The following is a 133,577-nucleotide window of genomic DNA, read 5'->3' on the forward strand; positions in this document are numbered from 1 at the left end:
TTTCTTCATGTGATTGCTTCACATATTGTTAAATGTATTCTGCAATAGCTAACAGTACTGTATGTACCTTATTATTTACTTATGATCGTGGTATAAAATTAATTGTGCATTTGCTTGGTCTTTATTTTTTACTTCAGCTCATATGACAACTGTGAAACAATCCTCATCTGTACGTCAAGAGAGTGGTCTTGTATCCGCTAACGTTGGAGACAACGTGACTTTGCGATGCGTCCCTGACGGTGACATTGCAGGAAAGTTTTACTGGTATAAGCAAACACTGGGACAGAAACCAGAGCTCATATCTACCTTCTATAAGCATGGTAAAAATGGTAGTTTTTATGATGAATTCAACGACGATCCACGCTTCACTCTGGACACTGGAAATGATAAGAATCACTTGAAGATCTCAAATTTGCGGCCTACAGACTCAGCAACTTATTTCTGCGCAAGTAGCTATTCCTTTAAGTTTGAATTTGCAGAGGGAGTTCTTCTCAGTGTAAAGGGTTCAGGTTCAAACATCCAAGCTTTCGTCCACCAGCCAGCATCTGAGACCATCCAGCCAGGAGGCTCTGTGACTCTGAACTGTACAGTACACACTGGGACCTGTGATGGAGAACACAGTGTTTACTGGTTCAGAAGCTCAGGAGAATCTCGCCCAGCAGTCCTTTACAGCCATGGAGTCAGGAATGATCAGTGTGAGAGGAAAGCCAACGCCCAGACACAGACCTGTGTCTACAACTTCCCAATGAAGAGGCTGAATCTGTCTGATGCTGGGACCTACTACTGTGCTGTGCTCTCATGTGGGGAGATACTGTTTGGAAAAGGGACCAAGATAGACGTTGAACGTAAGTCACATTTTAGCAGAGCTTGTCTCAACTCAGAAATAGTTGTGATTACTCCCTCACCAAACTTCAGATTCATATAAACATAGAAAAAAAGCTGACAACTTTGCCATGTGTGTCCTAATGTCTGGATCTGTGCAGATGGGGCGGACTATCTTGTCTTAGTGTATTTCTTCAGCACAGCATTGGGGATCACCGCTATCCTGATTGTGATCTTGGCTTTCACGCTGTACAAGATGAACAAGAGAACCTGCCAATGCACAGGTACGTAATATTCTTTGTATTTGATAGTGCACATTCAATGTACAAGGCCTTTTTAGTAAGAGGGCATTTCATTCTGTCTATTGTCTTCATAACCAGCCTGCAAGCCAAGAAGTGCAATAGCCTCTACTCTGAATGCAGCGGTAAGTCGTTCCTATACATCAACTGTTGTACTATATGACCATATGCGTATAGCATGTACACAACAATAACATGTTTGTTTGAGCTTCTGTTACATTGCTCTTCAGTGTAATATGCTATATTATATGGTCATCTACTAATCATCTTTATTTTTGTTTGTAGGACCAAGATGCAGACAACCTCCACTATGCTGCTTTAAATGAAAACAAGGCCCACAGATCAAGAAGAAGACAGAGGGACACCTCCAACCCTGACTGTGTGTACTCCAGCATAAAGCAGTAGAACTGCACGTTTCATCTGTACTTTCATCTGATCAGGCTTTATTTCTGTGTCACACACATACACAGCATCATTATTAGTGCCTCTTTATAAGGTTATTGTTAAAATAGATTTTTATTCAATGCCTTGGCTTGCATTAATCCAAATATGCTTTCAGAGTACTCAGGATTTGCCTTTACGTTCACACTATTAGCGTCCGTGTAAGATTGATATCTGCTGAAATTCTCGTTTTTTAATCGGGGAAGCTGTTGCAATTGAGAAAATCCCTGATAAATATTCAATGCTGAATAGTTCTACTTTTATGAAGGAAGATCATTAGTTTAATTTACCATCAGAGGATTGACAGTAAAAACCATGCAGTGTAACAGTGTTGAACTTGTATACGATTATATAAAAGACTGAAAATGTTGATTTGCATTGTTTTTTTCTGCTTTCCCCACAGTATCATACACAAATCTATGGCTATTAGCCATTCTATTAGCCTTACAATGCGCAGATTAGAACTACATTCACACCTCTGTGGTGCTGGCAGGATGAGCTACAGTGTATAATGTAATGAGTTTCTACTGGTGGAAGATAAGGAGTAAAAAATTTAATAAGTTAATAAAAAAAAAGTATATGTACACTGGAAGACGTGTCATTTCCACTGCATCTGTCTACTATTAGTATTCCTCAATAGCATGTCACTTCACGAAGCCAGCCCCTCATCATTGAGTGTGTAGTGTACAGTATATGTAAGGCAAAGCTCCAGTTTCATAGCTATTCATAGAAATCCGTCCCTCTTATTTTAATGATACAGGGAATAGTTAGTTCAATCCTATGTATTGGCAAATACCTATTAGCAGGTTGTTTGCTAGACATGCTGATTGCAGACCCAGAGATGTGGACTCTTTTTATAGCTAGCTTGTGGTCGCAGGTCAAAAGAGGAGACGTTTCTGTGCTTGGCTAAGGTTTGGTGTTGTACACACGTAGCACCCTCTCCACTCGCTTTGTTTTTGTAGCTGTGGTTTCAAACAGGATGTAGAGTTGCTTTGTTGTCTTGCACAGCAGCCATACAGTATGAACCTATAACTAACTGCTTAAAGGGTAACTCATGACACACACTGTCTTTGAGATAAGGTGTGTGTGTGTGTGTGTGTGTGTGTGTGTGTGTGTGTGTGTGTGTGTGTGTGTGAGAGAGAGAGAGAGAGAGAGAGAGAGAGCGTGTGTGTGTGCGTGTGTGCGTGTGTGTGTGCGTGTGTGTGTGTGTGTGTGTGTGTGTGTGTGTGTGTGTGTGTGTGTACGTGCGTGCGGTACGTGCGTGCGTGTGCGTGCGTGCGTGCTTGTGTGTGTTAGATTGAGGGGGAAGGAGAGAGAGTAAGAAAGAAAAACAAAATGAAAGTTGGACCTGAGCTTTGGATCCTACAGTAGGGCTTATGAAGACAGGTGGATTGTTGAGAACCCTGGCCATAGATGAAGTAAAGCATGCCATTGTGTTGAAAGAGAATAGTACCTGTGAGATTTCTAAGATTCTCTAAGATATCTCAGCACCTCCTGGCCCTTAAGAAGGACGTGGACCTGATGTCCCTTAGGAGCACCAAACCCCAGTGAATGGTTCAACCCTGCTGTGTTGGTAACAAAGGATGGTGCAATAAAGTTTTGTATTGACTTTCAGTACTTGAATTCTACATCCAAATGTAATGATTAGATTGATGATTATTAGATTGACCACAATTGGCCATAATGGAATACAGAATAGAAACAAGTGGAAACAAAACAAAGCACAGCACAGCACAAAGGGGTCACTCCCATGTTCCCTCAGCCCTATGTTCCCTCAGCCCCATGTCACAGGACTCACTACAAACACACCATTTCACCACAGAGGAGGTGGTTGCGGGTCACTGAGGTTAGGGTTAGGCTTAGGTTAAAGGCTGTCGTAAAGTAATGAAAAAGTGACGTGACGACCCAATGCGAGCCAATGAGAATGCGCATCAGGCACACAAAACAGGAAGTCGGGCATGAAATAACGTGTTTTTAGGGAGTCCCCCATGTTCCCTGAGCATTAGGGTTAGGGGTTAGGGTTAGGTACGCAAAATTTATTTTCCCGGGATGCCAAAGGCATGACCCGCCCTACTCTGCCTCTGATTGGGTTAGGTTTAGACATGGCCCAAACCTAACCAATCATCATCACTCCCCATGCCTATGATTATTGGTTAGGTTTAGGCATGCATGGGTAGTGATGATTGGTTAAGGTTAAGTTAGGGTAAAATATCAGGGTAAACAATCAGAGGCAGAGGAGGGCGGGCCATGCCATCGCAATCCTGGGAAAACAAATAATGGTACTGATCAGAGCCAGAGGGAACATAGGATTTAGGGAACTCTGTAGGACGGAGGGAACATAGACACGCTCCCGACATAAAATATCATGTTGGAATATATATATATATGAATTTTGATTGCTTGACAGGTTGAGCAAATCATCATAATTAACCAGTTACTACTACTTGGACAGGTAATAGTATGCCTGCATCATTTCTGTTATCTGGTCTGCATATCTGTTATTCTGGGTTGCCTTGCTGGCGATCAGAGCATAACTGGATTCCACTGTAACTTATAAAAATGTTAAATGTATGCTAGCGATTTTTGTTTCACTGATTTTAAAGCTAGTGTTAGGATGGGTACTCCGTAGTGATTTTGTGGTTCAGATACCTCTATCCATGGGTCTCTCTTGGCAGACCAGAATTGACCATGTAGGGTCTATATGACCATGTCTTCAATGTTGCCTAAAAAGGACATTCAATGTCAGTTCTGATTGGCCAATCAAACACAGTCTTGTCTCTGAAGAGTGGAATACGTACAGAGGTTCTCTCCATTCAACACAGACATTTTGACACGATGACACCTCCGAACTTTTCTTTTTATCTGACATGTCTATTCTTGGGGAGGATGGGTAAGTTAAGTTGTGTCTTTTTCGACTGCATTTTTTGTCCTTCATACCATCAATTGAATGTTCAAATGATTGCTTCTATGTTTTCATGCATTCTGCAATATCTAATGTAGATTATGATTTACTTCTGATCATGGCATAAAATTAATCGTTCATTCTCTATTCTCTATTTTTACTTCAGCTCATACAATAACTCTGAAACCAACCTCATCTGTGCGTCAAGACAGTGGTGGTCTTGTATCAGTTAACGTTGGAGACAACGTGACTTTGCGATGCTTCTGTCAAGGTGATTTTTCACCAAAGTTTCACTGGTATAAGCAAACACTGGGACAGAGACCACAGATCATGTCTACCTTCTACCAGTATGATAGAAATGGAAGTTTTCTTGATGAATTCAAGGACAATCCACGCTTCACTCTGGAAACTGGACATGGTAAGAATCACTTGAAGATCTCAGATTTGCGCCCTTCAGACTCAGCAACTTATTTCTGCGCAAGTAGCTATCCCTTTAGGTTTGAATTCGCAGAGGGAGCTCTTCTCAGTGTAAAGGGTTCAGGTTCAAACATCCAAGCTTTCGTCCACCAGCCAGCATCTGAGACCATCCAGCCAGGAGGCTCTGTGACTCTGAACTGTACAGTACACACTGGGACCTGTGACGGAGAACACAGTGTTTACTGGTTCAGAAGCTCAGGAGAATCTCGTCCAGCAGTCCTTTACAGCCATGGAGTCAGGAATGATCAGTGTGAGAGGAAAGCCAAAACCCAGACACAGACCTGTGTCTACAACTTCCCAATGAAGAGGCTGAATCTGTCTGATGCTGCGACCTACTACTGTGCTGTGCTCTCATGTGGGGAGATACTGTTTGGAAAAGGGACCAAGATGGATATTGAACGTAAGTCACATTTTAGCGGTCTCATGTTAACAGAAAATAATAATAATTGTACAATGTGTCCTAATGTCTGGATCTGTGCAGATGGGATGGAGTCTCTTGTGTATGTATTGAGTGCAGCAGTGGCATTCACCACCATCCTTGCTGTTATTCTGGCTTTCTCCGTGTACAAGCTGAACAAGAGGAACAGTTGCACACGTAATTCTTTCTTTCTTCCTGATATCATACCACTGTACATGGCATTTCAGTAAGATGACTTTTCATTCTGTCCATTTCTTTTTCATCACCAGATACTCAACCAAGAAGTTCAGTTGCCTCTACTCCGAATGCAGCGGTGAGTCTTTTACATCAACTGTTTTATTACTGTACCAAGATATTCTTTTATAGCACTTCAATTCAGTGTTTCTTGCTTCTGTTATATTTCTCTTATGTGTTACATTATTATTGGAACTAAAAAATTTTTTTTTTTTTTACCAGGCCCAAGATGCAGACAACCTCCATTATGCTGCTGTAAGTGAATTCAGACCCAAAAGCTCAAGAAGACAGAGGGACAACACCAAGACTGACTGTGTGTATGCCGGCATAAGGCAGTAGAGCTGGACATGTTTCATCTGTATTGTGACTCATCAGGCTTTGTTTCTGTGTAAAATGGCATCTTTATTTCAGCATCAGCATTTCATCTATAGAAAGCTGTAGATTTTCCTGAAATATGTAGGAAGAGTTTGGTCAAAGTAATTTCATCTTGTAAAACCTTGCCTTGCAATAAACTGAGAAAGCATATCAGAGAGCTTGTTTGAAATCATTTCTGATGTGAAACGTGCAATGATTTCCACAATCACATATACCTGGAGGTTAAAAATGTGCAGAGAAGAACTACATTAGCCTACTTTCTATTGTCAGGCACTGCCCGGTAAGAGCGGTACAGGTGCCAGAAGGTGGGGAAAGGCAGCCACAAACACACAGCTGTACTAAGATCACCCAAAGACTCAAAGGAGACACGATCAGCCACACATACACACACTTATACAGAGTGCAGACAGTCATACAGACATAGTGCAGACGGTCACTTATACAGACAGAGTGTAGACAGTCAGAGAAATGATGAAGAAAGACCAACAGACTTAGGTTTCCAATAGTCATATCAACATATTATATGAAAATATATTTTTAATCAGTATGTCCACACATGTAATTAAGAAGTTAACTTAAGTTATTAAGTTAGTTATTAAAGTTAAGTGAGTTAAGTAAGTTAATGAATTGTGTAATAGATAAAGAAAACCATTGGAAGAATCCTTGCCAACCCTCAGGGCTGTAACATAATCAGTTATTGAAAATTTGTTTATATCGAATCTTTACTTTAACAAGCATGTAATTTGTGATAAGCTGTGAGCAGCTAGGTGCTTCGAGAAGGATCAGGCCAGCCAGGAGATTTAGAGAGAAAATCTAGACTAGAGCTTAACTCAGACTTTAAAGAGCATGGTGCAGGTTAAAAAAAAATCTGAATTGACATTTTGGGCTCATGATTACAGTGAAAACACTCCAAAAAGACAAAGATCCCCCCCCCCCCCCCCACAGGCCCCCAGGGTATAAATATGGAGGAAAAGGTGGCATTTTATAAATGGGCGTGTGACATAACAACAGGAGTGACATCACAAGAGGAGAATGTTCTGCTGGGGCTGACACAGGGATGCAAAGTCATGGAGAATGAAAAAAGGTGACAGATACCAGGGCAGACATAAAACCACTCAGAAACCCTCATATTTTGGGCTGAAAAATGTGACTGTCACCTAAAGGTGACTATTTTGCATCCCTGTGACATCACAAAAGGTAGTTCCATGAAATGGACCAGTGCCCCCTGCTGGTTACAAAAACTAGTCTAAACGCAGCTATGTGTGATTGAAAAAAAGTTTTTTTCCCCCAAATCCCATTGCTATATACCCCTTCCACATATTAATGCAATGTGGTCTCCAACCTGCACCATGCCCTTTAAGGAAAATCTTTTTTTCCTTAGTTTCGTGCAACCGGCCCCAGGGATCCAGATCACAGCAGGGTGCTTGTGAAAGGAAGTCCTTTTCAGTTCTAGCCACCAAGCATACTGTTTAACTCATACATGGGCAAACTACGGCGCGGCCCGCGGGCATCACCTGTGTGGCCCGCGATGGAATTGCAAAAATAAATAAAAAATTACACAGTGCACCTGAACGCAACATGCAAGATACCCGCTGAATAAGTGTCCAAATGTTCATGTCATTCTGGCCAATACTCCACTTCTGTTATAGCATTTCAGTCTGGAATATGGAATATCTTTCAATAATCTTTATGACTAAAAGGCTACATTGAATTAGAAATTTAAATAATTAACTCATTGGTTTTGGATTTATTTAGCTTCAAGACTGCATTTTTGTTCGTGTGACCCTCAACACAGGCTTTGATTATCCCGGGATACCTACTGATACTTATGCTTAAATTAACCCACTCATATTCTGATTTATTTCAAGAAAAACATTTTGGCTAGTGGAAATTCTAATTGGCTGGTAACTTTAAAATCTAGCAGCCATATTGGCAGGTGGTCAAAAAAGTTAATTTCAAGCCCTGAGTGCAGGTGGTGACATAGGAGTGAGTGAGAAAAGGATGAAATATTGGTGGTTAAGACTGAATAAGGACATCACAACTGTTAATTTAAAATGAGTTATTTCTCTAAACGTGGCTTCAAATGCACCAAGTTTTTCACGCTGGCGCCGTTTGGCCCTCAGCAAAACCTGGTAGCGAGGACATTTTTTGTGGCCCTCTCTATCATCAAAGTTACCCATCCATGGGTTACGGCATGACAATATTTGTTCGGCCCCCGACAACAATCTGGGTTTCTCATGTGGCCCCCCATGAAAAATAATTGCCCACCCCTGGTTTAACTATTGCATTTCCAACAATAGACCAATTTTCACGGTGGCCATTATGTGTCTACAAGGCAGGATAAACACAGGTGTACCAAAACATTAATTAGGGTTTCCAACTTCCAGACCATTTAGGTTTTCCAGTGATGGGGCCCTAATTAGTGAGTTGATTGCACCTGTGTTTATCCTGCCTTTTAGACACAAAATGGCGGCTGTGAAAAGGCCCTATTGGCTCCACACGCATTTTGTGTGTTCACACACATCTATTTTGACAAGTGATAATTTTCATGATGATCAATGGCCAATAATGAGTGCCCATTTTATGAATTTGGCATATTTGGTAATGAGGTTGCAACTGTTTACCCATAAGCTTAGACATTTTGAGGGAGAAGCTTACCCATCTCAATCAAGAAAGCAAGGCTTTGAAACAATGTAACAATAACGCTCCATTTCTCTTACAACTTTAAACTCTGGCCGCAGATGTTAATCATAATATGATTAACATCATATGAAACCACGATGAATTATGCTTTGCTTAATAAACCCTTCTCATGGGGGCCATTTTGCGTCGAGAAGGCAGAGTAAACACAGGTGCAAGCAAAACACTAATGAGGGTTTCAAACTTCCATGATTGGAATTTGGAAACCCTCATTAGTGTTTTGCTTGCACCTGTGTTTATTCTGCCTTTTCGACACAAAATGGCCCCCGTGAAAAGGGTCTATTTTTAACCAACAGATGTGATCCACTCAGCAGCCAATCAGGTAGCCCTCTCTGCAAGATGAATATGATGAACCAATCAGATGCTTGACATTTATGGCATGATGCCGGAGATGTTGCTCTTGATGAATATTTTAAGTCTGCCGTCACTTCAATAGGTCACAATTGCTGTAGAGAAGCAGCAGAACAAATGATGGAGCTAGAAGCAGAGAAGATGACGGTGTATCTTCTCAATGTTTTCCTGGTCTGTACTCTGTGTAAGTAACACATTTCCACTTATATGAGTCAACACACAGAGATATGATTTATATATGATTTAAACGTCTTGATTCTCTGTTTGTTTCAGGTGTGGCACAGTTCAGTGACATCTCTCAGCCTGTTTCTTTTCAAACTGCGGAGCTGGGAGAGCCAGTTACTATTAAATGTAACAGTGGTATGAGAAAAATAGTATGGTACAAATTAACTACTGGGAGGAGACTACAATATGTGGCAACAATGGATAGGCTCAAGAATCAAACTAACTTTGGTAATCAAAATAATCATCGTTATTCAGTAGCATTTGACGCCATCAAAAGTGACTTGAGCATATCTGCTACCACGTGGGAGGATATTGGCACATACTACTGTGGAGTGTCAGATGTAAACGACATTCGATTTGGACCAGGAACCTATTTGATGCTGAAAGGTAGTTTATCTGTGCAATTTACCATTCAAGCAATTGCCTCCCAAAGTAAATTAACATAAATGTAAACATGTTAATTTGGTTTCTTCCCAAGGTTCAAAGATGAACAATGGCTCTGTTGTTCAACAGCCAGTGTCTAAGTCAGTCCAGCCAGGAGACTCTGTAACTCTCAACTGTTCTGTTCACACTGGCAACTGTGCAGGGGAATACACCAGAATCTTCTGGCTGAAAAACTCACAACATTCTGGTCCAGAACTGATTTACTCCTCTGGAAAAAATAATGACAGCTGTGAGAAGACTGAGACTGGCTTTCAACAAACTAACTGTGTCTACAACCTTCTCAAGAAGAACCTCAGCTCTGCCGATGCTGGAACCTACTACTGCGTTGTGGCTTCATGTGGGGAGATCCTGTTTGGAAATGGCACCGAGCTCGATATTAAAAGTAAGACATTAATGTTGGAAAAAGGGGGCAGGGGATTAATTCAAATGTCCTATATAGTAATTCTGAGGAGATGTAATGCATGTTTTGATCATTAAAAATACAAATGACCCCATCATAAATCATGTTAGCCTTTTCGGTAGCACTATATACAAAATCTGTAACAACATGGTAATAGGGGTACAATAGTGTGATAATAAAGAAGTCATGATTAGGTAATACCATGTAATTACCAAAGTCATAACCAGGCAATAGCTTGTTAACCGCTGGTGTTTCTCATAGCGGTTCATTTCGCAGTTGGGTTTTGATTTGGCCATGGTTAGGCATAGCGGTGCCTGATGGTGACGGAGATCTGCACTCTACTGAGTGCACTTTTGTAGTTAGTTACCTTTTGTTTCTGGCCCTGTTACCCTATTGCATACATTTCAGTCTAATTACCCAGATATACCCATGGTTAGTACCAAGCTATTACCTGGTTATTCTGTTTTATTTTTTACTTGGTTACATTATATTACTTAATTATTACTTCCTTCATTATTAACACACTATTACCCCCCTATTACCATGTTGTTACCAAGCTGTAAGTGCTACCGCATTTTCTTAACAAAATCAATTACTTAATAATGCTTACATTATTTTATTTTTCTAAATGGTGGATAGTGCACTTACAGATTCCCCCCCCAAATGCTAAATAAAATTGTTTGTTCACTGTCTTTACTGTGAAGGAAATTCCACCTTGACCACATCACTTGACTGGAGTCCAACTGTTGTTGCGCTGGCTTTGTCAAACATCATTCTTGGGATGGCAACGCTTCTACTTGTATGGACACTTCGCAAGAATCGGAGTAGGGGTCGCACAGGTATTACAAATTATGCATTATAATCATGACCTGTACATCTGTATCAGAAGCAGAGTGACATATTTTATATTCTGTAGCAAATGTATTGACAGTACTTATATTTGACTCTCCAGAAGAAACTGGTGGATCTTCTGAAAGCAATCAGGTAATGCAAATTAATTTTATTTTGTTGTGTTTACCAATTTTTTATTTATTTAAGTTCTCTTATTGTAACATTAAGTGTGTCTATGTCACAACTTCACTCACAGTGCCACATGTAAACTTTGCATGGCTATTTGTCTGTCTGTCAATACACGCTTCTGTCTCAAACTGTCGGAACAAGTCTGTAATACTTTATTTCCATTTCCGTCTTCCTCAGGATAGTGATGCAGTTTATGCAACAGTTTGGCTCCCAGAAGCTCCTCCTCCAGGCCATGCTCCTCCTCCAGGCCATGCACAGTGAAATATGGTAGAGATGGTGTAGCTCCCAGAAGCTCCTCCTCCAGGCCATGCACACAGTGAAGATGCTGTATTGTATTCTGAGGTCAGGCCCCAACAGGACTGAGATGTTTAGTCCTGGACAGATGGACAGATGAGGGAGAAATGGATAGCTTGCCTACTCTCATATATTGTATAGAAGGTTAAAATGTGATCAATGTCTTTTTCATGTTTTCTTTTCTTTCTTTTTTGCAACTTACTGTAGAACTCTATGACTGTAATTAAAGCCAAGACAAACTGTAATGTCATCATTATTTCCAATAAATTGTTAAGCTGACTGATGTCATATCCTGAGAGAACTCATTTAATTTTAAACACTTTACCTGTGATGCCTCATATATGTCTAATCCCTGTGTGTGAAGTCACCATCTTTCTCTTCCATATTCTTCTGCAGTGTGTGCAAGTACACTAGTGTGTTTTAACCAGTTGATGCCATGTTGATACATTTTATTTGGGTGAATTATAATATTACGGTAACTAACGTAACAATTATAAGATTGGGGGCGGAACTATTATAACATTGAATGATGACGATGATATCTCTTAAGATGCCAACTATATGCACTCAGCAGCCAATCAGGTATTCTGAAGAAAATGATGAACCAATCAGAAACCTGACAGACCTGGCATGATGTACTGTACATAGCGGATGTTGCTCTTGGTGAATGTGTTAAGACTGCTCTCACTTGAGTAAGTCAGTTCACTGCGGAGAAGAACCAGAACGAATGATGGAGCGCGGAGCAGAGAAGATGATGGTGTATCTTCTAAATGTTTTCCTGCTCTGTAATCTGTGTAAGTAACCCATTTCCACTTATGGGATATTTTCATGAGAGTCTACATACAGAGGTGATGATATGATTTCCTGCTTGTCTGTTCCAGGTGTGGCACAGTTCAGTGACATCTCTCAGCCTGTCGCTTTCCAAACTGCGGAGCTGGGAGAGCCAGTTACTATTGAATGTCAGATAAACAGTGCTATAAAAAGTAGGGTATGGTACAAATTAACTACTGGGAGGAGACTGCAGTCTGTGACATCGATGCATAGTATCAATAGCCACAGGTATTCAGTAAGATTAGATGGCATCAAATATGATTTGAGCATATCTGCTACAACGTGGGAGGACATTGGTACATACTACTGTGGAGTGTTACATATGAACTTCATTGAATTTGGACCAGGAACCTTTCTGATGCTAAAAGGTATTTTATCTGTGCAGTTTACCATTAAATAAAGGTAAATTAATATGAATGTGAACATGTCAATCATCACAGTTAATTTGGTTTCTTTCCAAGGTCCAAAGATGACCAGTGACTCTATTGTTCAGCAGCCAGTATCTAAGTCAGTCCAGCCAGGAGACTCTGTAACTCTCCACTGTTCTGTTCACACTGGCAACTGTGCAGGGGAATACACCAGAATCTTCTGGCTGAAAAACTCACAACATTCTGGTCCAGAACTGATTTACTCCTCTGGAAATAAGAATGACAGCTGTGAGAAGACAAAGACTGACTCTGAACAAACTAGCTGTGTCTACAACCTTCTCAAGAAGAACCTCAGCTCTGCCGATGCTGGAACCTACTACTGCGTTGTGGCTTCATGTGGGGAGATCCTGTTTGGAAATGGGACCGAGCTCAATATTAAAAGTAAGACATTGAAGGTCAAGATAAATGAGGGGTTTAATTCCAGGATGCTCTATATAGATTTGTTTTGTTGTGTTGTTGTTGTTGTTGTTTTTGGGGGGGAGGGTGCATAATTTGATTAAAAGGATACAGATGATGACCCCATGCTCTATAACGTTAGCATTTTCTGAGCAAAGGACTTAAGATAGCCAATAACTTAAATGGTGCATACACATTTTATGTTAAAAAGTGTAGATTTTAACAATTATTTGGAGGGTTGAGTGGAGATCTTCGTCCACTGATAGAGCCAATATGGTTCTTGTCTTGTATTAATGCACTTTTTTGATGATGGGTACTTACTTATAGAGTATTAAATCTAGCACAGTATTGGATTTTATATCAAAACTGTTAATTCTCTTGCTGTGAAGGAAACTCCACCTTGACCACATCACTTGACTGGAGTCCTACTGTTGTTGCGCTGGTTTTGACAAACATCATCGTCGTTCTTGGGATGGCAACACTTCTACTCGTATGGGCACTTTGCAAGAGTCGGAGCAAAGGTCTCACAGGTATTATAATTTATGCATTATAATCATATAATCATACATCTGTCTGACATATTCTCTTATATTCTGTAACAAATGGTACTGACAGTAGTTATCTTTGACTCTTCAGAGAAAAGTGATGCACCTTCTGACGGCAATCAGGTAATACAATTACATTTCTTTCATTACCAAGAATAGGTTACTTTATACTCAAAATTCAACATCATCGACGTTGCAACATGTAAACTTTGTAAGGTCATAAAGTGTCAGAACAAGTCTCGAATACTTCATTTCTTTCTCAGACAAGTGATGCAGTTCACTATGCAGCAGTGAATTTGGCTCCTAGAAGCTCCTCCTCCTCCAGACCAGCCACAGTGAAATACAGTAGAGACTCTGTATTGTATTCTGATGTCAGGTACCCTCAACAGGATTGAGAACTAGTCATGGACAAGTGGACAAATAAAAATAAAATACAAATAAAAGTGAATATCAAATGCATACTGTATCTCTTGTTGACTCATACATACAGTAAAGACGGTTAAAATGTGTCCAAAGACCTGTCTTTTATGTTCTTTGTGAAAGTGCTACAGAGGTTTAGCACTTCACTGTAATTAAAAATACATGTCTAGGCAACTTTTCACCCTTGCAGATCCAAATGGCAGCAAGAGACAACGTTTGAATTTAAATAATATACAAAAATCTTGTTCCAAACTGTCTGAGACTGAATCTGCAGTCAGCAAGTAGAAGAGGATGGGGATGAACATGCACAGTTGGCCTGTTTTCTGTTAGGTCAGGCGTGGACTGCATAATCAGGCACGTCGGGCAAATGCCCGGTGGCCTGGCCTGGCCTGGCCTGCAAAAAAAAAAAAAAAAAAATGGTGCCCGCAGTCAGGCCACTCACTGAACAGCAGGCCAGGCGCCGCCTACTGGTTTACTAGTGGTTTTATTACTTTATTCAGTGTTAAAGTGGGTGCATCTCATTGTAAAATTGGACTCGGCCCAAATTGGGCTTCAAACGGCCCAAATTGGGCTTCAAACGGCCCAAATCTGGCTTCAAACGGCCCAAATTGGGCTTCAAACGGCCCAAATTTGTGCGCGCGTTGGCCCGTATCGGCCTGGCCTGCTTGGTATAATGCCCGGCCTGAATTATGATCCCAGTCCGCCCCTGTGTTAGGTGGTAGGTGCCACTCACAGTGTGTGGCAGCCGGTGTGACACACTTTACGGCCTTAATCGCCAAACTTCGTTCACCAGATGCAATATTTTGGTGTCCCAGCCAAAATGCCATAATAAAACAGTGAAAGACCGTTCACCCATTCAAATTGTGTTGTTGATGCTCAGAAACGGCGTGAGCATTCAGAGATAAGAAAATCCAGGCAGAAGGCTTGCAGGGTCTCTGACACTGTCACACCCAACACATTGCTCATAATATATTATTGACAAGGATAATTATTGAATGTGTGTATGCTATTTCAAAGGAATAAATCCTTGTCAGTATGCATTTTCCTGGTCCAATAAAACATCTGTTTGCCGTGGTTGACTATGAAGAACGTCCTGAGTTTCAAAGCGATAAGGAATAGTATCTTCTTCCATACAGTATGTGATTGGATCCTAACCAGGGATGTAGTGGAGGATAAATGCAAGTAAATGCAGTTTACCCACCTCTTTGAAATGAGACTTATAGAGTTTACTCACCTACATGTACAGTATTTTCAGATCAATGTATCAATCAATGAGGGGAAACAAGGTGGGTAAAGGTAAACCACTCACCTTGGATAGTTCACCCACCTCTGTATTTACCACTAGACCCCTGATCTTTACATAGGCAAAGCATGCTCATAAAAATTAGACAATGGTCTATTAATAGCTTCTTCTAAGCAGAAATGTCAGCGCAGCGCAGGTCAAGTCTCAGCCTTTGAACGTATGTTCTCACTCCTGTGGTGAAGCTGGTGTGAACTACAAGTGAGTGAGTTTCCATTGCTGGAAACCTTGCAGAGCTTTGAGACAGGGAGACTGGCCTGCAAAAGTGTCTCATGAAAAGTGAGGGCAACAGAATCAGTTGTCCCGAGCCCTGGGACCGGGGGGTTGGGGGGGGTGCACGCAACCTGACCTTTGCCAATGCTCTGTACCTCTTTCAGTGCAGCAGCCTTTGTGGTTTTCAGCAGGATGTAGGGGGTTTTGTGCTCTCACATACATGCTTCTCAAGCCACGACAGACCATTATAGCCCCAAAGGACTCATCATGTCACTTGTAACAACAACAACAACAACAACAACAACAACAACAAATTATGTGTATAACACAAAGTGCTTTAAGAATCAAATAAAAACAAACGTCATTCTCTTAAACTGTGCAAATGTAACTTATGAGGGTTATCTGACCCCAGCATATATGGAGGCACATTTATTGAAAATCCCAAATGTATTGAAGGTGGCAATTTACCAACATTCACTACAGTACAGCTATACATTATACTGTAAATCTGAGTCTGATCTTAAATGGAGACACACTGGATTATACGGGCCTGTGATCCGGTGTCTCCAGCATCAAATAATTAATAACAAGCTCAATAAGAGTCAATATAATGTCAGATATGTTCATTAAAGGTTTAACTCACAAAATGTCTAAACAAACTAGTGGTCTGAATTTGCTCGCTTGTATAGAGAGCAGAGCAGGCACAACTATAACACGTGTCGGGATATCTGCACCTCGCAGAGCACCAACCGACGGGCCGTCATTGATGGTGAAAATGTAACTGTCATGGTTCAGCTGTGCCTTCTGCATTTCCTTGTGTTTCCTCTGTCCCCCTCCTGTGTTTGTTGTGGTTCTCGTTCCCTGTCTGTTTGTGTTGGTCGGGGCGTGACACTCCTTCCGTTTGCAATCACCCTGCCAATCACTGTACATATGTATTTAGAATAGACACTTTGGATATAATGCAAACGTATTGTAAATGTTTAAATGTACCCCTGCCCTTGTTTGTTTTAACTTTAACTGCATACCTTTTTCTGTGTGTGAATACTTTGAGAGCAAGGCAAACCGGAGTCAAATTCCTTGCATGTGGCCAATAAAGCTGATTCTGATTCACCTGAAGCCCATCCATTCATCAGGCAACCACAGCTCTCATACCCCGGCTCTACACTCCAGTCTTTCAAGTCACATCGTTCGTGGCTCGTGCCCGCTACACCCAGCGCCCAGCCTGCTCGTGCCCGCCTGATTACCTCACCTGGTCTGCCTGCCTCGCTTCGCCGAGCTCAGCAGACATCCTTCATCCTTCCTCACAATAAACTGTTCGAACTTTGTAAGCCTGTCTGAGTGGGTCCTTGCGTCCTAAACACACAGCGTACCATAACAGTTTACAACATCACAGGTTCCAGTCTTAGTTCTCCGGATTCTAGCTCTGGAAGAGTCATTCATGTTGTCAAGTATGGATTGAACTATGTAAAATCATATCTTTAGTATGTATTTTCTGATCAAATGCTGATCATGCTAAAGAGGAAAAGATCATGCTGCGCTGTATCCTTAGTTTGGTTGACACTTAAAATATTGAGCAAATCATCAAAACTAACCAGTTTTGACTACATGGACAGGTAATGTTATGCCTGCATGTCTGTTATCTGGTGTGCATAACATTAAAAGCTGTAATGGGCTGCCTTGCTGGCGATCAGAGCATACAGTAACTGGTTCAGTTCAGTTTGTCTTAGTCCTATATGGGCCGTGGGTATCGCTTTCGATGGCAGCCTTTCTTGCAGATTCCATTCTATCCATTCTGTCCAGTGGTCATATTTAGCTTCCTCTGTTTTACTTCCTGCAGCATTCCTTTGCTCCACAGTTATCCACCACTCACGCCCTCACCCAGTCATCTGCCCGTCTCTCCTTCTAACTGACTCTCAGTACTCGTCTCCATGCACAGCCACAGCCCAAAGACCTCAATCATCCTTTCCTCTGCCTTCCTTAAGGTCCAGCTTTCACATCCAATAGTAACTGGAACTGGACACATCTGTCAATTAAATTGTACCAATGTTTATGTACAGTATGCAGGCCATTTTTGTTTTGTTGCTTTTAAAGCAAAATGTTAAGATGGGCAGTCATATTGTCGTTCAGATACCTCCTTCCACATGTCTCTCTTCAAGGACCAGAATTAACCATGTAGGGTCTATATGACCACGTGTTCAATGTTGCCTAAAAAGGACATTCAATGTCAGTTCTGATGGACCAATCAAACACAGTCTTGTCTCTGAAGAGTGGAGTACGTACAGAGGTTCTCTCCAGTCAACACAGAAATTGTGACACAATGACACCTCCGAAGTTTGCTTTTTATCTGACATGTCTATTCTTGGGCATGATGGGTAAGTTTTACCATTTTCTGACTGATTTTTGTATCCTTTAGAATAAATTCAAACTTCATATTGTTTCTTATTTGTTATGTATTCTGCAACATTATGATTTAATCCCTATCATAGCATACAATTCATTTTCATATGCTTTACCTCTAGTTTTTTAATTTCAGCTCATATGACAACTCTGAAACAATCCTCGTCTGTATATCAAGAGAGTGGTCTCGTATCAGTTAACGTTGGAGACAACGTGACCTTGCGATGCTCCTCTGAAGGTGACATTGCACCAAAGTTTTACTGGTATAAGCAAACACTGGGACAGAGACCAAAGCTCATGTCTACCTTCTACAAGTATAAAAATGGTAGTTTTCATGATGAATTCAAGGACGATCCACGCTTCACACTGGACACTGGAAATGGTAAGAATCACTTGAAGATCTCAAATGTGCGGCTTTCAGACTCAGCAACTTATTTCTGCGCAAGTAGCTATTCCTTTAAGTTTGAATTTGCAGAGGGAGTTCTTCTCAGTGTAAAGGGTTCAGGTCCGAACATCCAAGCTTTCGTCCACCAGCCAGCATCTGAGACCATCCAGCCAGGAGGCTCTGTGACTCTGAACTGTACAGTACACACTGGGACCTGTGACAGAGAACACAGTGTTTACTGGTTGAGAAGCTCAGGAGAATCTCGCCCAGCAGTTCTTTACAGCCATGGAGTCAGGAATGATCAGTGTGAGAGGAACGCCAACGCCCAGACACAGACCTGTGTCTACAACTTCCCAATGAAGAGCCTGAATCTGTCTGATGCTGGGACCTACTATTGTGCTGTGCTCTCATGTGGGGAGATACTGTTTGGAAAAGGGACCAAGATGGAGATTGAACGTAAGTGAAAATTTAACACAGACTAGTTGTCATTACTCCCTCCACAAATTTCAGAGTCACAGATCAGAAATATACAAACTTGACAATGTGTCCTAATGTCTGTATCTGTGCAGATGGGGTGGATTATCTTGTCTTAGTGTATGTACTGAGTGCAGCAGTGGCATTCACCACCATCCTTGCTGTTATTCTGGCTCTCTTGGTGTACAAGCTGAACAAGAGAAACTGTTGCCAATGCACAGGTAATTCGTATTCTTTGTATTTGATAGCATACAGTATATATTCACTGTACATGGTATTTCATTATGTTTACTTTTTCATAACCAGATTCTCAACCAAGAAATCCAATTGCTTCTACTCCGAATGCAGAGGTGCGTCTTTTCTATCAACTGTATCAAGATACTTTATAACAGTGATCAACGTAACATTTTTTCCCCATTGGCCCATCTGGCCATGTAGAAATTATGGAAACAAATGTTTCCATAATTTTGCTTATTTGTTATACATATTTACAACAGTGATGTTCCCTTTAGATGTGGTTGTTTTCCTTTAGTTATGGTTATGTAATGTTACACAAATGTGCAAAATATAAGATTAGGCACATATTGAATCTTATGGATATTGGATTACTAATGAATGCAGTAAATGTAGGTTTCTCCATATTTTGTGTAAAGCCAGAGAGTATGCAACACATAAGAGAAGAGAACAGAATGTATGGTAATAATAACATTTCTGTATGTATGGAAAACCTTGATAATCAACTTAATGGCCTGTAAATGCAACCTAACATTAATTATTGCTCAGTGTCTCAGTAACTCTGTATAATAATAACTTTTAGAAGCCAATTACATGTAGTTAATGATTAATTAAATATTAATTACTTATTATATTATAGATGTTAGAATCTGATTAGTTTATTTGTTTATTAAAACGGCTCCCCGTTAGCTGACGCCTAAACGACAGCTAGTCTTCCTGGGGTCCAATACAATAATATACATAACACAATACACAATGCAATAGAATACACTAAAAGCATATACATAAGATAAAATACACAAATATAATATAGTAAAAAAAACAAGTATCACAAAAAACATGTATCAGATAATATATATAAGTGAATTAGCTGATAGTCTTTCCTTAGAGTCTAAGCAAAGACTATCGGCTAACTTACTTATATATTTTCTAAGGCTTAGATGGTCGGCTGGTCCATCATTAGTACTCATATAAGTTTAACATCTATATCTGAATTATAACCAAGGAATAAAAATATCTTCTGTAATTTGTAAAATATTAGCTAATGCTGGTAAAATTCACACTTACAGTAGTTGTAATAGTGTTAACCCATTGATACCTGATGCAGCATTTGCGTGTATATCCCTCATTTGTGTGTGTATCCCTTTAAGACCACGAACCGCGTCATACGCGGTTCGCGGTCTTAAATGGATACACACACAAATGCTGCATCAGGTATCAATGGGTTAACTGATTATTTACTCATGTTTTATATATGATTTGTTACTATGTTGTAAATAAGATACTACGTGCTACTCATGCATAAACTTTTTGCAGCACCTAATCTAAAGTAGCAACTTATTCCAGTATAAATAGGACATCTGTTAGTACCAGGATGGCCTAGAAATGAGAGAATCAATGCATGATGGGAATGGCAATTTAAATAAATAAATAATTTTCATTATTAAATATTAATAAATAGAAATGATGTATTTTCCTCATGTCTTACATTTTTATTGCATCTAACAGTTTCTTTTTTTTTTACCAGGGCCAAGATGCAGACAACCTCCACTATGCTGCTGTAAGTGTAAACAGATCCAAAAGGTCAAGAAGACAGAGGGACACCGAGACTGAGTGTGTGTACTCCAGCACAAGGCAGTAGAGCTGGACATGTTTCAGTGTACTTTCATTGATCAAACTTTGTTCCTAAAATGGCATAATTGTATTAGTGCCTCTTCATAAGGGTAATGTAGATTAGCTTGGAGTAGGAACAGTTTTGTCAAACTGATTTCATTAAAAAAATATGACTGTAAAGCCTTTACCTTGCAATAAACTGAGCATGTTTGAAGTGACTTCTGATGTGAAAGGTACAATGATTTCCACTACCACTATACCTGAAGGTTACCAATGTACAGAGAAGAACTACATTCATAGGGCGGCTTTAGCTCAGGAGGTAGAGCGGGTCGGCCAATGACGCAAGGGTTGGCGGTTCGATCCCCGCTCCCTCCCAGCTGCAGTCGCTGTGTCCTTGGGCAAGACACTTAACCCTCCTTGCTCCCGATGGTGTGTAGGCACCCTGCGCGGCAGCCTGCCGCCATTGGTGTATGAATGGGTGAATGTAGACTATCTACTCATTGTAAAGCGCTTTGGATAAAAGCGCTATATAAATGCAGACCATTTACCATTTACCATTTACCATAGGTGTGGTGCTAGTGAAGAGATTGTTTCCGCTACTGGAAAATAAGTAGTAAAGTATAGTACAGTATGTCACAGGAAGACCTACAACTTCCACTGCATTTGTCTGTCAGTGCTACACTGATTAAAATCATATACTGTAGGCAAATGTATCACTCTATCACAAAGCCAACCCTTCATCATTGACAGTATGTCCCTCATGGAAATAAACCACACTCATCAGTCCGTCTTCTTAACACTTTATAATGCACCCACGTTGGCTGATCTGCGACGAATCCTGGTTGAGGAATGGAATGCCATCCCACAGCAACACATGACCAGCATGAAGAGGATGTGCCAGGCTGTTGTGGCTGATTGTTGAGGCTCCTGATTGTTTATTCAATGAATACAGTCTAAATTTGCCAATATGTCTTGTTTGTTCCTTGTTACTGATACAGTTAAATCACCCAATCCCCCCAAACAACTCAAAACAATAGAGTCAATAACAGGAGAATACACTGCTTGACATTGGTCGGGAAATTTGGCATATTTCACTTGGGCTCCACCCACATAATCAGCTGTGCTGCTCATCCCGCAAATGCATAATACATACAAATGAGACACAATTGTTTATGTTTATGTTTACTATGGGGATCCCCATTAGCTGACGCCAAGACGACAGCTAGTCTTCCTGGGGTCCAAGACAACAATACAAATTTACAAGACTGACAAGCAATGAAGCAATTATAAAGGGAAATTAACAGGCTTTCCAAGTAGATAAGATGCAATGCTAAAAATACAGTGACAACAACAGAGATATGATCGACCAAACACAAATTTTCTTTCTTCTTTTTTGTGGGGTTTATATATTTGGATCTTTCCCTTAACAAGCATATAATTTGTGATAAGCTGTGAGCCATAAGGTGTTTTGAGAAGGACCAGGCCAGCCAAGAGATTGAGTGGGGAAATCCAGAACATGAACATGTCCAGGGATCCAGATCACAGCAGGGTGCCTATGAAAATAAGTCATTTTCAGTTCTAGCCACCAAGCATACTGTTTGACTATTGACAACAGTAGCAGCCACACACGCACAGGCCTACTTAGAGAGAGAGAGAGAGAGAGAGAGAGAGCAAAGGAGGAAGGAAGGTGAGAGGGAGCGAGAGAGAGACAGAGAATTACAGTATGTGTGTCTAAGGATGCACAAGATATCAGCAATCATATCAGTATTGGCCAATGTTAGTACTTTTTTTTGATATGATGGTATCGGTCTGATTATGTTATTTATTTGCACATTTAAAAACAGAAATGGACAAAAGGAAAACAACAAAAGTGACAAGACTGGTAAACAGATATGGAGGACTCAAGTGCACGACTCAGGAGACAGATTGAATCAAAACAGTCTTTACTGCAGGCAAAAATAGATCCGGTACGCAAAAAGGCAGTCAGTAAGGCAAACAAACCAGACAAGGGCTAGGCAGCAGACGAGGTCCAAAAACAAAAGCAGAGATCAAAAACCAGGAAACTAACACGGGAGGATTGCTGGAACTCTTAACACAAGTTAAGCTAAATACACAGGGGGGCAGGGATAATTGACACAGGTGAGGGGAGGCAGGGATAATTGACACAGGTGAGAGGAGGCAGGGATAATTGACACAGGTGAGGGGATGAAGGGATAATTGACACAGGTGAGGGGATGAAGCAGGGGCGGACTGGGATCATAATTCAGGCCGGGCATTAGATACCAAGCAGGCCAGGCCGATATGGGCCGACGCGCGTGCCGGCGTCCGAAGGGCGCGGGCGAAAAATTTGGGCGTTTGAAGCTCAATTTGGGCCGTTTGAAGCCCAATTTGGGCCGTTTGAAGCCAGATTTGGGCCGTTTGAAGCCCAATTTGGGTCGTTTAAAGCCAGATTTGGGCCGTTTGAAGCCCGATTTGGGCCGTTTGAAGGGGGACTGCCCCCTAGTCCGATACCTCACGAGTCCGATACCTCACGAGTCCGACACCTCATGGTTTTGGGTTAGGGTCTGGGGGAGGTTAGGTTTAGGCGTGGGGGTGGGAGAGGTTAGGTTTTGGGTTAGGGTCTGGGGGAGGTTAGGTTTAGGCGTGGGGGTGGGAGAGGTTAGGTTTTGGGTTAGGGTCTGGGGGAAGTTAGCCTCTTTTTTCGGACTCGTGAGGTGTCGGACTCGTGAGGTATCGGACTCGTGCCATGGCACCGTTTGAAGCCCAATTTGGGCCGTTTGAAGCCCAATTTGGGCCAAGTCCAATTTTACAATGAGATGCACCCACTTTAAACCTGAATAAAGTAATACAACCACTAGTAAACCAGTAGGCGGCGCCTGGCCTGCTGTTCAGTGAGTGGCCTGGCCTGGCCTGCAAAAAAAAAAAAAAAAAAAAATTTTTTTTTTTTTGCAGGCCAGGCCAGGGCAGGCCACCGGGCATTTGCCCAACGTGCCCGATTATGCAGTCCGCCACTGGGATGAAGGGATAATTGACACAGGTGAGAGGATGAAGGGATAATTGACACAGGTGAGGGGATGAAGGGATAATTGACACAGGTGAGGGGAGGCAGGGATAATTGACACAGGTGAGGGGAGGCAAGGATAATTGACACAGGTGAGGGGAGGCAGGGATAATTGACACAGGTGAGGGGAGGCAGGGATAATTGACACAGGTGCAGCACATCAGGGTGGGGCAGACAATTATATAGATAGGTGAATCACAAAAATAAAACAATAATCAAGGCAATAAAAATGCGAAACAAAGAAAACAACCTAGGACGCTGGGCGAGACATGACAAAAAGAATGTGCCGGTAGAGACAGGAAACCCTCAGTGAGCTTATTCTGGGTACGATGAGCAAAATAACAGCAATGTTATTGTATCGGCCAACATTCCGATATTGAGAGGAAACATAATGCTGTGAATCTATGATTCACGGGCTTTTCCAAATGTTTCGGAAGTAAAGAAGGATGTTACTTTTTCAAAGTCACAGTGTTTTTCAGGATGTACAAAACTTGATTATCATAGAAGCATGTTTTTATACAGATAATATCGGTATCGCTAAATATTGGTTTATCGGCCATAACAGCAATGTTAATATCGGTTATCGGTATCAGACAAAATTTTCTTATTGATGCATCCATAGTGTATACAATCTGTTTTGAAAAGTAATTATTTCAATGCCCATTAATGAGCGGACATTCTTTTGGGAATCAGGTAGTGACTGTTTAATGGTAGGCCTAGACACTTGGGGGGCAAGCTAATTAATTTCAATGGGCCTTTTTCACATCAGCCATTTTGTATCTAAAATGCAGGAAGTAGTACAGGTGCACCAAAACATTAATTAAAGGTTCCAACTTCCGGTCCATTTATGTGTTCCAGTGCTGTTGCCCTAATTAGTGAGTTGGTTGTACCTGTGTTTACCCTGCCTTTTAGACACAAAATGGCATCTGTCGAAAAAGGCCCATTAATAAAGGTGTGTATTTTCTGATTAAATGCTGACTACATTCTATCACTGCAAATTATCTTTTCCATTGCTGTATCCCTACTAGTAAAGCTAACCTACAGTATTAGTTGGACAGATAATGACCAGTTATCTGTATAGCTTGTACAGTTGTACATATTGGGCTACGTTGCTGGTGATCAGACTGGACTCTGCTGTATGTTAAACTAATATTCATGCACTGTGTGCACTGTGTGCAGAGATTTTCTGTTTCACTGATATTAAAACTAATGTTGCGATGTGGAGTCATTTTTTGGCTCAGATACAGTACCTATATCCATATCTCTTCAAGGACCAGAATTAACCATGTCTATGACCATGTGTTCAATGTTGCCTAAAAAGGACATTCAATGTCAGTTCTGGTGGACCAATCAAACACAGTCTTGTCTCTGAAGAGTGGAGTACATACAGAGGTTCTCTCCATTCAACACAGAAATTTTGATATGATGACACCTCCGAAGTTTGCTTTTTATCTGACATGTCTATTCTTAGGGAGGATGGGTAAGTTGTGCCTTTTTGTACTGCATTTTGGATCACTTATTGTGTGCTCAATCTTGATTGCTTCTAATCTTCTTTTTTATGCATTATGTAATACATTAGGTCCGTTACAATTTTCTTAAGATCATGTTATAACATTGGACATTTGCTTTATATTTGTATTTCAGCTCATATGACAACTGTGAAACAATCCCCATCTGTAAATCAAGAGAGTGGTCTCGTATCAGTTAATGTTGGAGACAACGTGATTTTGCAATGCTTCTTTGAAGGTGATGTAGCAGTGACGTTTCACTGGTATAAGCAAACGCTGGGACAGAAACCAAAGCTGATGTCTACCTTCTATAAGCACAATAATGGCAGTTTTCATGATGAATTTAAGTACAATCCACGCTTCACACTGGACACTGGAAATGATAAGAATCACTTGAAGATCTCAGATTTGCGGCTTTCAGACTCAGCAACTTATTTCTGCGCAAGTAGCGATGCCTATGATTTGACATTTGCTGAGGGAACTCTTCTCAGTGTAAAGGGTTCAGGTTCAAACATCCAAGCTTTCGTCCACCAGCCAGCATCTGAGACCATCCAGCCAGGAGGCTCTGTGACTGTGAACTGTACAGTACACACTGGGACCTGTGAAGGAGAACACAGTGTTTACTGGTTCAGAAGCTCAGGAGAATCTCGTCCAGCAGTCCTTTACAGCCATGGAGTCAGGAATGAGCAGTGTGAGAGGAAAGCCGATGCCCAAACACAGACCTGTGTCTACAACTTCCCAATGAAGAGGCTGAATCTGTCTGATGCTGCGACCTACTACTGTGCTGTGCTCTCATGTGGGGAGATACTGTTTGGAAATGGGACCAAGATGGACTTTGAATGTAAGTCACATTTTAACAGAGGCTGTCTGATTTCACAAAGAGTTTTGATTACTCCCTCCCCAAATTTCAGTCACATAAACAGATCAGAAAGATACAAAACTTTACAATGTGTCAATGTCTGTATCTGTGCAGATGGGGTGGATTATCTTGTCTTAGTGTATGTATTGAGCGCGGCAGTGGCATTCACCACCATTCTTGCTGTTATTCTGGCTCTTTTGGCATACAAGCTGAACAAGAGAAACTGTTGCCAATGCACAGGTAATTCATCTTCTTTCATATTTAATATTATATATTCACTGCACATGGCATTTCAGTAAGAGGGCTTTTGATCCATGTCTTTCTCATAACCAGATTCCCAACCGAGAAATTCAGTTGCCTCTGCCGTAAGTTTTTTCTATTTTTACATCAACTGTTGTATTAGGCTGCTTCTGTCGTATTTCTCTCATGTGTTACATTATTATTGGAACTAACATTTTTTTTTTTTTTTACCAGGCCCAAGATGCAGACAACCTCCATTACGCTGCTGTAAGTGAATTCAGATCCAAAAGCTCAAGAAGACAGAGGGACAAACCCAAGACTGACTGTGTGTACTCTGGCATAAGGCAGTAGAGCTGGACATGTTTCATCTGCATTGTGATTGATGAGGCTTTGTTTCTGTGTAGAACGGCATCATTTCATAATAGTGCCTCTTTATAAAGGTAATTTGTAGATTCTCCTGAAATAGGAACAGTTTTGTACCCTGTAAATACAATTTTGTTACCCTGTACTTACCCTGTAAGTACATATTTTGTTACCCTGTACTTACCCTGTAAGTTGCGGGCTGTATTCTAAAGCATTACCAAATGTCTTGTTGGTCAATATGGATTTGAAAATCCATGTACTAATGAAAAAATGATTAATAGTATGTTACTCTAGAATAGTATTTTTTCATATATCAAGAAGACATGACAGAAGACAGAGCTTTAAGCTTTGGAAACACACTTTGGCAATTTTTTTGTGCCCTATGCACCTTATCAAACGTTGCAGACCCAAATGGCACTTGTCTCGTAGAATGACTCCTCTGCATACCAGTCAAAATGCGAGATGCTGCGAACAGGATGGAGAGGTGAAAGAGACTTTCAGTAGATGAGAAGTATGTAGAAAAATGTCAACCAATCATTTTTGAGACACCTCTACTTGCCTGATGTGGCCGGTCTCCATTTCTCAAAACTGGGACTGTGCCAGCTGCATTCTACTGGATGTAGTACACTGACTGTCGGCAAGTACCTCAAACAACCGCACATAAAAAAATCCGAACTATCCCTTTAATGACAACGAATACCGGTAGTTACATGCAATGCAGTGTATTGGTAAATACCTTTTAGTCTTCGGTTGTTTGTTGTAGACACACTGATTGCATGACACAAAAGATGTAAGACTCCTTTTATAGCTTCTGTGCGGTCGGCAGTCTATACATGCTTTGCTAGGGTTTGGTCATATAGCCTACTGTACATATCAAGGCCCTTCTGCTCTCTTTGTTTGTGTACATGTGGTTTTGAGCAGGCTGTGTGGAGGCAGTGTTGCCTCCTTTTCTTGCACATAACCCATATACTGTAACCCTATGTATAACATACAAAGAGGAACTCATGAGACACTTTGAACCTGTGTGCGTACATGTGTTTGTAAGGATAAACCAGATTTTAACCAATGATCCTGAAAGTATGTTTCATTGTGATGCAATAGAAAACCATCCTAATCAATTGCTAGTGTGATAAGAAGAATGGTACAAGTTGGTTAATTGTATGAGTTGCTGGTAATCTAATTGTCATAATAATAATAATAATAGTTAATTTGATTTATAAAGCGCTTTTCAATGACCCAAAGACAAAATGTACCAAAAATGTACAGATGCGGTCCAGTTCCACGGCACATAAATGCCCAACATCAACCATTGCTGTAGTGTAGGTTTCTACATAATCGTCCTGGAATAGTCTGGAAACCTACATCATTCACCAATTAATATGAGTCTATATGAGTCTGCTGGGGAAACTGATGGATCTTGTTGTGAAGGCAATCAGCTAATGCAATTTACTTCCTTTTATTTTTAAAAAATATATATTAATATGTTTACTTATGTACCATAACATATTTGGTCTCATCCAAAAGATACTGATTATGTCAGGTTGTGACTGGTCACAAATCACAAACTCCACATTGCCACGAGTAAATTTTGCATGGTCTATTTGTTTTCCTACACGTCTCAAACTGTCAGTGCATAATAGCTACTTCATTCCCATTTGCGTACTTCCGTCCTCAGACTAGTGATGCAGTTCACTATGCAGCAGTTTGGCACCCAGAAGCGCCTCCTCCAGGCCAGCCACAGTGAGACGCTGCATTGTATTCTGAGGTCAGGTACCGTCAACAGACCTGTTGATGGTAGTCATGGACAGGTGGAGAGATATGAATGAATATCAAATGCATATCTCTTGTTGACTTGTTGACATAAAGAAGGTTAAAATATGACCAAAGACCTCTCTGTCATGTTCTTTGTGAAACATGAACAAGCAGCCACTTAGCACTACTTCAGTGTAATCAAAGATGCACTTAAGCAACTTCACACCTTTGCGTCTCAAAAAATATTTTTTATTTGTCAAACTCATAATGAAAGAAGAGTGCAATGTAATAACCACAATTTTATACATCTGTATTATAACAATGTAATTACCATACTCTTCTGTGTCATTGCTGTTCAAGTTAAAAAAAAAATTGTAAGTCTGCACCTACAACTGAACCTGTTATTCACCTTAACATGGACATTGCATACTACAAACCAGACTCTGCATCACTGAGTTTTCCTATTCTTAGTGAAGTAGGCCAAGAAACAAATGATGGTTATAAGGAGCAAGAAAATTACACTCCTACTGATGGACAGACAGACTAAGATTCTCATCTGTGCTGTTAGCTCTTCAACATCGTTTTCAATATGCAGCTGGCTTCCGCTGCCAAACAGGACTTCCCCACATGAGGCCACGGCACAGTAGTAGGTCCCAGCATCAGAGGAGCTCAGGTTTGTCTTTTGCAAATGGTAGACGCAGCTCTGTGCAGGATACCCTGGTTTAGAGATCTCCTCATCACACCGATCCCCATCGATGTGAAGGAGTCCTGGGCGAGATCCATATCTGAACCAGTAGACACTGTGTTCTCCTCCATCACAGCTCTCAGTTTGTACTGTACAGTTCAGAGTCACAGAGTCGCCAGACTGGACGGACTCCGACACCGGCTGCTGGACAATCTCTTTGAGCGTTGGTCCTAAAACCACAGGAAATATTAATTGAATTTAATATTATTAAATTAGCAGAGAAGCTGTTGAACCTAAATGAAAATAACTCTGATTGGCCTTTCTAATATTTTTATGATCTTATTGGGCAAATAAATCCTATTTGAGCTATTCTTCTAGTATTCTTTTTCCATGCGTAACAGCGAATGTGGATCCAAATGAACAATTAATTCATCTGTGTTAAAAATGTGACTGGCTTTTATGTGCTGAATCGGTTTTATGGCACTGATGCCTATGAAATGAATTCAAAAAGAATTGTCATCAAACTGAAAATTACATTCTTTAAAATATAAATATTTTAGGCTGTCTTTATGGAGACAGGTTTTAATCGTATAGCAGCACATCAAAGCAATTATCATATGGCATGTTTGATTAACTGTCAATTTTATGTAGGCCTATACACTTTTAATTAAATTAACACTGGGGAGTTTGCAGCCAATGACAAGAAACTTCTATGAACATAAGATCATATAATGGAATATGTTATTGCTCCTTCTAAAAATCCTTCGTGATCAAATCAAAAGTGATTTCCTTTTGAAAGGGAGAATTGAGGAAGTTCACTCTCTGAAAAGTTATAGTGCTCTTCATATTCTTGTCCGGTGAGGCCGACAAAACGTTTTTTAAGTTGTGATTATCTTTGGAGAGTTAAGGCACACTTCATTTGTATTTTGGTTGACAATTTCACCAGTGAGAGAGTGACTAAGAAGTTATACCATTGATTCTGTTTAGGGGGATAAACAAAATCATATTTTGCTTGATTTGATTATTTTAATATAATGCATTTTGCGTGTTCTTTTACATGAATTTTATCTTTTTCACTTTGTAATCTTTTTATTTCTCTATGCTCTTTTATTGTATCTATTTTATGTAAAGCACTTTGAATGGCTTCTGTGTATGAAATGTGCTATAAACTTGCCTTGCCTACGGAATGCAAGCCTCACCAAAACATAAAAGCAGAAACATCTGGAGTCAAACATTTTATCCAAAGTCTAACAAGTCTCTAATAAGACAAGTCTGTAATAAGTCTAACAAGTCTTTAATAAGACAAGTCTATAATAAGTCTAACAAGTCTCTAATAAGAGTGCAGTACCTTTCACATTGAGAAAGACCCCCTCTCCAAATTCCACCACGTTGGAGTGTGAGCTACCGCAGAAATAGCTTGCTGAATCGGAGCGCTGGACGTCAGAGATGTGCAAATGATTGATCCCTTCATCCCTTTTCAGCCCTTCATCCCTTTCCACAGAGAAGCGAGGTTTGCTTTTCACCCGGTGGGACGTGTCTGTCTGGTCGTGCTTATACATGGTAGACAGGAGCTGAGGTGTACTTCCAAAGGTCTGCCAGTACCAGGAGAAGTGCATCGCCACGGTGCTTTTGTAGAAGCAACGCAAAGTCACATTGTCCCCAACACTGACTGACACAATCCCGCCATCCTGTTTCACCGCCGGGGACTGGGCCACCGCTGACACATGAACTAGATACAAAAAATAATAATAATTGATTGATTGATTGATTGATTGAATTTATTTGACAAATTAAAAAGTACAATACACCAACATGATATAAGAATATGCTCATATTCAAGGTTTAGCATTAGAATTAGCATAATGGGCTCAATATTGTGTCCTGTCTAGTGCCAAAGGTTCAACTTACATGTTCCGCAGAGAATAAATAGCACATACAGGGCCATGATCTCTAAGGTGTTCTTCTCAGGAACCGCTATGTGTTGAGTGAAAGAAACAAACTGCGCCTCGAAAATGGGGTTATGTGTGATTGGTTGGTAAGAGGACAGAGCATTGCTGACACTTCATTTTTTAACATCCGTCTTGGCCTTGATAGGAAATCAATCAATCAATATGGGACATATTAAATGTAAGTTATTCCAAGTTTTTTGGGATATGATTGTCATATTGACAGTTACACTATTTTGTAACAAAAATGTAAATTTTTGTCACTTGTCAATTTTTGTTCAAGAACAAAAGAATGTCAAAACCCCTGTGGTGAGTTGAGCTAACCCAGATTTTGAGCGCAGAAGGACTGACACATTCTACAGGTCTGACACTAACATCTTAATCTATTTCAACAATTTGTTCCTGAATGTTTTCAGAATTACTTATTGTTAGTTATAATGCAAAACTAATGTAAACAATGCATTACCATGGACTGAGGGGGTTGAATATGCCGTTACAATAAGTTTGTGCATGCGTGCGTGCGTGCGTGCATGCGTGCGTGTGTGAGCTTGAATTCTCAAAACACATGCAGAATAGGCTGCAGAATAACTGTCTCGTACGTATGATATATCGCAGATTAAAGTGTAACTACACCCAAACCCTTGGTGAAGCCTGACACCTAATGGTGAAACATAGCGTACTGACCTGGCCTTCTCTTATTGGCTGGTCTCTTTCCCAATCCCCTGTGATGTCACCACCTCTTGTACTCTATATAGACCCTTTTACGGTGGACGTCACAGGGTTAGTTGCGGTATGCAAACCTCAGCGGAACTCAAGCCGAAACGAGAGAGATCCCCGGAATACAGGAAAAAGACGTCTTCTGCCGTATGCGTATAGATGGTGGACATTCCCACTAGGAATATGACGATGTGCGGCACTGCAACTTTGGCGATGTTTGGATCCTAGACCAGTGAGTACGGGTCAAGAAACCTCACCCCATTGAAAGAGTTAGCTTATTTGTGTAAGGTAACCTGTCTGTTGCTGGTGAAGCTTTAAAATACGTGGAGGAGGCGTCGGGATCTTCCATATTTCTATGACAGCTGAACCGCTAGTTGTAACTTTCTGCAACGAGTTCGGCTCCACCGACCAAATATGTCATCAATCTTTACAAACAGTAAAAGGGTCTATAGAAGGTGACAGGGGAAAGAGACCAGCCAATAAGAGAAGGCCAGTTCAGTACCCTATTTTTCACCATTGGGTGTAGCACCACCATCAAATCTGTGGTGAAGCCTCACACGTAATGGTGAAAAGTACTGCACTGGCCTTCTACTATTGGCTGGTCTCTGTGCCCTGTGATGTCATCCTCTATAGCAGAGGTTTTCAAAGTGGGAGGCCTCCCCAGGGGGGCTTCAGACAGTTTCAGGGGAGGCTCAGTGAATGGAAGTGAAGAATATTACATTAGTTATTAAATTTGTTATCAAATTCAATCAGTTCAATTGTTGAGTGCTATGGGATCAAATCACATATTCTTGTTTCCATAAGCATCCAGGAATTTAGCAAAACTATGGTAAGCAAGTAAACTGGGGGGCCCTCTGTCCACAAGCTTTATCTCAGGGGAGGCCCACAGTCTCAGACTTTAATCAACGTGACACAAAGACCAACACTATTTTCAAAATGCATTCATGTGGCCAATGTAAGCCATCAAATAAACATCATCAAATGTCACGCCTCTTTCCTTTAAAACCCCCTCACTGGAGTTCAGTTGTATTTAGTGCCAGTGTGTCATTGCAGTGATACTTTCATTATGCACAATGATGAGCTACACCTTCATAACAGCTGTATTCCTCTGCAACCTGAGTAAGTACTGATATTCAATCATTCACTAGCTGCACCACTAACCTTTAATCAATAGAGTAACACACAACATTTGAAACGTATTAATGACCGATTATTATGTTAATTTAAAGGGCATTGTTTAGGTTCCTGTTGCGTCATTAACCTAGGATTAAATTACTTCTTTTCTCTGGTGTTTGTTTCAGGCTGGATCCCTGTCTCAGTGTCTGACTGTCCGACTGTGCAGGTCCAGCCTGGTGGAGATGTCACGTTGATGTGCACCAACATTTACAGTTATCCCGCTCTCTGGCAGTGGTTCAGACAGGTCAACAGATCCAAGCCCTCCCGTATCTCCTCTATGTTTGGCTATGGCTCTGAAGATACTGCTTCATACTCGGATGATTTTAAAGATGGCACATTTGAAATGAGATCCAATGTCTCCACTCTCTTTCTCAAAATCAAGTCAGTGGAATCATCTGACTCTGGGCTTTATTTCTGTGGGATTCACCAGGAGATGTACACAACCATTGTCAATGCAACTTATTTAAAGGTTCAAGGTAAGATCATCATAAATGTTATGTCTTTGTCGTGATACTTATATCTTAAATCCTCACAGTAGCCTCAAAACAACATATCGATATTTAAAGGATACACCACTTTTTCGGGAGTTTAGCTCATTTGCCACATCCCCCCCACATAACCAAGATACACCATGCAGTCCACGCAGTTTACAGTGAGCTTCACTCACTGCAGCTCACTGTAAACTGCGTGGACAGTGCCGATAAAGGCATGGTGTATCTTGGTTATGTGGGGGGGGATGTGGCAAATGAGCTAAACTCCCGAAAAAGTGGTGTATCCCTTTAAAGTAGCATAATGGCTATTTGTGGATATTAATTAGTGTCAAAGAATTATGTGCTACACTCTCAAAGTAAAATCAAGATAAATGTATAATGTATTTTTTAAAGGCAATGGCGACTTTGATGACGAAGAGGATGACAAGTGTAAAGGTAAGATTCTCCCTACTTCTTTAAAGATTTATTTCATTGCACAGTGCCAGATAATTATGTTGTTAATTATCAGATGGTAAAACGGCTTATCTATAGTTAGTTTTGTCCATTTTCGCATCATCTAAATCCACTAAAGGAGAGTTCAGAGTCTAATTTCATATTCCTTAGTTCTTGTAGAGGAGTCTGATGGAATAAAAAGCCTGGTTTCTGTGATCCTGGGTGGTGTGACTATTTTCCTTGTCATGGTCATCATCGGTCTGGTTCTCAAAATCAGCCAACTTCAGACAGGTACTTTCTGAGAGCCATATGTCATATTTTAGTGCACCTTCTCTTTTAATTTGTGTCAATATAATAGACAAATCCAAAACCTCCTGCTGCACCAAAATGCATTGACAACAGCAATGTTTTAACCAATTAACTGACAAGACTGATTTTCTCTAATATTTAGCTGCTAAAGAAGAACTGCAGCCACAAAGAAGCGAGGTGAATCCAATTTTAAGATGTACTTTTATATGTTAGGCTATATGGTTTAACACTATAAAGCAGAAAAATACTATCCGCACACTTCTGTCAGATGCAAAAATACTATTTATTCAGCTACATTTTCAGTCAATAAAATACCTTATTTTGATGAAGCATTTTCCTCTTTCGTGTTAAGGCAAATGTCCACCAGATGCGGTTCGGCTCCGGTACGGCTGCCGCTTGCATCTGACAATATTAAATGGGTGCAAGTCTGTTCCGGCAACCGTACCGGAGCAGTACGGAGCGCATCTGGTGGACATTGGGCTTCATGCCTTTGCTTCCAGCATATTCATTTTTGGGTGTGCGGTTGATTCTGTCAAATTTTCTATGATTTATAAGATGCTGTAATCATTTCACGTCATGATTATGTGACTAAAGATGTTTGTTTCTCTGACAAACTCAGCTATGTGAGATGTGTGTGTGATTGTGTGTGTGATTGTGTGTGTGATTGTGTGTACTCTTATTGACAGAATCTGGACTCAGATGAGCTGAACTACGCAGCAGTGAATTTCCATCCAAAGCCAAAGAGAAGCAGGAGAAAGAGAGAGGTGGAACCTAATGTTGTGTATGCTGCCCCCAGATAGGACCAGGAAGACGCTGGAAATGCAACTCAGGGTGGAACTGATGTTTTGTCGCAATATTCTTGTTTTATTGTCACTGAAAGAAAAAGGGTAATAAAGGCCCAATGTGTGTGTGCCTAGTGATAATTCTCACCTGTTTCTTCATGCTTCTCTCACTTTGCCCAAACCAAATCTTCCTCTTATATTGCCTATCTTAGATATCAATCTGACAACAAATGAATATGATTGATTTGTGACTGAGGGGCCACTATCACTGTCAGTGGCACTGTATTGGGGGGGGGGTGTTGGAGGCAGTAGGGCGTTTCTGGGCCCCTGACTGACAGGGGTCCCTAAAACCTCTTAAACTCGTTGGCCGACATTGCTGTCTTTCAGAGGCTGTAGCAGGGTCGTTTTTAAAGATATCAGCTGATAACGACGAGGCTCGTCATGTCAAAGCGTAACGGATCAAAGAAAGCAGTGACATACTTGCTTCGGTCATGTAAAGAAAATATGATCAGCCATGACATTTGTATAGAAGTTCTGATATCAGTGTGTAAATAATGTAGCATGTGTCTGTTGTTTAATATTTTCACTTCTGATATAGCCTTATTATGAGCCTTAGCTATACTGATCATTCAAATGTGTGAATAAAAAATACCAAGTTACAGCAGCATTTCAGTTTTCTATCCTGGGTGTTTGGATGCACATGTGGACATGCGACAACTATCCAAGCCGTGCTGCATCTCCTCATATGTAACACTTTGTACTGTGATGGTTTGAATGGCACATTTGAAAGGACATCCAATGTCTCCACTCCTTTTCTCAAAATCAATAAAGTGGATAATTCATCTGACTCCGGACTTTATTTCTGTGGGTTTTCCGGAGATGCACAGACCGTCATTATCAATGCAATATTTTTTAAAGAGCAATATTTTTTAAGATCATCATGAATTCGGATCTTTTAGCTCCCATTCATGACTAAAAACACGATTTCAGACGGCAGCCCGTCTTTATTGTCACACGAACACACTACAACACATGCATGCGGCCACTACACACACTCATGCTGACGTTGGCCGGTGAAATATGTCCTCTGCATTTGACCCATCCAGGCTTGTCCTTTCCTCCAGGGGGCAGGCCAGGAGCAGTGGTCGCTATTTCTTTCCAGTGCCCGGGGACCTTCATTGGACCATCATTGAACCAACTTCAGATGTTGTCGTCGCTGGTCGGATGGCGATCTTCTGCATGTTTTTAGTGGGGGGTTATGTACGGAGGAATCCCCTGGGGGGTACGGGGAGAACATGCAAACTCCACACAGAAAGGCCCTTTCGACGAGATAGCCCACCTGGGCAGTAGGCACTGAAGATATGGGGGGGTCACAACTCCAGCGCCCACAGCGTCCCAGGTGGGAATCGAACCCAGGCCCTTCGAGCTGTGAGGCGACAGCGCTTACCACTGCACCACCGTACCCTACCCTAGACTATTAAGTCTTTCTCATGATACTTATGTGTCAACTGCTCACAGTAGCTCAACACAACATCGACACAAAGTAACAAATATGTGGCCTGTTTAGTCAGTGTCAAAATAGGATTACCGCTATGTGCTATAGAGTGAAATAAGAGGAAGATGGCATTTTATTGTGGCCCTCTCTCATTTTCCACTGCAGAGACAAACCGCAAAGGTGTCACCACAGCATAACCATCTGCATCATAACCACACATGACAAAGGCCTGGCTGTTTCCACAGAACAACAATGACACCACTTGATCAAATGCAATTCATTTTCTTTGCTTATAAGTCATGCAGCTAAGTTTAGTGTGGTATTTGTAGATTCAAAAAACGTTATTGTCTATCACATAATGATAGAAAATTGTCATACTGTAGGTCAGGGGCTCACAAACGACATAATAGCATACACTCATGAAATGAAAGACTCATGCAATTGGGATTGAGCTAAACAAAAAATTGGGCTGTTTTGGAATGTCAACATGGTGGGAGAGAGGCAGAAATGCAGTAGCTTAGCTTCACTCATAACCGTGCTACTTCATGGAAACACGTTAAATTCACTCGAACACATTGTTATCACTCAGATTGGGTTTCTTGACATTTTCACAACACAACCTGATTAGACTGATGTGCTTGCCATTTCATTGTGTGTTTGTTTCACTCACAGAGCATTCCGGTTCTGAAAAAATTAATACAGAGCACTGTTTGGACCTTTGGGCGGTGTTTTGGACCTTTGAGCCTTTGATAATAAAAGGAACCGACCAATCATTTAAGCTCCTAAAACCGGAATGTGCGTGAAGTTGCCAAATTCACTCCCGGAATTGATGTATGTGTGCGTTCCAGCCCAATGACCCCCTTGATACACAATAGAGTAGCCTAGATTTGTTTTCTCTGTCAAGAGACTGGAGGCCATAGGGTTAACCAGGTAGTGTGCGGGTAGATTCCCTGCACACTAACACGAGGGTCGCAGGTTCGTGCCCCGTGTTGCATGCGGCTTGGTCGGGGGTCCCAACACATTCTCACTCCCACACTGCGTTGATTTGCACCGCTTTGTCACATGCCTTCGGTGTCAGATGTTGACATGCACTGTGCCCTTGTGTGCCATGTTTAGATGCACACGGTTAGGGTGAGGCACCCTGACGCACTGGGGTTGGGGTTAGGCACTGGTAGCAACTTGGTTGGGGTTAGGGTTTGGATATGGGTCAAGGTTAGGGATGGAGTTGACAGTGGCCAGTGGCCACATTAGAGCCTCATTCCCAGAACGAAAGGCATGTGGCAAAGGAGAGGGAGGGGAGAAAGGCCGGTTCTGAAGGTAGCTTGCACGGTAGCAGGGTGCCTCAGTCCCAGGTCATCACCTCCGGTGCAGGTGCAGCCATGTGCGTCCTAAGCCAACATGGATGCAAACATGACGTACAAGGGTACCGTGTACATCAACATCAAATTGATGCAAATCGACGCAGTGGGAGTGAGAACGCGTTGGGCATCCATACAGCCACAATTGGCCGTGTCTGCGGGTGGAAAGCCGGATTAAGGGTATGTGTCCTGGTCGCTGCACTAGTGCCTCCTCTGGTCAGTCGGGGCGCATGTTTGGGGGCGAGGGGTTACTTGGGGCAATAGCGTGATCCTCCCACGCATTACACCCTGCCGGTGAAATTCCTCGCTGTCAGGTGAAAAGAAGCGGCTGGCGACTCCATGTGTATCGGAGGAAGCATGTGCTAGTCTACAACTCTCCCCAGATCGGCAGAGGGGGTGGAGCAATGACCGGGACGTCAGGGGGAATTGGCCAAGTACAGGTGCGGAAAAAGAGGGGGCGGTTAGAGGGGGGGGGGGGGGGGGGGGGGACTCGATGCCATCTCAGTCACTCACTCACTGGAGCTCAGTTATATTTAAGAGCCATTGCAGTGATAGTCATACGTGCAATGATGAGCTACACCTTGATAACAGCTTTACTTCTCTGCAACCTGAGTAAGTATTCAATTATCCTCAACACTATTAACTGCATTGCGAATTTCTCATCAATACAGTATTTATATGTATTAATTACTGATGGATGGATGAATGAATGAATGACTGTCTAGAGTAAATAACTTAATAACTTATTTTAGAGCCATTGTTTACTGTGCTGTTTCGTTATCAACCTATGAATAAATAAATCACTTGTCTCATGGTTTTCAGGCTGGATCCGTGTCTCGGTTGCTGACCTTCAGACTGTGGAGGTCCAGCCTGGTGGAGAAGTCATGCTGATGTGCACCAACATTTCCAGTTTTCCCACTCACTTAGTCTGGTACAGAGTGGACAACGGATCCAAACCATCCTGCATCTCCTCAATGTACCACTCTGATGTCAACGCTTTGTACTGTGATGGTTTTCAGAATGGCACATTTGAAATGACATCCAACGTCTCCACTCTCTTTCTCAAAATCAATAAAGCGGATTCATCTGACTCTGGACTTAATTTCTGTGGGTTTTCCGGAGATAAACAGACCGCCATTATCAATCCAACATATTTAAAGGTTCAAGGTAAGATCATTATGAATTCTGATCATGCTTCATGATTCTGATTCATGACCATTAAGTCTTTCTCATGATACTTATGTCTCAACTGCTCACAATAGCTCAACCCAATATATAGACAAAAAGTAACAGATAGCCTATGTAACCTATTTAATCAGTGTCAAAATAGGATTATGTGCTATACAGTGAAAATATTTTCACTGTCACCGTTTTATTTTCATTTACATTTTATTGACACTTTTTTATCGTTTGAGACTTGTCATCGATTTTGTCATCAAGGTCGCCATTGGACTTTGATGGCGAAGTGGATGACAAGTCTTGAACTAAGATTCTCCGTCCCTCATAAAGACTTCTTACATTGTGCAGATTCATCGATTTCTGAAGGTAAAACTGCTTCTGCAGTCAGTTTTGTCCAGTTTTGCATTAGCCAAGTCTAAAACCACTAAAGGAGAGTTGAGAGAATCTAATTTAATAATTCTTACTTCTTGTAGAAAGGCCTTATGGAATAACAAGCCTGGCTTCTGTGATCCTGGGTGGTGTAACTGTTTTCCTCGTTATGGTCATCGTCGGTCTGGTTCTCAAAATCAGCCAACTTCAGACAGGTACTTTCTGAGAGCTATCTGTCATATTTTATTGCACCTTCTCTTTTCATTTGTGTCAATAAACAGTAATGGACAAATCCAAACCCTCCTGCTGCACCAAAATGCATTGACAACAGCAATGTTTTAATCAATTAACTGACTGGTTCTCTCTGTTATTTACAGTACCTGCTAAAGAAGAACTGCAGCCTCAAAGAAGCAAGGCAAGATTTATTTGTATATGTTAAATGTTCTATGGTATAAGACTAGAAAGGAACAAATGCTATCCACACACTTCTTTCAGATCCAAAAGTACTATTTATTCAGCTATGTTTTCAGTCAATCGATTAAGATTTTTTCTCTTTCGCATGCACCTTAATTTGTGTCGTTGATTCTGTATTGAACCTTCTATGGTTTAAAAGCTGTTGGAATCATTTCAAGTTATGCTTATTTACAGAATCTGGACTCGGATGAGCTGAAGTACGCAGCAGTGAGTTTCCATCCAAAGCCAAAGAGAAGCAGGAGACCCACATCAGAGAGAGAGGTGGAGGCTAATGTTGTGTATGCTGCCCCCAGATAGGACCAGGAAGACACTGGAAATGCAACTCAGAGTGGAACTGATGCTTTGTATTGTCATATTTTTGCTTGTGTGTTCTCTTTCTCATTAGAATAAACAGTCAAATTTGGTACAAACAATTGTTTGTTATAAAGATCAAATGTTCATGCAAGATTTACATCCTCTTGCTAGTGATGAGGTTTGATTCTCACCTGTTTCTCTTACTTTGCCACAGCAACATCTTCCCTGTATTTTGCCTATCTTCTTTATCTCAATCTGACACCATCATGTGACTGAGGTGTGACAGAGCAGTCAAGGTATCACTGTGCTTATAGGGAGAGTTAAGATGGTGTCTGCAGCAGCAGGGGAGGAGCAAGTTAGGTAGACTTTCTGACAGGAAGAGACAGCACGGTGTGGCATGAGAACTGAGGTGAAAACCACGAGGCCTGTCATGGCAAAGCTTATGGCCATGTCTGATCATCAATTGCCTTGATGAAATGTTTTTTTTTATATAATTGTATTCATTAATATGCAGTATGCTCCCATTGTTTTGTTGGCACAGTTGTATGTATGTGGTGTGGAGTTTGTCTGTTAGCTAAAGGAGTGAAATTATAAATAAATCTGTGCATGGCTCATGCTATTTCAATATACAGTTTCCATGGGCAAATAATAGTAGTCCATGTGTGTGGACTTATTTTGGGGGCAGTCTGTTTTACTATTTTGTTTTTAATTAAGAAGAAAAAGGATAAAGGGGAACAACTAGAATGAAAAGCCCTGGCCGTTATAGCAGTGTTTCTGCTTTTAGCCAGCAGGTGGAGCAGAGGAAGAGCTTGATGTTTCTGAGAACAACAATTTCCCTCTTTCTAACATTGGAAATAAACTGTATGTATCAAACATTGTTCAGAGGACAGACAACTAAGGGACTGTCCAGTGTTGTTGGTACAGTTGATGTTGTATTTTAGTTAAAATGAGTGAAATTCTAAATATTTGTGCATGGGTCACCAGGACAGTTTGACGTGTCTGATGCCATTTCAATATGGAAATAATCTGCCTTGATCTTGGACTTGAACTTGACTTGAACTTTGCATGTTTTCATAATTCTGTTCAATACGCTTGTTTTGTGTTTGTTCACACAACTGTGTGCCTGTTGGATGCAAGTGGATGTTGCCAATGTGATATTGGCTTTGTTCGAATGACATGGTGTTGCAGCTTGGATGACATTTCTTTTCTCTCGCTGTAATTATCTAGTCTGACCATAGGCTACTGTTACATACATTGCCTAAAAGCACAGAGGGGTGTTATAGTCTTCCATTCAAACTAAATGAGGCCCGTCGATTGTCTTCTGCTGCACAGAGGAGTGTTTCATATCTCACTGCCTGGCACACGTGTTAAGGCGGGAATATGTAAAAAAAATGTGTCAAGAGTCTAATTGGCTCCCTGTCGAAGGTAGAGTTCAATAGTTAAAATGTCGATACAAAATAAAAAATTATAGCAGGTTTAGAACAGTATAAAATTGATAATCTTATAACAGAAAAAAATACTGTTCATACTTTCCCATTCCAACCTTCCAGATCTGTGTAGGAACCCTGCATCTTGTAATATTCAGCCAACAAATTAAAATGGCAATGAGAACATGCACATGTCTATAGGCTTCTCCAAAGAAATACACTTGTATGTACTGATGTTATGTTATGTGGAGAGAGGAATACTAAATGTAAGACACTCTGTAAATCATCTATCATACTGGACATCATTGGCACTGCTTTGGCTACACAGTAAAAACCATGGTAAGTGCTCTGAAGGCAGTGTGCAATGCTACAAATTATATAATGCAATCACAAAACACTTCCAACATTTTTAGCTGGGCAGGCTTCTCCTTCATAACCGTATAACAGTCCTTTTGTATAATTTCACCTAACATTTTGCTTGTTTTCTGTACAGTATAATTACCATAATTCCTATAATAGGGCACCTTTAAGACTTAATGGGCAACATTCATACATATATTACTATAACAAGTAGATGTTCTTGTATCTAATCAAAATGTTCGCCTTTTTTTTAGACAACTATCTTTTTTCCAGCCAGCCTGTAGACTGCTGCTGCCCCCTCATGGTAGATAGCCTATTATTTTAGGGTGAGGAAATGGTCAGGATTTTCCACACCAGTATGCTGCAGCATTAGGTAGGGAAAATGCACTTGCACATAAAAATCCCTTTATATTAATTTTCACCCAATGTAAACCGCTCTTTTCACATTTGCTTTCTTGAAATAAGTATCTTCGAGCTGCATTTGCATCGTCCCTCTAATAAGAGGAAGGTCTGCTGATGACACCAAACTTCAGCCAGCACTGTACTCATAAATATTTATTACAACCAACAATATGCACATTGAAAGACAAACAATTGTCACATACACCATTGTAAAATATATCGCCATTTAAACAATTGGAGAATTCAGTTCAACTTGCTGCTCTGGTGGAAACATCACTACATACAAATAAGTGGGACTAATGAGTTCAAGACTGAGAAGAGATTTATTCTAAAAAATTTGTAAAACAGTTCATGCTGGTAGGCTATAGTTCAACCATGTTATTGGAAAACAAATTGTATTGCTTTAGTCAATGGGGAGGCCACAATCGTTAGAAATGTTTTATTTATTCAGGTCAGAATTAATAGTTGCAGGATACAGAGTGATCATGAGCAAGCTAATGTATTCTACTGTGTATGCATTCCTCACATCAACACTGAAATTAAGAGCATAAACCTACATCATGCTCTGTACAAGGACTTTATAACAGGCCTTCTGCAGGATGAGTGTCATTTTCTGATGCTTTTCTCAAGTCTGTTCCTTTGGCCCATGCTCTTACCTCTTGCCCAGCTCAACCAAAATTTGCAATTTTCAGGGTTCCTACACAGTCACTTGAGCTCTCCCCAAACCTTCATTTGACTGGATTTGAGGATTACAGTTGGTTTTCAATGTAATGTATAGCCTAATGACTGGCTGGACAATATGACTGTCAACTTGTCAAGGCCACATCTGTAAAAAAATAAAGAAAAAGAAAAAAACATCTGGACAAAAACATTAACCTTCTAGGCCTGTGTAGGAACCCTGTATCTTGTCATCTTCAGTCAATAAATGAATAAAAACACAATGAGAACATGCATCTGTCACCATCAGTTGCTCCCTGACAGTCCCTGCTGCCCCGGACTTACCTGTTGATTGCGAAGGCGTCCAGCAGCCTTTGGCGTCATCTCTCCACAGACACTTTCAGTGTAAACTAGTCTCAACTCTATGAAATCACACCTGGTGGAGTATGGAGGGAAATACATAAATATTAACCCCATTCCGCCTCATCTGTGGCATGGGGAATGTTTAATTTAGCAGTGAAGGGGACCATCTAAAACGTGGGCTGGGGAGTGATCAAGTTTGGGGCATTTCAGACAAGATTGGAAAGAAAATGTTTTCTTGAATCAACGAAACGATTGCAACAAGTGCATTGTTCTCCATTTTCACCATGACTAAACGAATGATCATTCAATATAGAGGAAAGTTGCTTGACTGAGCATTGTGTCCGAATTTTCGGCTGATTTCAAGAGGAAGTCATAACGGTGGGCATGATTTTGATCACATCGATCAATAACATTAGCATCACTGCACAAGTCTGGTCTTTATTGAAAACATAGGTTCGACAATGAACAGGTACATATGAACGCACTGCGGTAACTATCCTATTAACAGTTATTTCCAAGTTTATTACGTTAACTCATTGAGTGCCAATGACGTCGGACGACGTCAAATCAAATAGTAACGTAGAGTGCCAATGACGTCTAAAGACGGCAAATGCGTTTTTTGACGGTGGGACGTGGATCAAAGCCTCATGCATCTCCTGTAAAAATGTTGGAGCTATTGAAGGTGTATAACCTATTTTACGGACCCATTAGGTGGCGACAGTGCTCTCCAGATTAGAGAAAGTTGAGGAAAAACAGCAGAAAAAGCCGTGATGAAAGAGAAACCGATGCATGAGCCAGAGCGGCACAGATTGCTCTGGCTGGAGCTAACGTTAGCTGCGAACAGCAGCCAATCCGCTCCCACAACTGAGCCCCTCTGTCTCTGCTGCGATAGTTTCTCCACACGATTAGCCGCCAGAAAAGAAAACCAAAGCCAAACCATTCTCATGAGAATGGTTTGGCTTTTCGGTGTCGCGCTGGGAGCCGGCGCACAAGGCGGAGCCCTCCGAAAATAGACTCTTGGTGCAGCGCACTTTGAAACGCGCAGCAGAAAGCCTGGAATCGGACGCAGCTTCATCCCAGCTCACAACCGAAACCCCAGAAACGCAGACGAACTCAGCAAGCCCGATCCAGACTCCCCCGACGAGCGGCCGCCGTCCGAACGTGGATCCGCAGGCAGCAGAGACTTGCCTGACACACGCAGCAGAGCGAGCAGAGCCACTCCCACAGAGGAGGAGTTTGGAGTTGAGGGGGTGCTGTTTTATTGAAGGAAATTACTGTTCAGATGTTTCAGGTCAGAAAATATTAGCTTCAGAGTCAGTGATTTGCTTGAAATGCTTCATTTCACAAAAGGCTCATTATCTCAGCTTCTAGATGGAAACGTCTGTTTTTGGTGAAATCAACCTATCTTCTCCGGCTGATAACTAAAGAACGGAAAATGATATCAATAAACTTTTTTTTGCTGATGATAGAAGAGAGTCTCATCGTTCTTTGGGCATGTTCGGTGTTTACATAGTAATATCACACAATATTCTGTGGGCCTCGAGAAATCAATGAAAACGCTCTGAAACTCTCACTGGGAGCATCAGTTTTCCAAAAGTGGCTGGCACTCAATGAGTTAAGCTTCTACATAATTTGTAGCAGTTTAGAGGTTCACAATACCGCCAAACGCAGGTTTTCATGGCCACAATTGGGAAGAGTTAAAGATGATGGAACTAACGTGCAGGTTTGATTTCATACCAAAAATGACATGAATCAGTTCAATTAAATCTACAGTCACAAATATCGCCTAAAACTGGTGCTGTAAGGTGTCAGCTTCCTATGTCACACACAATATCAGAACACTAATTATTAGAACGTAAAGTTAAAAGGGAACAAAAAAACACGCCTAACTAAAGTTTTGAGGCGAGTGTTAAAATAACTGCAGCACAATGACAAAGTAAAACAATTAGGGCAAACCAATACGAGTGTAAAAACTGTGCCAAAGGAAAAAAAAAAAAAGACGGGGGACGTCGGCAATACAGTTCCTCCTGTGAGCGCTGCAGGGGAACGTAACGCGCTCCGCCAGACAGGAGGGGATAGTGTGACGTGCATCAGGAGACGGCGTGCGGCGACGCAGTCGGACGACGATCCTGTCGGATAGTTAAAACCTGAAAAAAGAGCAAATCACACAAGTCAGCTGTCTGCAACTGTAGATACAAGGCACGTTGTTCCATCTTAACGGTCTACATTTCCACTATCTCGAGTTCTGGAGCTTGTGATTATTTCTGCAGTCATAGAGACCGGACTGAACAACCTGCCAGTATGTCCTGGTCAACTTATCCCACATCTATTTCAAACTGATGTTTATTTGAAATCCAAGTTAGCGCACGCATGTGCCTGCCAACGATATTAGGACTTATCGAATAGCTCATTTTACGCATGCTTCTTCAGACAAGATCTGCAGCGTGCGGGACAGGGCACAAGCTGCTTCTGCCTTTGCGGCGGCGCAGGGCAACTTTAGACACTGACACGTACACCAGTCTCTGTCAGACCTGGTCTCACCTTGAGTTCACATGGCGGAGCCTCGCTTAATAAGCGTAGCGTGCAGGCGGTGGCGGAGGCAACCGTTCCGCGTAGGGGTCCCTGGCGCGAGGAACTCCGTATGCCGGGACCCTGGTAACCGGTGAGAGACGGGAGCGCTCGTAGGAGTAGCCGTTACTGGCGGGGGGCATCGGCGGAGGCGGCGCTCTCCTGAGGGGGCTACGGTCTCGGGCGTAGTACGGGGACGGAGGAGGGGGGAGTGGCCGACGCTCGTAGGGGTCGAGCGACGAGGCCATGCGGGCGACGGCTGTGGGTGGAGGGGGAGGCGGGGCACTGGGACGTCGGTCCTCATAGGAGGGGGGGCCGTAGGGACGGGCTCGGTACTTCTCGTAGTAATCTACTACTCCATAGCCGTCGCGCTCACCCTCATAGGGGCGCTCAGGGTAAACGGCTCGTCTAGGGGGAGGGGGTGGGAGGGGAGGGGCAGGGTAACCTGGGGGTAACCTGGGACCTCTCATGTAGCTAGGTGGGGGAGGCTCGGGTCGCTCCCCTGGGTAACGTGGGGGCCAGTAGCCACCCCGGTCTGGGGGAGGAGGTGGGTAGTCATCCTCCTCCTCCTCATGTCTGCGGCTCTTTGATATCTGGACGTGGATGCGTTTGCCTATGAGAAGCAGACAAAGAAATAAAAGTTTGGATAATCAGTGTCAAAATTATGCAAGAAGTATTTTTCAAATACCATGGCTGGGTTAACATACTGGACCCTTCCTACCTTGGAATTCAGAATTGTCCATTCCCTTGATGGCATCCATGGCCTCGTCAGAGTTGCACATGTGTACAAAAGCAAAGTTCTTGACAACGGCACACTCGGAGACTGTGCCATACTCTTCGAACAGAGTGCGGAGCTCGTCATCAGCGCCTTTCTCTACATTGGCAACATGCAGTTTGACCGAGCCCTGGTTCTTCCCGTGGCTGGCCTCAACGTTGATTGGTGTGCCATGGAGCTTGTGGAGGTGCAGGTTCTTGATGGCTTTGGTGGCAGCCTTGCGGTCATCCATGTGGACGAAGGCGAAGTTCTTGATGATGGCGCATTCTGTGACCGTGCCATACTGCGTGAAGAGTGCCTCGATTTCTTCCTGGTCTGCCTCGCGAGGAAGATTACCCACAAAGATCTTCACCATTGTAATAAATCTGTTTTTTGGAGCAAAAAAGAAAAACGTGATAAGGATGTGGATGGAAACTAAGTATCTTCACTGCCTTTGAATGTGCTCCTGATTCATACTGTTTTGCTATATAATCCAGTTTAATATTCAAACTGAAATAGTGCGCCTAAAAGATACAGGAGATACAGGGTCCCAAAAGCACGAACAAATCGCCTGAGGGACAGTTTCTTCCCGCAGGCCACGAGACTCCTTAACACACACAAATAAACAATCATGTAGCAGCTGCTACCATTACACATGATAATTATGCCTATGTTACTGCACCTGTGCAAACAGAATGTTTAATCATGTTTTTAAGGTGTTCTACGCTAGAAAAGAAAAGGCAAAGTTGACTGTTATTGCTTGTTGTTCTCTTGTTTTACTGCATCTATATGCCCTGTTTTTGCAGTTATACTGTTATTTACACTATGTTGTAACGGAGCCTACAGCACAAGAATTTCACACGTGATACTTGTACTACGGAGTGACAATAAAAATCTTGAATCTTGAAAAGCCTTAGTTCGAATAGTAAACAGCAACGCATTCAGCAAGGCCTTTGTCCTTGCAGTCTACTTAGCTTAGCATATTTGTTATATGCGTATCTCAACCAATTATCCAGACCCAGTTAAATGAAGAATCACAAAACACACCGATCCCCATTGTTATACTACATTCTAAATTATTATTAGCTACCAGCCATTACAAAGACAAGCGAATAGCCTGGTTTAGCAACGTGACGTTAGCGTTAGCTAATGTTAGGTACGCTAGTTAGCTTAGCTAGCTGGTTGAACCATGCAGTTAACAAAGCACCTCAATCCTCACGGCACACAGTCGGCACTGCTGAGTGCTTAGCTGATGAAGTAAACTTTTTTTTTTACTAGATTTTTTTTACATCGACGCACAGTAATGTATTTTTCAGATATCTGTAAAACAGCGTATAGTTAATCAGGCAGTATCAGCGAGCAAAATTTCGGTTACCTTGCACCGGGTCGCCGCAGGAAAAGAAGACAGAGAGGCGAAGCGAAACTGCGAGATGTCACTGCTTCCTACTTCCGCCTTCGCTTGACACCGCTTTTTCAATGACGTGTTCCTGACGTATCCTGACGATTTGACGTGTTCCTCCCAAATTAGCATTTGGGAAAAGACAGTAGACAAAATGAGTGAGTGCGTGAGTGAGTGAATGAGTGCGTGGGGGGGGGGGGGGGTACAATTTTGTTTAGCTGGCGTTTTATGTATTTTCTTAGTTAAAATTGGCTAAGTGGTGTCTGTGGCAGTAGGCTGTCATGATTGATGTAATCAGTGATGATGTCATCAGTGATGTCACTTGAGCAATTGTGATGTCCAGTGACGTCACTTGAGCAATTGTTTTACCCAGCACATCCACCTAACACACACAGGTCATCTGTGTAGTCAGAAGAGGTTTTCTGGGACTTTGAGGGTAGTGCGAGACAGATGCAGCACGTTTAGTGTCGAAACGTCAGTCATGATTTGTTGCACCTATTAATTGGCTAAAATTGACTGTTTGCTCCAGATCTCATCTCTCAATTTGAATCATTTGTCCCTGGTCTGAGAGGCACCAGTCTGCAACGTTCGTTGGCTGAGGCGCTGATTTCCCTTCATGTTGAATACTAGCTTCTTCGTGCTGAGATATCAAACTATGTCAGATACATAACTGCTTAACTAAGGATTAACAGGTCAACAAAGCTTTTCATACCATCAAGTCATAAAGTCAATACGCTTATTCACATTCAAGACAACTCATTTACAAATCTGTTATCATTTATTAATGATAGAATACAAAAGCTTGTATGCAAATGCTCAGTGGAGCTGAACTAACAACAGTGATATGGACATATGATTTGTGGTGCTTACACACAGTATTGTTTTAGATTAATAGAGGTAGTTCATGGATAAAGTACAAAGCATTAAGAGTAAAACAAAAAAAACACCAGCCATGCTGTCACAGCTGGTAATACGGTTTGACAGTGGTGAACAACAGGGCATACATACACAATAAGGCTGTTCCTGGGCATATGGAGCATACCCATCTATTAATCCAACTACAGCTATATGGAATCAGTTGTAGTTGTTTTTTTCAAGATTGTTTTTTTCTCTCATTAATTTTTACTTTTAGGGTTTATGAGTGATTTAGTTTTTTTATGACATGGCTCCCTCAGACATTGTTAATTAGGCCTTTCTCTAATCAATTTAAGCAAAATTATGGAAAAATCTGCAATATTTCATGTTTTACAGTTGATTCCACTTTGACCACCACCAAATTCCATGATTCCATCAGGTTTTTCTGCATTGCAGAAATCATAAGGCCCTACAACTAGCACACTATATGGATTAGTCGCCCCTTAGCCTCATCACTCCAGTTACCAATTATGTGGGTGAGGGGTTGGGGGACTACAATGACGTGGGTGAGGGGTTGGGGACTACAATGATGTGGGTGAGGGGTTGGGGGACTACAATGATGTGGGTGAGGGGTTGGGAACTACAATGATGTGGGTGAGGGGTTGGGGGACTACAATGACGTGGGTGAGGGGTTGGGGACTACAATGACGTGGGTGAGGGGTTGGGGGACTACAATGATGTGGGTGAGGGGTTGGGGGACTGTTTGTGATGTTTGGTGTTTTCAGCTGCACAGCATTTAAGTAGTATCCAAGTGTTTTTTCCTGACTGGACTGGACTGTCACTTCAGCTCTCCAAGCACTGGGCCGGGCATCTCTGACTGGGCCAAAGGACCAAACCCACTTCCTATAGAGGCAACACGACAGTTAAATCATTACTCATTCACATAAAAAAATTAATCCTCTCATCTTGGTAAATTAGGGCTGGGCAATATATCGAGATTCTGATCTGAGATTAGATATCGTCTTAGATTTTGGATATTGTAATATGGTGATATGGCGTATTTGTTTTTCCTGGTTTTAAAGGCTGCTTTACAGTAAAGTGATGTCATTTTTTGAACTTACCAGACTGTTCTACAGTATTATTTTCCTTTACCACTTAAGGCTGTGTGTCCATATACGGTAGCTTCTTTTCCTCAGCTCCAGCGTCTTTTTTCAGTTGTTTCTAATGAGGAGAGATCGTATGCGGACGCATACGGCCGTCTAGAGAAAGTAAGCTGTGCCCAGCATCTATTTTCAGAGTGCTCCGACTGTTTTGTGGCTCCCAGCGCTTACAGCTGAAAATATTTTAACTTTTCAGAAAGACGCTGGTGTCTGATGCTCCTTTTCAGGCAACTAATCATATGGAGAAACTATCACAACAGAGACAGAAAGGCTCAATTTTGGGAGCAGATTGGCTAGACACTTAATATTTCTGGTGAGCCTTGTGCCTTTATCACAGAACCTGTGTTGTTACCTCTGTTGTCCCCCACTAACATGGAGAGGCGGGCCTTGTGACCTATACTGGACACAGCCGCCAGAGCGGCGATCTAACATGCAGCGGCTCCACTAAAGGGGACCAGAAGTGGAGTCCATCTTTTATGTCAATGGCTGGGATCAGCGCTTCCCAGCATACTTCCAGCGTTTAACTGTCAGAAAAAGAAGCTATATGGACACACGGCCTAAAAAGATAGAGATATAAATCATGTATCGCTATTCAGCCTTAAAATACCAATATATGATTTTTGGTCCGTATTGCCCAGCCCTATAGTGAATTCAATCAGTTTGCTACCTGTCAACTCCAGGAGCCCCATCTGGCCATGCATCTTGTAAGGCTCAGAGACGAAGCACACTTGTGAATTCACTTCACTAGGATCCACCATGGTCCACAACAGCTGCCAGGTAGACGGCTGCCGAAGTCTATGGACAAAGAAACTGGGTGTTAATAGTAGAATACAAGAGACAGAAGGAAATGGAGAAACATCATAGAAAAAAATATCAGTGCATTCTCAAGTCCGTTCCTTTAGCCCATGATATTGTCCAACTCAAGCAAAATTTTGCCATTTTCAGGGTTCCTACACACTCTCACTTGGCCTCTCTCCAAACCTTCATTTCATGACTGGATTTGAGGATTATGGTTGGTTTTCAATATAATGTATAGACTGACTGGATGGCTGTTAACTTGTCGAGGCCACATCTGTAGTTGATAGTTGTAGATAATGTCATTAATACAAAGTAATAAATTACAGGTTTAGAACTGTATAAAATAGATCTTATCAAATTAATTATATATATTAAAAATTTAATTTATCATGCTTTCCCAACCTTCTAGGCCTGTGTAGGAACCCTGCATCTTGTAATCTTCAAGCCAATAAAACAAAACATTTACAATGAGAACATGCATCTGTCACCATCAGTTGCTCCCTGACAGTCCTTGCTGCCCCGGACTTACCTGTTGATTGCGAAGGCGTCCAGCAGCCTTTGGCGTCATCTCTCCACAGACACTTTCAGTGTAAACTAGTCTCAACTCTGGTGGAGTATGGAGGGAATTAAATAAACATTAACCCCATTCCACCTGAGCTGTGGCATGGGGAATGTTTAATTTAGCAGTGAAGGGGACCATCTAAAATGTGGGCTGGGGAGTGATCAAGTTTGGGGCATTTCAGACAAGATTGGAAAGGAAATGTTTTCTTGAATCAACGAAACGATTGCAACAAGTGCATTGTTCTCCATTTTCACCATGACTAAACGAATGATCATTCAATATAGAGGAAAGTTGCTTGATTGAGCATCGTGTCAGAGCATTCGGCTGATTTCAAGAGGAAGTCATAACGGTGGGCATGATTTTGATCACATCGATCAATAACATTAGCATCACTGCACAAGTCAGGTCTTTATTGAAAACATAGGTTCGACAATGAACAGGTACATATGAACGCACTGCGGTAACTATCCTATTAACAGTTATTTTCCAAGTTTATTATGTTAAGCTTCTACATAATTTGTAGCAGTTTAGAGGTTCACAATATACGGCCAAATGCAGGTTTTCATGGCCACAATTGGGAAGGGTTAAACATGATGGAACTAACGTGCAGGTTTGATTCATACCAAAAATGACATGAATCAGTTCAATTAAATCTACAGTCACAAATATCGCCTAAAACTGGAGCTGTAAGGTGTCAGCATCCTATGAACACACAATATCAGAAGACTAATTATAAGAACGTAAAGTTAAAAGGGAACAAAAAAACACGTCTAACCCAAATTTTGTGGCGAGTGTTAAAATAACTGCAGCACAATGACAAAGTAAAACAATTAGGGCAAACCAATACGAGTGTAAAAACTGTGCCAAAAAAAAGAGAGAAAAAAGACGAGGACGTCGGCAATACAGTTCCTCCTGTGAGCGCTGCAGGGGAACGTAACGCGCTCCGCCAGACAGGAGGGGATAGTGTGACGTGCATCAGGAGACGGCATGCGGCGACGCAGTCGGACGACGATCCTGTCGGATAGTTAAAACCTGAAAAAAGAGCAAATCACACAAGTCAGCTGTCTGCAACTGTAGATACAAGGCACGTTGTTCCATCTTAACGGTCTACATTTCTATCTTCGACTGAACAGCCTGCCAGTATGTCCTGGTCAACTTATCCCACATCTATTTCAAACTGATGTTTATTTGAAATCCAAGTTAGCGCACGCATGTGCCTGCCAACGATATTATTAGGACTTATCGAATAGCTCATTTTACGCATGCTTCTTCAGACAAGATCTGCAGCGTGCGGGACAGGGCACAAGCTGCTTCTGCCTTTGCGGCGGCGCAGGGCAACTTTAGAGACAGACACGAACACCAGTCTCTGTCAGACCTGGTCTCACCTTGAGTTCACATGGCAGATCGGGGGGGGGGCCTCGCTTAATAAGCGTAGCGTGCAGGCGGTGGCGGAGGCAACCGTTCCGCGTAGGGGTCCCTGGCGCGAGGAACTCCGTATGCCGGGACCCTGGCACCCTCGTAGGAGTAGCCGTTACTGGCGGGGGGCATCGGCGGAGGCGGTGGTCTCCTGAGGGGGCTACGGTCTCGGGCGTAGTATGGGGACGGAGGGGGGAGTGGCCGACGCTCGTAGGGGTCGAGCGACGAGGTCATGCGGGCGACGGCCGCGGGGGGAGGGGGAGGCGGGGCGCTGGGACGTCGATCCTCATAGGAGGGGGGGCCGTAGGGACGGGCTCGGTACTTCTCGTAGTAATCTGCCACTGCGTAGCCGTCGTGCTCGCCCTCATAGGGGCGCTCCGGGTAAACGGCTCGTCTAGGGGGAGGGGGTGGGAGGGGAGGGGCAGGGTAACCTGGGGGTAACCTGGGACCTCTCATGTAGCTAGGTGGGGGAGGCTCGGGTCGCTCCCCTGGGTAGCGCGGGGGCCAGTAGCCACCCCAGTCTGGGGGAGGAGGATAGTCATAGTCCTCCTCCTCCTCCTCCTGTCTGCGGCTCTTTGATATCTGGACGTGGATGCGTTTGCCTATGAGAAGCAGACAAAGAAATAAAAGGTTGGATAATCAGTGTCAAAATTATGCAACAAGTATTTTTCATATTATACCATGGCTGCGTTAACATACTGGACCTTTCCTACCTTGGAATTTGGAATTGTCCAGTCCCTTGATGGCATCCATGGCCTCCTCAGAGTTGCACATGTGTACAAAGGCAAAGTTCTTGACAACGGCACACTCGGAGACTGTGCCATACTCTTCGAACATTGTGCGGAGCTCGTCATCAGCGCCTTTCTCTATATTGGACACGTGCAGTTTGACCGGGCCCTGGTTCTTCCCGTGGCTGGCCTCAACGCTGATTGGTGTGCCATGGAGCTTGTGGCGGTGCAGGTTCTTGATGGCTTTGGTGGCAGCCTTGCGGTCATCCATGTGGACGAAGGCGAAGTTCTTGATGATGGCGCATTCTGTGACTGTGCCATACTCCGTGAAGAGCGCCTGGATTTCTTCCTGGTCTGCCGCGGGAGGAAGATTACCCACGAAGATCTTCACCATTGTAATAAATCTGTTTTTGGAGCAAAAAAAGAATGAATGAATTGAATGTGCTCCTGATTCATACTGTTTTGCTATATAATCCAGTTTAATATTAAAACTACAACAGTGCGCCTAAAAGCCTTAGCTTGAATAGGAAACGGCAAAGCAATGCAGGGCCTTTGTCCTTGCAGACTCAGCTAAATTTAGCACATTTGTTACATGCGTTTCACAACAGAATCAGAATCAGAATCACTTCATTGATCTGCGTGGGGAAATTAGAGTCATGCTACGGTTGCTCTCACTCAGGCATGGAAAAATATAAACAACATTATAAGAGGCATAGGAATGTACCATAAACAATAAAATAGAAGTTACATAGCCTATGTACAGTAAAGTGTGAGAAAATATGTGCCTTCTCCAACAGTCATTCTCAAGTACAATTTAGTCGAGTGAAATGAAATATCTGAGGTAGCCTACATACGATTTCCTTATATACTGCATAGAGTATAGTAATAATAATAATAATAGTTATAATAACGATGATGATGATAATAATAATAATAACGACAATACTAGCTACTACTACTAGGGTGCATCCAGTCAGTAAAGTGAACAGTAACCGCGTGGATTATCCAGTTAAATGAAGAATCACAAAACATACCGATGCCCATTGTTATACTAACGTTACATTCTAAATTAGTATATAAATATTACCAGCCAATACAAAGACAAGCGAATATCAAATCCTGGTTTAGCAGCGTGACGTTAGCGTTAGCTAATGCTAGGTAAGCTAGTTAGCTAGCTGGTCGAGCCATCCAGTTAACAAAGCACCTAAATCCTCAAGGCACACCGTTGGCACTGCTGAGTGCTAGCTCAGTTAGCTGATAAACAAATCCTCTGTGTATTTTACTAGATTTTTACATGGACGCACAATAATCTATTTTTCAGTTATGTGTAAAATAGCGTGGTTAATAGGACAGTATCAACGAGCAAAATTTCGGTTACCTTCCACCGGTCGCAGCAGGAAAAGAAGAATACAGGCGAACACTGTGAAGCGAAGCAGGAGATGTCAACTACTTCCTACTTCCGTCTTCGTTTGACCGCGTGTTCCTCTGTACAGGAACGATTTGATAGACGCAGATGATAGGCCCAGGGTTAGTGTGTTTGGGTGGTGTACAGTGTTGTTTTGCCGATATTATAGTGTGTTCCGAGCATAAAATCACCAAGTTTGCTAAAGTATGTAGGCTTTCTGTATGATAATAATAAGAGTGAACAGATTGGTACACTCTTGGGAAAATGTTGGCTTATGTTGGATTTGCTTATCGCCCTTACACAAAATAAATAGTCACAGACACTAGTCATAAATAGACATAATGACCCACAAACAGGCAGAACACCAGAAAATAAACTATTAAAGTGATTCCGATTACAGTAAAACCAAAGGCATTTGCATTTATAGATAACGAATGGAGAGGCTGGTTATACGACTTCTCGCCATAAGCTGTTTCCTGGTTAATGTTTAAACTGTTAGCTGTCTTGTTTCAAGCAATCAAGCCCTTTCTGTTTCACGTTGGTGTTGCGATCAGTTGCAACATCTGGGGAATTACAAGAGCAGTGCACACTCCACCCCTCATACTGTGATGCTGTATTCAGAGGCTCTTCTAAGCTCGTACTTATTGTATGATGACCTACGACTTATTGGGGCATTCCAGTAACCTTTGATCAGAAAACAGTACACAATATCCCATTATTATATGCTGCTCATTAAATGTCGCCCTGTCCACTTTAGCACTCCGTTGGGTTGTCCACGTTGTGCAAGTACAGTACGCCCAATTCACTACATTGCTATTTCCAACTTTGCACATGAAGGCAGCATCATTACCACTTGGTCTTGTGAGAGGATGACGACGATGACGACATATGGACACTTGAGGGACATGGAGCTTGCACCTAGTTTTCACTCTCAATGAGCAACAACTTGGCCCTGCTTGTCTGTGGACTCAGGAAAAGCACAAGAACAAGAAATTCAACATAGCCTACAGGTAAGGCGTAGACACATCTGGCAACAGGACATGTAGGCGTAGGCTATTTGTTATTATCTATTATTTGTTGAGTGACTTTCTTTTTGTTTGATCGGTGAGCTCCCCTCCTCTTTATGCAAATGCTCGTGTGTCTCTGTATTCATTGATTCATTCATTCATATTGCAGACTCATGGTCCATATATAGGACTACACACTAAAAACAATACCAAAAACACACGAGAAAAAAACAACAACAAAAAACAATAAAGACTAAAAATTCACAAGTTCAAATCAGAGGTTTTCAAAGTGGGAGGCGGGCCTCCGCAGCCAGCTGTTTCAGGGGAGGCTCAGTGAATGGAAGTGAAAAAATATTATTAGGCTACATTAGTTATTAAAAGTAGATCTCATAGAGAGTTCAGAGATAGGCCTACAGTAGTTTTGGGGAATTTGACAGTTTTTCCCACTTTAATAAATGCCTTCAGACAGACCTTTTTAGTCTTAAGTATGTCAAACAGCAATATCAGGCTATCTTAGCACAGTCTCAGACTTGGAAAACCGCTGGTTCAAATGAATTGTTCATTTAAGACTAATTTAAATACAGTCTTTCAAGCCAGTGCTCCCTGAGTTGAGATGAGTAGCGAAAACAGCTCTTCAGAGTTGGTTTAGACTAGCTGTTATAGGCGACACATACTGTATGTAGCCTACATTAGATTCCTTAAACACAGCTAAGAAAGTATTGCCTCCTGCAGCCACAAACATCTCACTTGCACTACAGCAGCTAGGTCTTAAAATTAAGCTAATATTCTCATTGCACCAGTGCGTTTACATGGACATGAGTATCCCGGTTATGAGGCTTATCCTGGTTTTGATCATATTCGGGATAGGGCACATCATGGAACACAGAGAAAGCAGGTTATTCATATCCCTGTATACATGATAAATACCAGTATCCTGGTTACTGTGATGAATACTGGATGCTATTTGCGCAGGCCCCTTTGATGTTTACAACAGAATTGCTTTTTTTGTAGTGTGACCACAAGTGAGCAGTATAAGTGGTGTAGAACAGATCTTCACACCATCTGTACACATACTAAACTTGCGTAAGAGGATGTTGGCTTTGACATAGGCTACATCCTGCTACATTGCCCGCATATATCATAATCATCAACTGTAATAAAATGATTATTACATTACAAGATTATTATCAGGCAATTTGAAGTCAGGAAATTTTAGACATTTGTCTTCTTTGGTTCTACAGATTAAAACAACACTCTTACTGGCATTCTCTCTCACCACAGCCTTTCATCACTGACACAGGTCAAGAGGTCAGTTGATTGCGTCAGTATCCACCATGGATGCGTCCCAGATGATGGAGACCGAAGAGGACCTGCTGCCCTGCCTCCACATCAAATTCTACCACCCCCAGCAGAGTTCCCGAGGCCTTTACCGCCAGCTGCCCGTTGGGAACAGAAACAAACGCCCGGCGGACGAACCCCTGAGGCTGGGCCGCGACCGCCAGACCTGCGCCTTCGTCCTGGACGACCCCCGGGTGTCCCGCAAGCAGCTGGCACTGCACGCCTACCGCACGCCGCTGAGTACGGACACGCTCTTCGCCGTGCAGAACCTGAGCGAGAGGGGGCGGATGTCGGTGAACGGCGCGGCGCTGGGCTTCCTGGAGAGGGCTGACCTCCCGGACGAGGCCCTGATCCGGTTCGGGGAGTACGAGATGCTGGTGGTGCGCGAGTCGGGCGAGGCCAAGGGCAGCTTTGAGGTGGAGTTCGAGGTGCTGCCGGTGCCCCCGTCCAGGGAGACGGGCGCGGGCGTGCCGTGTGGGACGCCCGTCATGGACACGTGCCACTGCCTGACCAACAGCTTCCAGGCTGAACTGAGGGGGCAGGGCCCTCTGGAGACCGATGATGACACTCTCACGTATCACTCCTGATGGAAGCACCTCTCACTGCTCGACACGAACCCTTACTGTGAAAAATGTCTAGCTGATAAGACTTAAGACTAACTGACATGCATTTGAAGGCAATACAAATACTGTTACATGATAAGATAGTTTAAGCATGCTTGTATATAAATCTCTTTAATGTTAAATTTGTATTACTTTACACAAAGCACATATTTTATAGACTATTTCTATAGCTGGAAAGCTGTGATCTTAGTATTAGTATGCCTACTCTGAAGGCGCGTCTAATGTATGCACATGACATGTGCACCTAGGTGCAGTGAATAGGCCACTGTCTCGGACTTGTCTTATCACTATACTGCCCTATTGCTATTGTTACTTATTGCTATTGCTTATTGCCTATTGCCCTATTTCTTGTTGTTTTTGCACTCATATGCCTTGCTATATTTGTACTATGTCGTAAACGGAGTCCACAGCACAAGAATTTCACACGTGATACTTGTACCATGGAGTGACAATAAAAATCTTGAATCTTGAATCTTGAATCTACAATAAATCTCATCAAATCATCTATTTAGTACCCTAATCATGTCATTTTTTCTAAATGTTTTCTCAAATAAAATAAAAATCTTATTTATAGTTAAGTTATTTTGAGGCCTTCATTTCCCATTCAGCAGTAGTTGATGTGTCTGTGTTAAAGACATGGATATTGCTGACCCGCTCAACAAACAGCACTGTGCCTCGGGTCCTATATCCAGAGCAGGTTTTTCCAGAACACTTTGAGATGAGGTGATACAGGCCAAAAAAAAAATCTTGGGATACTGTTACACTGCAAACTCAGACACGAAATGCACGCCTCTTTTCTCGGCATCTAATTTATTGAAACACGGATAATAATACTGCTCCTGCTCCTGCAGAAATTCAGGAGGAAGTGGGGATGTTAGCTTAACTCATAACTTTATAATAAGGAGGACCAATACATGCATGACAATTCATAAACCAAAACCAACAGGTGCAATCCAGACTTTATGATGACAGGGACATCAAAAATAGAAATATGAATAAGAAACAATAAAATGGATTGTGATAATATAACACAGATAATTGACACCCACGTCTCCCATAGGGGAACACAACAGAAGGGGCCTATATACAGATTTGTCAGTTAAGGTAGAAGAAAACTATCAGGTATACAAACTAAAATAAGAGGTTTTGTGTAACAACTCTGTTACAAATACATTGCAGCCTCATCCTTGGGTATCTATCTCAAGAAGAGGACATATGTTGACAAGAAGTGCAGCAGCTGTAAGATGTTAGGAATGTGGTGGTGGAAAGGGGGCATGGTGGCTCAGTGGTAGAGCTGTCGCCTCACAGCTAGAAGGTCCTGGCTTCGATTCTCACCTGGGACGCTGTGAGCGCTGAAGGAATGCGTGCCCTTCCGCATGTCCTCAAGTGGCCACCGCCCGGGTGGGGTCATCAAAAGGGCCTTTCTGTGTGGAGTTTGCATGTTCTCCCCATGCCCCCTGGGGGTTTCCTTCATATAGGAACCCCTCACCAAAACATGCAATATCCTGGTTGCTAATGTGGTTCCTCCTCTGGTCGTTAAGGGCGCCTGTTCGGAGGGAGGGGAACTGGTTGGAATAGCGTGAACCTCCCACATGCTATGTCCTACCGGTGAAGCTTCCCCTGTCAGGTGAAAAGCAGCGGCTGGCTAACTGCCCATGTCTCGGAGGAAGCATGGAGCCAGTTTCGGCTCTCCCCAGATCGACAGAGGGTGGAGTAGCAACCAGGATAAATAAGTTAATTTAGCACTAATGGGGGATAAAAAATTGGGTGGGAAATATTAGAGGGGGGGAAAAAAGGAATGTGGTGGTCATAATGTACTGTAGGCAAGAACTATTCTGTCCAGGCAAACATATATTTCCTTCATAACCACTGATCGTTCCAAGAGTGTAACCACCTCCAGAGAGGAAGCAGTGTGCTTCAAGGAAACCTCTGAGCTAAAATAACCCCAAAGCAACGCCTCAAAATGGAGAAGAGAGAAAGTGGCACTTCGCAGTCTTTGCCAAATCAGGAAAATCTAAAGAAGTGTTGCTTTGAGTGTTTTAAATTACGGTATGCTGCAACTTCATGATTACTGATAATGCTTTATATGAGTGGTTCTCAAACCGTTTCACGTCAAGGACCCCTCAATTGACACAAATTAGACCACGGACCCCCATTTGATAAGATTTTGTCCCAGGGTCACCCATCTGATAAGATTGTAACTTTTGTGAGGACCCTCACACTCTCCTGGCCCCGTCTTGTCCCAACACGAGTATCCTTGGTGTTGGGGTCGCTGGGGGCACCTGGGCTCGGTGCACTATCATTGGGCTTAAGACATTCAAACCATTCAGTCCGTCTCCCTCTTCACAATGCTTTTTTTGTTCCGTTTGTTTGTTTTAGAGTTCATAAAATTGTTTTCACTTTTACTTTGTGTATGACTCCCCTCATTTGCTATTTCCCTTGAGCCAGGTTGTAAAGGGGAGTTATACACCAAAGTAAAAGTTAAAACAATTATGTATTAACTAAAACTAAGAGAACATAACTAGACACTACAATCAAATTGATCTTAAACAGAACAAAAGATGCATGGGTGAGGAGGGACAGAGACTCAATGGTCTGAAGGTCTTCTTAAGCCCAATGAGCACACTAGGCCCAGGTACACCCAAACAGCCTAAAAACTCCAACACCAGGCTACTGCAAGACTGGTGGGAGGGTTGTCACACTTAGTTGTTTTATTATATTACAGAAAGTGTACGAAACCCATGACCCAGTCATATCATTGTGTTACTTGTGAGGACCACAATGGAAATAAGCCTTCTGGCTTTTTTGTGTTTTTATCCTCGGTGATTGATATATTGTCTGTTCTTTCATTACTGTATTGTTGTGTTCTTTTATTTTATCACCAAATAAATTCATTTATTCATTCACACTTATGGTTGGAATTCTACTGAAAATTAATTTTTGCTGGGGACCCCCTGGAACCCACTCAAGGACCCCTGGGGTTCCACGGACCCCACTTTGAGAACCACTGCTTTATATAACCTAACAGTTGTGAAGTTGAATGCAAATTTGATCTTGTAGTCTTTGTGATTTAGTGCAATGTTCAAACAAAAACTCATTAAAAATCATATCAGATGTGCATTCAGGAGCAAAGATGATAGTTTGAGGATCTATATTTAACAATGTATCACAGGCTTAAACAGCATTGTTAGTCATTGCTCCTACATTCAAGGAACCCTGAATATGAAATGGGTTGGTTGGATCAACTTTTTGTTATCTGCTACAACTTTAGCTTAAAAATGCCAAATCTTCATTGCTGTTTGAATACTGGTTTTTACGTGCTGATATCAAACTATCAGATACATACTGCTTAATTAAGGATCAGCAGGTCAACAAAGCTTTTCATACCATCAAGTCATAGTCAGTACACTTATTCAAATTCAAGACAACTCATTTACAAATCTGTTATCATTTATTAATGGATAGAATACAAAAGCTTGTATGCAAATGCTCAGTGGAGCTGATCAAGTAACAGTGATACATGATTTGTGTGGTACTTACACCACAGTATTGTTTTAGATTAATAGAGGTAGTTCATGGATAAAGTACAAAGCATTAAGAGTAAAAAAAACACCACCAGCCGTGCTGTCACAGCTGGTAATACGGTTTGACAGTAGTGAACAACAGGGCATACATACACAATGAGGCTGTTCCTGTGCATATGGAGCATACCCATATCCATCTATTAATCCAACTACAATAATATGGATTTTTTCCCCCCGTCTCATTAATTTTAACTTTTAGGGGTTAGGATTTTTTTTTTACGATATGGGTCTCACTCAACACGTTTCTCAAAGTGAAAACCAAGTTGTGAGGGTCCCACGCAATTTATCTAGGCCTGTATTACAATTATAAAATGATTTAGGCTACTACAATTATTAGTGCTGCTTAGGCCAAGTTTTTTGTCAATTTAAGCAAAATTAAAATCTGCAATATTGCATATTTTACAGTTGATTCCACTTTTAAAACCACCAAATTCCATGATTCCATCAGGTTTTTCTGCATTGCAGAAATCATATGGCCCTACAACTAGCAGACTATATGGATTAGTCCCACCTCAGCCTCATCACTCCAGTTACCAATGATGTGGGTGAGGGGTTGGGAACTACAATGATGTGGGTGAGGGGTTGGGTTATGTGGGTGAGGGGTTGGGAACTACAATGATGTGGGTGAGGGGTTGGGAACTACAATGATGTGGGTGAGGGGTTGGGTTATGTGGGTGAGGGGTTGGGGGACTACAATGATGTGGGTGAGGGGTTGGGGGAATACAATGATGTGGGTGAGGGGTTGGGGGACTACAATGATGTGGGTGAGGGGTTGGGGGACTACAATGGGCGGTAATCTACTATTTTAGTGTTATCAGCTGCACAGCATCCAAGTAGCATTCAAGTGTTTTTTCCTGGCGACTGGACTGTCACTTCAGCTCTCCAAGCACTGGGCCGGGCATCTCTGACTGGGCCAAAGGACCAAATCCACTTCCTATAGAGGCAACACGACAGTTAAATCATTACTCATTCACATAAAAAATAAATCCTCTCATCTTGGTAAATTAAGACTGGGCAATATCGAGATTCTGATCTGAGACTAGATATAGGCTTAGATTTTGGATATCGTAATATGGCCTAAGGGTCGTTTTTTCTTGGTTTTAAAGGCTGCTTTACAGTAAAGTGATGTCATTTTCTGAACATGCCAGACTGTTCTAGGTGGTATTTGCATTTTTAATTAATTAATTTATATTTATTTTTTGGACAATTACTTGCCTTTACCCACTTGTCATTATATCCACATTACTGATGATTTTTTTTTTTATGTCATTGTGTAAATATTTTGTGAAAGCACCAATAGCCAGTGAAGGAAACCCCGTCTCTGCATTTCATTTTGATCAGTCTTGTGATTAAAATAAAAGTGCTTGTGACAACTAATGGGTTTGATTTACAACTGAACATTTAGCCCACTTCAAAGAGGATACCGAGATATATCATGTATCGCTATTCAGCCTAAAAATACCAAGATATTATTTTTGGTCCGTATTGACCAGCCCTATGGTAAATTACATTAAATCGCAGTTTGCTACCTGTCAACTCCAGGAGCCCCATCCGGCCATGCATCTTGTCAGCTTGTAAGGCTCAGAGACCAAGCGCACTTGTGAATTCACTTCACTAGGATCCACCATGGTCCACAACAGCTGCCAGAGCAGAAGTCTATGGACAAAGAAGCTGGGTGTTAATAGTAGAATACAAGAGGCAGACAGGAGATGGAGAAACATCACAGAAAAAAATATCGGTGCATCAGTCAGGGTACTTAAGTTTCCCAATACAGATTAAACAATACCTACCCATTATCTACAGGATCCTGCTGCACATCTGCCGAGGATCACTTACCATGAGGTGGTGCCTCCTGCATAGTCCACAACACCTATGCAGAAACATGGGTCTAACAACCTACAAAGAGCACAAATACTAAGAATACCAATATTGCATGCAATTTGTGGTAGGAGTGAAAGGGTATGTTGATTTCAAACAATAATGATGAGTTTGACTAATATGTAGTGAAATCAATGGCAGAGATGAAGAATGCAAATAAGGATCTCAGATCAGTTGTCGCAAGCAAGAGACATGGCCATCGCAAATTTCAGCCAATAAATGACCGCTCAACTTCATGGCAAACTACTCTCTTCAGGGTGTGAAAAAGTAACACTGGAAGCGTAGGTTAAACGCCTGGATAGGGGTGGACAATAAATAAATATTACCGATCGCAATGAAATATGCCTCAATATAACAATATATTTTTTTAATACATTATTTACAGAATCAGTCACTGACTGTGCAGCGCCCTTTCATTACAGGGCGCCGAGTCAGAATGCAAAAGATTTGGCATATTCGGTTTTCAGACATGTCTGTAGGTGCAGACAGCCATTGCGACAAATGGGCGTTCTTGGCCGTTTTCCCCGTGGCCTTTAAAGTGTTAACACACTAATTGACTAAAATCGTAATAATTATCGTATCGACTTCTATGAAGAAGTATATCGTGATATAGATTTCGGCCATATGCTCCAGCCCTACGCCTGGATATCACTAGATAGTTGTGATCCTGTGCATAGTGACTCTCCCTGTCTACCAAGTCAGGTGACTGAAAAGGCTACCCAACGAGGAATAATTCCACAGTTAAAACGTCGTTTTTGGTTTCATTTGTTTATTTAAAAAGCCTTGAAATAAAAAGCAATCCGTAAAGAAAATAAAATCATACATAACGCTGTTAGAGATCCTATATTCGCAAGAAAAGTTAAACACAAATTCTAAAAAAGGAACAAAAAGAATTAAACACACTGGGAATTTGAATGATTTGTCATGCTAACATGCGTCGCAAAGACCTACCACACTCAGGATCAGAAATTAAAGCACCACTACACTGAAATTTATTTAACAAGTCTTTCCGTGGAGCATTTCTCGTGACCAGACCAACAACCTCAGTGTCTGAAAAAACTAGAATTTTGGTTACAAAGATTACATAATACGTATATTCTGATTTGACTATTCCCTTGTTTATGAAAGTATGTCACAGATTTCCAGAGGCCATATTCATTTATATACCATGGTTGAAAAGCAGAGTATGTAGTTTTTGGCCATTAACAGTAGTGCGTCAAACTGTAATAGACTAAGCACCTAAGCCAACAGTTTAAGGATTTAAACAGTATAAAACAAGCAGAAGAACAGAAAAGGCAAAAAACAGCTCAGAAGAAATACGTGAACCGGAGACATGGAATCGCTTGTTTTTATGAACGGGGCTGTCCGCAATAGAGTATCTTCCAGTAAGTCTCAGGCGAACGCAACGCAATCCGCCGTAGACGAGGGGGGTGTATAGCGCCACGTGCATCAGCAGACAACGACGATCTTGTCATATTCTAAACCTGGAAAGAGAGCAAACCACACAAGTCAGGAAGCGTGTTTTACTCATCAAGATTCGCGCAAGACTGATCTTTAAGTTAAGTTAAAGCAGCAATGTTTAACGTTCTATCAGCAAAGTCTAATGAATCTACATCGATCTCTCGGCTGGAGAAGATCTGCAAGAATTAAGAGCTCTAGCATGATATGATGGTTTAAAGCGAGATTCTATCTCAACTTATGGATTCAGCTTTCAAGTAAATTTCGGCAAACCTTTACTTCACTGCTTTCTCAAAACTGCCTGATTCTTATCAACGTATGAGTTATGAAGCTATGAACCACACTCTGCGTTTCTCTCTCACCTTGGATCACACTCCAGTGTGTTTAATAGCCGGCGTAGCGGGGTGGCGGTGGAGGCACTCGTTCCGCAAAGGGGTCCCTGGGGCGGGGAATTCCGTACATCGGAGCCCTGGACAGCGGAGAGAGCCGGGAACGCTCGTAGGAGTAGCCGTTGCCGGCTGAGGGAGCGGGCGGGGGAGGGACTCGTCTGATGGGGCTTCTGTCCCGGGCGTAGTAGGAGGCTGGAGGAGGGGGGAGCGGGCGCCGCTCGTATGGGTCGAGGGACGCCACAGGGATGCGCTCTCTCATCATCGCCGAGGAGGGAGGCGGAGGAGGTGGGATGGGGGCAGGCCGTCTGTCTTCGTAGCCTGGGGGCGCGCTGTACGGACGGGCTCTGTACTTCTCGTAGTAATCTACCACGGCGCCGTAGCCGTCTCGCTCGCCGTAGGCGCGCTCAGGGTACGCCGGGCGTCTCGGGGGAGGTGGCGGCGGAGGGGGGGCAGGGTAACCGCCGGGCATGCGTCCTCTGTAGGGCGGCTCGGGCCTCTCACCTGGCCCTGGGTACCCACGGGGAGGGTAATAGCCTCTCCCGGGTGGAGGTGGACCATAGTCTTCCTCCTCTCCCCCTCTGGGCCGGCTTTTGGATATCTGGACGTGTATGCGCTTACCTAAAAGAATTAAAAATTGTTAATGTTTCGGGGTGGAGGATGCTTGCACTATACACAAACAAAAGTTTAATAAATTCCTACATTACAGCTGAGATTAAAGTGATTTACCCCCAAACTCGGAGTTGTCCAGCCCCGTGATGGCGTCCATGGCCTCGTCAGAGTTAGGCATGTGCACAAAGGCAAAGTTCTTGACAATGGCACACTCTGAGACCGTGCCATACTCTTCAAAGGCAGTGCGGAGCTCGTCTTCAAAGCCCTTTTCCACGTTGGCTATGTGCAGCTTCACAGGCCCCTGGTTCTTCCCTCTGCTGGGCTCTACGTTGATGGGCCTGCCATGCAGCTTGTGGAGATGAAGCTCCCGGATGGCTTTGGTGGCTGACTTGCGGTCATCCATGTGGACGAAGGCGTAGTTTTTGTACTTGGCACATTCGGTCACTGTGCCGTACGCCGTGAAGAGCGTTTCAATTTCATCCTTTTCAGCCTCCTGGGCGAGGTTGCCGATGAAAATTTTCACCATTGTTGCTCCTGTGTTATTATTCTAAAAAGAATAAGGAGAGGAGATGTCAACATATGCCTCCGTGGAGTGACAGCAAGTAAGCTTAACTGTAGAGACTCTAGAGATGTCATACTTTTTCCAGACCTTGATTTATTTTGAAGATTTTGTCTAGTGTTCAATATTATTTACGCAGATAGATTAAGTTTGCTCTTCACAGTGACAAATATCAGAATATGCGAGATGACTGGCAGGGTTCCTACATTGTTTACTTTTTAGAATTTCCATAATTTTCCAGGCTTGAGTGGATTTCATTTTGGTGGGTTATAATGCATGCTGACAGCAGCATCTCTCCATCTGAACATTCTTCTTCTTCTTCACATCAACAAAACTGGACTCAAAGTGGATCTACAACAACATGCTAGAAAATAGTATGCACAAAGCACCCTTAAATTTTCTCCTTAAGGTTAAACATTTTAATAAAAACGTAAGCACAAGATTTAAGGGTGTTTTGTGGAACCAATTTTATTTTATGGACACCTTAACTCGGAATCTAAGGAAAATCTTAACTTGCTTTGTGGAACCGGCCCCTGGGTCAATGTTCTTTTAGGCAGCCCCCCGTAGGGGACCTGTTAATCCATACATACAGTGAGCGAGCAAATGGTGGATCTATAGCGTCATCACCAGGAAATAAAAAGATAAACTACTAGGCGGCAGAGGGCTCATGGCAGACGAGAGCAAAATGACGATTAGCATAAACCTGTCGCCAGTCATGTGCTGCTTTGGCTCACAACAGCTGATCTCACACGTAACGTGACTGAAATAAGTTAATAGAGAACTCGACGTATGGCCAAATATGATACCAACACCAACCTGGCTACTTAACGTTAGCCATGCAGGCTCGTTTCATTTCATTGAATGGGTGTGTTAGCTAGCTAACATTAGCTGCCTGATGTTAGCCATTTTGTCTCCTGAGGTTGAACGAAATAAAACTCGATCTAGACTATTAAATCGTATTCCGTTGTTGCATTAAAACACGGTTAAAATGGAAAATGGGACACATAACTAACGAATAACTAAGAAAATAACGCTAACATCAAAGTACTTTCCGCGTTTCCACTTCCTGACTACTCGCTAACGTTAGCCATGCAGGCTCATTTCATTTCATTGAAAGGGTGTGTTAGCTAGCTAACATTAGCTGCCTGATGTTAGCCATTTTGTCTTCTGTGGTTAACGAAATAAAACTCGATCTAGACAATTAAATCCTATTCAGTTGCGTTAAAACACGGTTAAAATGGAAAAGGGGACACATAACTAACGAATAACTAAGAAAACAATGTCGAAAACATCCAAAATACTCACCCGGCTCTATCTCACCACCGCGCCACTACGAAGTCGAAAACGAAAGATAAAACACCCCGGATACCGACTGACTGACGTTATACGTAACAGGCTCTGGTAACAGGGTGCAGATGTATGAATCTGATTGGTCAATGGAGCTGTCTCTCCAAAATTGTGGCCTATGATTGGATAAGATATGGAGATGCGTTTTACACGGAAAAAGCTATTCTTCATTGAGATATTATGGATTAAACACAGATCTGCCTCTCATCTGCTCTTGTAGTAGTAGCTATGCGCGCTCGATTCGGGCGAGCCCGCGCAGCTCGTCGAGCTGGCCCTGCAGCTCGCATATGCAGCTCGGCCACTGCATGGCCTCCCCCGTCCTGCAGCTCAACCGCTGTGCAGGCTCACCTGCTCTTATGACATCATCATTAATATGACATCACATCACATCATTGATGATATCACAACTTCGCACCTTATGACATCACTGATGACATCATCAGTCATTTATGACATCAGGTGAAGTTTATGACATCACTGATGACATCAGTGTTGTCACAATGCCTTCTTGTGTGTGTGTGTGTGTGTGTGTGTGTGTGTGTGTGTGTGTGTGTGTGTGTGTGTGTGTGTGTGTGTGTGTGTGTGTGTGTGTGTGTGTGTGTGGGTGGGTGGGTGGAGTGGAGTGGAGTGGGACAAAAAATAACTAACAGAGAAACATTGCCCACATGCTCCCTTTTTATAGATGATGATTTTAATAAAAGGTTACAGCAGAATTATTCATCATTTGGCAATTTACAATGTGTTTAGGCTATGATTTAGTAAAAAGACAAAATATAGGCCTACATGCATATGCACATGCATAAATATGTAGAACATGTAGTTCAATCACAATTTGCTGTAGTTTAAAACTCAAATCTAGTAGCTTTTGTTAACTTCTTTAGACCTGTTGTTGAGATTGATTACTACAAACATACAAAAATTGATAGGCCAAGAACTCCTCCATCCAGTTTCAAATCCTATTATTTATCCACTCATCTACAGGATTGTATCCTTTGTGTTATTCATTGTCTTCATGCAAGAATTTCTTCACTAAGTGGATTATGTTACACCTGAATTCACATGGCCCCAATCCAAATACGGTAGCTTATATTATAAAGTAGGTGGTTAGTTACACCTCCCTGTAGAATATGACACAAAGAGAAGCACAACAAGGTTCCTGAAATCTCCGTCAATGGATCGTACACATATCTGTTCTCTCCAGAGATTAAATTGCATCATTGTTCGACATGTTTCCAGCATAACCCAGTCAATTGGGAAAGAAAAGAAAAAGAAGGGAAAGAAAAAGAAAAAATAAACTTTTATAATGAAATACAATACAAAACATAAAATATTCCAGATTCAGTCAGCTGAAAGTTGCTGTCAACTAGCATCTTAAAAAGCTCCCTTTAATTTGTATTTATTTTTGCACTTGAGGTCATATGGCATCGTATCCCAATTTCCCCTACACTCCTGTGTTCCTTGCCTTGTCCCGAGGCAGGGGAGGGAAGGAGCAGCAGTGAAAACATCTAATGAAGGTAGGCTACTGTGCCATTATGCACTTCCCCTTGGGGGCCGTGTTTTCCAGGCCTATTCTCAAAGCGCAGGTCGGCCTGCTCAGTGATAAACAGCATAACAATGCTATTAGTGAGATAAAGCCTTGTCAGTTAAATTTCAATTCAACATCCCTGGGAAATAATGTAAGCCTTTTGTTACCACCATAATAAATAGAGGGTTCAGATGATCATAGGGCCGATCTTAAATCTGCACTAGACAAGTTTGCATGCTGCCAAATGGCAACAAGATGTAACTTTTGAATTTTGAGTTAAAAACCAACAAATCCTGTAAGTTAACATCGGTAAACTGGACATGTTTACCACCTGAGATGGCCAGTGATGTTTTATAGGGGTTCCCAACCTTTTTTGGGTCGTGACTCGTGACCCTACTTTGACGTCACAAAAATCTAGGGACCCGAGACATTTAAATTCCAGTACACCATCGATAATATCATCAGTGACATTGTCAGTGATGTCACATAGTATGCTTCTTTCCCCCCGCAGAATTCTGACTTTAGTCTGCGAATTCTGACTTTAATCTCGAAACTCGAACTTTTTTCTCAAAATTCTGACAGTAACTCGGAATTCTGACTTTAATCTCAGAATTCTGACTTTATTCTCAGAATCATGATTTAAAGTTATAATCTCAAAGATTTTCATCTAAATAAAATATATATATAATTAAGAGTCACTCACAATGTTGATTGAGGTTATGGTCCATTGATGGAAGCCTTTGCAGTATATAGTGACATTATGTGGCATTAGTAATGTCACATAATCAAGGCCAGATTAGCACCCCCAGGGGCCCCTGGGCACTGAAGCTCCCAGGGGCCCCCAGGTTGCCCATATAGTAGGCCCTGCACATAATGCAACACTGTTTGGATCTCACCTCCAATCATCATCAATACCACTCATCACCATAAGTGTCACCCAAGAGAACAAAGCTGAAATCGTAGAGATTATCACTTTAAACTCAGAACTAAAATAAATAAACAAATAAAATAAAAATCACAAGTGACCCTAATCATCTTCGGTAGTATTAAATTGTGTGGTGTGTAAAAAATAATAATAATAATAATCAGGCGACCCTATTTGAATTCCAGGCGACCCCACTTAGGGTCGCGACCGTAAGGTTGGGAACCACTGTCTCTTTGGTCACCAAAGAGTACCAAAGAGATGATGAGCGAGGAAAACATTTCATGTTGGTGAGTCCGGTGCGGCTTTCTCTGCTCACTGCTATTTAGAAAACGGTTTGGATTTCATTCTGAAGTTTGGATTCATCAATTGCAGTGGGTGGATACATCACTTCATTTGGAAATAGAGTGAATCCATGCAGTTTTACTTAGCAGGGATGGGACACTCTTCTCTAGTGAAGCCTCACTTTGTGATAGGCTGATGATAGGGTGTCAAATCTTGCCTCGTGCTGCTGTAATGGCTTTGACTTTGTCCTTTTGGAGACAAGTGTACCAAATCCATGGCATTAGTCCATAGAGCACCTGTGGAAAGGAATATTGATGCAGACCATTTAATTTTGCACAGACACAGGGACTGTCTCATTTCATTGATCACCTCCCAAGACTACATAGACCCCTCTGAGGTGAAGCACACAGAGATCACCACTGTCACACGCTAGAATTGCTATTGCTATTATGACATAGGCTGGTAGAATCCGGCGTGCAGGGGGTGCAGGGGCTGGGGGGCGTAAGTGGGCGCGTGTGGCAGTGGGTTCACGGTGACTTCCACGTTCCTGTAGGTGGTGGTGTTGAGCAGGAGAGGGCGTTTCCGGAGCTTCACCTCCCGGGCCATCTGACACCAGGCACATGGGGTGCAGAAAGTGACGATGCAGCAGTCGTCAAACATGGAGCCCTGTTGGTTGGAAGGAGAGAGATCGGGAAACTGTCACATACAGTCACATATGTCTATGACATCATCAGTGATGTAATCAGTGACATCATTATTGATCAAAATCATCTTATGATTGGCCACTAATTAGCCATTTCCCCCATTTAGCCGGCCTTAATTATCTAATTCAAAAGTCCGGCTGTTAAGTCACCCGCAGGGGTGCTCTTTACACTTCCTGAAAGATTCAGCGCGATCGCACATAAAATGGCATAGCTGTGGCCAAACACCATTCTGCTCACACACACCCATACACTTTGCATTCTTATTATAGGATGCTAGTCACCTACGATGGGCCAAACTCCCAAAAAGTCAGTGCTGTCCTTTAAAATGGCCTATCCAAGGCAAGTGTGTCACATGTACCTGTATGTGGTATCTCTCCCTCATAGTGCTCCTTATGGCCATCGTCGCAGCAGGAACGGCGCCTCCAGATATCACGTCCACCAGAGGCATACACAGGCACTCCCCGAAGTCTGAACTGACCTGACAGGCTAGGCAGCACGGGCACCAGAAACCAAGGCAACCTGACACAGAGCAAACACGACACGTGTGAGACCACAAACCAGGAGTATCACCAACGCCTACTACACGCTCAGATGATGATGTTGACGGATACGGCTGATGCTCACAGACACCCATGTCGTCACAGCAGTTGAAGAGGCTGCTGGCCCACATCTCGGTCTTCAGGTCCGTCGGGGAGCGGAACATGCCGGGCTGAACCGTCACTATGGTCGGCGGGAAGCCAGGGTGGACCGCCATGTCTGTGGACCCAGAGAGAGGAAGAGAAAGATAGCGTGTGATACAATGAACCGACTGATATAGAAGTGTTTTATAGATCAGTGACTCTCAACCTTTTATCTAGTCCACATTAGAGATACAGACCCCAATTTGACGAGATTTTGTCTCTCCGAACCAAATCTGAGCATATTTTTACTGTTACCAGCTGTGACAGCAGGACTGGGATGGTTTTCACCTTGTGAGTCTGTGTGTGTGTGTGTGTGTGTGTGTGTGTGTGTGTGTGTGTGTGTGTGTGTGTGTGTTTGTGTGTGTGTGTGTGTGTGTGTGTGTGTGTGTGTGTGTGTGTGTGTGTGTGTGTGTGTTTGCGTGCATGCGTGCGTGCGTGCGCGTGCGTGCATGCGTGCGTGCGTGTGTGTGTGTGTGTGTGTGTGTGTGTGTGTGCATGTCATCTAGGAAAAATGTGGTCTTGGAGACACCTATTGTAGCAGGACGTAGGCTACCACAGAAGCCCTTTTGAGTACTTTGCAAAGTGTTTATGTCTGTGGACAGATTTTGTTAGCACGAAAGCATCAAAACTGTGCAAGATGCATTCACCAAACTACAGGAGTGTAGTTACTTGACATCAAAATGAAGGTCTAGTTAGAAAATTAGCGTGACCCGAGTGGGGTGGCCGGACCCCCACATTGACCCCCCCACTTTACGCCCCTGGCCCACATTCGTTTTAAGTGGCGGGCGTCGCGGCTGGTGTGATCCCATCGCAAGATGGTCTCTCTAGGTGTCTTTTGTATTTTACTGTTACCTGTATTGATTGATTGATTGGTTGTTTTGTATTTTAATCCTGTGACGCACTTTGTGAGTTTTCTCTGTGAGAAGTGCTATATAAATAAAATGTACCTACTTACTTACTTACTTAGTTAGAAATTATTTTGTATTTTGTATTTTTGAAATCCACAACTAAAAACACTGAAACTAAACTATAACCAAAACAGTCATTCATCCACATTCTCTAATTGTCTTAACTTGGGCGAACAATTCCCCAATATGCTGGGGACCCCCGGGAACCCCCTCAAGAACCCCTGGTGGTCCCTGCACCTCATGTTGAGAACCACTGTGAGGGGATGAGCAAGTGCCATGGAGGGCCACGAGTCTGCAGGTTTCCACTCATCAGTGAATTGATCTGCTGTATAGTCGTCCCTGTAGCAATGAAAAACCTCATCCGCTGTGGCACTCCATGGCATACGATCGCCTATGCCTGTTCCACACAATGGAAAGTATTGATATACCGCCACTCATTGAACATGACTCACACAGGAAAGTAAACACAAAAGCTAAGCAGTTGTCAGGTTGCATCAGGTCTTTTCAGCCGTCTTAAAAGTAACAGCAAAGTTGTGACATATTCTACCCAATATGTTTGCTTGCGTGCGGTTAAGAAGTTTGGGACAGACACTATCTCCTTTCCTCACTGCCATAAGCTGTGGGATGGGATAAAATATCATTTTCCAGGATGTATTGTGGCGGGTTACTGAAACACTAGATGTTGGCGTGGCAGTTCTAGCAGGCCGGTTGTCAGGGGGAACCTGTGTTGGGCCCCGGGGGGACCTGGCTGTCTTTTCCAGGGAAACGGGGGTTTTGAGAGAGACGCGCCTCCCATGTCTAAGGGATTAACTCCCATAGGAGTGAAAACTGAACCAGCTGAACAACACCGTTAGCTCCACCAATAGACAATGTTCTTGAAATTGAGCCATGTTGCACACAAACTGTTAATCTCGAGTTTCTAGTCTGGGTTTTCTCATGCAATATGTTTTGTATTGATCCTGCCTTGCAAAATGAGCTGTATAAATAATACCACAATAGGTTGAGAAGGATGCTATACAAATATCAAGTTCCTATATTGTAAGAATATTCGTTATTTCTAGGGATATTATAGTGAAACTAGGGATTAAACGATTACCAATTTAATGCTAAACTGTGATAACATTCCTGACGGTGAGTATTACCGTTTCAAAATGTAATTATCATTAAAAGTGTGTTACTGGGATTGCAGCACTTTGCATGCCTTGGTGAAATGATTTGAGTTTATCAGTACTTTTTGGACATTTCCAGCGCATTTTACCAATACCACAATAATACTGACCCGTGATAATTTTGGTCACTGTAATTATTAAATTTTCATACCATTTAATCTCTTAGTGAAACATAGGAAATTAACAAAATAAAATATAAGGTCACTATTGACTTAGAATTAAGCAGCACAGAGCCACTGTAAGTCCCTATATGAATATTATAGCAATATTAAAGTGATACTCTACAGATTTAAAACAGTAAACTCACTGTGAACTAATGGGTCCTCATTGGAATGTTATAGGAATATATATGTTCTCATTAGGGCTGGCCTCCAAAATGTTCTCATTTCAAAGGAAGGCATTTCAGTGTTATTTGGTATAATCATTTTGTGAACTGAGACAATATAACTCAAATTTGATCATATTCTAAGAACAGACTCAATATGAAGTGAGTTTTTGTGGTCCAAACCGAAAACACAACAAATACCCCAGCAGATAAAAAGCTCAATAGTACTTGTTATACACAAGCCCCTTATGAAACTTTTCACACATCACTTGCCAAGTTTCAAAACAGACATGTATTAATAGATAATAGCACAACCTTCTAACAAGTGACTAAAACTATAAATAACATACCTGCTTGTTGGAGGAATAATCAGGTGATTTCGGTGCAGAAATCAGCAAACCAGATTGACATGGGTGCAATCGGAGTAGTAAAAGGAGACGTGCATCCACCTCTGCCTCTTCTTGCATCTGCTGTCTGGATGCCAACCTGGGCACCCTGGGACCCGATGCTGGGATTGTCACTCCTACTGATTGTGTGCAACACTTTCACACAAATTACTGGAAGTGAACTAAAAGCACGAGTGAGACATCTTCTGTTTATCTTTTGGGAGTACGGCTAAACAAATGAAAGTTGGTCTAGGTCAGGAGGAGGAGACAATAATTGAATGGGGAGGGAGGGGGGGGGGGGATTGTGTTCTTTTGTTGTGGTTTGATAAAAGAAAGCATGAGTGGTGTGTTCGTTAGACTTATCTCAGTGTGAAGTGAAGGGAATGGTGGTGGTGATGCTATGTGCACAAGTCCTGAAGTAAACACTTTAAATGCATTTTTATGAAATTGGAAATAGTTGTTTGCACTTCATCAACAAGGCAGGTGGATCTGACTTATAATAGTAAAAGTCCAGTAGAGGGAGACACAGGATGGCAGAAGCAGCTATACTCCACAGTCGAGATCTACAGAGTGTATGAGAGATTTTAACGACACAAACATTTTTGAGCTTCTAGTGCCAGGAGATTGCCAGAAAAACGAGACAAACTAAAGCCATGGCTAGACACACACACACACACACACACACACACACACACACACACACACACACACACACACACACACACACACACACACACACACAGAAATATCAAAGAGAATATGAAGTGTCAAAATAGGCCATCAGAAAGTAGGCCTTCACTTTGATGTTCAAACATGATCAGAAGACCATTTGTCCCATAAGGATCATCTTTTATCTATGAATGATCTTTGCAAAGTACAGAATAATTTTAGCAGAAGTGTTTGAGCAGTTGGCCACGTTTTATTTTTTCGTCCTAGGTATAGGCAAATAAATAAAAAGTAGGCCTATGCAGTTTAGCGGATTGTTGACTCCTCCTGTAAGGTTAATTATTGTTCCAATAAAGTGGCTTCAGTTCTAAAAGGAGCTGGCTAAATAGGTGTTTTTATTTCTGAAGGCAGGGGGAGGGTAGCAAAAGTAATATAGTAATATAACAAGTAATGTAACCAATTACTTTTGGTACAAAGTAATAAGCAAGCCTAACTCATTATACTTAAGTGATTGACCAAAACGGCTCATAAGTGTTCAGAGACATCACACAGCTAAAAGGCAGGAAGTAAAACAGGTGCAAGACATTGATTAGAGCCCTGGGACACCTAAATGGATCCAGTCCCGGGGCACTAATCAATGTCTTGCTTGCACCTGTTTTACTTCCTGCCTTTTAGACACAAAATGGCTGATTTGGGTGGGATCTGAAATAGCCTAATGCGGCCTGTAAATAGTAAATACCCTGCTGATTCACTCTACAGGGAGTGCTACTAGTAACCCATGAACCCTTTGTTTTATATGTATCATAAAAGGGAGTGAGTTCTATCTGTTTCTCTGCTTTTGTCCCACATTGTGAGATTTGTGATGATTTTGGTCAGTGCACTGATGAGTGACCTAGTAGTATAAATTTACATTAGAAAATATTTGGGAGTGGCTTAGATACCTACAAGTCAGACACTACATTAGATCCAAGATTCAGGATTTTGAGGCTCTCCCAAGTGAACGTTTTTTTTTATGTTTTGTTAAGCCCCCCTCACTCTAGGCATCTTATTTCCAGATTTGTGTGTCTGTTTGATGATCACATCAGGGTCCCCACTGACAGGATCAGAGAGGCATGGCAGGGGGAGCTTGGTGTTGATTTGTCTGAAATTAAATGGGACAGGAGTCTGTCTTTGGTCCAACTCTGCTCGGTTAACAGCAGACACCAGCTGATCCAATTTAAAGTCCCTCATCGTCTTCATTATTCCAAGGCTAGACTGCACAAGATCTATCCTTCCATCTCACCGCTATGCGACAGGTGTCAGGTGTTAGAGGGTACACTATCCCATGCTTTTTGGTTTTGTCCTTTACTTTCCGGATTCTGGGCCAAGATATTTGACTGGTACTCGAAGGCCTACAAAGTAGCCCTTCAGCCAGAGGCAGAACTCGCCATCTTCGGCTGCTCAGAATCCTCGCTGTTCCTCCCTATGGCTGTGCAGCAGTCCCTGACTGTCGCCAAGAGACTTATTCTTAAGGAGTGGAAGTCCCCCTCTTCACCTTCCTTCCAGCTGTGGCTGACGGACATAATTTCAGTTATACATATGGAAAGACTCCGGTTTTTGAGGATCAATTCACTTAAGAAATTCTCTGAGGTCTGGGATGCGTTTCTGGCCTATTTGGACGAGGTTAGAAGTGACTGATGACTCGCCTGGCTGACTCTTTATGGACCCCTTGTGCGGGATCCCACGCACATTTCTTGCAAGCACATTGACACTTTACGTGGCTGCTATCACTATGCATGCTGAAAAGTTGATACATGTATATGTATGTCTTTGTTTGAGCTTGTTCTGTTCTGTTTCGTTCTGAAAATTGTAAAAAAGAAATATACAGTATATATATATACAGTTATACCGTATATATATATTTGGGAGTGCAGTGCGCGAGCCTAGGAATCAAGCACGCGTAGCGTACGAGATGCCTAGTAGTATAAAGTTACATTAGAAAATATTTGGGGCAGCGGTGACCCAAATATCAGTCAAAACATATATGAATTGTATCCATATATAGAATTATGATAATATGAGTGTGTGGAAAATGTTGAAGCTCATTTTCAAATCTCAGAAGGTATTTGGAGAAAACTGGCTAACTAAAAAACAATAAGCAAAAATAAGCACAGTGACTTTTTTTTTTCCGGACACTATTCATGTTAACTTTGGGTTTTCAGGCAGGCCAGGCAGCCCAACAGTTTGGGCACCCTCATTAACAAAAAGGACAAACTTTATAGAGAAAAAGTGTATACCAAACAATGAAAAGTCCTTTATTGCCATCAGAACATGAGTGAGAAAACCAGAGACAAAATCTGACAGTGAGGAGTTGACTGTACAACTAGCGCACACACACACATACACACGCACACACACACACCCACACAGTGGCCAGCAGTCTTCCAACAGGACGTGAGGGATACAGATACATAAGGGAATACAGTACTCACACATACACAGTGAGGTATAAAGGTAAACACAAACATCCAAGATATATGGGGTGCCGATTATAAAGTGGCGCACGCAACATTTCGCCACATTCATCTTCAAATGTTAAAAAAGTTACCAGATTTAGAGCAATATTTGTGAACTTGTCATAACTCCATTTCCTACGCAGCTCCTTTCAGTTAAAAAGTTTTCCGCTGACAAAGGGACACTTTTATTGTGAAGTATACATATAAGAAGTGGATACTGCAGAAAGGTTAGCAAAGTAGAGAGTATAAGCAGAAGCAGTAAAATAAGACCGATATCTGAACGTACAAACAGGGAAGTGTAGCATTCATTAATGTTAGCATCTGTAACTGTGGGGGCACAGTTATCCCCAAATAGAAAAACTACATAATGGGGCTTTAAATACAAGTCTAAATATTAAATGTTAAAACCTAAATGTTAAATCTAAATGTTAAATGTGTGCTTGGTGAAACTAAATATTTAGCTAATATGCAAATTCACACTTAAGATTTAACATTTAGATGTTAATATATATTACAAGAAAGTTATGAGAAAGTTCATGAATACTGCTGTAAATCACGACTTTTTTAAACGTTTGGAGCTAAATGTGGTGAAGTGTTGCTGTTAATTGCGACGATACAATCGGCATCCCATAGAGATAGGACTCCACCACCTTCCTCTCACGCACATGCAACAACTTGAACCGAGGTACAAATACTCAAGTGCTCGCTCACACGCTCGACTGAAAACACAACGGACATGTGAGCACAAATGGAGAACAGCAGCATCTGGGTCATCTCGATTCAACCGCACTCCCACTCATCGGTCTCTCAAAACCTTTGGTCATGTGGACACCTGCTTATCATGCACCCATGTTGCTTCCCCCCCTTGTATTTAACACCTGTGTGACTCCTATTGATGAGCAAAATAATGGACCCCCCCCCCCCCCCTTACTCACATCCACCGATTAATAATGATAATAAAGTGGGTCGTATGAGCGGGGAAATGTTTCAGAGTCAAGTCACAAATAAAAGTTTCCTCTCCTCAAAAGTAGAGTTTTTCTAAGTTGGACATTCAATGTGTTCATTAGCAGCAGTTCTAGTGAATTAAACAATGGCTTTGTAAGTCAGATTAATAAACACCCTTCCTCATGCATGGGACAGGCACCACCTACTACTCGTTAACGAATACCATGCAGGTTACAAAAATAGACTGCAAACGCCACAAGACAAGAGAAATCAAAAGTTCATTTCCAGAGGAGAGGTTGATTTCACTTCCATTTTTTATTTAATATTTTCTATGATGTGGAAATAACAAAAAAAAAAAAAAAAAGAAAAAAAAAAAAAAATTGAGAGCGGTAACCAAGACAACAGTAACAACATGAGCCGAGAGCCACTGCGTGTTTTTTTTTAGTCCCTCTCTTAACTCCAGTTTGCTGAGCCAAACTGCCAGCTACAGTACAAGACAGCCATCTTGCTTCGCTTTAGATTCTCTTGTTTTGCCACTTTGCGCCGCGCGGGCGACCACGCTCCCTGCCCCCACACGGCTCTACATCTTTGTGTGTGTGTGTACCTGTAAATGTGGGCGCGTCGTGTGCGTGTATGGCTCTCGCTCTCATCTCCCCCACAGTCTGCAGTCTCCTGGCACCGCCCTGCCCGACCGCCTGCGCACCCGCTCGGCCGCCTGCACCCGTCCGAAAGGTGGTCGCCCTCGTGCGCGTTTCCGGAAAGCCGCGCACGCGCGCTGCAGCGCTTATCAAGACACTAGTGTGGCTGGAAGCTAGCACTGCCGCCTCCTCCGTCACGGAGGAAAGAGGCACGGTGTAGTTCTCTGTCTAAGTCCGAAATCCATGTTTCAAGTCAGCTATCTGTCTGGTCTCGGTCTGTCTGTCCCGTCTGCCGGCCCCGGACCTCCCTCTACAGACCCGAAACGGGAAGTGACCAATGACCCCGTCACCTCTCAGGCCTGTCCGACCGCCTCGTGACCAGGGCTACGTTGCCGTTTTGTTTGTTTGTTTGTTACCTCACCCTTCCCAAATTTAGTTTTGTGGTTGCCAAATATCTTAACTGTGCACACACAAACACACATATGTGCACTGGCGTGCACACACACATACACACGCACTGACCCCCCAACGCTGTCCACTCTAGCTTTTACCGAGGACAAGCGCCTTGAATTTCTTGTTTGGCACCAGACTTCTATTTTCCTCGCATCTTCTGGCCAGTCTCTCCCTCTGTTCCCCTCTACACTCGTTTACTCATCATCACTCCCTCACAGGTCTGTTCTCTCCTTGGAACCAAAAAAAAGGAAAAACAAGACCTCTCTTTTCTTCCACGTGTTAAACAAAAACAAACTGAATGGAAAACTTTTTTTTTTTTTTTTTTTTCAAATTCAAGGCACAATGTCTATCAATATTCCAATCCGTCTGTCTGTCTGTCTGTCTACCGTCACTCCCAGGTTCAGGGCGCGAACGTCGCGTCACAGAAGCTATTGGACTGTCCCGCTCGCGCGTCCCTCCCTACAGCTAGCGTCGCCATCTCTCCTCGTCTGAACTTTAACACTGTTAAGAGACGCGTCTGTTTCGGTTGAGAGAGCGACCGCCAAGTCCAAACCAGTGATAAACAACGAAGAAAATTAAACAACAAAACAGGAAAAAAAAGACAAAAAATAAAAGACAACAGTTTCAAAAACACAAAAAGAAAGTCTCGTCCTGTTTCTCGTGTTTCAGTATTTCTTTAAAAATCAAGTCATATCCACCAGCTCTTTTTTGGCAAGCTAGTTGTATTTTTTGTTTTGTTTTTTTAAATAAGCACTAAGTACTGATAGATAGGATAGCATACACCGTTAACGTGTGTTTTTAAGTAGATGCGTTTGTCGTTTTTTTGTACTTTTTCACTCTCGTAGTATGAATTCAGGTATTTTGTCAGGTATTTTTCACTCATCGGTTTAAGGTTTTAAGTTAATGCAAGCAGGGACAGAGTTTGCCATGAAGTCTTGCTCTAGACGTGGGGTCGCGAAGGGCGGGGCCGGTTCCTTACGAGACCCCGTTGACCAGGGGCAGCGTCTCGCCGGCCGAGGCCATGCCGTTGCTGGGGGAACGCTTGGAGGGCGTTCGCTCATCCTTCTTGGCGCTGGTCCCGTTCTCCTGAGGGAGGGAGGGAGTGAGGAAAAGATGAGAACCGCTCCAGTAATGATTTACGTTACTGGAACTGAAGGTCCATCTTGTGTGGATCGGAGTGTACCTTGGGCTCAGGGCCAGCGTGGTTCTCCTTCTGGGGCAGGTTCTGTCTGCTCTGGGACTCGGCACGGGATATGTAGTCTGCAACAGTCACTGGAAACACACCATAGAAAACTGTTAGCTAGGAAACCAGTTAGCTAGGAACACTGTTAGGGGGCTACAATGTACACGCTCTGTAGACAAAATTAGAGGAATATACTGTATAAAAAATACACATTTTTGGCAATGGCAATTTCGCCAAATGAAACTGGGTTAAGAATAGGGGTGAATAACTCAATGCTCTCATTTTAAAGCTGCAATATGCAACTTTTTGACTTGTTCCATGCCTAAAACCATCTGTTTGCCTGATGTCAGGGACGTCTTGGGTTGTACAGTATACCATCGCATGTGCGTGTGTTGTATTGAGTGAAATCATTTTGTGATAAAGGTTCCACTTTGATGTTGCAGTTCACATGAAGCCGCATGATAGCATTCTTCATTGAAACTGCTGGCTCCATTTGTCAATGTGACGGGTTTCGGGTGAACAATAACCGATTCAAAATGTCACTGTATCCCTTTATGGAAGGCTTCCCCCACTACTGTAGCAAACGGTTTGCAGTCAAAAACCAAAGAATCAGCTTTTTTCCCCCCAATATTTTATTTTAAAAGAATCATAGCTTTAAAGGGAAAGGTTATCTTCACGCAGCGTATGATAATTCTGACAGGGAAGAAGGGTTGGCTAGTCAAACACGGAGACTTACCGCTCTCGGCAGGCTGTCTGTCACGGCTGGTCGAGCCTCCCTCGGGGCGGTTGCCACGGTTACGGCGGCGGCGGCTTCGGTTGCGGCGCTGAGGTCGTCCTTCCTCATCTGACAGTCAGATAAAAGAAATATGGGTGTTAGGAGAGCGACCACACGAGATGACCAGCCATGTTTTATTTCAACAAAAACATCTCTGGCTTTGCATTATTCAAAGCCTTGAAGTTACTGTATAAGGCAACAGTGTCGTACATTTCAGGTCTAACTTACAAATGAGTGATGCACCTATTTCCAAGAATAGTATTGAACATCAATTTTAATAACAATAATAATAATAATTGATTGGATTTATATAGCGCCTTTCAAGCCACTCAAAGCACTCCACATATCAGGGGAGGGAGGGAGAGGGAACTCAACTCATCCACCACCGATGTGTAGCACCAACCTGGGTGATGCACGGCAGCCAGTTTTGCACCAGAACTCTCACCACACATCAGCTATCACGGGGGAGAGTTGAGGACTGAATGTGCCAATTAAGTAACGACCGAGCGATAATTTTGTCCTCAGAATCAGCTTTACTTTACTTCTCAACATTTTTGTCAATAATAAACCATTTTCCTTTGTTCTGTGGAAACATGCCGATAATTGGATAATATAAACTTGAAAAAAAAAATAGGTTTAACAAGAATTTTTGTCATTTCATTATTATTGATTTCATTATGAAGACTGCACTGAATCAATATCAGCATTGGAGAAAGTGCTATTGGTCCATCCCCACTATAAACCATGGCATTATCAATTGATAATTTTTATCTAGTCATTCACAAGACTAGAGCTGAGACTAGGACATAAAATGGCCTCCGTGTGGCCCTCCTCACCTAGTCCATTCTCGTTGGGGCCGGTCTGGCCGTCTGACTCGGTGGCGGCATCCATCACGCTGGGCTCCTGGTCATTGCGGCGGCGGCGGGAGCGTCTCCGGCGGTCTCCGGCCCCCATGCCCTCGTCTGTGTCGGCCAGCTCACCTTCGCCCTCCAGCAGGGAGTATGGATTACTGTCTGGGTCCCTCAGCACTGGGGATGACATGAAAAATATTAGTATAGTAGTTTTTTCCAGACCTCCTATAATCATAGCTGTAATTACTAATGGAATTTTACAACAAAATAATAATAATAATTAAAAAAAAAACAGGGGATGCAAATTCATGTGAAAGTGAAAAAGCTGACAGTTACCAGGTCAGACATAAAACCACTCAGAAATCCTCCAATTAAGTGTCATATTTTGGGATGAAAAAGGTGACTGGGTTGCATCCCTGTATTTTCTTTTTTACTTATTTTTATTTCCTTTTCTCAAGTGCAATCATATTAAAAAGAAAAAAGAGGAAAGCCAAAAATGGAAACATAGGAACCGTCCATTGCCCCTACATCCCAATTAAAGCAGCTACGAGCAAGATCTTCGATTGTTATTAAACAGTATAATTACAATATTAATGCATCACATCTTACCTATAATAGTAGCTGAGACCAAAGCCGTGTGAATCGGAGATTGCTCTCTTGATGATTATAGAGTCTGTGTCTGTCTACTAACCTTGCGTCACCAGGGGGCTCTCTCTCTCTATCCGTCTACGGGCAGGCCCGATGAACCCGGAAGTGAAACGAAACAGTTTACAGCAGCTGCCTGCCTTCCGCCGTTTCGCTCTGCCTAGCAACAGACCATAAACAAGGAGAACGCCATGCAGGGGCTTGCTACTCTCGCGAACATCTCTCGTTATATTCTAACAGTTTTTTTGGAAGTAATGTAGTTATTTTGTGGTTATGGCCGAAGTGGCTGCCGCAAACCGTTTCATTTCACTTCCTGATCTGCCCCGGCCACAGACAGAGACAACACTGGCCGATTAACTCGGGGTTCAAGCGAGACTACTCTGCGTTGGTCTCGTCTACTAATAGAGGTAAGATGTGATGCATCGATATTAAATTTAGACTGTTTAATAACAATCGAAAATCTTGCTCGTAGCTGCTTTAAAGAACAAAATAAATGAAACTGGAACCATCTATCCATGAATACATCTGTCCTCTTTAGTTGTAACCTTGCAGTTATTTCTTCCATTCGATAGATCTCCTTGCATCCCTGTATTTTAAATATGCACCGCCTGGAAACATGATGAGAACATGGGCTTTGACTACCTGAGCTGATGGAGCTGGAGGGCCTGGAGGGCTTTGACTACCTGAGCTGATGGAGCTGGAGGGCCTGGAGGGCTTTGACTACCTGAGCTGATGGAGTTGGAGGGCCTGGAGGCCTTTGACTACCTAAGCTGATGGAGCTGGAGGGCCTGGAGGGCTTTGACTACCTGAGCTGATGGAGTTGGAGGGCCTGGAGGGCTTTGACTACCTGAGCTGATGGAGTTGGAGGGCCTGGAGGGCTTTGACTACCTGAGCTGATGGAGTTGGAGGGCCTGGAGGGCTTTGACTACCTGAGCTGATGGAGCTGGAGGGCCTGGAGGCCTTTGACTACCTAAGCTGATGGAGCTGGAGGGCCTGGAGGGCTTTGACTACCTGAGCTGATGGAGCTGGAGGGCCTGGAGGGCTTTGACTACCTAAGCTGATGGAGCTGGAGGGCCTGGAGGGCTTTGACTACCTAAGCTGATGGAGCTGGAGGGCCTGGAGGGCTTTGACTACCTGAGCTGATGGAGCTGGAGGGCTTTGACTACCTAAGCTGATGGAGCTGGAGGGCCTGGAGGGCTTTGACTACCTGAGCTGATGGAGCTGGAGGGCCTGGAGGGCTTTGACTACCTAAGCTGATGGAGCTGGAGGGCCTGGAGGGCTTTGACTACCTGAGCTGATGGAGCTGGAGGGCCTGGAGGGCTTTGACTACCTGAGCTGATGGAGCTGGAGGGCTTTGACTACCTAAGCTGATGGAGCTGGAGGGCCTTGAGGGCTTTGACTACCTGAGCTGATGGAGTTGGAGGGCCTTGAGGGCTTTGACTACCTGAGCTGATGGAGTTGGAGGGCCTGGAGGGCTTTGACTACCTGAGCTGATGGGAGTTGGAGGGCCTGGAGGGCTTTGACTACCTGAGCTGATGGAGTTGGAGGGCCTGGAGGCTGGCCCTCCGCGGCCTCGTCCTGTATTGGTGCCACGGCCCCTGCCGCCCCGCCGGGAGCCCCTCTCGTCTCCGCCCACACCGCGGGGCCGCTGCTCTCGCTCAGGAACATCCTCAGACTCTGAGGCGTTGGACTGCTCTGAGTTTGTGCCTGGAGTGACAGACAGAAAACGCTAAGAAACTTGAGCATCATTCGACACAAAATGACTTCTCCATCTTCCCTCATCGGAGTCACAGTGGCCCACCTTTCTCACCGTATCCACCGGAGTACTGGGTGTTGGAGGGCCTGCGCCCTCTGCCGCGGCCCCCGTAGGTGCGAGAGGTGTGGAGCGAGTTGCTGCTTTCGTCCGTCAGGTAGCCTTTCTCCCGGTCGGGGCCGGGGGCCCCGGTCCGACTAGGGGGGGCACGGTACCCCACCCCGATCTGACGAAGCTGCTCATCAATCTGCAGACGCTCGAGGCGGAGCTGCTCCACCTCCTACAGGACGGGGAGAGGAGACCATATGAGTGACCGCTTCACAGTCTGCAAACCATTTGAGCAACCTGGTCGTGTCACAGATCCACAAATGGGACGCAGACATTTGTTGTCGGCATGGGGAGATAATAGTGGTGAGAGTGAAACCTGCGATTAAAGCAGTCATTTTTATAATTCTCCAACTGGAATCATGTCTCCTGAATTGTGAAATTAACGTCAAATTAAATTTGTGAATACAGTGAAGTTAAAGTGTTAACTATTTTTGCAGAATTGGACATCGACTTGTCATGTTTGATGAGCTTGTTTGCGAGCTAAAATGTTATTTTAAGGAATGCCATGAGCTCTTATTCTTCAGCCGAGCCACATGACTCGTCAGGTGGGACGAGGGAGGGAGGGAGGGAGGGAGGGAGGGGGTGGGGCTAAAGTAAGTGCACCGACAGCAGTTCCTATGCTGGTTCAGTGGTGGGTGAGTTAGGTGGGTGAAGGAGGGGGAGGGGGCACTCACTTCAGAGTGTGACAGCTGCCTCCACCAACAACAGCTGAACCTCGAGGGAGGTGGCAGAGAGGGGTGTGAGGGAGGAGGAGGAGAGGCGGGGGGGGGGGGGGGGGGGGGGGGGGGTCCGATGTTATTTTTGGATGCTGAGGGTCCAGATAGCTGGTAATCTAAACTCCAGCGTCCCCTTCAGCCCCCGGCCAACCCACAGAGAGGTGGAGGGGGGCTATTTATAAAAGTACATGGGGTAAGGGCAAAATGAGGCGCTCTCAGCAGCTTTTCACACGTGGCGCTGGCCAGAAGGGGGGAGACGGGTGACCGATCTGGAATGATCTGGCACATACACCCACACTACCCAAGCACCCTTAGGAGATGGCTGACTCCGTCGCTAACGCCATCACCCAAAAGAACTGTCAAAGTGTACTAAGTGTCCAAATATACTCGACAACAAATATTCAATTCCAAGTAGGTCAAAAGGAAAGTAGCTGCGTAGAAAACGCTGTGAAGCTGCAAGTGCTGCTTTAAACTGAGACTTGTCTTGATTGGCAGCAGCAGAGGCAAGAAGGGCAGTGCTGCCCTCTACTGGCTGCAGCGGAGGATAGACTGACCTGCAGATAGGCCACATGGTACTCCAGCAGAGCCTGAGCGTTGCTGATGTTCTCTTTAGTCCCCACGAACACGAAGGGGACCATGCCCTGGTAAAACAACAAGAGAGAGAGAGGGGGGGAGATATGAGTGCATGTGTTTTAGGCATACAGGGTGGTCACTTTAAATAGTAAGTACAGGGTCCCGTTGTCAGGGGGACATCATTGAGGCACTGACACACATTGGTTGGAGAAAGTCAAAAGGAACAGTTGAAGTGGTGAAATACAGACACAGGGCTGCAGATTGCACACATGCAACCAAACAATCTAAGTGCGACTAAACATTTCCATTGGTCGCACCGGTGCGCCTGACATTTAGCAGGTCTGTCTGTGGGTGTGTATGTGCGTAGTGTTATCCCCCCACCCACCCATTCTGCAAAGAGCCGTTGTGCGTTAGACCACAGAAAACAACTCCAGAGAGAGACAGCGCAGAGAGTAAAGGCGCACCATTGCAACCAAGACCATCCTAACAAGTTAAGTCTGGAGCCCTGAGACATTCTAGATTCTAGATTCTAGAAGCTAGAATGACCGGTACTGTATGCTTACTGGTACAAAAACATATCAACCCTTCAGAGACAATGGGCAGCACAGTGCCTCGCCTCCCCCCACCCCAATATAACTAATTGAAAGATCTGTAGCTTCTACTGACAGACAGACAAGGCAGCAGCATGGAACTAAAGTGGAAGCAGAACGAACATAGGATGTCTCAACACGTTCTCACTCCGAGCACGTAGCATATTGACGCTTTGTCCTGTCCCTTATGCGCCACTTGTTACTAACATGGTACCCTTGAGCGACCCATGAAACGACTTGGGCTTTCCGACTAAACTCAATGCAAACCCATAGAAGTAATCTTTGACGCTTATGGCAACTGCTCGCCCATCAGCCTAACTGCTCGCCCATTAGTCAACTGCTCGCCCATTAGCGTCTGGGGGGAGGTTAGGTTTAGGCGTGGGGGGTGGGAGAGGTTAGGTTTAGGGTCTGGGGGAGGTTAGGTTTAGGCATGGGGGTGGGAGAGGTTAGGGTTAGGGTCTGGGGGAGGTTAGGTTTAGGCATGGGGGGTGGGAGAGGTTAGGGTTAGGGTCTGGGAGAGGTTAGCTCCTCCAGACCCTAATGGGGGAGCACTTGACTAACGGGGGAGCAGTTAGGCTAATGGGAGAGCAGTTAGGCTAATGGGGGAGCAGTTGCCATAAGCGTCAAAGATTACTTCCATGGGTTTGCATTGAGTTTAGTCGGAAAGCCCAAGTCGTTTCACGTGTCGCTCAAGGGTACCATGTTAGTAACAAGCAACGCACAAGGGACGAGACAAAGCGTCAATATGCTACGCGCTCGGAGTGAGAACGGGTTGGATGTCTACACGCTGCTGCTGCAGTAGGTAGATAGGTAGAGTAGGTAGGTTTGAGGAAGAGGGAGGTCACCTCTTTGGTGGCGGCGGCAGTGTGGTCCCTGCTAGCCGCCTGCCTGCCTGCCTCCTCCCGGGGAAGCTTTTTGTCGTTGTCTCCCTCGATCCTGACACGGACCACGCCCGATTTGTCCACGATCTCCTGAATGACTTTGCCGTTCTTGCCGATGACTTTGCCTGTGTGACAAAGATGAAAAGAAAGAGACAGACCCCGAGAGACGAGTGTGGGTGAATGTCAAAAACCATAATAAGAAAAACAACTGCCAAGTAATGTAACCATGAGACATGTAGTGACACAAAGGAGGATACACTCCCTCAGCACTTTATTAGAAAGGCCATACTAATAGTGGGTGCGTATCAGCTTTAAGCTCAATGTCAGCCAGCTACCAAAGTGTCATCCACCTCAAGGTTTGACATGTTGTGCATTCTGAGATGCGTTTCTGCTCACCACAGTAGTAAAGAGGTTATCAGAGTTACTGAAGACCTTTCTGTCGGCTCCAACCAGTCTGGCCATTCTCCTCAGTGGTCTCCCATCAACAAGGCGTTTCGTACACAGAACCACCGCTCACTGATGTCTCTGGTTTTGGGTGCTGTGTGAACTCTAGATACCGTTGTGTTTGAAAATGCCAGGAGATCGGCAGTTTCAGAAATACTCAAATCAGCCCGTCTGGCACCAACAGCCATGCCACGGTCAAAGTAACTGAGATCAAGTTTTCTCCCAATTCTGATGTTTGATGTGAACATGAACTGAAGCTGCTGACCTGTATCTGATGTTTGATGTGAACATGAACTGAAGCTGCTGACCTGTATCTGATGTTTGGTGTGAACATGAACTGAAGCTGCTGACCTGTATCTCTGCATGATCTTATCGTTGCACTGCTGCCACGTGATTGGCTGATTGGATCATTTCATAAATCTGCAGGTGTACAGGTGTTCCTAATAAAGTGCTCGGTGAGTGTACTGTGTACACAATGAACTCCCTCTGGCGTGTTACGTTGCCCACTCACCTACGAGGTTCCTGGGTACCTGGAAGTAGTCTTCTTTGAACTCGAGGTACACTCTGGCCTGCTTCACCGCCTCTGGGGTCTGGAATGCAACACATACATCAACTTGGACCCCATTACAACCACCCAAATAATGTAGAAACTAAAACCGTTACCGTTACTAAGTTCTCCCACCCAAAGAAACGTGAAATAAACGCCCAGACACACCAGGCCGACGGTTGGCTCTCGACCTGTTGTGTCTGGCCCGCCAGCGAGTGTCTGTCGCCCTAGTCTTGTCCCCCGCACTGTTGGCTCTAGTTGGCGGCTTTTTCTGCTGATTCAACATTTTGAATCGCTGTCGGTGCCCGATTGGCTGGTCAGCCGGTTAAGCGAAGCAGTGCACGAGAAGAGAGGGCACACACAAAACGTTCAAATGTTTTGAAACCTACGCGCTAGTCTTTGCAGTGGCTTAAAGTGCAACTTTTTGGCTCCGACACAGGCGACATAACAGTCGGCCTTCATTGCCACTAGTTATTTGCCCTGGGCCCGGTGTGTTGTGGGCTTAAGAGCGATAGGAGCGTCTCTGCGACATGCAGCGTACCTCTCCGTAGATCCTGAATGTGCAGCTCTCCTCCTCCAGCTCGATGGCGGTGACGCCGGCCACCTTCCGGGCCTGCTGGATGTTGGCGCCGTGGGAGCCGATGGCGAGCCCCATCAGGTCCTCCCTCACCTTCACCTCCTCCTGGTACGCCGACGCCAACTGCTTACTTGTCTGGGAGGAGACGCGTGGTTAGTAAGTGTGCCAAATATGTCAACGAGTCCATGCCGGGATGATTGGCCGTCGGGCCGAGAGGACGCGAGCTCTGCGTGGGTTTGACGTGGGTGTGCGATGGGAATGTGTTTACCTCCAGATGTTTGGTGGCTTCTTCGTTGCGGGACATTAGCATGAGCTTGGTACGGATGCTGCGGAAGTGCATGTCGCTGAGAAGAGCGGCACGCTTTACTGTGGTTTCATTCGTAGACTGCAAGGATGAAAAAGGAAAATAAGTTAAAGTTACACTCTTAAAAACATACGTAAATCCACCCCAAAATAGAATTATTGCTGTTCCTGTAGCCATGGAGACCTTCAATCAATGTTTGTGAATGTGAAGAATTATTTTCCAAAAGCATTGATCCAGACTCTTCGAGCAACATTGACAGAGAAGAGGCTGACATTGTGGACTTTATGGCATTTCTGTTTTGCTAAAAAGTACACAGCGGAGAAAGCCTGGAAGAGGAAGTGTGATATGAAACATTGAGCCGGATGCAAAACCTACTATATCACCAATCAGCAATCTCACTACTATAATAAAGGCGAGAGGTCGCGGCGCACCATTGCTCAACTGTGCGTGCACGAAGCGAGCGAGGCACGGGCGAGCGAAGCTCACCAGCTGAGCGATGTTTCTAGTATGTATAATAGCGCTAACCAAACCTACTATGTGGTATGTATCTTGGACTACTGAGACAGACGGGCAACCTTGACTCACAACTTGTTTTATAATTAAGTGTCCATAATGTTGGTTTCAAATGACCGAACACAAAGTGTTGTCTAACGAAATCAGCTTTGGGAAAACGTTTCAATCTCTGTTACCATCTTACTTAAGGGGGGGGTGCCCCAGAGGCTCACTGAGTAGAGCGCGTATGAGGCTCAGTCCTTCAGCGAGCCGGGTTCGAATCCAGCCTGCCGTCATTGGCTGCATGTCCCCCTCACCCTCTCTCATTTTCTCTCTCATTATTATTATTATTAAATAATAATATGGGGAACACATTTATGTTCGCGAAGAGAATCCTAAATTAAACTTAGGTTCATATGAATAATGGATATGAATTGACTTTGGGGTGGATTTTCAGATGTAGCGACAGTTTCCAGAGTACTTACCAGTACAATGAGTTCGTGTGACTGGGCACTGTAGAAGATGCAGTTGGCTCCGATGGCTTTCCTGAAGTCTTTGTGAATGTTGTCGTTTGCGCAGCTGTCGAGAGAAAAGCAGCCCAGAGGAAGAGTCCATCTCGTTAGTCGTTACTCATTCGGCAGTTACAGGTCATTTCTAACGACACCGCTCACTGTGACAAGTTGTGAAAAACCAAACACTGAAGTTGAACCGGTGTAGATTCATCCAATAAAAACACCTTCATTGATCATTCGGCCTAATGCCGTAGTAGTCAGCATGGTGCGGCGCTACAGGTGTTACAGGTGAATTCACACTCACATGTCCCTCAGGTCTTCTGGGATGGCGATGGGGACCTTGTGGAAGGAGTTTCGAGAGGAGGGGCTGTTGGGGTTGAGGGGCCGGATGCGTTCCGCTGTGACGATCTCGTTGTATGTGGCGTCGCATGCGGCGTATTCGATCACGTAGAACTGAAAAAGTTGAGTGAGATAAAAAAAAGAAAAACGTCACCGATGTAGCCAGAAACGACAATGTAAAAGTTAAAATACAAAAGCGGCAAGCCGGCAACGTGAAAGTATGACAGCTTAGAGCAGTGATACTCAACCCGAGGCTCTAGAGCCACATGCAGCTCCTTTATGGGTAGTAGTGGCTCTTTTAAGTCCTACTTCAAATAAATAAATACATAAAAACTAATAAAATAATGGGAGGAAGGGGACTTTTTTTTTTAGGATTGTGGCTCTTGCAAAGCTGTTGCTTTTGTCAGTGTGGCTCCTGAGTAGGGCAAGGTTTGAGTACCACTGGCTTAGAAAATTGATGTGAAATTAACTGAGGCAATGCTCTCCCCCCTCCCTTAAACCCATTGATACCTGATGCAGCGTTTGTGTGCGTATCCCTTTAAGACCGCGAACCGCGGGGATACGCACACAAATGAGGGATATACACGCAAATGCTGCATCGGGTATCAATGGGTTAAAACAATCCAGCTGTCAAATAAAAGATTCAGTGGTGTCCTCCCTCAAGTTCATCAAAATTATTTTAGCTTTAAAAATTCATGTGTTCCACGGCTTCATTCATTTGATTAATGAAGCAAACTCGTTTCCCCGGGTTCCTCGGATTCACAGAGAATGTGAGGAGGAAGAGGAAGAGAAAAGGCGGCAGAGAAAGATGGAAAGAACGTAGAAAAAAGCAAGAGGGAGGGGGGGGGGGGGCTGCGAGAGAGAGCGAGGCGGTGAGATGAACACAGCAGCACACTCCGTGCTCAAAGGACAGAATTAAAGGCATCAGTCAACATGAGGCATTCCTGCAGGCCCTTATCACACTGCTCCAAATAACAGGCCTCCACCAGCAGCAGCAGCAGCTCCACGGCGGCACTGCGAGCCTGCGCTTCCTCCCCATCTCCCGTTGACCCACTATTCAACCTGCGGCTCACGCTGGCAAATGTGAACGACGACGCCTCGGTCGGAAACACTCGGTAAATAACTGCGCTTGTTAGATTTGGGTGCAAATCCAATTTCGCACAGCGAGCGAGCAGAAACACGAGCACAGAACGTATTATGAATACAACCTGAACCAGGTAAAAAATGTCCGTAGTTGTGGCCACTTTGATGATCCCGTTACACAGAAGCGGTTATCTTGCTATGGGGCCTGCCATGACACAACATACTTAAGCCCGAAAAGCATAATTGACTTAATTAACTTTCATTATTGGCCGTCTGGTTGTGACTGGGGATAAACTGGACGGATGAGCGCTGTGTACGTGTTTAACTGGAATATGACATCATGATGCAACATGAAAGACTTCATTCTTAAATCGCCATGACTGATCTTTAAAGATTTAGACATCCAGAACTTCTAGCTGGGAGCTGAATTGTGAGACTATTTATCATCAGTTCCATTACCGTGGTTGTGAGCCCCCATACCCTCCACTGTGGCCCCTTGGCCCTGTCCACTCACCTCTCCCTTCATCATTCTGACCCGGGCCAGCCACCAGCCGCATGGCTCCTGCTCGTTGGCCCTGGAGTAGACCTGCAAGGAGTACAGAGGGGAAGGAGGAGGCGTCAGCGTTGCATTACAGCTGTTCAACCTACACAGGAAGAATTAGCCCAACAACACCTGCTGTGGGTCCGAGGAGAATAGAACTTACTCCTGATTTAAGTTAGGAATTTTGCTTGCATTATTGAATTATTTGCTTGCATTCAGTCACGGCAAGTTTGTTATTCCTCAAATCAAAGCAAGTTTTTTCCCCATCATAGGTTATAAGTAAACTCACCAGCAACTACAGCTGAGGGCAGGCAGGGCTCCAGACTGCCACCGACCATTTTTTGAATGTGTGCGAGTTAAAATTTCACATGGGCGCATTCATGCGAGTGGTTAATGATCATTAGGCTGTTTTGGTGCCTCTCCAGCAGGGGTACTGCATTTGCCATTGTGCTTGAAAGTCTTAGGTTTTTCTTCTTCACTGGCTCTGTCCCTACCTGCACTCTCGCACTGGAATGGAGATTAAACAGTCTATAGTGGAGTTTTGACCGGCTGGCTTGATGCATTTTGGGACAGAGGGGCCGCGGTGAGTCAAATACAAACACACACCATATATACATTAATATCATATTGCCGTTAATGTCCACCCGACAGCCCCCAGAGAGACAAAAGCGGGGAGATTTTGTGGAGTTGGCCGGTGCTTCCCGGGGGCACGGTGGCGTATGGGAAATACAAAAGATTTACCAAGAAAAACATTTAAAAAAAAGGGGGTGTGACCGAATCATGTGCCGGTGCGCCCGACTGGGAAAGTTGAGACCCTGTGAGGGGAAAACAAAAATGCAACCATCACTCCCAATAAGCGGGTACTTAACATGTCTGTACCCGGCGCTTGCAGGTGTTACACAAAGTGTCCAGGGGAAGTGAGAACTATGAGATGTGGCGACAGTGAAATTGGGGATAGGTTAGATGTTCAGCCAGCATGTGGCAGACCCCTGCCGTGCCGTGAATGGAATCCTATCTAACCACTGGCCTAAACTGGACCTGGGTTAATCTCCCTGTCCACCGCAGTCTGAATGAGACTCTGGCTAATCTCTGGCTGGCTCGGCGAGCGGTCGTGGGTAATCTCCAGCTATGAATGGAGTAGCGGGACCCTCTGGAAACAGTCGGGATTATGAGGTGTGTCTGTGTGACTGACTAGTGGGTAGGGGAGAGGATGCGGCTGAATTAAAAATCATCATACTACGATGGTCTCATCCATTTCTAAAATCCAGGTATCTGCAGGGTTCAGAAAGCCAGATTAACGGTATTTAAAAATACATAAAAGCAAAATAAAAATATTTTAATACCTTTTACGGTCATGAATTTAGATTATATATTTTAAAACTTTTTTTAAAAGGTCAAAAGTCAACACTGGGCAAGAGTGAACCTGTGTGTTACAATCATCTTAGAAGGAAGGGTCCAGAGTCAAACATCTGGGCCTGGGGACATGAGGTCAGTGGAAACTGAAGCAGATTTTAAAACGAGAACTTCGCCGGAAAACAATGCGGATTTATTTTTTCACATGATCTCACACCATATCCCGAAAACTGTCACACACTTTTGCAGGGATTGATTTAGTTTGACAGTTGATTGAGAGTTGACCCGAGTTCAGTTGTGGACCAGTGATGTCATGTTCTCCATTTAAGCTACGGCGGGCTGGGTGCGGTGCACAGCAGTAGGTCTTACCTCCACCTCCTCTCCCTCACCGATGTCCTTGTTGTAGTCGGCTGGAGGAGGCAGCCGCACATCGCTGAAGGGCAGCTGTCTCTCTGGCTGCCAGCTTTAAGGAGACGAGGGGAAACACCGGTTACTAGTGTCAGTAGTGTAACAGTAACAGGGTTACTAGTGTCAGCTCATCAACAAACACTGAACAAAACACAAACCCTGCAACACGCGGTGCACTCCGCACCCAGCGCCTTTTCCCCCTCCGGTCATATTTGGGTGGTTGCAATGATGTGGTTGTGTTGCCCCACCCTATTGTTATGCAGCATATGAACACACGGCGTGAATATTTGCTCATTATATTAAAATGGTTCATTAGGTTTAACGAGGAAGTTCTAAGGACCGAGTCTGAGCGATTCTACGGCTGTGGTCAAATGTGCTTTTACATCAAATGAGAACTCATCTCATCTAAAAACAGTTCAACGTCACATTAAATTAGGCTCATTGCTATGTTGTTGATACAATGTGAACATCTATTGTGAAACATGATATCTCAAGCTCAGTTTGGAAAAAAATGAACGTGTCACACAAATGTTATCCAAGGGGCCTACGATTGATAAAAAATAGAGCGAAAAAAAGTTGTTCCATTCATGCAGTGTCTTTCTTGCACAGCTACTCCCACACCGCCATGTGCTCAGGCACGGAGGAAGTGGGAGGAGCAGAGAGGCAGAGAGGAGGAGATGAAACAGAGGTACAAACCATCCCAAGAACGACAGGGGCCACAGTCGAGCGAGCGACCCACCCCCCCCCACACACACACACACACACACACACACACACAGCATAGCTCGGGGGACTATTTTTAGGGACACCCCGCTACAGTCTGAGTGGAGTAGATAAAGAGGGATAGGGCTAGCTGGGAGGGGGTAGGAGTATGCTAGTAAGACAGGATGAGGGGAGGGGAGGGGGGTGGGGCAGAACAGGGAGGTAAAAAATACTGTTAAAGACTTGTATGGACAGCTGCACGCCAAGCACAGGTGCTGAAAGTGGGGGGGTTGAATTGACTGTAGGGACAGGACCGGGCCAATCGGCCGTAAGATTCACTGTAACTCTAAATATCTACAGCCTGCTGTTCATGTGCCCCTAGTAAACACTGTTTTACTGGAGAGGGAAACAGACAACAACACTTACTTGTTCTCAAATACTATTGTGAGTGAGTCTTCGTGGACGTCCTTGATGTAACCCTGACAGAGGAAACAAACAAACAGAAAAAGGAACAGCGTTATTCCCATGAATAAACAAGGAGTGAGAGTGAGAGTGATGAGGGGCGGGGGGGGGGGGGGGTTGGGGGGTTGGGGGGGCAGACGACGCCTTTTTCGACTGTGTATCTGAACAAACGCAGACAGCTGGCTCATGAGCCGCGCAGCGCTGCTGGACCATACTGTGACTGTTGCTGTAAGGGGGGGGGGGGGGGGGGAGCATCTAGGCCATTTTGGAAGCCAAGACGTCACGTCGCTGACACATTTCTCTGGCTGTGAATTCTGTGCTGGAGAAAGGCTGCGACTCCTCCTGATAACACAGAGAGACAGTCTGGAAATCACACACACACACACACACACACACACACACGCACACACACACACTCTAAATGTACGAGCTTGCTCAAGTTGGGGAGACTACTTGGGACAGTTTTACACTCGGGACGTGTGTGAAAGTGAGAGCTCCCTCAGCGCGGGCCTATATGGACAGATCATGCGATAGCCCAGAAACAACTTATTACGACAGAGAGAGAGAGAGAGAGAGATCACCTAAATGTGTTCCTCGTCCATCATGGCCCCACCACAAATCTATCACAGCGTGTCATAAACTTCCACTGACACCCCTGCCAATGAGCGGCGGGGGATGGAGGAGGAGGAGGAAAGTAGACGGTGGGAGGGGGGCGCTCAGTGTGACACTGCCTTATACGGGACGGAGAGGTCAGGCAGTCGAGTCCAAGAGCAAGTGTGTTATGGGAGAGGGTTTCACCTGCTGGAACGGCGCTGGCTTTTCACTGGAAGAGCGTTCTAACGTTTCAGCCAGGCAGCGGGGGGACACTGTGCGGTGCACGCTCAGCGGGCACGCTCCGTTCACACCTCACCGCATGGGGATTTCTATGTATTACAGTCCCGCTCCAACTTTGACACCATCAATCAGCCGACAACTGTCATCCTGCGAAGGCCCAAACCGGATGGTCCAAACACGCTTCTGTACCAGTGCAAATTGGCTCTGTCGTTACTCGTCGCCCACACCGGAGTGTCCCGGTGGCACTCTGAGCCGGCCGAACAGCAGCCTCCCCAGTGAAAAAGAAGCCTGCAGCAGCATACCGGTATGCAGGCAGGCTTCTGAAAATGGGCCCGTCCTCCAGTTTCTGGAGCTCCCACGAGGAGACAGCTGCATGTGCATGTTATGTCAGGGAAAGTATCGCTTCCACAAAGTACTACCAGGTCAAAGGTCAGGCAAGCCCTCCTTTTGGTCGTGGCATGACTGGTGTATGTGTGTGTGTGTGTGTGTGTGTGTGGGGCAGGGGCAGAGAGGGCTCTTTGATTGACAGCCTTGTAATGACGTCACTCAGTCCTCGGGCCGGCAGCCACAAGCAGGTCCATGTGGGGATCATCACCAGGACCGCCGGGATGGGCGCAGCCAGGTTCATGAGCCTAGCCGGCTCGCAAACACGGACTACGCAGGATACACTGCCGGTTCTCACACCTGCAGACAATACGTTAAGATGTATTCATTTAGCCCAATTCTAAATCAACCGGCAGGAACTGGACAACTGGACAAAGACTACATGGTCTTTGTCCATGTGGGATATATCCTGCAAAAGGATCTGAAGCAAACGTGGCCAATCACTCAAACTCACAACGTGAGACCAAAAGTGTTTGAATCCTCATTTGGCCTCTTGTGGTATGTGCCTGCTCCATCAAAAGCGGTAGCCTTAGCCTATAAACAGGACTAGGGGCTATTTTCCTGACAGGTGTTGTATTGCCCAGGCAGGTCCATAAATACCAACTTGATTCATAGTTAAATGGCAAAAACGGACAAGACTCAGTGATGCAAAGATGTCCGAGCTGCATAAAAAAACCAAGTCAAGTCCTTTGACCTCATAACACAATCTTAATGGGCACAAGCTCGCCCCTCCCATCAATAACAACAGATCCTGTGGAACATGGCATTTAGAATGCAGATCCTGTAGAACATGGCATTTAGAATGTCATGTATCTAGTCAAGTATCTATCATCAATAAACCGAGAGTCGTGAGATAATGGACGTACTAGGGATGAGTGGAAAGTGTTCATTCATGCCAGAGCCAAACTGTCACCCAGTAAAACAGAACGACAGGTGAGGAGAGTAAATATAGAATAGTCTCATCTCTAAAACGCCATGTGGCCAGAGTGGGGAGTCAGTTGACCCAATGCAAGTGCAAAGACAGGGAAGTAAAAAGAAGAGATGGCACAAAAGTTTAAGTATGTCATTAGCAGAACTGCCGTCTGCTGAAGGATGGGTATATCACACTGGGTGGATGACTATTTCCATTAAATCGACAAGTCGACATTTAGACAAACTGCCAAGATGAGGTGTTTGAAAATCAGTAGGTTTGATAGGGTAATGCAAAAAACAACAACATGTCAATCTTCGTTTTAAGACAATAAATGTGTATGATTTCATGTGAGGATGTAGAGTTGCCATCTTTGTGTGATGTTTGAAAACAAGCTATGACACAGGAGGAATGATGGCTGGATGTCATGTGACCCAATATGAAACTACATCAGACCCTTTGCTTTGAAGATGAGACAGAACTGAAAGAGAAAATAAATAAGCTAGTGCTTCCCTCTCGGAGCACTGAACATGAGAATTTAGACCCAACTGTGCCAAATCAAGATACTGTGAAGTATCGCTAAAAGGTGGGTTGGTCTGATGAGACAAAACACAAGTATGCTAGCTTCAGTTATGACATCCTAAGACACTGTAGGAGCTGGATAACAGCTGTCTGATTAGCTGGATAGCTTTGGTTTTAAAAGGCACACTCCAAGGAAAATGTTGTCATTTCAATACTAAGGAAACCCATTACCCATGGGATATCCCATAATTACACTGACAATTGTAAACCGACCAAATATAGGCCATGATGACAAGTGTACCTAGCTGTATAGCTAGCTGGAGCTAGCTACCCACCCCACAATGGCCAACCACACTGGAACGCAATCCATCCATTTATTTGTCAGGACCGGCCCCAAGCTAACATTAGCCAAGTTGCTGGCTAGCTAGCGTTGGGCTCTCAGATGTACAAAACCAGACAGTTGTGTCTGAATCGAAACTTTTAAGTGGGTCGCGAACTACGATGTTTCTGCCAAACAGTTTTCGTAAACCAGGTTACCTTGTAGAAGGCCCCGTTCGAGCCGCGAACTTCCACGGCCAGCCCGTCCATAGTTGTCGGTAGATCCCCACGGCTGAGCTTGTCTGAAGGCGCTACGACTCCCAGCGAATCCGGGACCGGGACCAGCCCCAGCTTCGCTGGCCCGTCGGCGCTCTCCGGCCGCTTGTGGATTTCCAGTGTTTCGGGTGGAGGGAGAGGGGCAGAGGTGAAGGGGTTGGGGAGATGGGTGTGATGGTATCAACGAACGCGACGCAGACGCTGTCTCCAGCAGCCAGTTAGGACACTCCGGTGTCTGTAATTTTGTTAGAAATGTAGGATGTGGTGCTCAATGGCACAACGGCACCACAACGGTCAACGGTCAGGATGTGCGCGAGGAGGTAAAGCAAGCTAATGATGCTAACGTTACGGCAGGAGGATGCTAGCTGATGGATAATTAGCTAGGCTAGCTCTCAACACCTTGATCCCGTCAGTTTGCAGGGATGCTAGCTGGCTAGCTTGGCTGCGTTTGTTGGCTGTGCGTGAGGGCGCAGTCGCTGCGTTGATTAATTACATAAAAGTCGTCACCGGGGTCGTTTCTTTTGTCTTGGTGCAATTGTCGGCGATGCTTCTTTCCAAAAAGGCGTTTGTGGTGCACTACTGCCCGGCAACTCCTTACTCCATCCACCCGTCCCCTCAAACGCACGCCGATAGAGTGAATCAGAGAGGGTCTGAATGATCTCGAAGACCCCACCCCTCAACGGGAAAAGACCCGCCCAATGGGGAATTCTGGCCTGTTATTGGTCTGTGTCCTCGACAATCAACTCGAGCGCTTCTTGATTGGGTTAGCAAATAAGGGCTGGTCCATGAGTGTACCCAATGGAATAATAGGAATCGCATCCTAACACAATCCATTGGTTTTATTCTCTGTCACTTATATTGTTACTCAAATTAACTGGCTCCCATGTCCAATTTTGCCCACTCATTGATAAGTGAGGACCAATATGACACCACTAGCCATTGTAAACTAACTACACTTTTAGCAACGCTGTTATGGCTAGTATGGTATATCCCAGAGAAAGTTCTCCATCATGACAGAAAGAAAAGTTACATTCACATTGGTAATTGTGTAAAACTAAGTTTCATTGGATCAGTATCAGTCATATGATGTGCTGGGAATTCATGGGTGGGGAGAGCAGGGGCACCAAACTAGAGATTGGCCAATCTGGGAATCCATTGGTAAAAGAAAATATAGCCTATATATACCTTATAATCTGTTTTGAGAGATTAGAGGTTGTCTTAAAAAAGTTTCACATCTTGTCATCTTGTCTGTCTAATGAGTAAAGAATCTGTATGGGCAAAGTTTGGTAAGTGTGTGGTTAGAAGCAGCAGTAATGATTAATGAAGCATCATATTGTACTATGTTGTAAACGGAGTCCTCAGCACAAGAATTTCACACGTGATACTTGTACCATGGAGTGACAATAAAAATCTTGAATCTTGAATATAGACGGTTTTAACTTGACAACAAAAACATTCTAAATTGAACCCCCGCTCACTTCCTGTTGCAGTGTTTGCTATGGACATAAAAGAAAAAAAAACATTCAAGTGCAGGACTGACCATTCCGTGAAAACCGTCTATAGCCTAGCCCTGATGGGCAAGGACCAGGAAACAGCTATGAGGAGCACACATGATAGGTCAGAGGTCATAAAGGACTGCCACACAGCACAGAAATAGCCTACTACAGATTGTAATTCATAATGTTCAGACCTGAATCTTCCACAGGAACATCATAGACAGGGAACAGTAATGTGACTGATACAGAGCCTGATAAATTAATTGTTTTAGCCTGGATTTTGTCAGGCTCTACTCTTGTCTGGACTTTTGTTTGTTTGTTTGTTTGTTTGTTTGTTTGTTTGTCATGCTCAGTGAATCATGACACAACTGCTGAAGATGTCGCCAAACATTTTGTTCAAACAAAAACACTTGTCGATATTGCCATTGGCCAAGGCCTTGAATGTAGCTCTGTAGGTGGATACAGTCATCGATATACTTTAATAAACTAGCTCTTTTTAGATGTGAGAAAATAGAAACATTGTCTTGATCACAAATGACTCTTCTGTGAAACGGAAGCTGTGACGCGCTGGCCTCAGTTCTCAGCTCCAGCTCGACCTGAGTAACAACAACCTGCGTGATGCTGTTCTCAGCTGGACTGAGTCCACACTGCAGACTGGAGACTCTCAGGTCAGTATAGCCTACCATATACTGTATATCAAATACCTTAAATCCTGGTGTAGGTCAATAGATTGCTAGCTTGTGCAGGATTTTCTCTGCTAATATGATTTTCAAACCGGTTGTGGTAACAATCTTTGGTAAAACTTTTAGCCCCATGAAGTGCTTTCCATCTGCTGTTGATCCTTAAAATACCAGGAAGTAGTTTTGAGTTTCATTCCAGTTTATTTATATATATTTTTTTACAAACATGTATTGGATTTTACAGTTGAATTAGTTACTTACGTAGGCTATTGTATGGGCCGGGGAATACAGCAAGCCATCAGAACCATGGACAGTGCTCTGACACCCGGTAACAGACAGTCAAAGTATTTAAACATGAAAACGAGCATCATCAGCACCTGAGAGCAGAGGAGCTATCTATTTCACTGTGGTTCTGAAATGACTGCTGACTTTAATATGTGTAATACTGATGAATGTTGATTTTATGTTGAATAAGCATTATCATTTTGTTATAGATTGCTACCGACTATTTAAAAAAGAAAAGAAACCCATGACAGAGATGGCTTTGTCTTTCGAGGGCACCACTTTAAATGTAATGTGTGTTCTTATTTGAACACAGGCATATTTCTGGGGTGGTCATTTGAGTCATTTGCAAGGGCTCATATTCTGCCCAATACGTTGTTGGAGAGCCTGCTCTCTCCAGGGGGCCCCTCTATCCCAGGTCTATGTACGCCCCTGATGGGCTTGACTCTGAGTCACAGTGGGATCCCCCACTAGATCAGCTGAGCATGTAATAGGTACTGTGAAAATAGTGACAAGAACATGGGCAATGACATCATGCTATACCCCCACAGGAGCAAGGGTGACTCACAGCCAGGTATAGAAACACAGACAAACTGCATTGGGTCTAGGAGGAAAGACAGGCAGGCAGGCAGGCAGGCAGGCAGGCAGGCAGGCAGGCAGACACACACACACACACACACACACACACACACACACACACACACACACACACACACACACACACACACTATACACATGTGTTTGTTAGTGGAAGGCAGAAAACAGCCACATAAAGAGTTTCATGAAAAGAATACAGCTTATACCTGTCTCTGGTCACATGACTTTGGAGGTGGTTCTAGGCCTTTTTTGGGTGGGCTTTAGCCCACCCAAAAATACTCTCAGCCCACCCAAAAAAAAAAAAAAAATTTTTTTTTTTTTTTTTTTTCCCTCTCCAAATCCATGGTGGTCATTAGTAGCAGTTTCTGTTAAAATTATCTTTATTTATTATTTATTGTTGCTTTAAAACTATTTTTTAATTTTCTGCTTAACTCATTGAGTGCCAGCCACTTTTGGAGAACGGACGCTCCCAGTGCCAGAGTTTCAGAGCGTTTTCAGTGATTTCTCGAGGCCCACAGAATATTGTGTGATATTACTATGTAAACACTGAACACGCACAAAGAACGAGGAGACTCTATTGTATCATCAGCAAAAAAAAGTTTATTGATACCATTTTCCGTTCTTTAGTTATGAGCCAGAGAAGATAGGTTGTTTTCAGCAAAAACAGGCGTTTCAAATTAGAAGCTGAGATATTCAGCCTTTTGTGAAATGAAGCATTTCAAGCACATTCACTGACTCTGGAGCTAATATTTTCTGACCTGAAACATCTGAACAGCACCCACACACCCCTCAACTCCAAACTCCTCCTCTGTGGGAGTGTCTCTGGTGGCTCTGCTCGCTCTGCTGGCTGCTGCGTGTGTCAGGCGAGTCTCTGCTGCCTGCTATGGCAGGCTCTGCTGCCTTACGGATCCACGTTCGGATGGCGGCCGCTCATCGGGGGAGTCTGGATCGGGCTCGCGTTCGTCTGCGTTTCTGGGGTTTCGGTTGTGAGCTGGGATGAAGCTGCGTCCGATTATAGGCTTTCTGCTGCGCGTTTCAAAGTGCGCTGCACCCAGTCTATTTTCGGAGCGCTCAGCCTTGTGCGCCGGCTCCCAGCGCGACACTGAAAAGCCAAACCATTCTCATGAGAATGGTTTGGCTTTGGTTTTATTTTCTGGCGGCTAATCGTGTGGAGAAACTATGCAGCAGAGACAGAGGGGCTCATTTGTGGGAGCGGATTGACTGCTGTTCGCAGCTAACGTTGGCTCCAGGCAGCCAGAGCAATCTGTGCCGCTCTGGCTCATGCATCGGTTTCTCTTTCATCACGGGGCTTTTTCTGCTTTTTTTCCTCAACTTTCTCTAATCTGGAGAGCACTGTCGCCACCTAATGGGTCCATAAAATAGGTTATACACCTTCAATAGCTACAATATTTTTACAGTAGATGCACGAGGCTTTGATCCACGTCCCACCGTCAAAAAACGCAATTGACGACTTTAGTCGTCTTTGGCACTCTACGTTACTATTCGAATTGACGACTATACTCGTCCTTGGCACTCAATAGAGTTAAAGTTCATGAAAAAAAGTGGCATTCTTGTTTTCCCCCACAATAATTTCATAATACCATTTGTAATGCCACCGTTGTAGTGCTGTTGTTCAAAATTAAAGTAAATTTTCTCAGATTTATTGGTGTCTTTCTAGTCACACAATTTAATAGTCAGTGTTTCCCATACACTGATCTATTTGTGGTGGTACACCCTATATAGATTTTGACCCCCACAAATACTGCCACATATTAATTTCAACTAGTTGACTGCAAACTCCTGCTTTAGTGCTTACAGTATATTATTATCTTGTCGGAATTTTATTCCAGCCAATAAGTTAGGAAGTTCCCTTTTGATTTAATTTTACTTTTGTTTTGCCTACAAAGCAAAATGTTACTTTACTTGAAACTCCCCTGAAGTGATTTTGGTATTATGTATGCAAGCATAATTCTACCATAAGTAACCTGTATGCAGAATATATATAGTATATATAGGGAAACAATTATTTTTTCATTGCTGTAAAACCACAGAACGGTAAAGAAGATATTGATGTGTGTAGTTCTTCATAGATCTAGTCTCTTCATTTTGATCTCAAAGTGCACCAGCTTGATCCATTTTTACTTGAAACTGTACAAAATTTTCTTCCGGGGGGGCATGCCCCCGGACCCCCCTAGGGGTTCAGCGGTCCATGACCTTTGGGTGGGCAGAGCCCACCCAAAGGTCTGATGCTAAAACCGCCCCTGCAGTGGAGGAAGGTAAAAGATTGTTTCAACAGTTGTCCCTGAAATTATAAGGGTTAAGAAGATTTACATTAACCGTAATTTCAGGTTCACGTGGGGGAATTCCTGGAAAAAAAGTATTTTGATTAAGAGTAAACAGCTGTCATCCAATGATAATACACGGTAGCTGTGCTGGACCCAGATCTGTTTTGCATGCCTTTTGTCACCCTCTGCTGGTTGTTTTGGGTAGTTTCTCTTAACTTCTTAAGCTCGCCTCTAAGTGTTTCTCCGGAAACAGAAACTTAACTGGCTACAACACATAATGCCATCCTCTTCTTCGTAGCTTATACATGGCATCATCTGTAAGTAGCATTGCTTATTAACATAAAAGTGACGTAGATGCATGATTATTTGTTTGAGAATATATGGTATTTTGCATGTTTAGTTAATAATGCTTTGTCTAAGTTAGCAATGGTTGTGAATGGGGTTTTAGCTAACCGTGCTCAAGATTCAAGATTCAAGATTTTTATTGTCACTCCATGGTACAAGTACCACGTGTGAAATTCTTGTGCAGTGTACTCCGTTTACGACATAGTACAAATAGGCAACAAGCAATAAGTAATAGGCAATAAGAAATAGGCAGAAATAGGCAATAAGACAGCAATAAGGCAATAAGAAATAGGCATCTATAAGCAATAAGACAAGTCGGTGGCTTATACGACAGTGGCATATTCATTGCACATAGGTGCACATGTCATGTGCATACGTTAGACGTGTTCAGACATTCCAAATTCGACGTTTTATACATACATGTGCAAATAGCATGTACCTTATTAAACATACACTTAAATTTACAATTAAACGTTAGGCACCTTATTAAACATACACTTAAATTTACAATTAAACATTAGGCATCCGTAATAGTAGCAGCTGCAGTACGGTACGGTACGACTACTGCACTATTTGTGCATATTTAGGAGTCTCGTGGCCTGCGGGAAGAAACTGTTCCTCAAGCGATTTGTGCGTGTTTTTGGAACCCTGTATCTCCTCCCTGAGGGTAGCAGGGAGAACAGGCTGTTGTGGGGATGGTTTGTGTCTTTGATGATCTTCAGGGACCTCCTGAGGCACCGCTGGTTGTACAGTTCGTGCAGTTCTGGCAGTTCACCTCCTGTTACGTGCTGGGCCGCGCGCCTCACCCTCCGTAGCGCTCTGCGGTCCATGGTGGTACAGTTCCCGTACCAGGCGGTGAAGCCGCCTGTCAGCAGGCTTTCAATGGTGCCTCTGTAGAAGTCCCCGAGCTTTGTCTACATCAGCAATTGTGGAGTTTATTGTTTGTTTTACAGTCAAATTAGATGGTTTGATAAGTGACATTTAAAGAAATGGTCATAGATTTACAGACTTACACTGTATTTACCATATGCTGTAACAAAACTTATGTTTTTTGTAATGTGGTGTTGCAAAATGTCATCTAGCACTTAAGCCAAGCTTTGTGTGATATTGCATAGTGATGCAATATTTTCATTTGTATACCCCTGTTCTTTTGTTCACAGTTTTACACTTACTTCTGATTAAACTGCCAAATTCAACACATCGGTCTGTTCCTTGGAGCTTGATTGGGAGAGTGTTTAGCTGTCTGTATAGCTGAGTATACGTTCATGGGGACAACACTTAGCGAGGACAGAACAGTAGCCGTGTGAGTGAATGGTGTGAACAGTGTAATGGAGATTAAAATGAGCCATATCATGTTACAGCACAATTGAAGGAAGGAAAAAGCATTGTACGAGCGAGCGTGCCGGCAGCTTTGTTCAGTTATTTGGGCTTGAGGTCAACTTTGAGAAGTGCAGCGAAAGTATGAAGAATCCCATGAGAAAAATAAATAATTAAATCATTGTTCTCCCCCCCCCAAACCCCCCCCCCCCCCCCCCCACACACACACACACACACACATTTCAGGCCTTCCTTATTTGAGAGATCACCATGGCAACAAACATAATCATCAACAGCCAGCAGACTCCTCAGGCTCCAGCTCTGATTGCAGTCCATTCTAACCAGTGGAGCACCAGCATCTGTGGCTGCTTTGACGACTTACAAGTCTGTAAGTGTCCTTCTCTGCGGATCCTCATTTGTTGTCACTGCACGACTACTGTTTGCCTTGCACTGGCACATGCAAATTCTCTCAAAGTGAGATCTCTGTGCGGACTGGATTTTAAAACTCATTGGGCTATGACTTTATTTTTTACCCATGTCAAGCTTTTGTATCAGCTGTTGATTGATTCTACACTAGGAAAGGGACAATGGATTTTCTAAGACAGTGGTTCTCAATATGGGGTCCGGGGGACCACCAGGGGTCCTTGAGAGAGTTCCAGGGAGTCCCCAGCAAATTGAGGAATTGTTAAAGGGCCACTTTGCCGATTTTCAACCAGCTTTGTATCATTACAAACTCAGTAGTATATCCGAAAACAGTTTTGCAGACCTGCATTTAGTTTGACAGTTATTGACAGTTAAGTTGAGTTAAGCTGTGAACCAGTGATGTCATTCATGCACAAATGACATAACTGCTCCACAACTTAACTCAAATCACCTCTCAATAACTGTCAAACTAGATGAAGGCCTGCAAAGCTGTTTACAGTTTTCTGATATACTACTGACTGACTACTATCAATTTGCCATATTGTAGTAGCCTACCTACAGTATACCACATAGCCTATAATATGTGTTGGTCAAAACAAAAGAATCCTTCTTACTGTATCGTGAGATCAAGCCCTTTATCAGTGCTAACTCATCTCTATCCCTGTTCCACTTTCCGCCTCATCAGGCTGCTTTGCCTGCTGGTGCTTCCCTTGCTTCGCCTGCAGCACCACCTCAGAGTTTGGAGAGTGCTTCTGTCTCCCCCTGCTGGACGTGCCGTGTGCCATTATCCAGATGGTCTGCCTAACAATCCCAGGAACGCCGCCTGTGTCCATGGCCATGAGGGTTGCTGTGCGTAGCCGCTATGGCATCCAGGTGCGTTTAGAGAAAGGAAGAATTTTGGAAGTCTTTTTGACCTGTAAAGCAATGATGTAGTGGCATTAATTTATAGTTTGTCCAATTAAAAAAACTATACCACATAGGGAGCTAAAGCCACACCCTCTCCCGGTTTAGGCATACGAATCAAGGGATTTCATCCAAGATTATTTTTTTCCATGGACATTTTGTAAAATGTTTATAAAAATTGTTTTACTTGGTCAAACCAATTCAGCTATAGAATCAGGTGAGACCATAAACCATTTCACTTGGACCAAAACTGAAAATAAATAAACTAAAGCTTTGCAGAATCCAGATGAATTTAGAGCCACTTGCATTCTTTCATTTTCTATTAGACCTATTTATCAAAATCTTACGGTTCCTAGGAATAAGCAACATAGGCTCATATTATCCTACTCTTTTTCTCTCTCTTACAATGCTGTTATGCTATTTCTCGATGACTCTTTTCTCAGGGGGACATGGCAGGTGACTGTGTATACGCCACCTTCTGCAACATGTGCTCCTGGTGCCAGATGGCCAGGGAGATCAAGAGACGCAGCCAGACCCTCACTGTCATCAGCGCACAGCCCACTATGATGGCTGCCCAACCCATCATAGTGACCGCCCAGCCAGGGGTCATCACCTCCCAGGCCATGATGTCCTCAGCTGTCACTCAGGGTCTCCTGACCTCCAGGATCATGTGACCTCTCACACTCCCCAAATCTCACCAGTTTATTGTCTAAGCCTCTGCATGTCATGTGTTACTATGCAATCTATTCAGCTCATGTGAGTGTCAAACTTTAGTGAAAACGTGTTACTCCCGCCTCTAGTACTGCAGGAAGTCCCTGCACTTCCTGGTTCCTATATGTGTAAAAGTCAATGGGATTTTTGTATGGGAATTTCAGTTAAATGCATGAAATAAGGTCCGTGGTTAACAAAAGTTTATGAAACTGCAAACTTTGTGTTCAGCAAGATACTCCTCACAAATGAGGACCACTTTTAGGATTTTCGAAGAGTAAAAGTGCGTGTGTTTTTTACACGTAGGAACCGGAAATGCTAACAGGTCTTTCGGACTCATCCCTGCGGTACTCTATAAGGGCTTTGGTACAAAAAGGGGGGGACTTGTTTGAATCATAGACCGTAAAAAGAATGTATGAATGTGTTTGTTGGACACTTGAACATTTAAAAACAATTATGTTTACGCCAGCTTAAAAGTATGTGAATTCAAATGTAAGTGGTTTTATATTGAACAGAATAAGGCAGAAACATCTCTTTTGGTGTTGTCTTTGCCCTTTTTTCACTGAATGACCTCGTTTTTGAATAAAAGCAATTTTAATTAAAACAGTCCATTTGAATCACATGTGTTGTCCTCTTATTAGAACTACAATTTATCTGTTCACTGGAAAATTTAGATCTCTATAGGATTTCAAGTACAAATACAAAAACCTTTGGAAAATATATGCATAACTAGAACTACATTTTTAACATTACAATCTACACACGAACCCTCCTCTAGTCTATAATGTCATCTGCTGTCTCCCCCTGCTGGTGATGATAGATGATAGCAGCCTCAACAAAGAATTATACCGTACCTCACCAACCTCGGACACGCGTGTGCGTGCGTGCGTGCGTGCGTGCGCGCGCGTGCGTGTGTGTGCGTGTGTGTGTGTGTGTGTGTGTGTGTGTGTGTGTGTGTGTGTGTGTGTGTGTGTGTGTGTGTGTGTGTGTGTGTGTGTGTGTGTGTGTGTGTGTGTGTGGAGAGAGAGAGGGAGATGGAGGGGGGGGAGAGAGTTGCTAGTTTTGTCATTTTGGTCACATGATGAATCAGTTAGCCAATAAGAACTCGCGCTGGCTGGTGGCTGCAGAGGCGCGCGACTTGATCCAGGAAGTACAGAAAACCATTATTAGAGACCGTTCGTGAAAAAGGTTGTTTATCCATTTCACATGTTTCACATTTTAGACAGCAATCCACATATTCTGAGTGAGAAAGTAACGCAGTTTAGCTGAAAATGTCTATAGTAGTTCCTGAAGGTGGGAGTGCATCATCGCTTGGCAAAGAAGACAACTTGCATCAACAGAGTAAGTTGGGATAAAATAAAGTTTAACTAGCGAGCTAACGCTATATCTCTAGTTGTGGTAATTTTTCCTAGGTTAGTGAAAACATGCTGGGCTAAAGTCAGAGTATTGTACTGTTTTGAATATCCTGAAAATGTATTATCTAGCTAAGCTAAGTTATGCCGTCATTGAACAAGTTTGCCATTCTCTACCATGCTCCCTCCCATCCAGTCCTGGCCTCCTTCCCCCTGTGTGACCTGGCAGAGGAAGACCTGATCCAGAACCCGCAGTTCTGTAAGCTGCTGGCCAGCCTGTCGCAGCATGTGGACAACACTGGACTCACTGTCCCTCTGAAAACACAGCTGGAGAAGGTCAGCACACATCTCTTCCTACATATGTCTCTGGCACGCATGTGTAGCTAACTATGCATTAGCTTTCGTAGGTAAGATGACAGTATTGCTGCTTATCCCCAGGCTGAGCAGCAGCTGCAGAACCAGAGGCGTCGCTGGCTGCAATCAGAGAGCCTCCACAGTGGGCTGCAGGAGATGATCGAGAATCACTGCGTCAAGAAGCACCAAGCCACCGTGCCCCCTGACCAGGACATGGTATGCTTCACAATAATACACCCTCAGCATTACCTGAATCTGTATAGACAGTTTCGCCAGAATTCTGTTGCCAGGGAACAGTTTGGACTCGAGTTTATTTCATTTTTCAATCAAAGGTTAAACTACACAGATATGATGGTTGATAGTGGGACTTACCCTGCTTGCCCCATTCACTTCAATAGAACTGGCCCTAATGCAAAATTTGAACGGTGTGACGCGAGTGATGACCCTTCTGTTTAGGGTCCCTGGTCAGCAACAGGGAGTAAGGCTAGGGCCAGTTTAGAATGTTTATGTTAAGTTGAAACGTTCTATAAAACCTTTTCACAGCAGGCATTTTGTGACTCAAAGCAGGGTAAGTAACCATTTACATTAATGAGGGCCCTGGCACTGGAACACCTAAATGGAATGGACTGGAAGTTGGAAACCATCATTCATGTTATTCGTTACACCTGTGTATACTATACCCTGACACAAAATGGCTGCTGTGGAAAGGATCTATTGACACCGTCAAAAGAGATGACAAGAATAGTTTGACAGTTATACAACAAAGCCTGCCTCAGCGTGTCACCGGCTTGTGGTTGTGTCTTGTGTAGTTTTACGATACCATGGAGCAGTGCCTGCTGGTGGCTCAGTGTGTCAGACAGCTGGATCCCAGTGCCAACACCAGCCAAGACCAGCCCCCTGTACTGGGCCTGACCCCCCAAGAGCAGCCCCCTGTACTGGGCCTGACCCCCCAAGAGCAGCCCTCTGTACTGGGCCTGACCCCCCAAGAGCAGCCCTCTGTACTGGGCCTGACCCCCCAAGACGTCACAGCGCTCATGCCCTCAGAGAAGGTGGGTCATAGAACAACACTTTCACCTGCACACTTTAAGCGACAACACCAGATCATCATTTTTTCTTTTTATTGTGGCATAGGATAATTGATATGAAAATGTGTACATCCAAAAAAAAAGTGTTTCACCGACTGTCTTTTTTCTGTTTTGTTTTTTGCCACCTCACCATGAAATTGTGGGAAATCATTATATGCTTAATAACTGACAATGAGACTTAACGTGTAGTCGAGCAAATGGATGCTTGAGATGACAAAATCGAGTGTGATTACTGTTCATAATGAGGCAACTAGGTAGGCTACTGACAGTATTTATAATCTTGTGAAATGGGAAGACAGCCCACAGAATTTGATATTGTTATTTTCTTCCCTGCCTTTACCACTTGAAAAGCCACTGATGGGAAGACGGCCCATCAGAAATGATGTTATTGTCTGTCCTGCCTGCCATGAAAACAAGGTGGAGACAGTGTCAATGGAAACACATTTTTAGGAAAGAAAGAGATGTTTAGAAAGCCGAATGTATAACATGATTCAGTATTGTTTTATATCCATCGGTGATTGACGAAGGGTAGTAAAATGTATTTATATGAGAAATCTACTTTAATGCTGTATTTATCTTTGCCAGGATGTGCAAAGAATGAAACAGAGTTTGCCAAGAGAGCTGGAGAAACATCTCAAGGAAAAGTGTTTCAGCCTTCTGTCCTACCATCAACCTGATTGTGGTAGGTTTACCTGTGGCTACCGATAAAGCCTACCATATTTTGTTGTTGTTTACTTTCAGAACATAATACTGCATGGAAATGACCAGTATATGTTTCTTTAAAATCCCTACTAGAGAGTGAGAGTGAGGGTCTGAAGAACGTCAAGTTGTCTCATCTGTCTGGCCAGCTGGACAACGAGAAGAAAAAAGCGGAGAGCCTGAAGGAGATTTGCCGGGAAAACGGCATTCTCCTGCAAAGACAGATGCAGTTGTACCTCTCTGTAAGTGCTCTTTACGATCATATTGTGTTTTGCCACAAGGTAGCAATAATGAGTGTTCTGTGGTTTTTATGAATGAGTTCAGTCAGTGCCAGTGGCAAGGAAAAAACACTACACAAAAATCTTTCCTAACCTAAAGCTGTAGTACAAATGTGTCACAAGTGGGTTCTGTTGAGTTTCTACAAATATTTTACATTTTATCCCCCCCTCCTTTTTATGCCATTCTTTCATACTGGGTTGCTGTTCCTTGTCCAGGAGCTGACTAAGTGCATCCAGCTTCTCCAGTCTCTCATTGTAGACCACAGGCTGAGGATCCAGACGGATTTGGACGGGAAGAAGTTGGACTACTTGGAAGGCAAATGCGGATTATTCTTGCAGAAGATCAGGTAAGGACTTTTCAATGATCCGCCCGCATGTTTCTAAATACATTTGGCATTTTAGGCCTTTAGCTGACGCTCTTATCCAGAGAGACTTGCAAGGGGTGCAACTCAAATTCAAGACAATTACAAGCAACAAAATGGTAAAGAGCACAGGGTCTAAAGCCAAATCTACACTGGACTCCTCACGTAAGCAGCACGGGTGAGTCCTGCGTTTGTGTCGTCACTAGTTCCGTTTTAGTTATGTTTTAGCCGCAAATTCAAAAGCGTGAAGACGGAACAAAGCCTCAAAATGCACAAACTCTCCTCCGAATATAGACTTGAAGCATAAAAAGATCCTGCAGGTCACAGTGACACACGTGGGTCAGAGCTTGAACGAGCACCTCTGCACGGCCGGTGTAGACCGCTGCATTGATTAAGATGGGAACTTTTCTGTTCCGAGATACGGACGACTAAAAACGTGGTTGAGTCACGTCTAGATTGCGAGTAACGCACAAATTCAGTGTGCACTATTACAATACTTTTCAGGCCTTTTTTTTTTTTTACATCTACTTGAAAGAGATGTGACACTACAGTAAGTGATTGCTCCCTCCACATGGTTCAAACACAGGTTTGGAAATGTATGACTAAATAATTTGCAGGTCTAAAAAAGTTTGGAAATTGTGGATGATGTGGCAGAGATAGTAGGGGCAAGATGGGATAATAATGGAAGCTGATAGAAATCTTACTGAATCTCAACTAAACGCGTCGCATAAAATAAAATAAAAAATAAGGTTTGGAAAAAGCATGGAATATGAAAAGGAACCCTGTTGCCAACGCTTAATTGAGAACACAAATGCTATGGTTTGAATGTTAAACAATATAATGCTTTCCATATCGACATTTCTGTTTCTCACATCTCTTCTTTCTTTCTCAAAGGGTTGAGGTTGTGGAGATTGAGCTCGACACGTACACAGCCGACACAATATCTGCTCATAGAAAAATAAGGCGAGTGGCTTCTGGACTTTGTCCTTTTCTGACTCATTCTTGCCAAGTAATTGCATGCAAACAGATATGCATCTTCTTAGCTGTTTTGGTGATCAATTATTTATTAATTAAATTCAGAAGAATGTGTACAATGCATAGGCACATGGGGATACTGCAAACAAATACAAATACATAATAAATATAGATATTCAAATATATATATATATATATATATATATATATATATATATATATATATATATATATATATATATATATATATACACACACACACTACATACATACATACATAGACAACACAATTACCACAACACAGCATAACATACAAGTATACAGATATACAAACATGCAAACAAGGCCTGTAATACTGGACGATAAGTACTATGTGAGAATGAAGCTAAAGAAAGGATTTGTTTACTTCTTTGGGTCACCTCGATAGCCTTTTACCAGTTAGTAAGTGTATCCACATTTGCATTATTGATTCTGCCAGTGGACCTCTCAAGTACACAGATATTTCCATCATGAGATTCTGGTCAACTTTTTTCCTAGATATCGGTGTACTTGAGAGAGAGGATAGGCATCTTCTAAACATATTTGTAGCTTCACCCTGATGTTGCCCCCTCCATCGCAGGGAGGAGCTGGAGTCTGAGCTGAAGGCCTGTCGGTCGGAGAAGCAGCGTGTGGAGTTAAAACTGGCCTCATTTAAGATCCTGGGCAAAGAGTTTGAGGCCCTGGCCGAGGAATACTGCAAGCTACGGCGGGAGATTGACGTGAAGAAGTGGGCTGTGAAGGAATTGCAGCACACCAACAAGTGAAGGAAAACGCTGATGCGGGGTCAAGAGAGCTAACCGCTCTCTTTCACACAGACACATGGTGTATCTTGGGGGAAACATGGTGTATCTTGGGCACTGGCTACTTGAGGACTGTGTATATTTGACCTGCAGTTGCAGTTCTGTTGTTTCATTCACTTATCAATAAATGTAGCTTTTGGGCACAAGTCAGAAGTGTTTAGTGCATCATTATGGTAATAGCATTGCTCCTGGCTTCCACCAGTTCTTCTGCAATGAGATGACCTAATGTAGAATAGACAGTACAGTAGTCTTGAAACCAAGGTAGTACAATAGTCATTCTAACAATGCAGTATACTACACTCGTATTACAAACGAATACAGTATACACATGGATGTAAACGTATATCCAGGGTTCCCACCGGTCCTTGGATTAGCCAAGGCCTTATGGTGTGATAGAGAAGATTTAAGTTCCATTGGGCCTATGTGTATCTGCTTTATGGCTATTGATGAAATGAGCCCAATGGAAGTTAAATTGTATCTATCATGGTGATATTTTATAATGCATGCAAATTAATCTTCCTTGAAAATGTTAGATTCAGTGTACCATGCTGCATTAAGATTTGTCTCTTGAGTCGGGTTTCCACACGCATCATTGCAGTTTGTGTGAGAAAGTTGGTCTGTCTTCCTTATACAATCACAGAATGGAACACTGGTACATTTTCTTTATAAGGCCATGTTAGATGAATTGCCTTATTCGTCTTCCTTACTGACTCCTAAAGCAGTAGCTGCAACCTTTGGTCTCGCAGACAAATTATGTATGTCATTCCTCGAACCTGCGCTGTCTTTGGTGAAAGTGCTTTTAATGTTTTTGCACCCTCATCTTGGTGTGAGCTGCAGTCACCTTAAACTAGATTATTTTATATGCATGGACGATTCTAAAAAAAAACAGGATTAAGGACTATTAAGGTCATTGAAATTGCTTGAATGCATATATTTGGTACAAGAATAGAAATTTGGGAGGTGAGGTTGGGGAGTTATTCTTTGTTGATGCTGCTACCATCCATCACCAGAAGGGGGAGACAGCAGACTAGCTGAAGAGGGGAGCAAAGGAATCTGATTAGCCACATTTTTCAAAGCCTTGCTTACTTGCTATAATTACTATAGTTAACAGTAACCTAAATAAGTTGTAGTGTCATTCAAATTAAGTTTTCATTCATTTATTTATTTTATTCTGAAACAAGGTAATTGTATGAAAAAGGGCAAGGCATGTCCACTGAGTCGGTGACACTGACAGATCTCAGTACAGTGGGCCGGGTTTTCTAATGACTGGGCTATTATACTAGACGCTCTTCGGTGTAGTTTGTACGCTCTGGTTTGTACGTAATATGGTTTGTACCAGAGCCGTGTTTGTACCATTGATATAGTACAATACTTAAAAAGCTATGTTAAAAAGCCGAAGACGGAAATAGGCGGGAGTGAGACGTCTTGCTCCGCCTGCTGGATCTTCCCCAGCAGCCTCTCATCAGCAGCAGCTCGCGCGCGCCCCCGCCTCGCGCTACGCAAACCGCTGGACTGCCCGGCTGGTCTTCACGACAAGCACCCAGCCCGCATCTGGCTGTCTGTCACACCGCTGCTCCTGTTCCACGCCGACGGGAAAAAGACACTGACCGGGGTGGATTGAACCGAGAAGGGAACCATGTCCGAGGTGCGGAAATTCACCAAGCGGCTGAGCAAACCCGGGACGGCCGCGGAGCTCAGACAGAGCGTCTCGGAGGCTGTGAGGACCTCGGTGATTGTGGTGAGTACGAGTAACGGGAAGCCTGAATGGTGTCACTGGCTAGCCTGCTGCTAACCTTTCTTTGTGGAGAGCTTTGCTATATCCTCATTTTCTAAATGGCTAACGTTCACTTTGCTGTATCTGCATGTTATTTTTTTCCCCCAGGTTTCATTGAGGGGGTGCTTGTCCCACTAATAATAGTGTCAAGCTTCAAACGTCTCCAACAACACTGACTGCACGAATGCAAAATCAATGTTACCCCGACAAATTCATACAGCGCTTATGGTGGCCTCGTTTTCGAAATTGCCAGCATGAGATAGTGTGACATTGTCCTCATGGACACATGGGTTTCCAGTCTTCTGCTCTGACTGCGGCTCCTTTTGTGTGCTGGAGAGAGTGAGGAGCTGTGCCAGCTGGACAGCTGCAGCATGGCTTCCCTGTCCTTGCCTTGCTGGAGCTTCTCTCTCTCTCTCTCTCTCTCTCTCTCTCTCTCTCTCTCTCTCTCTCTCTCTCTCTCTCTCTCTCTCTCTCTCTCTCTCTGTCCTTGCCTTGCTGCTGGAGCTTCTCTCTCTCTCTCTCTCTCTCTCTCTCCCCCTCTCTCTCTCCTCTCTCTCTCTCTCTCTCAATCTCTCTCCCTCTCTCTGGAAATGGCCATATCCTGCAATGGATGGCACATGGACTGTATATTAAATGGAGGATGGCAGTTCATGCATGTCTTCAAAATGGATGAGTATTGATAAATTGATGAGTATTGATAATGCCTGGTGTGCAAACCAGAAGATGTGTGTGTGTTGCAGACTTTCCCCCTTCTTTGTTAGGAATGGCATGCTTTTGGCTGATATTATGCTTTTGGCTGATATTGGCTGGAAAGCCTGTAATAATGCGGGATTAGGCTCAGTGGCTTGAGATGAATAATAGCATTTATGATCACGCTGATAAAGCATTTCTCTCTCTCTCTCTCTCCCCCTCTCTTTCTGCTGTGTCTGTGTGTGTGTGTGTGTGTGTGTGTGTGTGTGTGAGAGAGAAATAATTGTGATGTGTGTGTCAGTGCAGATTGACTCTTGCCTTCTGATATCTACTGTTGTCACTTCTCTTTGTTATATGTAAGATCATCTGCTCACCCATCCACTTCCTCATAATGTGATGACACAGCTGAAACGCTACACATTTCCCAGAGGAGCTGGTTGTGGCTTCTTCAGAGTTTCAGAGATGAACTCTTGTTCCCAACATAGACTGGCCTTATAGTCTTATGATGATCATCTTCAAGAGTGTGTGACGCAAAGAGGACTCCACCGTAACAATCTTGTGATAAGTTTAAAGCTCCTGATTCATGTAACACACAGCTTGGAGTGTGTGTGTATATTTTTGTTTTTGAGTGGTGGAGTAATGGTTGACTTGTGAACAAACAAGCGCTGTTTTGTGGAGGTCGCATGGCCTGCGTTCCTCTCACATGGGGATTCCCTCAGGCATGCTGTGACCATGCTTCCTCTGTGTGTGTGTGTGTGTGTGTGTGTGTGTGTGTGTGTGTGTGTGTTTTCAGTCTTGTCTTCTGCTTCCTGTGTGTGTGTGATGTGTGCAGTTTTTCTGTCTTTCCACCTCCCCCCTGCTCGCTCTGCTTGCCCACTGCTTGTCCCTTCTTTGTTAGTCTGTTCAATTTTAAGAATATTTTTATTGCAAGGCAGAGTACAGTCCGCATTGGTACATACAACAACAACAATGATAGTATGTGGCTTAGAGATCTTTTCTCAATTTTTTATAACACCAACACACAAAAACAAACAAACGTGAAAAACGTGTGTGTGTGCGCGCACACACACACACACACACACACACACACACACACACACACACACACACACACACACACACACACACACACACACTCCAATATTACAGCATGGTGAAGGTGCTTGTAAAAAAAAAACAAGTTATGCATGGGATCCTGCACAAGGGGGTCTGTCTATAGACCAAATCACCGTGACGTCACCATGTAAACAAATTTACTTCCGGGTACCACTTGGGAAAGGCGGCAGGTTTAAATGTGCGTGTTGTCATATAAATGCTGTCAAACCCTCTCGTTGTTTTCGGCCGACTACTTTCAATTTAAATGGTTAAACGGTTGGTAAACATGCTTGTCCGACGTATCTAGCCTTTCTTCTGTGTTTGTTTTATGTAGTGTTAGCTAGCTAATAAAGTTTGTTTGTCTGTCAAACTCGCTGTTTTTTTACGTTACAGACAGAGTAACCTCGCGTCACCAGGCTCTTCTCGGCGAGAAAGAGCCTGGTACAGACAGAGCTACTGACGCCAGGTCAATTTAATTTAGCTTCAAGTCTACTCTAGTCTGGTCCAACAGGTAAATTAGCTAGTCTGGTCTCCACTAACGTTAGTGAAAGTGTTGTTATGAATGATATTAAACAACAACACAACACGGACGAACCATTTTTGTCTTCTTTGTCTGTTTTTGTCTTCAACATGTCAGTTTGTGCCGTCCACCGCCATTATAATGTGTGGACCTCAGGGGTACCCGGAAGTAAATGTAAACATCCCGCTGATTTGGTCTATAGGAGAGACCAGCCGAGCGAGTCACCCGTCGCTCCTCCTAACCTCATCAAGGTAGGCCAGAAATGGCTCCCAAACAATCTAGAAATCTCTTAACCCTTGTGTCCTAATGCCGCGGAATCCTCAATTTACTCTTGGTCCATCTGATGGACCTTAACGAGAATACTGTACTAATTTATAAATATTAATTTAAATTTTTAAATTTTTGACTGTTTATAATTCATTGGTAACTTCTTCCCTAATACCTCATACCAACATTTCATACCTATTCGGGAAAAAAAAAAAAAAAAAGTACATAAAAAAAAAAGTGATTTTTCCCCCCCCCCCCCCCCCCCCATTTCCATAAAGACAAACTGGCTTTGGGTCTGATATTATGGGCAGGTTGGGGTGTTTTACAAAAGTCACCACTGCAAGATGCATAGTATCAAAGATTCGCAGGCATGATGTCACAATAGCTATGACATCACTAGCCTATGACATCATCAGTGATGTCATGAGATGATTTTTTTGTCAATAATATGTCACTGATGACATTACTGATGATGTCACAGACATTGTGACATCATCAGTGGGTTTTTGTATTTTTTGTGATTTTTTGTAAAAATAGTATTTTTTCATATTTTGAGCCAAAAATCCAAAAAGCGCATGTTTTGGACTACCAGCCATTTTCCACATAAAAACACAAACGAGCTTTAGTCCAGCATCTATCCTGGTCTAAAGGCTTCAAATCAGTAGTGTGGACTGTCAAATTCAGTTTTCTAATATTTTCCCATCTTTGGCATAGGAATCAGTTTTTTTTTACATTTCATGTAAACTGTATGGAATTGATTGCTATGCCAAAACTGGGGGAATATGGGGAAATAGGCAAACACAGTAGAAACTACAATTTTAACCCCTTGAGTCAAGGTGAGATGTGTAACATCAAGGAAATAATGATTTTTTGAAAAATTTGCTGGAAGTAAAAAAAAAAAGTTCTTTTTGTGCAAAATTAACATTGAAATCAATGGGACAACTATGCAATGGACTTTGAGACCATGTAACTCCCCCAAAATTTCTACCAACTCCAAGGTTAGATATTAAGGTCAAAGTTCAAGGTATTTGGTCCAGGATGCCCGCTGAAATAAATGAAATAAATTAATTTTGTGAAAATTTGCTGGGAGTACCAATAGAGTGGTTTCAATGGAAGTCAATGGGTCCATCAGATGGACTAAGAGTAAATTGAGGAGTATTTTTGAAAATAGGTCTTAGGATCGTATAAAGATGATAACTATGATTGATTTTTGTCAAATACCCCCCAAAAAATACCTATCCTTAATTTAAGACCATATACTCAAAAAATGTCGAAACGGCCCATACGCGAATGCAGGAAAAGTCCATCAGATGGACTAGGAGGACACAAGGGTTAAGTGAGTTGGTCCTCAGGAACCTGAGTCTCTCCATCCACATAACAGAGATCATGTCCGCCAACCACAGCTGAAAAGAGGGTGGAGAGGGGGACTTCCATTCCTGCAGTTCAATGAAGCCTCAGGCAGGCTCTGCTGTAGTCCGCCTGCCTCGAGCCGATGTGTTCCCAGGCACAAAGTTGACTGGGATTTTGCGGAAGTGCAACAGCTGGCTTTGCAGAGCACAGACGTTGTCTCTAGCTTCAGTTCACGTGCATCGAGTCCCATAGCTGACAAATAAACATGTCCTCTCCCGTGAATGATGCAGAGCAGGTGCTTCTTCAGCTAATCAGAAACAAGAAGATACATCACCCCTTCAAGTTTCATCCAAATCACGCAGTGATGGTGTAGTAAGGGGGGGGGCACGGTGGCGCAGTGGTAGTGCTGTCGCCTCACAGCTAGAAGGTCCTGGGTTCGATTCCCCGCATGGGACGCTGAGGGCGTGTGCCCATGCCCAGGTGGGCCATCTCGTCAAAAGGACCTTTCTGTGTGGAGTTTGCATGTTCTCCCCGTGGACGACAACATTTGAAGTTGGTCCCCGGGCACTGTACACAAGAAGGCTGCCCGCTGCTCCTGGCCTGCCCCCCGGAGGAAGGACAAGCCTGGATGGGATAAATGCAGAGACTGTGTTTCACCAGCCACTGGCCGCATGCGTGTGTTGGGTGTGTTTGTGTGACAAATAAAGACGGGTTTGTCTGTCCAGTTCTTCTTCTTCTTCTTCTTCTTCTTCTTCTAGAACAGTTATGCATCATCACTACAAGTCTCATCAAAATCTGAGCTACATTTTCGCCCTTTAATTGTAGCACCACTTTTAGCGTTAGCCTATATTATAACTTTCGTAAAATAAACAAAGGGTTTAGTTTAGTCACCGGTTCTCAGGTTATCTGTGGTGGGGTGGCTGCAGGCCGATATACAGTAAGGAAAGGTACTCATATGAAAAACTGCACACCAGAAGCTTTGCTAATATGTTATTATGAGTTTGGGAACATATGGGGAATAATATGAGGCTAATGGGAGCGAGCAGAGACTTGACTAAAAGTGTCTGTTCTGCCAGGATACACAGACTGGAGCACTTAGTGGGTTCAGGGTTGGGACAGTGGAGCTGCTGGTATGTCTGCGTGTGTGTGTCGTGTGTGTGTGTGGGTGTGTGTGCCATGCCATCCATGCATGTGTCTGTGTGACTTGCATGCATTTCATTGTGTGTGTTTTGTGTGCATTCATCCATTGTGTGTGTAGTGTACTGTGTACTGTGTAAGCCGCCTAGCCAGCGTGTCGTGATAAAGCCCATATGGTTATGTTGGAGTCTGGAGTCCTTTACCTCTGCTGAACTGATGGGACTCAGACATCTGGAAATGCACATCAGCATCATTGGTCCTCGTCCCCTCCCTCAAGGCATGCTGGGAGTTTATCTTCAGCAATTGGTGTTTGCGTGTTCTCCAGCCAGGTTGATAGCTGAGAGGAGAAAGTGTGCAGCGCAGTGGGAGATTGTAACCTAAATGAGATGAGAAAGTGCGGGATCCCACATGTCCTGTATCCTTGAAAGTTTGTGAGTTCGTGAACAAGGCCTTGAACATTTTTGAAAATAGACATCATAACTAGGCTTGCAGTAGACGACTACGCCCCAAGAGTTTGGCCATGTCCTTTTAGTGGTTGAGCATCTCTCTCTCTCTGTGTCTGCCTGTCTGTCTGCCTCTCTCTCTCTGTCTGTCTCTCTCGCTGTCTCTCTCTCTGTCTGTAAGCCTGTCTGTCTCTCTCTCTGTCTGCCTGTCTGTCTCTCGCTCTCTCTCTCTCTGTCTCTCTCTGTCTGTCTGTCTGCCTGTCTGTCTGTCTCTCTCTCTGTCTGCCTGTCTGTCTCTCTCTGCCTCTCTCTCTCTCTCTGCCTGTCTGTCTCTCTCTCTCTCTGTCTCTCACTCTGTCTGCCAGTCTGCCTGCCTGTCTGTCTGTCTCTCTCTCTGTCTCTCACTCTGTCTGCCTGTCTGTCTCTCTGTCTGTCTGTCTCTCTCTCTCTCTTTCTCAATCAGTGTGCCCACCTTGCTTGTGATTCTGCAGCTTCTGTTTCAAAAGCAGAACTCTCTCTTGTACTTTCTCTCCCCCCTCCTCTCTCTCTCTCTCTCTCTCTCTGTAACATCCCCCCCTCCTCTCTCTCTCTCTCTCTCTCTCTCTCTCTCTCTCTGTAACATGATCAGTGTTTGCAGTGGAGCCTCTGTGCGCTAGACGGTCGCTGGCCTGTGAGTTGTGGCGTTGCTGTGGTTCAGCTCGTTGCACATGGCAGGAAGTAGCGCGTCGGCTGCTCCGGGTGCAGCGTGGCCCACCCTCAGCCAAGAGTAATGCGTTCAGCAGACGTGGAGCCTCACCCGGGCCTGGTGTGGTGTGGTGTGGTGTGGTGTGGTGTGGTGTGGTGTGGTGTGGTGTTGTGTTGTGTTGTGTGGATGTTGCTGCTGCTTGTGCATGAAGGATGAAGGGTCTCTTGTTAGTAATAAGAAAGTAATACATGAGTTAGGGCTTTACAGTGATGCTGTATGACTCTGTGAAACAGTCAACGTCACTTTCAGTTAGGGCTGGACGATATGGACCAAGAATGATATCTCAGTATTTTTAGGCTGAATGCCGATACACAAAATATCTCTGTATTTTCTACAAAGTGGGCTAAAGGCTAATAAGTCAAAGCCACAAGTGAGATGTCACAAGCACTTTTGTTAAAACAAGGCAGGGTTTCCTTCCCTGACTATTGGTGCTTTCACAATATTTACACAATGAGATTTTTGATACATAATCATCGGTAATGTTGTGGATATAATGACTAAGTGGCTAAAGGCAAATAATAGAACAGCTAGAACAGCCTGGTGAGTTCAGAAAATGACATCACTTTACTGTAATGCAGCCTTTAAAACCAGGAAAAGACAACACTTATCCCATATCACCATAGTACGATATCCACCAAAATCTAAGACAATACCATATCACAATATCAATATAATATTGATATATCGCCCAGCCCTGCTGTCTGTTAACTTAGTAGTAAGAAAGTAACGCATGAGTTAGGTCTTTCAGTGATGCTGTGTGACTCTGTGAGAAATAGTGTGAGCTGCTGAGAAGTGTAGGACATTTAACCCATTGATACCTGATGCAGCATTTGCGTGTATATCCCTCATTTGTGTGTGTATCCCTTTAAGACCGCGAACCGCATCACGCGGTTCGTGGTCTTAAAGGGATACACACAGTGCTTGGATTTAGCCTAGTGGAATCTTTGAGTTTTACCCTCGTGCACTCCGTCATCTCAAAGTTCACCTACAGTATGATGCCATTTTTATACGTCATCAGTACTGCTGGGCCAAGTTTGATACACTTCTTTCCTATCTACATTGTCACTCTCCACATAAGCTACAAGCATACAGCGATTTGCTGATCACTGAGCTGTCATTGGCTGTTGTGCTCGCAGCTGTGTGTGTGTGGATACATTTTTGTTTTAATATCCCCCCCCCTCCTTTTTTCTTGGCTTTATTGCTTGAAAAGTCCTTGAAAAGTATCATTACAAAACAGTGGCAACCCTGAAGTTGCTAAAGCATAGTGTGAACAGCATTGTTTGTGTGAGTGTGTTCTTCGTCTTATTCTGGTAACTGGTGCTGAGTGTGTGTGTGTTAGAGATGGAAATGGAAATTAAATTAATCGAATGAAAATAAAATTATCGCTTTATTCACCTCATTCAGAAGAGACCATCTGGCTTGAGAGCCTACCAGGAAGTGTAAGTACAATCGGAGGTTCCAATTGTATTTACACTTCCTGTGACTCATAAACCTAGTCTGACTCATAATGTGAGTTAAACTAGGTTTGACCAGGTGTGTGAGACTAGTTTGAGCAGGTAAAACAGCCGGCGTTTTGAACAGGAAGTCGCGATACAATGTCAAGTGGGCGGGGCTGCATAAGGTGAATAAGTCACAGTTTTAAGGACATTCTGAGATTTCATTTTTGCCCTTGTCCCTGGCTAATTTCCTACACTGATGCTGGGTGTCTGACTGTCTGTGGACATCTGAAGAAGTCAGGTCACAGTGCAAAGTTCTAAAGATCTCTTAGCTTACTTCACAAGCCAAGGCTGGAGAGCACAGAGAGAGATTCCCTTCATTGGTTTGTGCTTGGGATATGGAGATATTCCAGAGAGGGCTATCAAAAGTGCACATTTAACAGCTCATCCCGAAAAAGACCTGAGGATATGAGTCAATATCCAGAAGAGAGAGAGTGAGTGAGTGAGTGTGTGTGTGTGTGTGTGTGTGTGTGTGTGTGTGTGTGTGTGTGTGTGTGTGTGTGTGTGTGTGTGTGTGTGTGTGTGTGTGTGTGTGTGTGTGTGTGTGTGTGTCTGTCTGTGTGTGTGTGTGCGTGTGCGCGCAATGTAGGCTAGACTGTCAGTGATAGTTTTGGAGGGAAGGCAGAAGATGGCAGGGGAGAGCAGCAGGAAACAGGCAACAGCTGAACTACAACTTTTAGTACCTCCTCTCAGCAGAGATGGAAAGTTACAAATTAAGAATACTTTATTACTGTACTTGAGTAAGATTTTCAAGTATCTCTACATCGTTTTTCTCTCACTCTTACTCAGTGCTTGAAGTGGAAAAAAAGTTGGTGGTTGGGTTTAGGCAAGTAAAACAACTTCACCACCGGAAAACAATGCTGATTTATTTTGCGCATGACCTCACACATATCCAAAAACGAAAAACAGTTTTGCAGTCATTCATTTAGTGTGTCAATTATTGAGAGTTGATTTGAGTTAAAAGTTGTGGACCAGTGATGTCATTTGTGCATGAATGACATCACTGGTCCACAAACTACATGAATACCCGCAATACGGTTTACAGTTTTTGGATATAGTCCCGGCACTAACACATTACGTGCCACCACCACGTAATGTGGTGTTAAGAGGTCATGGTCATTTCACGTATTTCTGTGAGATAAGGTTTGAACTGGGAGTGATGATTGGTTGGGTTTGAGGAGTCATAATATCAGGGTAAGCCAATGAGAGGCAGAGTAGGGCGGGTTATGCCTTCGCCATACTGGGGGGGAAATATCGCAAAATGTCGCAAAAATCTATACGGCACTCGCTGGTGATAGCCTTTGAGGTAGATAGCTAACAGGATTCACTCAAGTAGGCGAAAATGCACAATTTCCATCGAGAAGGGGAAAAGGAATATATTTTTTAACTAAAGACCTACTTCTCCATGCTGAGGTGCGGTGGTTGAGTCACAGCACAACAGTGATTAATTGTTGACTTGTTGCCTGAGATAAAGACTTTTCTGTCGACAAGGAACGAGGAGCACAAGGAACTGTCAGATGATGCGTGACTGCTGGACCTCGGGATTCTGACAGACCTGCATGTAACCAGTAAACTGCACACACTCAACAACGAGCTCCAGGGAAAAGACCACGCCTGCCCCATATGATAAGCGCAGTGAGGCCGAGCTCAGGGTTTGGACCACACATCTACAGAACGGGAGGCTGACACACACACACACACTTTCCCAACCTGGAGGAGATGTCACAGGCTATGGAGGAAGAGAAGGATGCTCTTCACTCTGAGCAGTACTGGGCTGACCTGGACAAATGGCAACACAGATCATTCTGCGTTTTGGTGAGTTTTAGACGTCATGGAGGATATTGTGGCATTTGTCTCAGACTCATTCCTGCCCATTGATATAGAACAGGTTCGGTAGCAGCCACAATCCAGAAAGTATTTGCTTTGCCAAGTGGAGTTGACATGGAGATGGTTCTTGCTAAATGACTTAGAGCTGAAGGCCAGCTGGATGGACAGCAGAGAGAAGTTTCCTCTCCTCACTGCATGTGCACTAAGAGTGAGTGCCGGTTTTGGATTCACTTACCTCGGTGAAATGGCGTTTTCACAGATGAAAATAATCAAATCAAAGTCAATGGCCCTTCTTATGATCTGCTCATTGCAAGTGTGTTGATATTTTTTTGGGATCCACTGATATAAAAATCTTGGCCGATACCGATAACCGATATTAACATTGCTCTTATGGCCGATAACTGATATTTAGTCGATATGATCTGTATAAAAACACATGTGTATGTTTCCTCTCAATGTGAACATTTTGGCTGATACCGATATAACCGATATTAACATTGCAACATTGGACCGATGCCGATGTGTTAAAAAATGACTAACATCGACCGATATGAATGCCAATCTATCGTGCAGCATTCCCTAATTTCTTTGTTGTCTACTATTAACCAAAATCATTTCCTCATACAGATGGAAAATAAGCCACATGCCTTTATTTTTTGTGTTGGAATGAAATTAAATAAATTCTTAAAGCAAGACAAGCTATGGCCTGTTTGATATGCTAGTTCATGTTTTCGTGGTTGCAGCAATTTTGAAGTTGGACCTTGGTCTTTTTCTCTCAACGCTTCAATAGGTAGGCTTGGCTAGATCTTTCCTTTCACCAAGGCTGAGGTCAGGGGTCTTGGGCTTAAAAACAAGAAACATTTGTTTCAATAAATCTTTAACTTTTAGGAGTGGTTCGGTTCTTATTCTCTCATTCTTGGGACGTTACTGATGCTCTGCTATACTAGCTGCCACGACAGGGAAAAAGTAGAGAGCAGAACAAGTGCTCCCTGGGGATGGGGAATGTAGTTTACTTTGGTCCATGAATTGTCATGATTGTTATCCGGATTGAGATAGGGCAGAAAAAAGTACCAGCAGTGTGTTTGTTTGAAGTGCCGGTGCACAATAAAAAGTCACAGCAAAATAGTGTGGAAGTGCCTGCCCTGTACTGTATCTATGTCTGTTTATTTAAACATTTGAACATTGTGCAGGAGAGGTTAGAAGCCAAAAATGGCTTAAGAGGATTCAGATTCAGATTCATTTATTAAGGACTGCACAACAAAGTCGGCAGAATTTGCTTTCAGTACAGCAATTGTTATAGCACATGAATATTGTGTCAGCATAAGACATTACAGTATATAGACAGATATCCCCAATATCAACTTCAACAGTCATATTTTAAAAAGGAAAGAAAAAGGAAAAATAAAGAAAGAATGATCAAAACAATTAATTAATAATTCATGCACCATTTCAAGACTAAACAGTAATACAAAATTGTGACTTCAAATTTGTTAAAGTATATTTTTACATGAATACCGGTATGTGCACTTTTACTTGTGTAATGAATTGGTGTGCCTATCACCTCTGGCCCCTCAGTCACATGGCTCCAGGCTACCCTGGCTGGGGTACCCCCTGGAACCCCCTCAAGGAGCCCACTTTGAGAAGCACTGTACTAAGCAGCAGTTGGTAGTTAGTCTGGTCCACAACAGTTGCCTACAGACACATTGGCAGTAGCTCAGTGTTGTGACACGGATCAAATTCCCATACAGTCTGATTTCACTCAGCCTGAGGCCCAGTAGCTCCGTGTAGCTTAGCCAAGGCTTATTTGGCTAAGCTACTCGTCACCATCTTCACCGCTCTGCGTGAGCTTAAAGTTGCACTTTCTGGGCATTTATTCTGAACCTTTCCAAGTGGTTTTAGCGTGATGCTTGTGATCACGTCTTGACCTAGTTGTGGAGGGCTAGGTTAGCCTGCAGGCCCGATATTTCAGAGATAATAGGACGGCAAATCATACACTTCTCTATGAAACTCAAAAACAGGAAGCTAGTGTCATGTTGATCTAGAGTCGTCGTGGAGCAGTTATCTTTTCTATCTTTTTGTTTTGTTCCAGAATCTACATGTGCCTCAGTCAAACACATGTGCTTTCTTTGACTGCACCTAGCTTGGAAGACCGACGAGATGAAAGTGAAAGGTGGATGAAAAAATACTTCAACTTTCAAAACCTACAATATCCACTCCAGTTGTTGTTGATGCTCTTATTTGGCTGTATACAACATATAACCACCTCCCTCAGAGCCATCCTGGAGACTATCTTCTATCAGCCTCTGTCACGTTTTACCCATTGTGCTGCTGTCTGTCTCTGGATCTGTTCTCAGCTGTTTCCCCTCAGTCATCGCTTGGCTTTTTTTTTGCCACTTCCTCCCTGCGTTCTCTGAGCCAGCGTTTCCCCCGCGCTGTGACAGTCCTCTGAACCTTGCTGCTGTCTCTCTCATGTCTTGTGGCTCTTTTGTTTAACGCGTGGGCGCTGAAACCTATAGTGAAGGTGGTGAGCGCTTATAAACGACTCCTGAACGGCCGAGCGAGCGGGGCACGCCAGGCCAAAGTCACAATTCTTATAACACGGGATTAAAAAGGAGCACTGTTTGTTTTAAACTGTCGGACAGCTGATGCGTCATCACTGTCGGCAATAAGATGGAATAAACATCAACGAAAAACCATATTTGTGGAAAATTGAGTGATTTAGCTAGTGCTTACGGTCTGGCTAGTAGCCCTGTTTTGGCTGTGCACCGGGAACCTACTCAGGCTTAACAAGGCCTACCACCATTACAAAGCTCCACTGAAGCACAGCAGATTAAGTAGAGAAAGTTGCTTTTCAGTCACAGTGTCTGAAATGAGTGAAGTCACAACACACTGTGCCATTGTCCAACATCCTTAAACTGAGACAGCAGAGAGAGAGAGAGAGAGAGAGAGAGAGAGAATAAATGGAGACAATCTATTGACACTATAATGAGGGGAAGCAATGAATGCCAAAATATTCAACCTATGTAGCTGCTGCTCTTCCCACTTTTCGGCCCTTTTCTTTCTTAGCATGACCCAGGCTGACCCAGATGAAAAAATGCTCTGTGTTTAAATTGCCCTGCTGATCGCTGTATATTTTCTCCATTTCCCCTCCAGGAGCAGCCCAAGATCATTGAGCCGTTGGACTATGAGGCGGTGGTGTTTCAGAGAAAGGCCCAGATCCACAGTGACCCCCACCGAGACCTGCTGCTCTGCCCCGTCGACGATGTCTCGGTGAGCCCCTTCCTTAACCCAACGTTTAGTCCTCTGGGACCGGCTCTCAACCCAATGTTTAGTCCTCTGGGACCGGCCCAATGTTTAGTCCTCTGGGACCGGCCCAATGTTTAGTCCTCTGGGACCGGCCCAATGTTTAGTCCTCTGGGACCGGCCCAATGTTTAGTCCTCTGGGACCGGCCCAATGTTTAGTCCTCTGGGACCGGCCCAATGTTTAGTCCTCTGGGACCGGCCCAATGTTTAGTCCTCTGGGACCAGCTCTCAACCCAATGTTTAGTCCTCTGGGACCGGCCCAATGTTTAGTCCTCTGGGACCAGCTCTCAACCCAATGTTTAGTCCTCTGGGACCGGCCCAATGTTTAGTCCTCTGGGACCAGCTCTCAATCCAATGTTTAGTCCTCTGGGACCGGCCCAATGTTTAGTCCTCTGGGACCGGCCCAATGTTTAGTCCTCTGGGACCAGCTCTCAACCCAATGTTTAGTCCTCTGGGACCGGCTCTCAACCAGGATGCTTCCCCTCCTGGAGACAAAGCCCTAAGCCAGGGAAGCATGCACAGTGCACACAGCAGTCTGTCTGACGTAACTAGAGCTTGCTTGATTTCCTGTGGGGGTTATTTTGGTTCTGAGACTCAGGTTTGTTCCAGTAGGCATTTAAGTAGTTAAGTTGTTAAGTAGTAGTTGTAATTGTTAACTTCTCTGGCTGGCTGAGCAATAAGGGCGATTAATTTTTGACAGAACTTTCGCTGTATTTGCATTTTTTTCTACCTGTGAGGTAGTGAGGATAAGTTTCCAGCTCTGTAGGGCAACCGCAGTTAAACACATGGAAAGGAAACACTTAACCTCATATATTTAAGGCCAAACATGAACGTGGCCTTGATAGCAGTATATAGTAGAGTCTACTATACTGCTATTCTACTACTTACTAGTCTACTAAGTAGACTGTATTTGGAATTGTAAAACCTAAATTCCGCTGTGGGTATTATTATAAAGGCTATGCCTGCCCTGTACCTTGTACAAAATAGAAGCACTGTTTGTTCAGCTTATGAGTCAATACTAGATGCTCACACCTCTACTTTTACTAGGCAAGAAATGGCATGTTTCTGTTGCATCGTTGGATGCAGCCACAGCCTGCGATGTGTTGGTGCAATACCAGAGTTTATTCCTCAGAGATCAAGAAGAGCTGTGCTCATGGAATACCAGAGTTTATTCCTCAGAGATCAGGAAGAGCTGTGCTCAGGGGATACCAGAGTTTATTCCTCAGAGATCAAGAAGAGCTGTGCTCAGGGAATACCAGAGTTTATTCCTCAGAGATCAGGAAGAGCTGTGCTCAGGGAATACCAGAGTTTATTCCTCAGAGATCAAGAAGAGCTGTGCTCAAGGAATACCAGAGTTTATTCCTCAGAGATCAGGAAGAGCTGTGCTCAGGGGAATACCAGAGTTTATTCCTCAGAGATCAGGAAGAGCTGTGCTCAGGGAATAAATACCAGAGTTTATTCCTCAGAGATCAAGAAGAGCTGTGCTCAGGGAATAAATACCAGAGTTAATTCCTCAGAGATCAGGAAGAGCTGTGCTCAGGGGATACCAGAGTTTATTCCTCAGAGATCAAGAAGAGCTGTGCTCAGGGGAATACCAGAGTTTATTCCTCAGAGATCAAGAAGAGCTGTGCTCAGGGAATACCAGAGTTTATTCCTCAGAGATCAGGAAGAGCTGTGCTCAGGGAATACCAGAGTTTATTCCTCAGAGATCAAGAAGAGCTGTGCTCAGGGAATACCAGAGTTTATTCCTCAGAGCTCAAGTAGAGCTGTGCTCAGGGAACAAATACCAGAGTTTATTCCTCAGAGATCAAGTAGAGCTGTGCTCAGGGAACAAATACCAGAGTTAATTCCTCAGAGATCAGGAAGAGCTGTGCTCAGGGAATAAATACCAGAGTTTATTCCTCAGAGATCAGGAAGAGCTGTGCTCAGGGAATAAATACCAGAGTTTATTCCTCAGAGATCAGGAAGAGCTGTGCTCAGGGAATAAATACCACAGTTTATTCCTCAGAGATCAAGAAGAGTGCTCACTGCTCAGGGCTTTGCAGTAAACAGCCACATCAGCAGGTTGTAAAACGGTCTCAGGTGAAGGGGTACTAAGAGCCATACGATTTCTCTCTATAGGGAATTTCCCATCATAAATCACCATTCAGCTCCAGCACAACCAACTGACACGGGCCAAAGTATTTACGGGTCAATGTGACTCTGGCCTAGTCAGATGCAAAGCAGCCTCGTACCTCAGCTCTGTATTTATTGGTGCTACTTCAAACACATGTGTTTCGGTTTAGCAGCACGGCTCGCATCATGTCTCGTTTTTTCCCATCCTGAGAGAATCTGTTGCCATTCATCGGTTTCTTTGTATTCTGTGCCTCAGCTTTTCTCCAAGGGTTTCTCTCTGTCTCTCTCTCTCTCTCTCTCTCTCTCTCTCTCTCTCTGTCTCTCTCTCTGTCTCTGTCTGTCTCCCGACTCAGCTTTCTCCCATTTATTGCTTGTGGTTAGTTGCAATGCCACAGCATGATGACACTTTATTTTGTGTTTGTCTCTGTGTGTGTCTTACTGTGTGCATCTATACACCATGCAGATCTCTCTGTGTGTGTGTGTGTGTGTGTGTGTGTGTGTGTGTGTGTGTGTGTGTGTGTGTGTGTGTGTGTGTGTGTGTGTGTGTGTGTGTGTGTGTGTGTGTGTGTGTGTGTGTGTGTGTGTGTGTGTTACTGTGTGCAACTGTGCATCTATACACCATGCAGGAGTCCAGATCTCTGTGTGTGTCTTACTGTGTGCATCTATATACACCATGCAGGAGTCCAGATCTGTGTGTGTGTGTCTTACTGTGTGCATCTATATACACCATGCAGGAGTCCCAGATCTCTGTGTGTGTCTTACTGTGTGCATCTATAATATACACCATGCAGGAGTCCAGATCTGTGTGTGTGTCTTACTGTGTGCATCTATATACACCATGCAGGAGTCCAGATCTCTGTGTGTGTGTCTTACTGTGTGCATCTATATACACCATGCAGGAGTCCCATATCTGTGTGTGTGTCTTACTGTGTGCATCTACTGTATATACACCATGCAGGAGTCCAGATCTCTGTGTGTGTGTCTTACTGTGTGCATCTATATACACCATGCAGGAGTCCCAGATCTCGCGGCAGAGGAGGACCGTGGTTCCCTCTGTGCCCCAGAATGCTGAGCGAGAGGCCAGGAGTCTGTTTGCCAAAGAGGTACTTCAGCCCAGCAGGTCACATGTGCATGGCTTGGCTCAGGCTCTTGACATGGCGTCACACAGCATGTGTGGCGATGACGTCAACTCCTGTCTTCTGGATATAAAAAGCAAATTGTGGGGGTGTAAATATTCACAGCTAGGGTGTGAAGATTCACAGGGAAATACACTTCTTTGCTTTTATTATTAATAAAGAACAAAGATCTATAATGAACACACATGATATATAATAAATGGTTTTCTCAATTGCTGAAGTTAGACAGTGCACACGTCATCATGTTACGCTACATACTCATACAGTAAAAATGTAGATAACATCAAATAAATCACATAATTTATGTAGCAAACATAAAAAACCCATTAGCCAAACACTTTCATTCAGTTGTATTTGAACAAGATGAATAATAGGGGTGCACCGATCGATCGGCAAGTAATCTGTATCGGCCGATTTTGACCTCAAATATGCGATCGGCAAATCTTTTATATAATTTTTATTTATTTTTTAATTTTTTTAAATAAAAAAAGCCCTATCACTAATCAGGCTTTCCAACAATATAAAATACAATGCCAATTGGTATTATTAAAGGGGAGAAATAATCGACCTAAAATAACGTTTCCAAACTTTCTTTGAGGAGTTTATATATCGTGATCGGTGAACGGTGATCTGTAATCGGTGATCGGTGATCGGTCGATGATCGGTTGGACAGATATTTCCCATAGGCGATCGGCAATCGGTGATCGGTGGCAAAAAACGTGATCGGTGCACCCCTAATGAATAATAACCACAAATGAATGTTGGCAGTTCAGCTGGCTGAGATGCCACCAAAACGTTCAAAAGTAAATAAAATACAAGCGCGTATTCGCAATAGCTGCGACCAGATACGCAAATTTACGATTTTTGTGGACCAACCAACCAACAGAGTGACTTATAGAGATGTTGGCCATGCTGGCCGCAGCTAAAAGTATCGGATAAAGTACTCTATTGCAGAGGTTCTCAAATGTCTTTCAGCCAAGAACCCCTTACAAGATAGAAAATATACCGGGGACCCCCCTCATTCTGATTTGTGATTTTGGGCTAAGCTTAATTGTTTCCACGGTAACGTGCTTGACTTTTAAATTGATAGGTTTGTTAGATTAGAATGTAATCCATGAACCACCTTAGATTTAAAGCATACAATATTTTCATTGAACTATGAAGCTTTTGCACACAAAAAAAAGTTGTAATTTTTATTGTCCTGAAAACGTTTCGCGGACCCCCTGGAAAAGTGCCACGGACCCCTGGGGGTCCCCGGACCCCCATTTGAGAACCACTGCTCTATTGGTATCGATATATCACTTTAAGGGCACTTAAACTTTTAAACGATACCCAGCCCTACCGAAAAGTACCCACTTGAAGCTCATAAAGAAAGCATGGGCATGCAGGCTGGTAGTAAACACTGGGTGCTGATGATATGTTGAAATGGCAGTGAAAGTCACAGTTGTGAAATGACTTTTCTGGCAGGGTGTGAATATACTCAAATACAGCCAGGCTCTTAACCTGTGTTCCTCAGCCAGCTCTCATGGCCATGATATGGCTTGGAAACAGCCATCACAGGGCTGCATAAAACAAACACACATCCAGGCTCACTCACTCACTCACTCACTCACTCACTCACTCACTCACTCACTCACTCACTCACTCACTCACTCAGCATCTATTGAACAAAGATGCATTCTGTTTTTCCTTGAGAATCTCTGCTCATAGTTTGACACAGAATAAAAAGCGAAATGTTAA

At 43.5% G+C, this 133,577-nt stretch overlaps 11 protein-coding genes and 2 gene segments (V, D, J or C); 8 read left to right on the forward strand and 5 right to left on the reverse strand.

Annotated features, from left to right (window-relative positions):
- The window catches only part of LOC310779623 (uncharacterized protein), a gene marked incomplete at both ends in the record, with an annotated part of 1,620 nt that extends 94 nt beyond the window's left edge, over positions 1 to 1,526 (forward strand). The window contains 4 exons of the mRNA XM_083640133.1: positions 252 to 845; positions 984 to 1,106; positions 1,203 to 1,246; positions 1,407 to 1,526. Coding sequence (XP_083496259.1) covers positions 252 to 845; positions 984 to 1,106; positions 1,203 to 1,246; positions 1,407 to 1,526 — 881 coding nt within the window. The remainder of the gene's footprint in view (positions 1 to 251; positions 846 to 983; positions 1,107 to 1,202; positions 1,247 to 1,406) is intronic.
- A 3,268-nt stretch (positions 1,527 to 4,794) lies between these two features.
- Positions 4,795 to 11,379, forward strand: LOC310779624 (uncharacterized protein; the record flags this gene model as incomplete). The annotated part of the gene is made up of 4 exons (XM_083640134.1): positions 4,795 to 5,341; positions 5,423 to 5,536; positions 9,831 to 10,038; positions 11,286 to 11,379. 4 exons carry the CDS (start codon positions 4,795 to 4,797, stop codon positions 11,377 to 11,379), a joined length of 963 nt encoding a protein of 320 aa, XP_083496260.1.
- Positions 11,380 to 12,493: 1,114 nt separating this feature from the next.
- LOC310779625 (Ig kappa chain V region K29-213-like) lies at positions 12,494 to 14,913 on the forward strand. The segment is given in 4 exons: positions 12,494 to 12,601; positions 12,695 to 13,042; positions 13,447 to 13,587; positions 14,903 to 14,913.
- Positions 14,914 to 18,229: 3,316 nt separating this feature from the next.
- Positions 18,230 to 18,781, forward strand: LOC310779626 (Ig kappa chain V-VI region NQ5-61.1.2-like). The segment is given in 1 exon: positions 18,230 to 18,781.
- A 6,395-nt stretch (positions 18,782 to 25,176) lies between these two features.
- LOC310779627 (immunoglobulin gamma-1 heavy chain-like) lies at positions 25,177 to 27,720 on the forward strand (the record flags this gene model as incomplete). Its single annotated transcript, XM_083640135.1, has 4 exons — positions 25,177 to 25,180; positions 25,387 to 26,049; positions 26,182 to 26,307; positions 27,716 to 27,720. The coding sequence occupies 4 exons, from the start codon at positions 25,177 to 25,179 to the stop codon at positions 27,718 to 27,720; spliced, it is 798 nt and encodes a 265-aa protein (XP_083496261.1).
- A 14,736-nt stretch (positions 27,721 to 42,456) lies between these two features.
- Positions 42,457 to 47,037, reverse strand: LOC310779195 (RNA-binding protein 4B-like). The gene is made up of 3 exons (XM_083639700.1): positions 46,628 to 47,037; positions 45,880 to 46,519; positions 42,457 to 45,485 (listed from the first exon to the last, which is right to left on the reverse strand). Exons 1-2 carry the CDS (start codon positions 47,034 to 47,036, stop codon positions 45,906 to 45,908), a joined length of 1,023 nt encoding a protein of 340 aa, XP_083495826.1. The 5' UTR covers position 47,037; the 3' UTR covers positions 42,457 to 45,485; positions 45,880 to 45,905.
- Positions 47,038 to 51,829: 4,792 nt separating this feature from the next.
- Positions 51,830 to 55,019, reverse strand: LOC310779133 (uncharacterized protein). Its single transcript, XM_083639631.1, has 4 exons — positions 54,957 to 55,019; positions 53,564 to 53,982; positions 52,820 to 53,452; positions 51,830 to 52,466 (listed from the first exon to the last, which is right to left on the reverse strand). The coding sequence occupies exons 2-3, from the start codon at positions 53,970 to 53,972 to the stop codon at positions 52,857 to 52,859; spliced, it is 1,005 nt and encodes a 334-aa protein (XP_083495757.1). The 5' UTR covers positions 53,973 to 53,982; positions 54,957 to 55,019; the 3' UTR covers positions 51,830 to 52,466; positions 52,820 to 52,856.
- An 871-nt stretch (positions 55,020 to 55,890) lies between these two features.
- On the forward strand, positions 55,891 to 58,219 carry tifa (TRAF interacting protein with forkhead associated domain). The gene is made up of 2 exons (XM_083640573.1): positions 55,891 to 55,993; positions 57,272 to 58,219. The coding sequence occupies exon 2, from the start codon at positions 57,325 to 57,327 to the stop codon at positions 57,913 to 57,915; it is 591 nt and encodes a 196-aa protein (XP_083496699.1). The 5' UTR covers positions 55,891 to 55,993; positions 57,272 to 57,324; the 3' UTR covers positions 57,916 to 58,219.
- Positions 58,220 to 61,412: 3,193 nt separating this feature from the next.
- On the reverse strand, positions 61,413 to 67,793 carry LOC310779102 (RNA-binding protein 4.1-like). Of its 2 annotated transcripts, XM_083639600.1 has the most exons (5): positions 67,734 to 67,793; positions 65,987 to 66,416; positions 65,234 to 65,878; positions 63,065 to 64,897; positions 61,414 to 62,469 (listed from the first exon to the last, which is right to left on the reverse strand). In XM_083639600.1, exons 2-3 carry the CDS (start codon positions 66,393 to 66,395, stop codon positions 65,256 to 65,258), a joined length of 1,032 nt encoding a protein of 343 aa, XP_083495726.1. In that variant the 5' UTR covers positions 66,396 to 66,416; positions 67,734 to 67,793; the 3' UTR covers positions 61,414 to 62,469; positions 63,065 to 64,897; positions 65,234 to 65,255. The 2 variants fall into 2 exon arrangements, with proteins under 2 accessions (XP_083495727.1, XP_083495726.1); XM_083639601.1 differs by lacking the exon at positions 67,734 to 67,793 and having other exon boundaries at positions 61,413 to 62,469; positions 65,987 to 66,411.
- Positions 67,794 to 70,836: 3,043 nt separating this feature from the next.
- On the reverse strand, positions 70,837 to 74,743 carry LOC310779842 (cornifelin homolog A-like). The gene is made up of 4 exons (XM_083640350.1): positions 74,644 to 74,743; positions 71,836 to 71,967; positions 71,570 to 71,730; positions 70,837 to 71,173 (listed from the first exon to the last, which is right to left on the reverse strand). Exons 2-4 carry the CDS (start codon positions 71,963 to 71,965, stop codon positions 70,955 to 70,957), a joined length of 510 nt encoding a protein of 169 aa, XP_083496476.1. The 5' UTR covers positions 71,966 to 71,967; positions 74,644 to 74,743; the 3' UTR covers positions 70,837 to 70,954.
- A 5,412-nt stretch (positions 74,744 to 80,155) lies between these two features.
- fxr2 (FMR1 autosomal homolog 2) lies at positions 80,156 to 99,571 on the reverse strand. Of its 3 annotated transcripts, none has more exons than XM_083640264.1 (17): positions 98,903 to 99,571; positions 95,680 to 95,732; positions 94,513 to 94,606; positions 92,764 to 92,835; positions 91,132 to 91,280; positions 90,801 to 90,894; positions 89,788 to 89,904; positions 89,484 to 89,654; positions 88,907 to 88,985; positions 87,916 to 88,076; positions 86,462 to 86,548; positions 85,141 to 85,363; positions 84,858 to 85,037; positions 82,671 to 82,862; positions 81,796 to 81,903; positions 81,060 to 81,148; positions 80,156 to 80,962 (listed from the first exon to the last, which is right to left on the reverse strand). In XM_083640264.1, the coding sequence occupies exons 1-17, from the start codon at positions 98,951 to 98,953 to the stop codon at positions 80,852 to 80,854; spliced, it is 2,031 nt and encodes a 676-aa protein (XP_083496390.1). In that variant the 5' UTR covers positions 98,954 to 99,571; the 3' UTR covers positions 80,156 to 80,851. The 3 variants fall into 3 exon arrangements, with proteins under 3 accessions (XP_083496390.1, XP_083496391.1, XP_083496389.1); XM_083640265.1 differs by having other exon boundaries at positions 81,060 to 81,136; positions 85,132 to 85,363; XM_083640263.1 differs by having other exon boundaries at positions 85,132 to 85,363.
- Positions 99,572 to 104,554: 4,983 nt separating this feature from the next.
- Positions 104,555 to 108,604, forward strand: LOC310779836 (placenta-specific gene 8 protein-like). The gene is made up of 4 exons (XM_083640348.1): positions 104,555 to 104,616; positions 106,208 to 106,349; positions 107,070 to 107,257; positions 107,731 to 108,604. The coding sequence occupies exons 2-4, from the start codon at positions 106,232 to 106,234 to the stop codon at positions 107,959 to 107,961; spliced, it is 537 nt and encodes a 178-aa protein (XP_083496474.1). The 5' UTR covers positions 104,555 to 104,616; positions 106,208 to 106,231; the 3' UTR covers positions 107,962 to 108,604.
- Positions 108,605 to 109,144: 540 nt separating this feature from the next.
- haus4 (HAUS augmin-like complex, subunit 4) lies at positions 109,145 to 114,073 on the forward strand. The gene is made up of 9 exons (XM_083639641.1): positions 109,145 to 109,336; positions 109,544 to 109,683; positions 109,786 to 109,917; positions 110,511 to 110,750; positions 111,372 to 111,468; positions 111,582 to 111,727; positions 111,980 to 112,110; positions 113,020 to 113,092; positions 113,724 to 114,073. The coding sequence occupies exons 1-9, from the start codon at positions 109,267 to 109,269 to the stop codon at positions 113,901 to 113,903; spliced, it is 1,209 nt and encodes a 402-aa protein (XP_083495767.1). The 5' UTR covers positions 109,145 to 109,266; the 3' UTR covers positions 113,904 to 114,073.
- Positions 114,074 to 133,577: the final 19,504 nt, after the last annotated feature.

This window comes from Poromitra crassiceps (genome assembly GCF_964638095.1).
Source record: "Poromitra crassiceps genome assembly, chromosome: 7".
Taxonomy (NCBI): domain Eukaryota; kingdom Metazoa; phylum Chordata; class Actinopteri; order Beryciformes; family Melamphaidae; genus Poromitra; species Poromitra crassiceps.

Bases quoted from the DNA above. Each gene is read 5' to 3' on its own strand.
- LOC310779195 (XM_083639700.1), bottom strand. From the start codon at position 47,036: ATGGTGAAGATCTTTGTGGGTAATCTTCCTCGCGAGGCAGACCAGGAA. The intron at 46,520-46,627 runs GTAGGAAGGGTC...TGCTTCTCATAG, and splicing joins GGACAATTCTGAATTCCAAG to GCAAACGCATCCACGTCCAG.
- LOC310779133 (XM_083639631.1), bottom strand. From the start codon at position 53,972: ATGGTGAAGATCTTCGTGGGTAATCTTCCTCCCGCGGCAGACCAGGAA. The intron at 53,453-53,563 runs GTAGGAAAGGTC...TGCTTCTCATAG, and splicing joins GGACAATTCCAAATTCCAAG to GCAAACGCATCCACGTCCAG.
- haus4 (XM_083639641.1), top strand. From the start codon at position 109,267: ATGTCTATAGTAGTTCCTGAAGGTGGGAGTGCATCATCGCTTGGCAAA. The intron at 109,918-110,510 runs GTATGCTTCACA...TGTCTTGTGTAG, and splicing joins TGCCCCCTGACCAGGACATG to TTTTACGATACCATGGAGCA. The intron at 111,728-111,979 runs GTAAGTGCTCTT...TTCCTTGTCCAG, and splicing joins AGATGCAGTTGTACCTCTCT to GAGCTGACTAAGTGCATCCA.
- LOC310779836 (XM_083640348.1), top strand. From the start codon at position 106,232: ATGGCAACAAACATAATCATCAACAGCCAGCAGACTCCTCAGGCTCCA. The intron at 106,350-107,069 runs GTAAGTGTCCTT...CCGCCTCATCAG, and splicing joins CTTTGACGACTTACAAGTCT to GCTGCTTTGCCTGCTGGTGC. The intron at 107,258-107,730 runs GTGCGTTTAGAG...CTCTTTTCTCAG, and splicing joins GTAGCCGCTATGGCATCCAG to GGGGACATGGCAGGTGACTG.
- tifa (XM_083640573.1), top strand. From the start codon at position 57,325: ATGGATGCGTCCCAGATGATGGAGACCGAAGAGGACCTGCTGCCCTGC.
- LOC310779102 (XM_083639601.1), bottom strand. From the start codon at position 66,395: ATGGTGAAAATTTTCATCGGCAACCTCGCCCAGGAGGCTGAAAAGGAT. The intron at 65,879-65,986 runs GTAAATCACTTT...TAATTCTTTTAG, and splicing joins GGACAACTCCGAGTTTGGGG to GTAAGCGCATACACGTCCAG.
- fxr2 (XM_083640263.1), bottom strand. From the start codon at position 98,953: ATGGACGGGCTGGCCGTGGAAGTTCGCGGCTCGAACGGGGCCTTCTAC. The intron at 95,733-98,902 runs GTAACCTGGTTT...TTCCTCTGTCAG, and splicing joins CGAACGGGGCCTTCTACAAG to GGTTACATCAAGGACGTCCA. The intron at 80,963-81,059 runs GTACACTCCGAT...TCCCTCCCTCAG, and splicing joins ACGCTGGCCCTGAGCCCAAG to GAGAACGGGACCAGCGCCAA.
- LOC310779842 (XM_083640350.1), bottom strand. From the start codon at position 71,965: ATGGCGGTCCACCCTGGCTTCCCGCCGACCATAGTGACGGTTCAGCCC. The intron at 71,731-71,835 runs GTGAGCATCAGC...GCTCTGTGTCAG, and splicing joins CTGTGACGACATGGGTGTCT to GTTGCCTTGGTTTCTGGTGC. The intron at 71,174-71,569 runs GTACATGTGACA...TCCAACCAACAG, and splicing joins GGGAGAGATACCACATACAG to GGCTCCATGTTTGACGACTG.